The sequence below is a fragment of the Carassius auratus genome, unplaced genomic scaffold (genome assembly GCF_003368295.1).
Source record: "Carassius auratus strain Wakin unplaced genomic scaffold, ASM336829v1 scaf_tig00214198, whole genome shotgun sequence".
Classification (NCBI taxonomy): domain Eukaryota; kingdom Metazoa; phylum Chordata; class Actinopteri; order Cypriniformes; family Cyprinidae; genus Carassius; species Carassius auratus.
The window spans coordinates 1-144179 of NW_020527553.1; the positions used below are offsets into that span (position 1 = coordinate 1).

Below are 144179 nucleotides of genomic sequence, written 5' to 3' on the forward strand. Positions count from 1 at the left end.
TGAACTTGTAAAATTAATCTTGAAGCATCTTCTGTGATGATTCTCATTGTAATTTCAATATTTTTTTTGTCGTTACTTTAGAAACTGTATTGAACTAAAAGTGTAAGGCCATAGGGTAAAGAATTGTTCTGAACTTTGTGACTTTGTGCTGGAAACCTTAATTTATTAATTGTACACTGTTTTATTTTCATTTAATTGTGAAGTATAAAGCTAATTAACTAAAGTGATGTGAACTTAACTTGAGCCCATATAATGAAGGGTGTGAATAATGTGAATTGTTGTAGAAACCCATTCTCATTTTGAACCTGTGGTGTTAAGTTTGTAATCCGTGACCAAAGAGAAGTAATCTCAGTTGCGAATTATAAGAATAATTGTTTTGCACTTCATCTACTGACAACACATAGCCTACAAGTACCCTATCCATCACACTGTATAGAATGGCTGATGCCTTGCACCCATCGTCGTCAACCCTGGTTGACATTGATATTCCTGATGTTCCAGATGTTGCCACTCCAGTCTGGGCACCTGCCCTGCAAACTCGGGAGTCTAATTATCCTTACACTCCCAGTCAATCGACCGCATTACAATCAAGAACCCATGTGCAGTTTGCTCCTTCAAACCTTCCCCCTGGTACACCTGTGCAACCTCTTGTATGGAATGGGAGCAATGGAAACCAGAACCAGATCCAACTGTGTACTCCTTCTCCCACAGGGAATGGTTCTCAAGTGTCTTCAGGGACTCAGTATGATTTACCCAGAGCGTTTCCTACACCTGCAAGGGAGATCGGACATCTTACTTCCCAGGTCCAGGGTAACTGGGACAAATTGCTTGACCTCATGGAGAAGCAAGAGAAAGCTGTAAGTGCACTTACTAGTGAACAGAAGCAGAGTTCTTTGCAACTTAAAAGCCAATTGGAAAGTCTTGCTGATAAAGTGGACAACCACACTCAACAAATTTCAAAGATTTTGTCAAAAGATAAACAACAGACTGAAACTGAGACAGATCAAATTGTAAAAACAATGAAGTTGTTAATTAAAGATGAAATCCACAAAGTTGAGAAATCATTGGTATCCAATATTCGTTTTATGGTAGAGCAACTTCAACAAGAGGTTCAAGAAGACATCAGAGCTGTCCAGAAAAACTTCCAAAAAAGCCACAGTGAACTTGTTAAAGATTTCTCAGACATTAAAGCTGTCCAACAAAACTGTCAAAAAAGTAACAATGAATTTGTAAAAGATTTCTCACATTGGACCTTCCACTTGACCGCCTCAGTGATAAAATGAGTGAGCTAACAATGAGTACCGAACACAAAACACCTCTGAACCCACAGAAGGAAACTGAAACAGAATCACCTCCCCCTTCCATTGGTGTATCACCTCCGTGAATGCTGTCAAGAGTGACCATCTCAAGTTAACCTTTCCTACTTTCGGAAAGAACCCATCAGATGACTCTGATCCTCTGTTGTATTTAACTAAATGTAAGATTTTCTTGCATTACATCTTTTCATACTGATTACCTGAAATTTCTAAGCTACCTTTAGACACAGTCCTCACATGGAACCTGCCCGGGATTGAGTCGGGAAGATTGCCAAGAACTCGCAGATAACTACACTGGTGCAGCAGTTTGACGTCTTCATTCCCTTCACTGCTTTTCTCTCTGAAACGCCTATGAGCGAATGAACTTGGCATGAGCGGTCGTCATAATCAAGCAACCCCAAGGTGCAGACGAGCAATCACTGTACAGAGACTTCTGCCTTAATATAGACGCACTGTTGCAAACAGGTGGAAGGCCTAACTTCAGCGAGTCGCGACTTGGTCAAGATGATTCTGAAAAACATAAAACCTTACCTGGCCCAGCCAGTTTGCGTGGTCGTGTGTCCACTGTGGAAGAATTGGTACGACTTGGACAGCACAACTTGAGAAGGATCATTCATTCAACCAGTATGCAGATGACTACCGGTTGAGCTCAAAAGCACAGTCAAACTGGGTACTTAAAAAGTTCCCAATGGTTAACAGACTTCCAGAGAAAGGCCACAAGCTTCAAATGCTGGAGGTGTAAAGGCCATCATTCTCCTGGTAACTGTCCCCAGTTTACTTTATCCTCACAGCCTTTTCAACCATCAGCCCAACATGCTGTTAACATGCAACCAACCTTTCCTTCGAAATCCAGAGGTAAACCACTAACAATTCAGTGACTACTGCAAATGCTTTACAGGAGAAGGTAATTTTCAGACATGAACCAAAATTTGCTGTTGTTACCCCAACAATTAATCGTGCCAGTCAGCATTGGTACCTGGACCGGTAAAGCCATTGTTGACACTGGGCAAGTTATACCCTAATTCATGAAAGCTTAGGTAAAGAACTAGATCCCTCAGAACAAAGCCTTAGTCCTTGGACTCTTGGACCATTATATTTGGCCAATGGGAAGACTGAAGTGCCTCTGGGATGGTTGAATGTTTCTCTTAAATTGCATGACCAAATTTTCCCCTTACCTGTTGCTGTGCTGACAACCCAAGCTCTTGCTTATTCTATTGTTTTGGGTCTAGACTTCATCTTCTTTAGTGGAATGCAGATAAATGTGTCGCAGGGGAAGTATTCCTTTAACTCCAAACCAGAAGTGGACTACTACTTCCAGCCTGGTCATGCCAGCGTGCCACCGCCGATGAGATTCCAATGTATGCAAGATGGAACCATCGCTCACCGTTCCACTCCAAGTATGGCCCTCTTAAGTTCTGTTCCACCCTTAATGTTGCCCTTTGCCTTGAAAGATGGTGACCGTGAAGATGATGCAACACTCATCTACCAAGCAGTGGATGCAGCTCACTTACCACCTGATCAAAAGCAACAGTTAAATCACCTTCTACAAACAAATCCTCAAGTGTGCACTCTTCGGTTGGGACGGACTAATGTACTTCAACATAAAATCTACACGCATCATCAGATACCCATAAAACAAAGGCCTTATCGAATGTCCCCTTTCAAGCAAGCCATAGTGAATCAGCAGCTCCAGGAAATGCTGGAGACCGGCATTGTGGAACCTTCACAATCAGGTTGGTCTTCTCCGGTGGTCTAGTGCCGAAAAAAAATGGACAACTTCGGTTCTGCGTTGACTATCGCAAGTTAAATGCTATAACTGACAGCGACGCATACCCAATGCCAAACCTCACTGAAATTTTGGAGTCACTTTCAGGATCTGCTATCTTTTCCACACTAGACCTTAATAGTGGGTACTGGCAAGTTACTATGGATGCTTCCAGTAAAGCAAAGACTGCCTTTACAACCCCTGCGGGGCTATTCACTTCAATGTAATGCCCTTTGGACTTAAAAATGCTCCAGCAACTTTTCAACGTCTTATGGAGACTGTCTTGGGAGACCTACGTGGAAGTATTTGCTTTGTATATATCGATGATATTATTGTCTATTCCCATCTGTTGCTAAGCATTTCTTTGACCTCCCAAGCTGTTTTCCAGAAATTACAAGAAGCTGGCTTAACCATCAATCTTCATAAAAGTAAGTTCTGCTTGCCTGAAGTTACATTCCTAGGTCATGTAATAAATAACAAAGGCATTACAGCTGACCCAAGTAAAGTGGAAGCTATTCAAAACTATCCTGTTCCAAGAAATCTGAAGGAAGTCCAGCGGTTTCTTGGACTAGCTGGGTGGTACCACCGGTTTGTTGCAAATTTTTCCAGAATTGCTGAACCACTTAATTCCTTAAAGAAAAAGGGACGAGTTTTTCAATGGACACCACAATGCCAACAGGCCTTTGAAGAATTGAAAACATGCCTAACGACTCCACCAATCCTCGGACATCCCAATTTCGAGCATCCCCTTCATTGTATATACAGACGCCAGTGAGACAGGGACTGGGTGCAGTGCTGACCCAAAAGAGAGGACAAGGTATAGAAGAGGTAATTGCTTATGCCAGTCGAAGCTCTTAATCCCGCTGAGTCAAATTATTCTGCAACAGAAAAAGAATGCTTAGCTGTAATATGGGCATTTAGAGAAATGGCAGCACTATCTTGAACACAGAATGTTCACTGTCGTGACGGATCACTCTGCTTTGCAGTGGGTGATGAGTTCACCTAAAACTACCAGCCGTCTCATTCGATGGGCACTGCAATTGCAAAAGTATGATTTTATTGTTGAATATCGAAAAGGGAAACTGAATGCTGCTCCTGATGCACTTTCACGGCTCGCCCCCCATGCAAACTTAATTTGTATTCAAATCAGAAAGATGTGAATACCCTTCCAATTACAGATGAACTAATTTGGGAGAAACAACACAGTGACCCAGCGATTGTGCAGATATTTCAAACTCTGGCTGAGGACAAGGGAGGGCAGCAGGAAAAATATGAGGTAATTGAAGATAAGCTTTATCTAAAAACAGTGTCCGAAAATCAATCACACTATCGTATCTTCCTCCCCAAAGATCTTGTGCCAGCTATACTGGAACACTATCACTGTGACCCCACGAGTGGACATGCAGGAATCTTTAAAACTTACAAGAGAATTCAAGAAGTTGCTTTCTGGCCTGGGATGTGGTCCGATATAAAACAGTTTGTCAAAAGATGTGTTAAATGCCAGACCCTAAAATCTGAACAACGGAAACCTGCTGGTAAAATGCAGAAGATTAATAGCACACGACCAAATCAGATCATGGGTGTAGACATCATGGGACCATTGCCCCGTAGCACTAACCAAAATGAATACCTTTTAGTCTTTGTTGATTACTTCACTCGTTGGGTAGAACTGTTCCCCATTCGTATTGCTACTGCCAAAACTGTTGCAACTGTATTCCGAAAAGAGGTACTAACCAGATGGGGAGTTCCAGACTTTCTTGTATCTGACAGAGGTACACAGTTTGTGTCTGCAATATTTAAAGAAGTGTGTGAGAGTTGGAATGTAACACCAAAATTAACTACAGCATACCACCCGCAGACAAACATGACCGAAAGAGTCAATCGAACTCTTAAAAGTATGATTGCGGCATTTGTAGAAGATAATCATAAACGATGGGACCAATACCTACCAGAAATCAGATTTGCAATTAACTCTGCAGTGCAAGAAACCACTGGAATGTCTCCTGCAGAACTTCACTTGGGAAGGAAACTACAGGGGCCCATGGACAAGCTTCTGAAAGGTGAAAGCTGTGATCTGTCACCCGATGCACCCCATTATGACACTGTGTATCACTTAAAACAATTGCAAGCAAGAGCAATAGAGAATAGTAAGAAAGCACATCAAAGACAGCTTCGAAATTACAATAAGAATCGACGGGACCTGTTATTCAAAGAAAGGGATCGAGTATGGATGAGACACTTTTCACAGTCCAGTGCAAAGCACAATTTCACTGCTAAACTTGCACCAAAATGGAAAGGACCATACCGGGTAATCCAACAAATGGGACCAGTGAATTACCAAATAGCACTGGAATCTACAGGTGAAGATGTTCGTGTTGTCCATGTTTGCAATTTAAAGCCCTGTTTTCCAACTGCCTCTGAAGTAGAAGCACAAGACAGACAAAACCTTATTGATCTCTTTCAGGAATCCTCAACTGATGAAGAGTTCTTCGGATTTTAATGTTTCAACATCTCATAAGGAACTATGAGATGCCTTGTCCAACGGAGGGGGAGTGTGACGAAAACGAACTACAAAGCCCAAAATGCAATGCACCAAGTGGGAGGAGTCAGTCAGCTGGAGGAAATTGAGTGATCAAATCAATTTAAAACAGGTGATCGTGAGTGTTGAGTGGGTGTCCACTGAGTCTTTGTCTGCTGAATCGATGGTCAGAATTTTGAACTGCCTGGTAATAGATGTTTAAAATGTGCAAAATGGGAAAAAACAAAATAGGAGATGACTGTCTTAAGTAAGCTTCATTTGTTGCGCTGCGGAGGAGTGCCTGGGTTCTACAATTCCTGCAAACTGCTCCTTTCCTTGTGGTGTCTGGGCCATATGAAAGCTGAATTAGCAGACAGTAGATGCTGTGAAGTAAAGCCGCTGACAATGAAACTACAAGCTTGAAGTGTACGGTGTTACAGAAGTCCCTCTGGCTGCACAGTGGACGAGTGTTCAGATGTTTTCCATTAGTTTATGAGCTGTGTTTGAACTACGTGGGGTTGGAACGCTGTAACTTTGAGTGCGTTTGTGGTGTTTTGGCTGGACTGCAAATCCCCTGATTGTGCACTGGACTCCAGGTAGGCCTTGAAAAGTTCACTATCTCCACTAAGCTAATTAATCATCAATGACTCTCGAAAAAATGGGTCTACTGGACATCTAACACACACACACACACACACACACAAACATCAATCATTTCCACTTTAAACCCTTCATTTAAGAACACGAGCAGTCAAGAACACAAGCATTCAGAAGGGTCATCAGAACTGTTGAACGAACCTTATGTATATGAATGAATGTGATATGAGTTAATGGGTTATGTTTGGTTCGCTTATGGACTTGATACACCGAAGTGTTATGTGTAATGTTATTGTTTGAATATTTATTGATGTTGACTTGAGTCATTGACCAGGGTATTATTGTATTATTCTCACTCAGTTGAAAGACAAACGGTCCCTTGATGCTGCCCTATATGGTGTATTGATTCATGAGATGGTTTATTTTTGGTTGTTTATTGGTTGTTTACTTTAACATGCTTTGAAGCAAGAGATATTGAAAAAGAAATAAGACCATTTTGAGTTGCATTAAAAAGAATAAGAGAAAAACTGTTTTTTGCAATTTTTCTAAATGTGTGGGTAATTTACTGTTCTGTGAAGTGTGATTTGAGTTAACTGCCTTAGCCAGAACCACTACGTCACAAGTTCCTATACACAAACAATAGAGTCACTTATTATAGCGCCCCCATATGGCTAATTCGGACTAAATTTGGCATTCAAGTTTTGGGAGGAGAGCCTCCACACAAACCTTCATGATTATACATAATTTAATTTACTGCAGCAATTTTTGTTGATTTATTGGATTTATTCAGATAATTCTTTGCATTATAATCACTACAGTCCTTGAGTAATTTGCTAAAATCTTAATTAGTTTCTCAATAAGCAGAACATATAGTCTTAGCAATACCCAGATCACAATTCCAGATTTTCAGTTCTTGATAAGAATAAACTGCAGTGAGGACTAAACCTTGTTGTTTAACCAAAGGGCAACTTACATAAGTCATAACACTTTTCAGATATGCATGGATAATGTTGTACAATTACGTCTGTTACTTAGTTATACAATAAGCTGATTTCACAGGCTTTGATGGATGACTACTGGAAAAACGCTGACGTACCTTGACTGATTTACAGAGGTCTTTAGCGAGCCTGGTTGATTATACTGTGCAAGAACACACCATATGAGGAAATGCTGGAGAAACCCTTTTAAATATTACTTTCATGTATTATTTACTGAGAATATCCATCACCCATCACACAACCTGATGCATCAACCTCGAGATGCAGGACCCACATTAAATGGGTCATTTGATGCTTATGAGAGCCGGGGATAGCATTCTAATTTATTGAGATGCACCTGTAATAAAAATATATATGAAGTATTAAGCATGTAGTGCAATATGAATTAGTGTATGCAAGTGTATAAGTTAGAACTAAAATAAGATAAAGTATTAGATTTAGAGAGGCAAAATATACATCTGAGTAATATGGCATAACGTAATCTACATGTGCTGGAAACATCCGATCAGAACAGGTTGGGTGTTTTCTCTTCCATGGTGACAGGCAGACACATATTGAGCAGCAAACACAGAGCAGTTCTTGTGTTCTTCTAACAGATATGGCAGTTTCTTCTGGTTTGAAAGAGTTTTAAATGTCTGATGGATCTGTATTTTATCATAGAACACTGTCTGTGTATTTGGAGCATTCTCTGGGGAAGTGCAGTTCTGTTCCCATCTGATTCAGAACACAGTGTGAACAAGCTCTCCTCTCTCTCTCTCTCTCTCTCTCTCTCTCACACACACACACACACAGAATTCAGCATTTGAACATTCAATAGCAAATACTTAAACTATAACAAAACATACTTAAAAGTGATTCACAGCAAAGTCAGAGTGACCTCCTCTGTTGTAAGTAATCTTAAAGATTCCTAAATGCATCTTCTTTCGTAAGGCCAAATAAAGTGCCTTTGCCGAGATCCACACAGCATCTCACTGACATGGCTGCTTCAACACTAACTGCGGTTACTGAAACCGCCTTCTTTCTTTGCATGAAAATTTGGCCGCCATTATGCAAAAATTTCCACATAGTGAGGTAGACATGTGGGGGCATGTTTGAATGAATCGTTTTAGGGGGGCATGGCAGAGTCTTAACTTCGATCAAGAATATCTCTTTGGATTTGAGACTTTAGTCTTTGCAACTTTACAGATCTTCTTCATTCATAATTATTATTATTTTTTTAAATCACATCATATGACCCCTTTATACACTAAATATCCAAATGTCCCTGCATGCATCTAATGAATATTCATGAGCCTGCCCATCATTCCCCACCCCCAGGGGTGGGGTACAGCAGGGGGGTGTTAATGAAGGTTGCTGAATGGGCATAGAACATATTAACAGCTCTTCTGATCATTAAGTGAATTTTGGAAATGTGCCACAGTTACAATTAGAGAGAGTGTGGTGAGGGACAAAGAGGCAATTAGGAGAGTGTCAGCGTGTGTCATGATCTTAATAAGACCTTCCGTTCCACATACCGGAGGCAGGCTGTCACTCAGAGGGTGTCCGGTCTTGTTTGTCTAATTGCAATCTAATTTTAAACTTAAAACATATCACTGCCATGTTTCAAGGCAATTCTTTGGGGACTCTCACAGCCTTGAGTTACAATGTAGAACAAATGTCCAAACCTGAAAGACCTTCGCTCATCTTCAGATCACAAATTAAGATATTTTTGATGAAATCCGAGAGCTTTTTGACCCTGTAGCAACAAAACTGACAAAATTAAGGTCTAGAAAGAGAGTAAGGACATTGTTAAAATAGTCCATGGACCATTAGTGGTTCAACCGTATTTTTATGAAGCTACAAGAATACTTTTTGTGTGCAAAGGAAACAAAAATTACTTTATTCAACAATTGGAAATGCGTTAAGAATCCTATTAAGCATTATATAACGTTTGTTAATGATTTATTAATGAAAGTTATTCTAAAGTGTTACCTAGTTTGGTAAGTAATTATAAAAAGTGTTCATGCACAGCAGGGATAGGCGACTTCAGTCCTGGAGGGCCACTGTCCTGCAGAGTTTAGCTCCAACCCTAATTAAACACACCTGAACAAGGCAATCAGTGTTTTCAGGATTACTAGATAGATACAGGCAGGTGAGTTTTTATGAGGGCTGAAGCTAAACTCTGCAGGATAGTGGCCCTCCATGGGACCTGAGTTGCCTATCCCTGATGTACAGTAAGCTATTGCAAAATAAACCCCTTTAGGACAATAAAAGACACCTGTGCTTCACATCAGGTTCCTGATCTGTCTTTTAGGGTTAGACAGAGGTAAGATCTCTAGTGTGCTGCGCTAACCTCTGAAAAGAGACCACATTAGCAAGTAAAGGAAGACCATTATCTTCTTGTATGTAAGGAAGCTCTGTATGTCAGCATTAGCATCCAAATAAATACATGTCTTGAGTCATAAGAGAAATGTTGGTTAAACAAAAATCAGAGAATAAAAATCAGGTTGTTAAATAAAATAAATAAAAAAAAATTAAGCAAGCAAAATAGTATAAATGTTTGACATTTACACAGTCATTTGCTGTAACACTAAAAAAACAAAAGAAAAAAACAAAATAAACCAAACTAAAAACAAAACACTAACTAACTAAAAAAAAAAAAAAAAAAAAAAAACAACCATAAACAAATGACTTGATGAAAAAACAAAACAAACCAAAACAAAAAAATATACATAAAAAATAAATCAAAATACACCAAAAACAAACTAAACTGTCATAATTCAGCCAACTGTGTGACACTAGATAAAAGGCATTTAAAAAAAACGCCATCATGCCTTTGGGTGACCAAACACTTCTTTAGCTAACAGATGCTTCCAGCCGCTGCTAGTGGTGTACATCATTCCCGAGGGAAATGTCTCCAGCTGTTCCCTGAGGTGAACAGCCACTCAGCGGTCATGTGCAATAACCATCCTGCAGATCTTGTTGTAAGGGAGCAATTACAATATGCTGGAATACCAGTGGAGGGAAAAAAAACAAACACACACAAAAAAAAAACCCAGTGTTTTAGGGCAATTCAGGACTCAGAAGAATAGCTCACCCAACTCAATTTTACTCCCTTGTTCCAAACCTATATGACTTATTTTGCAAAAACAGAAAACAATGAGTACCAAAGACTGTCAAGCGCCAAAATAATCAATTAACAGATTCTATTTAATATGGCGCATCAAATTCAACCGTCAATGAGTCTCATCATGAGAATAATAAATCTGCTTTGACACGACATTTGAATAAATGTGTAAACAAGTTCTGTAAGCTACAACATACTAGAAGACTTTTTTTTTTCGTGAATAATGACTTAAATTTGGCCTATTCCCAGGATTGTTACAGTTAACTAAAATCATAGATTATTAAATTATATAATAAAAATATTTTGTTAAAGTAAACAATTTAAATAAAGCAAATTCATTTGTTTAATCTAGTTACCACAGCATTTCTCATTTTCATTTAGTGTAATATGCATGTTATGTATTAAAATAACAAAAACTAAAACAAAAAAAATCTAAAATTATATGGTATAATTTGAAGGAATTTTTCCATATTATATAGATTTACAGGTGTTTTACCAGTATTTAGAATTCTACACTTCATTGCATTGTGTTTGGGTTAACAGAAATGTCCTAATGGATACATTTTATTTTTTTTCTGTTATTTTACGGATTTATTTTTACATTAAAAACATTAATCAAAAAATACAATAGTATTGCAATAATACTAAATAACACTGCGTTTTCCTCACACACAGTCTCCAAAACAGTACTTTTAAAAGAGTCCAGTAAGAAGTGAAGTGACATTCAGCCAAGTATGGTGACCCATACTCAGAATTTGTGCTCTGCATTTAACCCATCCGAAATGCACACACACAGAGCAGTGAACACACACACACACTGTGAGCACACACCCGGAGCAGTGGGCAGCCATTTAAGCTGCGGCGCCCGGGGAGCAGTTGGGGGTTCGATGCCTTGCTCAAGGGCACCTAAGTCGTGGTATTGAAGGTGGGGAGAGAGCTGTTCATGCACTCCCCCCACCCACAATTCCGTCCGGCCCGAGACTAGAACCCACAACCCTTCGATTGGGAGTCCAACCCTCTAACCATTAGGCCACGACTTCCCCTTGAAAACGACGAATAAGAGATTGAGAGCCCAAGAAACATTGTCTTACCATTTATTTTAGTTTTATGGTCAGGAAACAAACGCAGAACGTCTGAACAATTGAACAAAACCCTCCAAAATGTCAGAGAATCACTTGAAACAGGTGTTTTCAGAAAGGGCTGGCAGGGTAGTGAGTCTACAGTGAGAGAAAAAAACTGAACTTTTGTGTGACTATAACAAACACCAATTACAGTACAATGAGCCAGAAACAGTCATGGCAGTGACCGTGAGAAAAGTCATGCTAGGTATCAAAAAGTCCACCCAACGCTTACATGTGAGCTGTGACAAACTCTGAAGGACGGAATTCCTGCTGGTGATCTGCCCTGAAGTTAAGGAAAGGCTCTGGAATGCAGCTGTGAATGGATTCGATTACAGCACGTGATGCTCGGCCAAGAACCTGACAGACCAAGTACTGGCACATTCCAATCTAAATCAACAAGCAAATAGAAGTACGGAAAAAAATACAGCACAATCTCTTCAATTTGTTAAAAACCAAAAGGATTTTGTTTTCTTAAACCTCATTTATTAATATAACTCCAAATACCTTTACATACACTGCACGTATATAAAATTCACTGTATGTATTGCCGTCTACATATGCGTTCTCCAGTGTTAAGGCACATAACATATATTCCACATTGTATAAAACGGTTTTCTTGCATATACTAAAGCACTTAGGCTCATACAAACGTTGCCTTTATCAAACTACGAAAATAAAATAAATTCGGATGCTATATACATCACACTTCCAACGAGACGAGAATATTGCTCAAAGCGGCGAACGCTGAACCTGAGCTGTGCAGAAGAAAAACTGAATGAACAAAGTACTTGTGTGCTTCATATTAGCTTCTTTAGGGTTTTACTGTAGTATCCAGACACATAGAGAGAGAATCAGTCAATTATTCCCCCTACTCACACCCAGCGTAATACTGCATCAGCCTCTAGATACACCTCAAAAAACATGAGGTTGTGTGTTTATGAATGACAGGAAACTACAATCGAGATGCTTTCTAATGTAACACCCATTTTTTTTTGGCCTGAGCACATTCTGATCACACCATTTGTTGTGTAATGAGCACAATAGATCTCATAATCCTCCTGGTAGGCTGTTCATAAATCAGCGGTTTTGATAGCAACTGCCCAAATGAGATCCTGAATGAACAGATTGGCGAGGCCTTGAGGTTATACGAGCACAGCATGACAAATCATCTCATAAAAACTATTTTAGCATCTCTCTAGGGGACTCTAGAATACGCCACACCCCTGACATTTGCGGAATTGTGGAATATTCTGTTGCGGAACAAACGGATAACCACCCATGTGCTCGCCAGAACCATTCATTACACATATTACAGCTTTAAAACAGAAGTCACAAAGTCAGTCCATCAATTCCCTTCGAACAGACTGATCAAAATGGAATGTTTCCTGATGCATGCTGGCATTCCTGAGGGCGAGCGAGACACTAATGCATACAAAACATGATTCCAGTCATGAAAGAAAATAAAATGGGACTGGTTTGGGAATAGAAACGTGAGCAGTAAGGGCAAAAAGACACTTAAAGAGATGGCCAAGCCAAAAATGTTATTTCTGTTGACATTCCAAACCAATATGACTTACTTCTGTGGAAGACCAAAAAAATATGTTTTCTCCATGCAATGAAACTCAATGAGGTCCAAATTGTATCGGAACCCATTGAATTTCATTGCATGAAAAAAAAAAAAAAAAAATGATTTTGTGTCAAACATAAGAAATTAAAACAAATTTGGAATGACAAAAGTGTCAATGAACAATGAAAATAAAAAAGTCATTTCGTCTGAAATATCCCTTTAATTAAAAAAAAAAAAAAAAAAAAAAAAAAAAGCCTGCCCTGAGCCAATTAAATTACTAATCAATAAAGTGATCAGCCTGAGCAAGCGGTTACAGTACAAATGCTCCAGCGGTCATGTGCTTCTTGTATCTTTGGTCAAGGATCATGTATAGAGTAAACAGTAGAAAAATACAATCACAGCAAATAGCAGAAGACATATATATCTCAAAAGATCAGCTCGTAAAAAGGCCTAAAACAAACAGCGTAAAGTGGCCTTTCTGTTCGCACATGTACTAAATCAAGCCACCTCCCAGGATCCTTAACTGTCAATTCAGCTTGATTCATCGGCCTCGATATCCTAAAGGACTGAATGAATAGAACGATCTATAAAAAAGCAAAAGTGAAATCCTTTCCTGCAGGAATGAGTGTAGAAACAAAAGCAGCAGCAAAAAGTGAAGAAAAAGAGAAATACTTGAGCTGAAGCACCATCTGTATATGCGTGGCAAGAGGACAGTTTCATTTTACACGATAATACTTGACTCTAGTAATTCAGTAATGATGTTGGTGTGAGATACTGACATGTTAACGTCTCGTAGGTGTCTAAGAGCTGTCATGCATAGTCCTTTGGACAGAATCAACTAATTTAGAGTGCATCTCTTGCTCTTGACTGAAGCCGTCAGGGGACCGAACAACACAAACACAACACTTCAAGGAATATTTAAGGAATTCCACTAATACTTAACAAACAGGGTACATAAATCATGTACTAATACTTGAACTAATGGAGAATGAACTCGCAGACGTGTCAAGAACTAATTAAGCGTTAGCATGAGATATGACTGGAATCAGAGGGAGTCATGTGAATAATGGCCACTTTAACTACATGCTTGATAGTTAATGCATTAGATTGGCTGTATGACAAAGAATATGAAGTAGCAAAAAAACCTTAATTAGATCTTAAATATTCATTTAAATGATCCAATAAATGTTCTTAATGAAACAGCAGATATGAATGTGAAGCAAATGGTATTCAGACATTAAAATCATGCATATTTAATGAAAGTCAGAGCAGGTTTTGCCAGGATTATAGAAATAATTTGATTTAGTTGAGTGTTGGGTATTACAACAAATATGTGCTAACATGACGTTAAAGCTGTGTTTAGTGACTCCCGTCACACATTATTAGTTCTTGATTAGTTCACGCCTTTATTCGATCAGGACTTCTCATGCACTCTTTTCGTAAAGAGTTACCGAATTTCCTGTAGCTCATGACATTGAAGGGTACCATGATTTTTTCGTTCTGGGATGGGGAAGTACGAGTGTAGTGCTATCAGCAGTGTCTAACGGGTCTTTAAAGTGCACCCAGGTTAAACATCCAGGTTCAAATAAACAGATAAAGGAATGTCTGTGTACTGCCTCTGCTTTGAGATACAAAACTCCTCCACTTTTGAGATGTTTTTAAAAAAACTAAAATAAAAATTCAGTCATTAATCATAAGACTATCCAGTTTGCATATGCTGGCCACTCTCTCTCGCTCTCTCTCTCTCAAAAAAACAAACAAAAAAATACTTGATAAACTTTACACATCTAAATATATATAAATGTAGTACCAACCTATATCTTCATAAAATAATATTGAATATATAATATTTCTTAAAGCTAACGTGCAAATTTGAATAAGCGTAACAGTTTGAAAGCATCATAGAAACGTTGTTTTGAGTGAATGTTCTTGTAGGCAGCTAGTTGACTGGTTGTGATCCACATCCCCGGCTTGTTTCAGTAGAGACTTTTGGCTCGAATGGTCCTCGTCTTCCAGCTTTTGCCCCAAAAAAAAGGTGGGTGGCGTCATGAGTTGCATAGTCTCTGTTTGAGGAAGCAAGGGAGTGGAGGTGAGCAACCTGACCTGACAGAGGTCTGTCGGGCTCAGCGGGACCTCCAAGCCTGTGCTATCCAAAATAGTCCTGGAGGCTGGAGTGTCTTTGGTGTATGGCAGAGTGTCTGCGGTGGGACTCGAAGGTTCCTTCACGCAGTGCAAGTTCTCCAACAGAGGGCCGTCTGAGCCCTGTCTGCAGGAGTGAACTTTTTCCTGCATTCTCATGTTGAGTGTCATATGATTGTCAGAATGTTTTGAGCTTAAAGGTGTGTCCCGCATGTCCATGCTCTTTGATGGGATGGGGCTGGATACAGCTTTCTCCTTTTGTTTGGTGCTACCCATGTGGGCTTGCTTTACCCTGGGCCTGTAGTCTTTCTGAAAGGGCCTGCAGAGAGGGAAGAACGGGGCGCGGGGGGGAAACAGTGATCCGAGGGAGCCCAGCTTCATCTGACTCAGGAAGATCCTGCGCATGTCCATTGGCAGTTTGTCCAGTTGTCTTCCGACGTGGACAGGGTTTGGGAACAGATTTCCCTGACAAGCTCTGTAAAAGTATCTGAGACATGAAAGCAACAAAGAGTCAGCAAAAACTAAAACTCCCATGAGCACTGCAGTTACATGGCCACTGGCAGCAGACACCAGCCCCAACAATATGACTTGCGTTTGTACATCTTAGAAGCACAAAAATATCATTGTTTTAATGACACACATATAATTTTTTTTTTAAAAATAAAGTTTTAAAATGAAGATTTTTTTTTTGTCAGCCAAACCCTTTTGACAAACTATGTTCTTGAAGTATTTCCTGAGATTTTAATGTATCAATAACTTCAAAATTGTAACATTTAATAAAAAAATAATATTTTAAAATATTTTATATCTACTTTCATTTAGTTTTTATTATTTAATAAGTTATCAGCTTATTAATGATTAACTACAATATAAAATAATATATACATTTGATTTCAAAATCTAAATTAAATTATTAAACTAAATTCATAGGAATTTTTTTCTGCATTTTATTTAAAAAAAAGAAGTGTTTTTACGTTTTTAAAATCTTAATAATATAGTAATTTACTAAATTACATATTCATATTACGTAATTATTTAATATAAAACAAAATTCTAAAGAACTTAGAACTAAACTGCAAAACATTACTGGCCCAAATTCAACTTAAAGACATATATTGGCATAAATATTCCTCATTTGAATGACAATATATAAATAGGTGTGCAAAAAATGTTTGGTTAAATTAACTTCATTTGCATAAAATATTTCCAACAGGGTTTAAAAATGTTTACAGTTACCTGGGAAGAAGTGCGGCAATAGGTGTGACAACACACAGCAGGTAGAATATAGGTTCTCCCAGTAGCCTCTGCATGGTCCAATAAGTGTTGGAGGGAGAGAAACAGGTTGGGCAGGAAGCATTGTAGCACAGTGCCACAATAAAGAAGAGAGCTATACTGAAGCCAATCGACAGCCAGTTCATCCATGTCTGTGAAATAATTAAACACAAAAAAGGCAGGCTTAACAAAGAGTTGCTAAATTGCCTGAAGTAGATATTTTATTATTGAGAACAAAGAAACCTAAGAACACTGGATCAAACATGTTTCTAGTTATTTCTGTTACATAATTCCAGCTCCAAATTTATGATTTTCTCCTTTATGAAAGCAAAGCTGTAACGAAAGTAATGTTTGTTGTTTCAATCCTGCTTTTCTCAGTCAGTCACATTTTGGAACTGAAATAAGCTGCGCATGGAAATGCATCTTTACTTTGAATGCGCACAGGGCGATGGCCTTCCACATGTACTTTGGCCTCAATGTTGCCCTCACCTCAAATAACCTAAAAGGCGTCCGCTCACTTTCTCCAGTACATGTGTTCATTCTCCCAGGCAGCACGTGGAACGATGAAGCTGCCAGCCCAGCTATTGGAAACGTTTACTCTGTACTTGAGCCATTTACTTTGAAGAACAGCCTCTTTCACACCAGAAGCCATCATCATGTCCGGAAAGACAGTGAGGCTGCAGAGGACATTTTTCACGCAACGAAACTTGTCAGCTGAAAATTTACAGCGCCGGTGTAATGGAAAAAGCTGTAATCCAATTCACGCTCATAAATCTAAAACAGCGACTCAAGAAAAGAGGGAAAAATGGAGGAGATTCAGGTAAGAGCTGCACACATACATAAATGCAGTTCACAATACATGTGTAGGAAAATCCATCTATGAGCTTTGGCCACCCTGTGGGTGACGGCCATTGTACACCACCATGGTTAGCGAGAGAGACGAGCACGGTCGGCTGGACTGAGGCTGCCTGCATGGGCTGTCAGGCTGATGTATGGCTCCTGATGGTGCAGTATCTCCCGGTTCAAACCAATCATGGAGGCTCCCTGCATAAGTGTCTCTGGTCGTGTCAGCATCATCCTGGTCTTACTCGCCATAGAGTTCAGCCTCATTTTGAGAAACAAAAGAAAGGCTTGCTTTCTCTATCCCCTTGTAGATTTGTCTGAGAAGGGTTTTTGATTTCAGCATCTCTAAAGCACTTAATTTCCAAATCCTAACCATTGTCAGATGAATAAGTAGTATATCGAGGGCTTGGAACCAGAGGGGCATAAGTGGCATGTGACAAACTTTACAGGAGAACCAAAACAAAAAGGAAGTTTAAGCAACAGTGACATATGAAGAAAATGGGTTAGCTACAAAGGTGTTAAAGAAAATAATAAAATACCATAGCAGTACAAAGTCTGCATCAGGACTGCTTGCAGTTAAAAAAATATAATAATAAAATAAAATAATAAATATAGCTGCAAGCAGCAATTGTGGGGCCAAGCACTCAAGAGGCAAACTGAGGAGCTAAGCATGGAATGGAGCATCAGATGCAACGAGTAATAAAAGCAATTTTAGCATAATTGTAATTGAAATGGCTGAAAAAATCAAATACAACCACTAGTAATATGATTAAATGGCTTATGATTTTGACCAACAGATGACGCTGTAATCAAATCATTTTTATGTGTTCTGTGTGAGGTGACAATGGCACACACAAAGTTTGTTCTCATTATGTCAAAGCTTTGAAGAGATATATCCTCAGAGTCATTTTGGCACCATTTCAAAAATTTGTAGCAACGCTGTACGAAAGCGGTTTCGTCTATAGACACACAAAATCCATAACATTTTGTCAGCACAGTCTGAAGATGATTTGACTCCATTTTGGTGAAAATCGGAACTAGGCTTGAGGAGTTCAAAAAAGTAGGATGTTTGGATTTGCCAAGGAAAAATTGGTATGTCTGTTGTCGGCATTAGCCAAGCAATATTTTGAGACCACTGCAATAGGCTAATGCAATCAAAAGTTATTAGCATTTTTGTAAAATTTCATAATTAATAATAAATCTAGGAATGTGACGGTTGCTGTGACAACCGCGTCACCATGGTTGTCTACTGCCAGTGGCGGTAGTGCACGTGATGTCATGCACTCTATAATAAGCATAATACAACGTTTTGTATACAAGTGTAATAACAGTAATAGTTGCAAATAGTTATATTTAGACTATGACCAAAAGGCGTCGCTGCGCCCAAACTTTTTGAGTGCCACCAAGGCATGGTGCAGAAGATGCATACCGATTTTCGTAATAAAGTCTAAGCGTTATTGCATTTTTCGACAAATTCCAAATGGCCGATGCCCAAAATGGCTGACTTGTAAACATTTGGTATGTTTCAACTCTGCATAAGGCACTGAATCTAAAGAGACCGGTTTTATAATTTAAGGCTAAACCGTTCAGAAGTTATAAGCAAAAATATGTATTTTTCATATCTCCTGACCACTAGGGGGCACTGTGCATAAACACTGCAGGTCGTTCCAAGTCATGTTTATTATAACACACAGGAAGTATGGTCTCAATATGCCAAACTGTTGTGGAGGTATAGCCTCACATCCATTTTTACATGCTTTTCATAGAATTCCTTTGTGTGTTATTGGAGAAGGGTTGGGAGAATCACCTTGAATTTGATAACTTTTTGCCAGCATGGTCTAAAGAGGATCTGAGACTAATTTTGATGAAAATCTGACTCTGACTGATTCAGAGGAAAACACAGAACCAGAGACCCTCACGAATCATAAAAAGCACACAACCTTCTCTACACTGCAAAAGCAGTACAGAAGAACCATGAAGATTGAGTTTTAGGAGTGAGTTTGACAGAATTTTAGCCACTACATCCTATTACATTTAGAATATTTTTTAAAGCAAGACTCACCCAGGTCTTGGTTTCTATGCCTAATTGCAGCAAAATGGTGAAGAGTGCCAAGGTGGTGATGGGAGTGCCCCATGTAAACAAATCCACATCAGAGTCAACGTAAGCCTGCAAATATATGACATGCAGACAATACTGTTGATCACTTACAGACCCTTTTTTATTTTATTTTACATGCACAGCACACTGCAAAAACTGCAGTTCTAATATATTAGAAAATTCTTGAAAAAAAAATTTACTTTAAAGCATTAATTATAAACTAAAAATCTGCCAGTGCAATAGACAAAATATACTAATATTGAAGACACAATCTATGCAAATCAGTCTTAATGCTACAAAGTCTTTCTTGAAATTAGTTTCTTTTTATTTTCTAGTTTCATTTCTGCAGTGCATTTAAACTTTAAATACTGCACTAAAAAGGTTCCATCAACATCAGATGGCATCAGATCTTAAGGATGACATACATTTGAACGGCCATGGATTTTGCATGGAAATTTCAGAGAACACTCAAAACATTCTAATCACACTTACAAAGTAAGGGATGAAGAAACAGATGAGGCTTTGGTAGAATGCATCAATCATGTTCATCCAGAACATGTAGGGTTTATATTCCTGTAAAAGAAATTCAAACAATCAGATCCAGGCACAAACCATTCCCCGATTCCAGACGACCATGTTTTGTTATAATGTCATTGGATGTTCCACTAATGGAGTCACAGAACGCTAATAAATGGTTAGTGAATAAATCAAGTAAGAGCAAGACCTCTGCAGAGGCATATGGTTAAGAAAAAGTTTAATTATCCCAGGTTACAAAATTTCACCACTCTCAAGACGATTAGTGGTTTTTAGAAAATGTTTGCTCTTGCTTGTGCCGTTTTCTCCCTCATGAAACCCAGCACAGAATAAAAGACCCATTTTAAAACGGGTCAGCAAAAAAGAATGAAAGCTATAACTATGGCAAGCGCTGCACAGGTAATATACTTCATCTGCTTATAGAGGAAGTGCTGACGCACATGTGGCAAAATGGGTTTTTATTTACCATTTACATTACACTTTCCATAGTCTTTTCGCTCCTAATTATAATTCAATTTACACAGTTCACGGATGGTGTGAATATGTTCAGTCCAATCAGCATGTACCTCTGAGTTTTGTCCATTCATGTAGAGCTGCGGGAACTCCTGCAGGGTTTCTGCTGACACGTCTTTGTCCAGGGTGCCGGTGACGAGCTGAGGGAATGCGGAGAACATCAGGTTGAAGAAGATCAGGTACCACTGATCAACCATGGCTGACCCAGAGAACCCACAGTAGAACTGATACCAGAAGATGAGGGCAACGAACATCTAGGGTGAGAGAGTAACACAAAAAGACAATAGAGGACAAAAAAAGGTGAGAGAAAGACAAAAGATAAATTCTACAATGAGGTCTGCAGCTGTTGCCTCATTACAAATCATGCATCTTCATTATGTCCAAGACATTTCTAGGACCTCCCCAAGAATAGATCTTCATTAATCAAAAAGTATATGAAGAACAAACAACATTTAAGAGCTTCTAGCAATAAACTATTCACATAATGAAACTTCAACCTGTTAAATTGGATACATTATTACACAGCACTCTGGAATACTCTATTCGAATGAAGATGGAGCAGAATTTTTATTTATATATATATATATATATATATATATATATATATATATATATATATAATTCATAAGACCAACATAAGACCAATTCATTAACAAACCAAATATACAAACTCCCATCTAATTATTAAACGCTGGTTGTTCATGGGTTTTTATTTACCATTATATTACACTTTCAATAGCCTTTTCAGTCACAATTATAATTAAATTTATGCTGTTCACGGATGATGTAAGTGTATAATTTTGTAATTTAATGTTTAATGGTTAAACAGTATAAAAGTAACTCTAACAATTAAACTTTAAACAATTTTAACACATCAGAATATTAATTTGAAGATTTAAGATATTCAGAAAAGTGAATTTAACTTGTAGCACTCATTGTCTTTTTTTAATCAAATATTTCCAAATCAAAATCCATGTTTAAAGGGAATGAAAATTTGGTCATTGATCACTTAATCACCCCATGTCGTTCCAAATGCATAAAAGCTTTGTTCATCTTCGGAACACAATTTACGACGACGACTTTACATACATTTTCTGGACTTTGACACTGTTATTTACTTGGCAGTCTACGGGACAGTCTCAAGCCTCCAGGATTTCTTCCAAAATATCTTAAAGGGGTCATATGATGCGATTTCAAGTTTTCCATTCTCTTTGGAGTGTCACAAGCTGTTCCTTAATAGATAAAAGTTGCAAAGACTAAAGTCTCAAACCCAAAGAGATATTCTTTATTAAAGTCAAGACCAGTCTATGCCCTCCAAAAATGGCTTATTCAAAAATGCCCCAACGTGTCTGTCACGATGCCGCCCAAATGTTCACGAAAAGAAAGAAGGCGTAACTTTGATTCTCGCTATGTTGTGGAGAAGCAGTTTCATTGTGAAAGCCAAAATACTTTGTTTGGTTTTCCAAAAGTTTTAAGAAGTGTAGTGCTTGTTTCTCTAATCATAAATGCAGATTTGGTTTTATGTTTACGTGCCGCGATGCAACGTGTAAAAAGACAGTACAAGTCATTATAATCCATAATTATGTCCCCACTGGATACAACAAATGGCTCATTTGTAATGGGTTTTATTGTTTTTGTCTCATCGCTCCAGTGTTCTGAGCCGGACATGCATTAAAGTATGGCAGGGGGTGTAGCATTTCCGTCACACACTTGAGGTATTTGGCCAATCACAACGCACTGGATAGCTGGCCAATCAGAACACACCTCGCTTTTCAAACTGGGAAAAAACGTGTGTTTCAGAAAGGAATTGAGGAGAAATAATAATTTCTAGTATGTGGAAATTTTTTTTTTTTACCTTTATACACCCACAAACACAATTCCACCAAATACAAAAAATAATATTATTTTTAACAACAACATATGACCCCTTTAAATTGTATTCCAAAGACGAACTAAGCTTTTATGGGTTTGGAACGACATGGGGGTAAGTGTTTAATGACAACATTTTCATTTTTGGGTGGAGCAACCCTTTAATAACCAGTATTATAATGCTAACTATAATCAGAAATTAGCAATCTTCAGGGTCTCACAGCATTTTTGTAGAAGAAGTAGAGGATCATGTTGGCGAGACGAGAGTAACACCAATGGCCGTGGACCAAGAGCAGCTTCTGCAGGTATCGAAACCTTGGCAGGGCAAAGTCACTGGCCATTACTGCCTATGAAAACAATGTGAAAAGAACAGTGAAGACAGTAACTGTTAATACAAGTACTGTGGAGTTAAAAGTATTTTCACAAAGCAATGGACCACACTAGTGAATGAATAGGCAAAGCTTTAAAGATACAAAAATTGGTTTTATTTTATGATTGTGCAAAAGTATATATATTTAAATACTCAAAAAGGTAACATGTTGGCCCATTGAATTAAAGCATTCAACCACATTCAAATGACATCTGCCTTGAGGCCCAAGATGAATCAAGTGAGACACACAAACATGGTGGCATGGCATCCATATACATTCATAAGACAAAGATTAACATCAGCCTGGTGACAAAACACTTGTAAGGACTTTTTTTTCATAAAAGAATTATGAAAAGCCTTTCTGACTGGAATCTGTTGAAAATGATACCCCTTCCCTCACCCATCTATTCTTTATCATATGTTTTTGACAGCTGCAGGCGTCAGGCAGTTAACATGTCATCTATCAGCATGACAGATAACACCCCGTTGCCTCTAATGGCATTTGGGATTTTAATCAGTTACAATCGGCCAAACAGCAGCATCAGCTATGTTCTCCATCCTCGTTGTCATTCTCTTCACATAATGAAAGCATAAAAAACAAAACAGGTGAGATCAATTGTTACTCTACTATGTTTGGTACATTATGGTCTATGGGACAGAGTCATAAACAGATTCTCATCAGGGTTGTTAATACTGAGCGCTGAACTCAACGAGATCTCCGATAAGAAGAGCACTTTGGCACAAAGCAAAGTGTGGTGCCTCATTACGTCCAGATCTTTCCCTGAATAAATTAATCTGCGTGACGCATAGGACAGAGCGTCAAACAGATAATCTCATGGTGCTTCCTGTCTCTCTTCTCACCTTAACAGAATGTATACTATGTAGGCCTGCCACTAAGAACAGAGCTGGGGGTGGGTGGAGGTAGGCCATTTGTAGGCAAAGTGGAGATTTTCTGAGAAACCAGAACGAGATAGGCTGTACTCAGAGACGAACAAGAGGAGGGCGCTTTATAAATGATCTGCTCAAGGAACCATATGCTACATATCGCCCAAACAAAGCAAAACTGCTGCCACTGCACACAGTGCATTTAGGTTAACTCTCCTTAAGAAAAGGCATGGGTCAATATATCAAGGGAAGAGTCAGTTTTTCAAATAGTTCTACTTTAGGACCCAGATTTCAAATCGTGTGGCAATTTAATAAAGTACCAAAATTCTTTATTGTAAACAAAATTTAACACAGCGTTTCAAAATTCATCAATTTATAACTGAATGCAATTTATACTGCGTACATGTACATTACCATTCAAATTTGAATGTAAAATAAGACTTTTATTTAAAAAAAATAATGCATTAAACTCATTTAAAGTGATAATAAAGACCATTATAATGTTACAAAAGTTGAATTCGTCTGTTCTTTTGAACATTCAATTGATCAAAAAATACAGAAAAAAATGTATACATTTACATAAAAATATAAATAGTTAGCAGTCAATAATAGTTAACTGTCTTCAACATTGATTATAAATGTTTCTTAGGGAAGAATAAATACAATTTTAAAATATATTAAAACAGAAAACAATTATTTTAAATTGAAAAAAGTTTTTTAAACTATTTTTGGTAAAATAAATTAAGACTTAATGAGCAAAAGACTACTAAAAATATATTATACAAGGACTACAGCATTTTTTAGATGTGTCGAACACATAAAATCATATTGTGATAGTTGTTATTTAGCAAAGTACTTAACATACTTAAAAAAAAAAAACAGGTTATAAATTGTGTTCAAATTGTGTAATTTATGCTGTAAAATGCATAATTTATGCTGTATAATTGGGTCGTGAACCACTGGTGTAAGGTACTATTTCTTAACTTTCTGAGTACAGGCTGTCTCTGTATCTTGGCCAAAACATCTTCATAAAACATGAATTATGTATATCCAGAACCATGGTGCATTAAACCCTGCAGTCCTGCTTTGCAATGTTCATTCCTCTTGTGCTTTACACTTAAGGCAGAGTGTAAAGTGTGTCCACAATGTATGGCTCCACCATCCCCTTTCGCACACATTTATCAGCATTACTTCCCCTTGATCTGTTCAGTTTCTCCTTACCTGCATGCCCTCCTGTCCAGAGATCCCCACCCCTACATCAGCCACCTGGATCATACTAACATCATTAGCTCCGTCACCTATAGGATGAATGAGAAAAACAGACACAAAATGAGGGTGAGAAAGAGGGGTGAGCGAGTTATCAATTCCGTTTCACTTTGCACAATGTCAGCCTGTATTAATGCAAACATTGCATCAGCAGCAAAGTGCTCTGCTGGCAAAAATAAACAACATAAATTATCCACAAAAGAGCCAAGAAACAAGCTGCAGTTTCTGAAATTAACTGGAATGACAGCGCATTAGCAGGGTGACATGACTTTACATCAATGTCACCTTTTGCAAATCTGAAAAATGCTTACTATAAAGTCAAATCACAAAGAATACCAAAGAATGGCAGTCATGTTAAATTTTGCATTCCATTCATCAGTTCAAGTCTGAGGCTACAAACTTGTACAAGAATGCTCAACTAGCAAAGGATCTAAACGTTTCAAATTAACTTCTTGAATGAAAATCAAATATGTTGGCTTCGTTTCATCCTGTTCTATATAAGTTTTAAACTTCAATTAAGCCCTATTTAAACTAAATGAGGCACACTGTTAAACTATTAAACTGAAACCTCAAACAAAAAAGGGCATAAACACAAAAATGTTGGCTTTAAGACCTATTTGAAAAGTAAAAAAGCTTCAAAAGCCTTCACTTTTAATGGTTATACAGCAGTAAGCAGACTACTAGTTAGTTAGAGTGGGATAAAAGGTTGTTTGTGTTTGATTGCTGGAGTGTGAATCATTAACATTAAGAAACAGATTCAAAACATTCATAACTCTTGAATATTTCTGATTGTCTCCTGCATGAAAAGCCTAAAAAAAAAAGGGCTCCTGGAGGAGTTAGAGTGAAATAAAATAAATTGATATAAATAAAACAAAACAAAAATAAAGCACAAAAAAATTCGTTTTTTTTTTTTTTTTAATTATTAAAACCCAGTCGGATTGCCATGCATATAAACATGAGAATTAAAGGTGTGGCCAATTACATCGTTATGACAACGCAATTACATGATTATGAACTGTAAATTGACAACATTCTGTCTGGTGAGAAACAGAGTGTACTTCATAATATGTGTTCAGAGACGTTTATCTTGGACCTAAAATCATCATCTGTTGCCTGAGGCATAAGGTGCAGTGCTGACTTGACCCCAAGCTGTCATCAAAAGCTGACTTTCAAGCTAAAAAGCTAGTAGGCTTTGAAGTATATAGAAAAGTAATAGCCCGCTGAGACCATCAGTCGCCTTTGTCCAAACTGAAACAAACAAACATGGCAGCCAAATTCAACAAGACCACCTTTATTTGAAGTACACCAACAAAGCAAATATGCTCAGCATGAGAGCCGTCAACATCTGCTGCGAACGTGTCTGTACACCATAAATGTCCGTTCATTAGAGTCGTGCGGTGAAGGCGGCAAGGCTCCGATTCATTCTGTAATGAAGTCTGTCAATTTCGAGGCAAAGGAGTTTATTTACAGCACCGCTGAGGGTCGTTTGAGCACTACCTTTCTCATTCCCATCCAAAATGACAGTGTTAATGTTTAATAAAAACCTGCTCCTGTCTTTCCATGAGACATAAATGAATTACAAAATCTTTATCAAGGTGGGGGGAATGACCTGAGGTAACCTGCTCTTTCTGCAGGCAGGTGACTCAGTCTTGATGCACCTTGCACCTCTCTCTCTCTCTCCCTAAAACCATCTGGATAATTAGCTAGAGTGCTGCGTATGCTTGTAAATGTGGCATTCTGCGCTGGGGAAAGGACAGACAGGTGCTATCCAGTCACCACTGAAATGTTTACTTGTCAAAACAAGGGGGACCATTCATCTCCAAATACAACTCACCAATCAAAAAGTACGAGAAACAACAAAAAAAAGAATATCTATGCTACCAATTTGACCCATTTTGGGCATCTTATAAAGAAACAACCAGTTAATTCAGTCATCCTTCACTTCAAACCCATTTGAGGACGTGTTTTGTACTGGTCAAATTTCTCCATGCAATTACAGTGAATGGAGTTGGAAGATTGCAAATTCAGCTAAACAAAACACTGAGATTAAGCGAAACACTAGATTAAAAAACGACCAAACACATCCACCACTTACCTATTGCAAGCGTCATGACCTTGAGCTTGTTCCGCACTAACTTGACCACCATGCTCTTCTGCAGGGGTGTCGAGCGACAGCATAGAACGGACCTGCAACTTCGAGCCACAGCCAGGAAGTCATCCTCCAAACTCTTGTCCAGAGCGTAGGCCAAGGTTCGACCGTCGATCACCAGCCCTAGCCGGTGCACCAGGAAGGGGCTGGAGTGGCCAGAGGAGGCCGGGGAACACACCGGAGAAGAGAAGTGGAGGCCAGCATAGTCTCTAGCTGCTTGAGGATCTGTTCGAGGGTCGCAAAGGAACTTCTTCTGGATGTATTGCAGACTGTTCTTGAGCAATACAGCACAGGCCTCCTAGTTCACATTCAAAAAAAAAAAAAAAAAAAAAAAGAGGTAAAAATCAGGAAAGTCATAAAAGGACACAAAGATCTCATGAGAGTTAAACAACATCTGGCAAACAGAAATTACCCTCAACCCCATAAAAAAGAAAAAGAAAAGATGACTCTGCTCGGAAATGCAACATAACAGATGATAATAATGGTGTAAATTATATAACATATTTACTGTACCAAATCCCTTTTATTGAAGGGATACTCCACCCAAAAAACTAAATGTTGTCATTGTTCAGTCACCCTCATGTGATTCAAAACCTCTATGACTTTCTTCAGCGAAACAAAAATCACTGAGACTGATATTCTAAAAATGTCTTCAAAAGTAATCCAAATCCAAACCTTTTTTCGAAATATCTTTTGTTCCACAGAAGAAAGGAAGTCATACAGCTTTTTTAATGATGCGAGGGCGAGAGTATGATGATGAACATTTTTATTTTTGGGTGAACTATCCCTTTAAGCAAAGAAAAAGTTCTGACTAATACAGCAAGTCGGTGATTAAGACATTCCGGTATGACAGCTCTTTGCCTGGGTGGTTTTTCAAAACAAAACTCACGTGGATGCATCACGTGTTCTCCAAGGAGACAAAATCATGAAACACCATGAGAGCTCATTCAAGACAGTTCAGCTGTTCTGTGAGGGAAACACCTACAGTCTAATAGTGGACATGCAGGGGAATACGCAAATAGTTTGATATATGGGTGATTTTTTAACTATAGACACTTTTGGTCCTTTAAGTCTAAATAAATTACCTTACCAAATATTTTCATTTGTGATGGCCAGATATGGATTTTTGATGGCTGATAGCTTAGAGAGCAGGTTAGCTGATAAAAAGCCAATATATGCAATATCAGAATTTAAAAAGGCTATTTAAAGTAATAATTAAAGATCTGGGTATGGGCAAATTATTCATAATAAACACTGCAATATCCCATAAGTAAAAAAATGGTCATGACTGACTTTAATTTAAAGATAACACATGCTGTTGGCGCTGATAGCCTCGTAGGCAGTGCGTCGTCTCATGTTCGAGTCCCGGGTAATGGGTTCAAGTAGCATGCTACAATTTAAGTAATATTAATATTTACTTAATTAGAACTTTACATAATTTATTTTGTGCCTGCTGATTTTCTTCTCAGTGCTGTCGGTGTAAAAACAGAAAATCTTAACAGCATTTGCCGATAATTAAACTAACTAAAGATGAGATTTGAGAAACAAATAAAGTAAAAGGGATTAGTTAGTTGTATAATAATAATAATAATAATAATAATAATAATAATAATATTTCAAAAATAAGTAATCAGCCCTTGGGAGATTAAAGTGCCCATAGTGGAAAAAACGCTCATATGGTAGATGGGTGAGGGGGAAAAAAGGTACAATAGTGGGAGAAACAGAACTACAGTTTGTGTTTTCAACTGGAACAATCAGGCCTACAAGTTATGGGCAATACCTTCAGACATTTCTGTCATTCCTGGTTGCAAAAAGCAAAACAAGAACAATAATCAAATCAGAGAGTAAATAATTAAATACAAGATCAAGCAGAATCCACACCAAAGATATAATGGAATTATAAAATGCTTTTTAACCCCTTGTAAGAACTGATATTAAACATCTTCCAAACTCTGTGGTTGCAAGCAAGTTGTCTGCTGGAGTGGGCAGCCTGAGATTAATAGTTACAGTTTTAATAAGGCATATGTGAAACACAGTTCCCTGTAGTGTTGGGAATTCTGAGACACTTCAAGCAAATCAATTCTTTCAGTTCAGTTCAGTGATTATCTGTGGCCTTCAACTTCATATTGTTTGGAGATGAAGCCTCGGACTAAATGATTAACTGCAGAAGTAATCAACAGATAAATTGTTTATCAAACCATTCATTAGATGAAGAGCGTGTCTCACTAAGTCAGCATTTAGAGGGAGAAGGAAGTGAGGCGAGACTGCAGCAGTGCATGCTGGGTATACCTGTGAGTCAGCATTAAGAGTGATTATCTCCTCCTCTGGGTCCAGCAGTTTGCATGCATAGGCAATGTTGATGGCAGTCTCTTGTTTATCTCCTGTCAGCACCCAGATCTGAAGGCCTGCTTTCCTCAGAGAGGCGATGGTCTCGGGAACCCCATCCTGAAGTCTGTCCTCAATACCTGTTGCTCCTATTGGAAAAGACAGACAGGAAGATTTTAAGTGTCTATTACTAAGAACCTCGAGATATTACTAGTATAGTTCACCCAAAAATGAAAATTAGGTCATTGTTTATGGACCGTCAAGTTGTTTCAAGCCTGCATGGCTTATTTTCTTTTGCTGAAAATAAAATAAAATTTCCTGAAGAATGCTGGTAACCAAACGGTTGCTGGTCCCCATTGAATTCCATGGAAAAATTACTATGAAAGTCAACGGGTACTAGCAACTCTTTGGTTACCAGCATTCTTCAAAGGATCTTCCTTTGTGTTCAGAAGAAGAAATAAACTCTTACAGGTTTGGAATGACATGAGGATGAGTAAATGATGACACAAATGTTATTCTTGGGTGACCATCCCTTTAACAACAGGTGTAAATTAGTCCTTGATGGACTAAGAGTGCTTTAGGAGCTATTATTACCCAGAAGTTGGAGGTTGGTCTCTAGTCGTAATGCAGACTCAAATAGCAGCTCCTCCCTCCTCTGTATGGCTGTCTCGGCTTCCAGGTGGAGTTGTAGCCAACTGGCATACTCCTCCTTAGTGAGAACCTGGATCAAACAAACACCAATCACATCACTGTTAGAGCTGCAACATCAGCATTATTTGCAATAAATGAGTTTTGATAAGGCACTGGTTGTCACAATATTTCAAAAAGATCTTCTAGCTTTGAAGGGATGCGTGAAAAAAGGAAAAAGAGAGAAGAACGTAATAAGGTATTCTGGTTGCAGGTGGAAAAAATAAAACTAACACAATAAGAGGCTTGTAAATTGTAAGCAGCTCCATTTATGTATGAATTCACACTTAGCTGTGTGAAAAATAATTGTATGCAAGCTGTTCAAGGCTTACCCTTCCTTTTAAAGTGACTGTTTAGCAACAGCGATAATGAAGCATGCCAAAAAGAATAAAACATAGAATGCATACTTTTATTAAAATTACATAGGAAGTGATAGATCACAACTGGGCTTTAGTTAAGTTTTGTTTCTGATCAATCTGAAAATCTGCTTCAGTAGATCCAAGAAAGCATGTGAAAGTTTGTTGAAAAATTGGGGGGAAAAAAACAAGAACACCACATCTTATCACATCATATGGCAACCAGACTCCCACAAGGAGCTCAAGACACTGAATTATCAAGTCAGAGAAGAGCGCGAGAGCATATATTACTATCCATGAGATGTGGAAAAAGAAGAGACATGAGAAAAAGATGTACAGAGAGTGAGAGATCTGTCACGCAGATCAGCATTCTGGAAAAAATCTCAGACTTGTAAACCATCGGTGCAAAAACACTTTTACATTTTCAGCACAAACCATTTGTTTTTACCCAGTAAAGTCCACCCAAAAGTGTAAATGACAACACAAACGAGGACTGTCAATTTATTAAAGATTCATATTAAAGATTAAATTAAATGTATATCAAAATGAAGGTAACTCAAAAACATTATGTAAGATTATATTAAATGAAATTTTCTAATTGTTACTGAGTGTCTGTGTTACCTTTTTGGCGATACAGAGTGTCCTGAGACCGTCTGCAGCATAAAGATTTAAGTAGTTTTGAGTTTTGTACAAGATTTTCCTTTGTCGTTTTCCTTTGCAATCATCTGCAATACAAAAACACAAAGAAAACCAAAAAGAAAATTAGACAATCCATTAAAATATTCGAACATTCAGAGAAGGATTTACTAAACTAGTATTAAACACACACCGCGTGAAAAACACATACTGTTTGCAGACAGCTGAACTAATCACTTCAGCTCTTCAAGGATGGTTCTCTATGTTCCCATTGGCTTCCTCAACAAGGCCATTAGACTGAATCAAGATGGCAAAAATCAAGGGTGTTTTGACAGGTTGACTGGATAAGCTGGCTACAGAGCATTTTGAGGTTTATCGCTCCTGTGTTATAGCTCAGTGCATAGCTTCCTGGCAGGTAGAGCAGAACAAACTGTTTGGGATGATAACTTCCCACCATGAACGACCGTCAGCCAAAACGAGGGGGCGAGAATGCCAAACCTCACTACTTCACCGAAAGATTCATCACCACTCCTGCAACTGTGGGACGACTGGACGAGTTTTTCCAGAGATTGATGCATTGACTCAGGTATTAAATGTCCTTAATAAACCTATAGATACAGTAAATCCCAATATCATGCCCTGACATGACCCTTCAAAGAGTAAAAAGGAAATGTGTATTAAAGACTTTCATAACATATGCAACAGAATCTTTAAAATACTAGCAACACAAATGGAGTAGTATCTTTCATGTCGACAGCCAACTCCATGTAGGATGACCTGTGAACCAAAACTGAATGCCTCAGAAGTATGTACAAAAGAAAGTAAAAGTATGTCTTGGAATTTAACCAGAGAGGCAGCTACTCACAGAAACAAAAATGATCACAGAAACAGAAATGATTGCTATTCGCTTAGTAAAACATGGCGTGCTTTCCAACATTGGTAATGGAGCACACTTTGGAACATTTTTGTCTATGTCCTTCATTTCAACATGTTACATAATGAGTGGAAACACAAAAGTACTGTTTGTTTTCCCAAATCTTTATGGTTGCCTGGTCAAAACAGCTTCATGTCAATGAAGTTGTAACAATTTTCTTTTCAAAGACTTGAAAGCTGTGTGGCTCAGGCTGGCACCTGTAGTCTGTTTTTTGTGCATTGTGTCATTGGACAAGCATGGCAAACATCCCGCTGCTTCTGAATGGAGCAACTGTACTTTCAGTTGGTCTGCTGCGTTAATTGGAAAGTCCACACCCAGAAGTGAACAGAGGCTCTAGCTCTTAAAGTACAGGAATATACACTTACAACAGTACATAGGCTGTAGTGAGTCACAGTCTGGGTGTGTGTGTGTTTGTGTGTGCAATTTTATGCTTACTAATCCCAACATAGGCTGGACACTAATAAACCTGGGGTTTTATTTCCAGGAAGCCACCTAAACACATGGCAGAAAGAGGAAATGACATAACTACTCACAATGGCTCTAGCTTATTGTCCATCTCAACTGCACAAATCTTTAATGCACTTTCATTGGAAATCTATAGGGTAAGATATTCGCTATAATCTTAAAACAGGCAAACAAACAAACAAACAAACAAACATGTATAGCCATTATTAAACATGTTAACAATTAGACTTTACCACAGTTTTTTTTTTTTTAGGAAAAAAAAAAAAAGTATACTAGGGATTTTTATTATTTGTTTGTTGATTGTAATTTGAGATATGAGCACTGCACTCAAAAAATATTGCGAGCTCTCGGGAGATAGTGGTTATGCAGGGTTTTAAATTTTGAAAGAAAATCAAGTTATGACATTAAAGAAAAAAAAATCCTTGGATGAATCGCTCACGATGATATCTACAATAGGTTTCGTGCTGACTTTAAGATTTTAAGTAGCATTTCATTTTTATTTTTTTACACTTAGCAATGTAAAACTCAGAATGTCCTTGAAAGAAAATGAATGTACTTGAGAAGCAACACTGTATTTTATTAAGACTTGTACTAATATACTCTTTCCTGAATATGTGTTTTGTCTTACTCCGCGTCTTATTTTACGGTTTTCTTTTCATATAGCACAAATAAAAAAATATTAAATATAACAAATGAAACACAAGGGACAAAATCTGTCTGTGAAGTAGTAAGATGAATGCACCTAATATATTATGCGATGTTGCTTCAAAAAAAAAAAAAAAAAAAATCATTTTTTTTCCCCCCGGAAAATATTAGTAAATCTTTCAAATTCACCAGGAAACTAGAAAATTCCACCCAAAGGAAGGGTGTTGGTAACACACAACCAGAAGTTTTTCTGTTTAGAACACTATACAAAAATATCAACTTCACCTTACTGCTTATAAACCTCTTTCCATTGCTATATAAAAGGTAATATAAGCACATTACAACAATGTGCTTTTTGTTTTTATGAAACAAGTGACAAATGATTCTAATCTTCTAATCTGTAACATACTGGAAAAAATGCAAAAGAAAGAAGTGACACTGAAAAACATCCATGTTCTGATTTATTCTGCTCTTTCATCCAAAAAGATGAGCAACCAGACCGCTTGTGAACTATTCTAAGCCATAGATTTCTCTCTTTTTTTTTTTTTTTTTTGCTGTCATCTTGACATTTAGATATAAAGCACAGGGCTGTGCATGTAGTATTTCTGTTCAGTCATTTATGTACACAGCATTAGAGAAAACTGCCACTGGAGCTGTTCTCGTGCCTGGAATACTAACAAGCCAGTCTACCTATGCTATTAGGATAGTTTATTACTGCTAAAACCCTTGGCTATACATCAAGATCCGAGAACAATCTGGAAGCCATCCAGAAGATGTCTATCAGCATAGATCAACAGTGTACATCAAAATCCAGAGGCCATTTGAAGCATTCCAAAGACATGAAAAATTCAAAACATTTCCTTGAAAAATCACACCGTCTCACTGTCTGCTCTTAGTAGCTCTCTCTCTTTCAATTACTTGGAGACATAAAAAGAAATCTAGCCATTCAGTGTTCTGAAGAAATCAGATGACTTTTGGCCATTTGGCTGTGATCCGTTATTTATTAATTCTGCTGGAATAACTGTCTAACTGGGGCATGGGGGGAAAAACAGACTTCATTAAAACTTTAGTATGATCAACAAGCGTTCTAAAGCATAATCACCACTGAACATCAAAATAAACCAACCCAGAATATTAGATTCATTTCATATGGGGGAAGGTTTGACAGCATGCCAGGCATCTGTTAATCTGAATTCCAAATATAAAAGAGGAGAGCCATTAAAAAAAATAAAAATAATAATTCAAAAAGTTACAGACAGTTGATATCATGATGGTGAAATTCATAGAAAGTGTCTTTTAGAAGCTACATGATGGATGGATGGCCATGGGCAAAACGGTCAGAAATGCAGCTTCAAACTTTCAATAAGATAAGGTTATGAGTTTTTTTTTTTGTTATATCTGTAAAAATAATAGAGAAATAACTGACAATAGGTAGGTGAATTAATGAAAATAAATAAATAAAAAAAAGCAGCACAACTGTTTTCAGCATTGATATTAATAAGAAATGTTTCTTGACTTAAGCACTAAATTAGCATATTACAATGATTTCTGAAGGATCATGAGACCTTGAAGTAGAGATCGACCGATATGGGTTTTTCTATAGCCGATGCCGATGTTTAAAGGTCAGGGTCAGCCGATGGCCGATATGTGCTGCCGATTTTTAGGGCCGATATCTTGGAGTCTTCCTCTTGATTTGCATGCTAAAATGTCACACTAATAATAAGTGTATGCACAACCTTTCTAAACTTATCATCATTTATTGAGCACTGACTTGAACCATCTCTCGAATCTTAATTTAGTGCACTGCACGGTATTAAAATAAAAAAATTTATCCAAAGTTAACCAAACAAATAAATAAACTGACCAAGTATTAAATATATATATTACCTGTTTTATATATTACCTGTTTTATATAAGTCAATCATTTACATAAAAGTTTTAGAGCATTTACATTTATCAAGTAGAATTTTAAGTTTGTTGGAACATAAATGTAAACGTAAATATAAATTTAAATAAATACAATTTTAGAAATAAAAATCAATTAAACTGAAAAATATATAAAAAAAATAATATAAAAAATAAATAGGCTAACAGTAGTGCTGCAAACACACTAGCAACTAGCAACATTTGTGTTTGGTATAAATGACACAGAACATCTAAAGTTAATTCTAATTTCAAACTTACATCGCAGTTTGTTCATTATTAAAATAAAGTCCAGTCAACCAAACATTTTAAAGGTTACACTGTTCAGTTTAAATACACCATATACCGGTCCTCTCTGGTGTTATGCCAAGGACGTTTTGCTCATGTGAAGAGGATGATTTGTTCCGTCTAGATTACACATACATACATAAGTTTTATCTTTTTTTTATTAACATTAAATTATTAAATTAAAATATATGAAATCAACTTCGTGCACATGGCATAATATCTTCTTTTTAACATAATACCCCGACTTCTTATCTCTCAGTCTGCTGTGATGAAGTGTTATCGTCACATAGCTCTCAATCCCCTGAGCGCAACAGGGGATGCTCGGGATAGTTCATCCACAACTTTTTTCTTCTCCTGTTCATAAAGATCTGGCACAATCTTTTCACTCTGACCTCTTTCCTTCATCATTATATCTGACAGGGAAGCCAAAATGCGCAGGGCGTTCAAGCTCCTCCGCTCCGCATTACCACTGAGTGTGGACTGAACATGCGCAATTTTTTTTTTTTCTCCATAATTCAATCCGCGGGTCACATGTGTGCCGAACCGAAGATTTTGATCTGAACGGATCACGGATCAATGATGATCCGTTGCACCACTACTATAGTGTAATTTGAAAACACTGCATTTTAAAATACAACAACGGGCACCACGAAACCGTTTAAAGAGGCGCGTTCAGCGGTCTCCTTGACGGGAAACAGTCAACAAAGTAACATGAACTCCAACGTATGGCGCGCTCTCTTCATTTTATCAAATGATCATAATCACATTTATTCATTTTACAGTCCTGCTAGTAGCATTTTATTCACACTAAAACCCCTTTAATTCTTGTGATAAGGCTTTTTTTCCAAGTGGCTTTTGCACATAATAATAATAATAATAATACCGCTGCAGACGGATTTTGCAGAATTAAGGTTATCACTTGATCGTTAATTTAAACGACGATCGATCATGGAAATTAATAAATGTTGACATCCCTAAATACAAATGAGTTGGATGGAAAACTGGTTTTTGTCTGCATCAAACCATGCTTCCGAACAAATGTTATTCACCGTTCTGGGCAGCTCCAGGACAGCTGTCTCTCCGAGCGCGGTGCTGTCTGTGAGTGGGGCGGAGTAACGGAGCACTCAATCACGCTGCAGTGTTTGTGAGAGCTGCCAACTTCTCCACTCCATTTACAGAGTGAAATTCTCTGACTACCTTTATCTCCCAGGTCTGTTGTTGAATCTTCCAAAAGTTTTGGCTTGGGGTGCTTCACATGCAGTGGCAGCAGCAGCACTTTCCACAGTGCCAATAACACGGGGCTGCCCGCAGACGTGCCTGACTTTAAATTGGCGCTACTAAACACGGATATCGGCAGATATATTAAAAAAATGACAAATATCGGCCCGATATATCGGCCAAGCGATATATCGGTCGACCTCTACATTGAAGACTGTTAAAAGCTGTTAAAAATTCAGCTGTCATCACAGAAATTTTTATTATTATTATTATTATTTTATATATTAGAACAGAAAACAGTTATTCTAAATTATATTTGTATATATTTTTTTGAATTATATATGACAACATTTCACTTCAACTTTCAACTTTTTGAACAAATAAATGCATATTATCGACTCCATGAAGCACAATCTTTTGAATGAGAATACATGTACATATACATGTATAAACACATACATGTATATGAAATGGAGGGAGAGAAAGGGGCATTGGGATTGGGACATGACATGAGCCTGATTCGAACCTGTATTACTATAAGCATGTAAACTTCATATTTTAAATATACACTGCATTGCATCCATATTATGCATTGAAACAAAGTTTGGGAACAATGTGCTCATCAATGGTAGCATACCTGTGGCTGATCTGATCAAATCCATGATGACTGAATCGGCACCCTTGGTGTAAACTGTGATTTGCTCAGTCAGTGGGTGTTTTACCACCACTGACATCCTTTTTCTTGTGGAATCAAACCCCAGTGTGTGCAGAAGCTCAAAGCTCAGCTTGCCCAAGTGTGGAAGCTCCACGGTCACCTGGTCCGGTAAACGGCCGACAAGAGCACACTTATAGGCCCGAGCTGCATAAACCAACGCTGCCTCGTCTGGTGACTCTGCCTCATATCTGAGCTCGCATTCATCCTGAGCCAAAGCTTTTGTTTTATCAAAGTTGGGTGGGACGGGACTGAAGGCATGCTGCAGGTCATGCTCCGGACGTTTCTCCTCCTTCAGCTTTGTGAGTGTGCTTTCGGCTGAGGGGGAGGACAGCATGCTGCAGCCCACTTTATGGGAGGACGAGCGGTTGGTGGCCAGACTGGATGAGCTGCTGTTGTTGGAGCCAGAGGTCAGGCGGCTCGGAGTGAAGCGCTTGATGAAGTCCTCGATGGTCTTCACCGGAGACTTCAACTCGTAGCGACGCACCTTGATAAGATCCAAGAAACATTTGTCAAAACAAAACTCCTTAAATATTTGTGTGCATTTAATAATGTAGCCAACTGGGAGGATGTTTTGTTAATCATTCTATAACAGATGGCAAGGCAAAAAAATTTAACCGCACATACAACGACCTCAATAATTTTTGGAATACTTAAGCATACTGCATTCTGAACTCAAATAAAATATCAAACCAAGAAAAGTGTTTATTTTAAATGAAAGATTCACAAGACTAAAAAAATAATTACTTTTTTTGTTATGAATTATTCTTTTTTTTAATAAAAATAATTAAGATGTATTTAAAACAAGAAAAATTTAATAAATTAAAAATGATAAAAACATACAAACACCAGATCAAAATTACAAAAACTATTAAATAAAATTAACATTAAACCAGAACACTAAAATCAAATTTCATTAAAATTATGAACACAAACTATAATAATAGTATATCACCTAGACACTAAAATAACACTGGTGTGAAATAAATCCACTAATAAATCACTTTAACAGCAAATGGTTCAAAATTATCGCAAAAACTGGTTTCAGAAAAGTTAAATTGGTTCTAAGAAAAGCTATTAATTTGTTTGTAGATGCTACTTGGTTTACTTTACATTTTAATTAAAGTTAATTTATATATTTATTAGGGCCAGGTAAGTTAGTGCGTTATTATCATGCTAACGCATTAACTGATTAATGGCGATAATTATTTTATCGCGCGTTTATTCTTACGAAAGGTCCATTGTTCACTGGCTCTGAATACACATACGGACAATTCATGGGTCACAGGAAGGGATGCTTCTGATCAAATTATTTAGGCCAAGCATCAACATTCACAAACCACTGTCCACTGTTACTTTTAACATAAAAGAATGCAACGAGCTTGTAATCATGGAAATAGAAAGTTTCATTTTAGGGGCTAATAACCCCTAAAATTGTTTGCATTGGGGTCGCTTCGACCCGCGGACATGAGAAACAACTGCAGACTTGGCAACACTGGTTGGCCTTTACTACACAATCTACACAAAATTGATTTAAAAATCGGAGGCGATTCTTTGTCGATTTTGTGTAGCTTGTTGGTGGACTATGGCTCTGTGTAGTAAACGCCGCTCCACCTGAACCAGTGTTGCCAAGTCCACTGTTGTTTTTCATGTCCGTGAGTTGAAGCGACCCCAATACCAATAACGTGATGTTTAGACCCTTTAAAATGCGAATTTTACCAAGGCAACCCTGCCAAAAAACGTGTATTCTAACCCCGGGACACAATTTTTATCGGGGGAACCTCCTGGAAATGCAATTGGGCTAGTTTTGGACTAGTTTTGAGAAGCAAGTGGGCAGGATTTGTTTTAAAAAACCTGGCAACCTGGAGATGTACTTCTAATCACAGGATTGCCTTTACTGACGAGATGCGCATAACAATCGCATTCGATTTTTTGCACAGCCCTACTTTACAGATAGATTGCTTTTACCGCTCCGAATATTCACACAATCATGCAGCACGTATCAGAAAATCTGATCTCCGGCACGGTTAGCGCGCACAGTTACTGATCTATATATAACTGAGCTGCGCTCTGGCCTACCTCTTCCAGCAGGAACAAAACGATCACACTAGTCAAACCAGGCTTTGGGGTCAAAATCACGGTTGAGAATGCCTAGTGGTAGCACACCCTAATTCTTTTCCCGCATCCCGCACACACAAGTCTCTACCCGCCTATCAAGTGTTGTCCTGCGCTGCACTCTACTGCGATGGGTCCCACGATCGTGCAGGTCTCTAATAGTAAAGTCCCTGTTATAATGTAATGATTGAGGCTCTGTACTCTGAGCATAACTAGTTTTTCTATTTTCTATAAAAACTTTATTGTCCTGACAGTGACAAATAACTTGTTTTATATTTAATTACATTAATGTTATAAGTTGATATTTTGTCTACAATAAATATTTTAACTGCTACTATGAAAAAGGAATATTGCTATAAAAAGCACCTTATTTACTTTTGTTCATATAGCAGTAGGCATACTATTAAATGAATAGTACAATACACTACTTTTGAATGCATTCTAAGTTTTGTGCATAATGTGATTAATCACGATAAAAAAAATTGTTGCCCAGCACTAATATTTATATATCTATTTATTTATTAAATATTTCATTAAGATTGTGTTTGACAAATGTAAATTAATTTACAGAATTAATTTATTCACAACCGCTCTCAGAAGAGAGGATTAATTAAAACAACTGCGATAGAGAGACTGCAAGTTAATGCAAATGAATTATGGCAGAACTTTAAGCAGCCATCAATTTAATCAAACACCAAATGCAAATCACTCAGCCCAAGATCAGACTTGTATTATAAAGGGAGGACACGTCTTTGATCGCAGTATCTGCCTGGTCTTAAATACACGTGCTAAAGCTGGAATGGCTCCAGAAAAGGTGGATTTTGAGGGCATCTCATGCCATAAACTAGTAGAGGGCAACATTACACATTTGAAAGATAGAATATTAACATCTTTTACTCAGAAACAGGAAGTTGCTCCAATTCTCACAGCACAAAACCACCAAAGGAAGTTAACTGCGGCCAAAAAACACCACAGCTACACACAAGACATTAATAAATTTGTGTGATCAAAATCTGACATGAGACACTTTAGTTGTCCTGAGATTAAAACGAATCTCAATCTTAAACCGCTATTTAACCGATATCCATGACCTCAACAGCTATTAGTAAAGCATGATACATGACAAAAAAGCTACCAGGATTGAAATGACTATACAACTGACTATTTACTTTCTGCACAGACTTCCTCTCAACGGAATGTCCTGAATTGCATCACATTACTGACGTAAAGTAGGTTGCAAATGTTTCAGTTAATTCCTGGTGGTCGGTCTGCTTACCTTCTGCCGGGGTTGATTGGGTGAGGACACAACCACAGTGTTGCAGATAGTGAGAGCAATGAAGAAGTCAAAGACGTCACACAGGTCAGGAGGGATCTGGTTCAGGGACTGACTGTGAAAACGCATGAACTCCATCTGACTGCTGCACTCATTGACTTTATCCATGAGCTGGGGATCTGGAGTAATATCCTTTTCCTGTCAAACCGATAAATAAAAAAGAGCAAATATGGTTAAGCATTGGGATACTGAGTGATACGTGTACAGCTTAAGGTGGAGAAGATATGTTTTCTAACCATGGGACTGCTGAAGGCAGTGTGTTTGGACAGAATGCTGGCCCGTTTGGCTTCGGCTCTGCTCCCGGTGCGACGGTGAGATTTGGTGCTTTGTGATCGCAACACTACTTTTCCACTCTGGTGGCTGGTGACGCTGTCCCGCCGTGGAAGGGTTCCACCATGAGATGTACAGTCCTCCTCTTCTGAATCCATTTCTTGGTACATAGCAAGCCTCTTCGCTGTGGGAAAGACATTCTTTGAAACATTTGGCCTGTACGTTGAAGACCTAAGGCTTCTGCCACTTTTTCTTATGCTAGTGTTTAATCTGAGCTGCCTTACTGGCATTCATTCATTCATTCATTCATTGATTTCAATACACAGGCATTTTAGTGCGTTTAGTTTAAATAATCTTTTTAATATTTTTTTTTTTATACAAGTCTTTTGTGCTAACCAAAGCTGCATTTATTTGATTAAAAAACTATAATATTCAGAATTTGTATTACTATTAAATGCACTGTTTTCTATTCTAGTGACATTTAAATGTATTCCTGTAATGGGACAGCTAAATTTTCAGCAGCCATTACTCCAGTCTTTCTAATATATTGTTTTGGCGCTTAATAAAAACATTTCTTATTATTCTCAATGTTAAATATTTAATATTTTTGTGGAAACTGCAATCTGCAATCCTCCCAGAATACTCTAACAATTGTAAAGTTTCAAAGTACAGCGTTAATTGGAATAGGAATTTGTAAAATTATAATGTCTCTTAATTTTGTTTAATTTATAATTCATTCTTGCTGGATAAAATTATTAATTTCTTTTAAAAAATAATTGTGGGTAACACTTTAGATAAGGGACCAATTCTCACTACTCATTGGTTTCTTATTAGCATGTGTATTACTAGTGACCATAATTTGCCCCATATCTAAAGTTAACAACTACCTTACTAACCAGAATTTATTGAGACAAAAGTAATAGTTAATAGTTAGTTAATAGTGAGAATTGGTCCCTGAAATAAAGTGTGAGCTAATTCTGCTACATGTATTTGAATGATCTTCATTTGCAGGCTTTTTGATATGTGCCATTAATTGTAATCACTATGATTAATTACATTAATTGGCATATCATGTAATTAAATCTATTAATATTTTACATGATTGACAGCCCTATTGTTTATAGAGTGTAATGCTCATTTACAGAGAATTAATGGTTTGCAAACTACATTGACCCTTGCTTTAACACTGAAGATGCTGAGAAGCCTAACCATTGGCATCATGCGAGTACTCGACTCCTGCCACAGTACAACGGCGAAACACCATCTTGTTTTCTGTGAGAGTGCCGGTCTTATCAGAGAAAATGTACTGCATCTGGCCCAGGTCTTCTGTGATGTTCAGAGCCCTGCACTGGAGGTGAGAGTCTGTTTCCTCATCGTACAGCTCCATGTCCTGATGGATAAAGTACACCTGGCATATCTTCACTATTTCAATGGAAACAAAGAGCGAGATTGGGATCAGCACCTGCACCAGAGAAAAAGAGAAGTAGAGAGGTTTGTTGTAGGTTCGTGCAGAGTCATCATTTCAACTACTGCTGAGCCTACAAACCAGGTGGGAAATAAAGGAAACGTTCATCCAAAATTGAAAATTCAAAAGTGAATCATTATTTAATTGCATGGTGACTTAAAATCGAAAAGAATTAGATTTCTTCTACATACGGAGCATCAATGTTAATCTGAAGCACATGGTAACATTCCCCTTACACAACTTGCTTTTCACCTGCAAAACTATAATCATGGTCAGGAAGAGATAAATGGCTGAGACCACTGGAGATAAATCTGTTCCTTCTGGGCTCAGGACGTCAAAGACAGGCCTCTTATCTCCATACTGGAACATCCACAGGCCATGTCCTAGAGGAGGAGGTTTCAGAGACAAACACTTGACTGTATATGGCATGGTAAAATGGAATCTTTTTTTTTTTTCACTGAAGATGTTCAAGGAATCTAAAAATGTTGAATTAAACCAGAACAAACCACTGCTTCCTCTAAAACGCTTCCTCAAATCAGATACATTCAATCAGTCACTGAAGAAGTATTTCTATTGTGGTAAAATGCATAAAAATATAAATCTTTTGCTGAAAAAGGAATTAGAAATGGTTTATACTTTAAAATAATGAGATTGTCTGAAATAAACATTTCCACATGCTTAATAAAATACTTTTAACTTCATCTTGTTTGATTATGTTTTTGGTTTTAATTTGGGATATAATACAAAGATAAGATTATTCATAACAGATGAATCAGCATAAGAGCTTCACATCACGTAACACTTTAGTTAAACAACAACAACAAAAAACAACTTAAAACAGTAACTTACACAATAGTAGGTAATATTATATGGAGAGTTTTAAAACAGCCATTATATGCAATAGGGACTTCACAAGCACTTCACTTGACCGCATTAATGACTTGGAAGAAAAACTCCCCAAATGCATTACGTACCGATGGCGGAAAAGAGGCACATGACCAGAAGGATGATGACACACCAGAACACATCTACATTCATCTGCCGCTCCAGTTTGCTGCGTTTATAACGAGGGCCGTTGTTGTTCAGCATTGCTTTTGTTTCATGACCTAAGAATCAGAGCAAAGCAAAACATTCACTTTTTGTAAAATGACATTAGCTGCAGCAGTCAGTTATCAAACAATTTCTATGTAAACATGAAAATTACAAAATCACACAATATTTGCAATTTTTTTTTGTCTTAATACAAAGTATTTAACATACCTTTTTGATTCTTTCATACCATTTGTAAAGTTTTTTAATTTTATTTTATTTTTGGTGACATTTAAATATAAAAATGTGTAAAATTTATAATACTAATGATAATGAACTAATGATAAAAAAAACACTTTTTTGTGATGGTGATTTAATTACAAAGATAAATGAGCACTGTTTGACATAATACATCATTTGAAATTTGGTGGAAATGACACTTTAGTGGACAGCATGTAAAATGAACCCACTGTAGAGGACATTTCCAGTCCTGATTAGGGAAGAAGCAGCGTACAGTACCTGCATAGATGACGATTCCTACAGCCTCCTCTGTGTTGCGGATGGTGCAGCCCCTGAGCAGCAGATTGTCTTTGTACAGGCCGTCTCTCCTCCCACTGCGATGGACTCTGTCATATACACCATGCAGGTTTCATTTATCACAGTTGCAACACAACAGATCTGCGAGGATTACACACAATCTAGCTCCAATTTGAATTCATCATTTGCTAGAACATCATTAGACAGGAAGCTAACAGAAAAAGTATGCTTTACGTAACGTATTGCCAAGGGATATCCACATAATTCTGCATCCCTTGTTGCTGACCACACCGATCCATAATATTTGACAGTGCACAGGGTCTCCCTCAGGATCCCTCTTTGCAGCACAAAATCAACAGTAAGCCATGATCTCAGTAAAACTGCTCTGTACACAGGTAAAGCCCTGAGGCACTGGAGCTCACATTCAGTCAATGCAGCACTTTCTGTAAAATCCCAAAGCCGTGTCATAAAAGAACTGAGCAAAGTGAAAAGATTTGCAGGATAAATAAGAGCGAAGGAGTGGCGGGGAATGAAATCTTAAATCCAACGAGACCTCCGATCTGAAGGTTGCGTGTGATTCCAACAACGGGAAAGGGTTCAAAAGGCCCCAGGGCTAAGCTTTCTGTTAAAATGCAAATTAACTCATGCTGAATGCTAAACACCTGTGGAGGGAGCTCAATAAGCTTTAATGCAAGCACTAATCCCAGTGCTAAATTCAGGATTACATCCGTTACTTAAAAAGCCATTCACTGATGCTGAACTTTTCCTTTTTGTTTTTTATTATCCGACAAGGCCACTAGCAAGTTTTTTTTTTTTTTTATTCCATAGTAGTGCACTTATCTTTGGGCTTGGCCCTGGTTCATGCCCAATCTTGCCATATTAGCTGTATGTACACCCCATGCTGTCAATCACAGTTCTGGTTTAGCTCAGAGCCATCTTCCTATTTGTTAGTTTGGACAAAAGGGTTAAAGTATGGTCCAGTTAGACTTTGATGGTACAGTTAATATTGTGAAATATTACTACAATTTTAAATAACTTTTCCGTATTAGTAGATTTTAAAATGTAGTTTGTTCATGTGATGACAAAGCTGATTTTTTTTACAATATTTAGAATTTTTAAAATGGAGAACCATTATTTACCATTAAAGTGATTGGACCAAACAACATGCCCATGCCCCCTCCAGGTATCTCCTTAGCATGCATTGCACATATTCGCCAGCTGGGATGGGATGATATCTTAATGCAATAATCTGTCTCTCCAACAAGACACAGTCCTTGGCGCCCACCATGCATTATGTACCCCCTTTTGCTCCGGTAAGCCACTTTGACAAAAAAAAATAAAAATTCTGGCAGCACACCAGAAGCATCTGTTCTCCATCATCCAGGGAAATAAAAATGTCATAATCCTTCTGGTTCCTGTCAGCTGACTCACTGGCCCGGTTGTCATTACTATACCATGTGCAGCAGGTTTTCATCTAAACACAGGAGATATACTTCAACCTATACAGCTTTACTACTGCTACAGCAGTCTGCTCAAATATATTATGCATGCTAATCTCAAGCCTTTGGCCTGTATGTGTTAGCCACCATTTAAGACTTTAAGACTGCAAAATAAACACTGTTCAATCTTAATCCACACTTTGAAAGTCTAAATACCATATTAACAAGCCTTTTAAAAAAGTGAGAATAGAAGTATTCCTGGCACCACTCAATGAAACAGGGGCATTTTCCAGTTTGATAAAGTGATTTAAAGAAGATTTTGTAGGATTTTAAATATCCCATCAGATAAATTGACATATACTGAAAGATACAGGCTTGATAGTAAAATGACTGACAGTTTTAGAATTAATTTTGTCATTACAAACCTTAAAGCGTTAGTTCAACCCAAAATTAAAATTATGTAATTAATGACTCGCCCTCATGTCGTTCCAAACCCTTAAGACCTCCGTTCATCTTTGGAACACATTTTAAGATATTTTAGATTTAGTCAGAGCTTTCTGTCCCTCCATTGAAGCTGTGTGTACGGTATACTGTCCATGTCCAGAAAGGTAAGAAAAACATCATCAAAGTAGTCCACGTGACATCAGAGGGTCAGTTAGAATTTGTTGAATGATCTAAACAAATTACGACTTTATTCAGCATTGTCTTCTCTACCGGGTCTGTTGTGATTGCGTTCACAACACTGCAGTTCTATTCTATTCTATCAATTCTAACTGACCCTCACGGGGACAAATACTTGTCAATACTTGAGACAAACAAAAAATCTTTTGTTTGTTGTTGTTTTTACAGTCAAACACAAAATAAAACAAAAAAACAAATATCCAATTTTTTATGTTTTTTTTGCTAATTAAATAGGTTAAACATTTGTCTTGTTTCCTGAGGCCACAGGAAGGGCGCAATGAGCAAAATAATGCAGCTCATTAAATTGTCAACGCAAGGAAATTACAGTCTATTAAAAAAAGTGCATTCCCTCTTACTTACAGATTCGAAAGCTATATTACTCTTATCTGTGTGACCAAAAACGAGGGAGTATTTCAGGAGTAAGTGAAAGTAAACGATTAGTTGACTATTAGGGGACAGCCCTAATATTTACGGATATAGCAAGGGGCAGTGGTGAAGGAAAATTGTTATATTGTTGTACTGTATTACTGTACCCATAGTAAAATTATAAGTGTCTATACTAATATGGCATAAATTGTTACAGTCAATAATATGAATAATAATAACAACATAAGGAAGGATCACACCTTTTTTCCTTTAGAAAATACATTTAGCATCTAAAAGCATCAGTTTACAACAAACGTGGAAAAACATTCCACTTCAGAAGCAGCATGTCAGCATTATTTATAGCCTCTTTCCATCTCAACCATAACACTTACAAGCAAAGACCAATTCCTACAGCACACCAGCAGAGAACGTTGCTGGTGAGAGGTGGCATAAGGTACAGTAGAATAATTAGGTAGAATAACAAGGTTGAAAAGTCACCAGAATAATGCTAGAGTAAGGGAAATACACACTGCCTCTCCATTACAACTGTATTAAACTGGATCTATGTGGGTCACAAAATAACCATCCAGCCCGTAATTCGAATCTCGGCAGCTAATGGAATTTTAATCAATGCCAGAAAAACAAAACAGTGAAAAGATCTGTTTTGTCTAAATGGTTTGTAGAAATGATGATTAAATATAATGAAGACGTACAAATTTCCAGATGGGATATTAAGTTATTAGCTATACATACACGGTTAAACTAATTTACAATACTCTGATTTAATCAAGTAAAGATTTTAGAGTGTAGAGCTATGAATTTTTTATTGGAACTAATAATGATTAATGCCATTAATCATGATTAGGTTGGGCCATAAATTAAACAATAATGTAAATGCAATTAAAATACATGAATGTATTATACTTACATGTATCCACGAAATCGGTTGAGGTCATTGTTGGGCTTCTCACATTCAACAACACTGTTGTATTTAAATGGGTCAAACTCACAGTCCTGCAAATGAAAAACAGGTTTGCAATTTGGGATCTGAACATATAAATATTTCAAATTAAATGATCAAAGGACAGTTCACCCAAAAATGAAAAGCCTGACATCTAATCAATCTCATGTTGCTAAATTTAGTCTATTCCTCAAACAAATCTTTTGGAAGACTCTGAATACGGACACAAATAGGCAAAAAAAAAAAAAGTTTTAACAATTTAATGTTTCATATTGTTCAGTATCGATAATTATTGACATTTTTTTATAACAATAATAAACCTCCAAATTTGTGAACGGTTTTCTAAAAGTTTAAACCGTTTCAACTTTGCATGGCTTTCTGTATATCTCTTGTGTGGCACACGAGCGCAGTCTAGAAAGTGCATGGAATATGCATTGTGCGTGAATGGCTTGGTTTTGGTTTTAACCCAATTAAGATCTTCTACGCATTGAGCTACTATATTTGTCTAATATTTTGATTGAATGACGCAGTAACTGTGTGTCTCGTGGGCTAGCTAGAATAACAAAACATTAAACTACGACCGCACTTACATCACCACATCTCATGCTCCACTGATGACGCTCCCTGACGTGTCGCACACCTAACATTCGATTGTACTATTTTTGCATGTGCACGTTTATTTTAAATTCGACTAATACACTTTTTTTTATTCACAATCTAGTCATCATCACAGGCAGACACAGAACTCATGTTCGTGTTTGTGTGTTCTGTCTGTGTCACTCAAAGCACGTGCCTATATCGTGCACTATATCAAACAATTAATATATCGTAAGGTGTACAGTCGATAAATATCAATACCCTTTTATCACCCAGGCTTAGGCACAAGATCTATTAACTAATATTTTTGTATGAAGCAATAGCGGATGGAACTTTTTCTGACATTCACTTTTTTTTTGCCACACCACTCCTTATCATTCAGTTTTTGTTGTCAAACTGTTCAGATAAACTCTCTTATTGACATCTTGAGACGTAACAAATAAAGGGGGGAGGACCAGTGAGGGAAAATAATATTTGACTTTGGTGAGTGGTGTGGAATTACTAAAGTTTTCTCAGTGGGCATGCACAGACCATCTGTATACACACACTCTCACATTAACTGTTCTTGACACTAGCATGCTTCTATTCCGTTCTTTACTCAACTTATGGGATTTCACAACAAACACACCACAGTCCTGAACACTCACCAGGTCGATAAAGCTGCGCACCACCTGCCTCTGCTTGAGGTTGGTTTCACCATCCAGTGTGGCCGTCTCAATGTGACACAGGCGGTCAGGGTCGCTACTGCTGAGCAGCAGAACATCCGCCGGGAGAATCTCGTTGCAGCGCAGACGAATGAAGTCTCCGACCCGCACCTCTTTCCAGTATTTCTCAACATACCGTTTCTCACTCCTACAAAGCACACAAACAAACAAATGTAACTTACCCTTAATCATGTCCCAAAGAAAAGAGGCTTTGTTACTTCACAGAAGCCGTTGTGTCCTAATGCCTTCTATTATTGAATATTCAAATCATTAAATTCAATTTTACTGTTCAAGTTTAGTTGGAATTGAAAGATGGATGGAAATGTTCTAGAAATCAAGAAAAACGTCAGATTCACTGACAGATAATACCACAAAAAACAAAACCAAGTCAGACGTTGGTGAAAACATTTCGAAACTTCACCAGGACAGATTATACAATATACATAAATTTGTTTTTCTTACCCACTGGAGTAGGGGTGCACCGATCATGATCGGCCGATCGTTAATGCGCATCTCATCAGTAAAGCCAGAAAAAAGTTGTTAACTGAGAAGATGCGCCAAAAAACGCTGAAAATGAAGTGAATTTGCGCATCTTCTCTATTAACAATGGCTCTGTGTAGTAACAGCTGCTCTATGTGAAATCACGCACCTGATGTAATTAACCGCTGATTATAGAACTGGCTTTACTGACGAGATGTGCATAACGATCGGCCGATCGTGATCGGAGCACCCCTACACTGGAGAACTGTGCTCTTAAAAATAACGCTCTAGAAAATTTTCAATTTTCTCAATTTGCTTAATTTAGCATAAATGCATTTTGACACTTGCCTCTGCTGCTGGTGTTGTTTTTTCTGCCATAGCAGTGAACGGATCCGTAAGCAGTAAAAGCGAAAAACAACAAGACCAAACAAACTCCACACAGGACTGAACAATAAACAAACCACAACTGCGCTGTGTTCAAAACTGGGAGGTTAGTGTTCATGGTGCTGGCCTAAGATGATGGGCAACATGACGCCTATTTCAGGAGGACAAAAATAATATTACAGGGCTTTGGCAAACATGGCTGCAGGGACTCTGGCTCTCTGAACGCCGCTGCTGAACAAACCTTCCTTCTGTTTCTTTTCCCGCCCTTCTACACATAAGAGCACTCTTTTACTGCCACGCGGGAAAGTAGGGTGACCTCTTACACAAACTTGGCTTCAAGAGTTGTACAAAGTAAAGGAAGAACTAATTCTCCATGGTTTAAGAGGAAGGAGAAGGATTCACCTGATGGCAAAGAAGGAGAGGTGAAATGATGGCCACCAGGTTTCTTTGAGTCTCTTGGCAAACAATAGAGCGCTGCAGGAATGTATTTTTGTAAGCCGGTTTCATCAATGGGTTTTTTTTTAATGGGTTTTGGGTGAAATGTCTGAAATAAGGTCTGTGGTTAACACAAGCTCAAGATATTTAAAAATGTTTTGGAAAAAAAAAAAGCCAATGGAAAAAGCCAATAAGGGTTGTTGTCAAAGACCCAAGGATGATATGTCCCTCATTGCAGTACTTTTGAGGAAGACGCATAAATGACAAAAAAAAAAAAAAACTGCCAAAACCACTCATATTTTCAACTGTTGTTTTGCGGTATCTGAATTACATACTTCACCTTAAAATCAACTCTGAACCTATGTTTAACTGTACTACTGATTACAGGCACATGACTTTGAGGGTTAAACAGGTCGGACAACATCCAGCTCTAAGTATATAAACATATCACTGAGAGGAAGCAGGGGCAGACCACGGTGGACATGAGGATGTTACACTGATAATGCACAGTTTAGCTAATTCTGGTTAATTCTGGTTACTGTTAAAACTGTTGAAAGTTAAGGATTTGGAGGAGGCGCCGGCTTGTAAACATACATAGCTCAGATAATGACACATGGACAGAAAAAAAAAAAAAAAAACCGTCAGAGAGAGAGAGAGAGAATTAAGATTAGCGAGATAATACATTTGTAAACAAGGATGACCATGAGCACACAAATCAACAATTCAGCTTCAGGTTAGATCTTTGTTTAAAAGTTATCAAAGCTACAGGTATATGGACTAAAAGTAACCAAACTCCAATTTAAAATTCTTTGATGTGATGTCATGAAACCTTAAGCGTTCAAATAATATAGGCGACTTGTATGGAATTACATTTGCTTCAATAAAAATGAACGAAACTTTATAAAACTGAACGTAACTTTTTCAGAAACTATCAAAAATATGCCATAACAAAAGAAGAAAAACACAATGAAAATGAAAAAAATTAACTGATTAACTAATTAATTTAACAGGCTCTTCAAATATGCTTCATTCTTTGTTAATGTTTTTCAAAGATACGTTTTCGCTAATCGTGGATTCTGAATGCATTGCCACAGATTTCGCTTACGGTTTGAAGTTTTTCGTTTGGTGTTTTGACACAAACCTCTCGTGGGGCGGGCTTAACAATGATCTACTCTGATTGGATAGTGAGCTTTTGATGGACAGGTGCTCTCTGACTGGGAAGTACAGACGTCACTAAGTGGCGCGCATATTGGAAAGCTCTCACGCTGATTTGTATGCAATACATCGTGCTTTGTACTACTAAATATGTAAATAATATTTGACCTTCAACCGTCTCAGTCTGTAAAGATGAGGAGGAGGAAGATGATGCCGCTCCATGTCTCTCCTGAGAGCTCATCTTTAAAGACTGAGACGTTTGAAGGTCAAATATTATTTACATATTTAGTATAACAAAGCACAACGTACTGCATACAAATCACCGCAAGAGCTTTTTTTCAATTATTAAATGCAGAGAACAAAAACATACGTCACACAATATCAACCACAAAGAATAAAATAGAACTAAAGAAAAGAGGGCCAAAATCTAAACAAAATTCCACAAGAAGATCAAAGGCAGAGCAAATCTAACAGTCCTTAAAGCTTTCTTATTAAAAACAAGTTCACAATAAAACCAAAGTAGCAACAGATCTTTTCTGTATTGTGATGGCAATCAGGGTTATTTTCGACAGATTGCATTTTGTTCAAAATTAATTTGCACAATAAAATGCAAAAGAAACATTTTAATGGAATGATTTAGTAAGATCTGTAACATGCATTTATATGCATAATGAAATATAAATTTTTTCTTTAACCCTTCAAGCCAAAAAAATTCAATACACTTGGCTGCATAGTTTAATTTGAGCATTCTGAAGAATAAGGTCTTTATAGTGTCTCTGATGTCGTGAAAGGCTTTGCTTCATGTCCAGGCAGTTACAGCACATACAGCCCTGAGGATGAACTCTACTATGTGCTCTTTTAAGATGAGTGTGTGTATCTTCCATTTCTAGATCTTTGATTTTGAGTTTGTATCATTGAAAACATGGGTCCTAGTTCACATTTTGGACACAAGTGAATTAACTCGTGAGAAAGAGAAGACGACAAAAGCTAAACTAAATGGCTGCTTTTGGCATAAAGATGAGCATGATAAGTGAGGTTAGAGGAAAATATGACCAAGTTATTTATAAACCCTTATTTATAAAACTACTAAATAATCCATGTCTAACCCCATGTCTTCAGTAACGTTCCGTATTACTAATGAATTCATACTAATATACAAACAGTGAAGTAGGGCATTGCAGCACAGCTATATCCCTAAATAAGCATTCACCAGATGAAGGAAACACAATATATGTGCCATTTCTCTATACGGTGTTCTAAATACAAGAGTTTGGTTCTATGGTACAATGAACCCCCATGTGGAGAGAGTGATTGTTTTTATTTTATCTCTGGAGTTTGAGGCCATACTCTAGAACCCTTTATGTGTCACCTGCAGCATAACTAACACTAACATCAAGTAATTGAGAAAGAAATGTGCAAGGAAACACAGTTGGGAATTTGAGATGGATTAATATTCTAGCACAGTCCTACAGATAAGGCCACTGGAACTGAACTTTAAGGTCATTTCCTCTAGAGACACAAAGTGGAAACGGTCCACAAACAAGACTTCTGAGAGAAAACAAACTGCTCAGCAGAATGAAAGCTTCTATGGGTGTATCTATTCAACAGAAAGCAAAGGTCGGTCTTTGAAAGGCAGATCAGATTTTGGTATACACCATTCCTACAAATCCAAATTGTCCCATGCATATAAGCCAATAATGCATCAGAGCCAAAGCTGAAGATCCAATATCAAAGAAAAACAATTACTGAACAGAGTCAGACCACCCAAAGCAAGCCTTCGAATCATTGACAGAAACTAGTGTGCATGGAAAAACTGAGTGGGACAGAAGTCTCATGGGAGCAGATGAGGAAAATGGCAAACTGTGGTTGCCAAATTGTTGCTGTAACAAAAGCAATGATTATTTGAAAAGTTCAAATTTTTTACACAGTTTCAGTATTTCGTGTTTCAGTCAGAAATGTTCTTTTTCAAACATATTTATTAATTTTAGTCGAGCTGCAGAAAGGCCACATTTTAACCAAATTATCAAACATGTACATATAGACATAAAAACATACATTGAAATGTCATGTAAGATAGTAAACATGCACTGCTCAGAACTAACGTATTAACTATAAAAGTGAAGACATCATTGGTAATGTTACTGTTTTTAGTCATTATGCAAACAAAAAGTCATTTTATATATTTTTTCTTTTGATTTTAATTTAAATATAAAACTTGGTGAAACGATTTGTGTGTTAGTACTTTTTAAACATTTCCAGCGCATTAGGGCTGCACGATTAATGGCATGTGATTGTCATGCCTGTCTCTTTAGTAAAGCTGGTTCTGTGATTAGCAGTAAATGTCGATCACCTACTTTCAGATGGAGCCGCACTTAATATACAGAGTCGTAGTTCGCTGACAAGCTACGCAATATCGTGTTCATAACTGCATGCGATTCATCTGCGATTATGGTGTGGTATTGCGTAGCTTGTCAGCGAACTACGGCTCTGTGTAGTAAGTGCCACCCATGATCATACTAATAACTGTGATAATTTTGGTAACTATAATCAAGATAAGAAATTAATACGATTACATCCCTAATTTTATGACTAATATCCTTTAATCTTGGTAAATTAAACTAAAACACCAACCATCATACTACAGCCAAGGTCTTTGTTTAGGGCTTCTATAATACAGATATCCACGTTAAACCTGTACCAGAGATTTACGAATATTTGAGGTAAACCTGAGCCATCTGAAAGAGCGTGAGCCATCGCACCCTGCAAAAGCTCAAAATTCCTTGAGTTCCTGCTTCCTGTCTGCTCACAACTCTCACAGGAAAAAAAAACAAAGCATTGATATCAAAATAGCCCAGGAAACTATGTCACAATCTAAACAGATTTTCGTAAAAACAGTGCGATATTTTTCTTGTAAGCATTTGAAAAGAGCAGCAGGAAACACAATACATAGTCTTTTGATCCTGCTGCTGCCCGCTGAACACAGGAAAGGAGGGGACGCACTCGCTTTCTAGACATTTCTATTGTCTTCCTGATCCCACTGTCTCTCTTGAAAAATTACTTGCATTATTTTACGAGTTACACTTGATAGTGCTCTCACACATACAATAGGCCATGTCAAACTGTCGGAGAGGCAGGTTATGAAGGTTTTAGTAATTTTCATGAATAAAAGGAAAGGAAAACAGCACTGATTCAAGATGTCCCCATCACAATGCTCACAACTGGTCTTTGCTGCAACATCAAAAAAAAAATGTCATGCATTTCAATGCATCATCCACACAGTATGTATCCTGATCTTGCATAACCCTTTTTCTTGTCACCCTACATGAGCATCTACCATGAGTGCTGACATCTGAGAGACCCTGCAATGTTAACAAATCATCCATATGTCTCCAAGCACTCTTTACCCTCAAGCTAAACAGGAACTTCATTTGTACAGGTCTCCGCCAAAATAGCCCTTTCTGCCCGAAAAGAATGAAATCAACGTTCCTTCATGTGCACAACCAATCAGCAAACACAGAAATGTTATGGCTTGGCAGGCAAGGCTCTAATTTATATTTAAGATGGTGAAAATATGAACAAACACATCAAAACAGAAGAGCAACTCATAACAAGAATTCACAGACAATGCCTGCATCCTCTGCGCTTCATAAATAGGTCAACAGGTGGAGGTTTTCCTACACACAGAATCGCACGCACACACAAAATATTCAGCATATTGATTGTACTAGAATACGATACACATCCTACGACATACAGAAGGGTTTTTGCTGATCTTGCAGGATTCATGCAGTCCAACTGTTTAAACAGCCTTCTGTGAGTCTCATGCTACAGTAAAATGTCAAGGTCCTCAGAGACTAGAGTCTAAACCTTGAGCCTGAATTTGAGCAATCAGCGATCAGATTCAGTGACATTTGGCCTTAACCAACAGACTCCTTCCGAAAATGAAACCAAGGACTTTTAAGATGCTGCTGATACAAGACGCTGATACAATATTACAGGTGCTGGTCATATAATTAGAATATCATCAAAAAGTTTATTTATTTCACTAATTCCATTCAAAAAGTGAAACTTGTATATTAATTCATTACACAGAGACTGATATATTTCAAATGTTTATTTCTTTTAATTTTGATGTTTATCAAAATTAGTTCAGTTTATCAGGAAGTGATGATTTATGTTCTCTTTGACTTGATGGATGGAAACGGTGCTTGTTCGCAAATGTTTTGCAAAACCCACAAGTTAAATTCACAACTTTGGATGGAAATCCACCATATGACAAATCAACAACCTAGAAAGCTTGAGAAATCACTTTTAAGATGGTCCATAATATTATCAACATTACTTAAAATGAAAGACTTCTATAATTTTTATTTCGACGTTTTTGTGCAGTCAGACATTTAATCCATGGATGAGGCAATATGCAAGGCATGATGAAAGACAAGAAATTCTGCAATATCCACATTCCTTTATCATTTTATCCACTTTTACATCATTGCACTAACATAATACAAAATGGAAAAATGTTGACCAAATATTTTCATAGGCACACAACGCTGCGTTGTCTAACGACAAACCGTTTTATATTCAGAAAGTATATAAATTATCTCCCATATCAAGCTATTAAATCTCTTGGTTATTTCAATAACATCAGGTAACATGACACTTGCACCAGATGTCTGTAGTTAGAGTGTGGTGCCTGGATGCCACGCACACGTGGAAAACATTGCTCAGATACAGAAACATCCTGTAAACCCAGAGGAGTGTCTGGTTACATTGTACAAATCACACTTGGAATGATTTAGACTCATAAGCACTAATTGAAAATATGTCCTTTAAAGTCCAACCGGTGACTTATTCAGGTGGGAGTTCCCGTGACAAACTTTGCAATCATATTAAAAGGTCAAATCAGGTTCAGCTGGGATGACATCATTCTGCGAATTCAATCTACAGTAATTCAGTGTGGCATTGTTAGCAACAGGAACAGTTTTCTAAAGAGAGTCATTTGCTTGAGAAAATTCAATCAAGCCCAACCCTTGAGAGCAACATTGATACAGCACAAGCTCAGATTGTGAAGTCGGAGAAACACTGTGGCTTTTGACAGAGTTGATACATGGCTGACAGAGACGCTTTTCATCAAGAAATACAGTCTCCAGACTGACTCTCTGACTCCAAAAAAACAAACAAGTGGAAGCCCTCAAAAACACAGATGAGAGACGGGCTGATCTCCAAACAAGGCCATTTTTTTTTTACTGGGAATACAGAAGCATGACAACGTCCTTCATTTCTGTACAAAATGAAATTTCCTGACCTGTTTATCTGCTAAAGGAGTTGTAGCTCAATTGGATGGAGGTGAACACTATGAGCACACTGTGTTTATTACCAAGGACAAAGTGAACTTGAACAGCATGCAAAAACGGTCTATCTTGATCAGAAACTAAGCTAATCTTCAGGGCTAGATAATTTGAGACACTTTCACAATTAAGGTTAGGCCTAATGTTTTTGCCACATAATGCCGATGTGTTAAAATGACTGTTAAAATGACTGAACTTCATTCACTCAAGTTTTTAACGTTTGAAATTATATACCCATGACTTAATTGACAGAATGAGCAAATGAAACCCTCACCCAGTGTTGTTTTAGTATTATAATAGATATACTACTTTAGATCTTATTTATATTTTGAATTAGATAGGTTGTCTTTTTCCATTTCGAATGAAAATAATAAATAAAATTAAAAAAAGTATTTTTTTCCCCATTTTATTTACAGGTTTTATTTTTATGTTTTAGCTTAATACAAGAACCCTGCACTCAACGCAACCAAGTGAATAAAATATATTAACCTAGGTCATCAGCTACACTTAATAACATACCTAATACCAAGCCTATACTTATTTCCAAAGACAACCATGGCTAAATATTCAAGAAACTTGTTGGAATTTAGAGAAGACATTCATGAGACACTGAGGCCTGATATGCACAATCATATCAGCCACTCCGACAGCAATTATTTACCCAGAGTATGAAACTTCAATCACTGGTCTTTCTCTTTCGCTTATCAGTATTATGTGCTTATTATGGGTGTCATGTGGTGTGAGAGGTTTCACTCAACAAAATGTAGCAAAATATAAAATAAAGGCAGCACACTAATACCACAACCCAAACTTCCCAACTTGAGCATCATATATCAAGCGAGTTGCCAACCTAGACCGCATTTCTTTTTTACATACTGCTAAACTCCCTCCCTCCTAGGTAAGCAGTTTCACACTTTTTCAAGGGGGGTGAGCATCACTTTTAACCCTGGGTTAATTAAACCCAGCGTCAAATTGAGTGGCCAAAGGCATTCAAAGAGTATGCTAGAAATTAATTGGAAGTTGTTTAGCAACACACAACCAGTCAGAAATTGACTCACTGCTTCATTCAGTAAATATTGAGGCATTATAGTGAAAAGTTTCATATGTTGTTTAAATCAAAGTATGAAGGGAAACGTTATACATGTCAAAATATGCAAATAAGAACGCTAAACCGGCCTATCATAATGAAGTCTCAGAAGATTAGATTACCACACTAACGGGCAGTGTGAAAAAGGGACGAAATAACCCAATAATTACAACTTTAAAGAAGGGACCCCAGCCAGTGCCTGTTCAAAATGTTATCGCTTAGGTAGATATGAGACACATCCGAGGCTCCTCGTTCAACAGGTAGACAGGCCCACAGGTCCTTAGTAGCAGCAAAATCGTGTCATAGAAGTGCATCTGCGACCATTTTCGACCAGGAAAAATAATCAAAAAGACTTATGGTTTTACAGCACTATCGTGTTGGTTTTCAAGCACGTGCTTACCTGCAGTAAACGAGACAATCCAAATGATTTATTTCTTTATCAGATCGGTGTCGTCTGTAATCTTCCCATAAATCCTTAATAGCGGTAACGGACAAAATAAAAACCACAGGGGCAAGAGCCAACTCCGGTTGAAAAGCATTGACCACAGGCACGAAATTCAGTAATGCTATGAAAACAAAATACACGTTGGCAAATCGGTGGAATTGCTCGAAGAGGTTCTTCGGTAGGAAAGAAAGCAGAGTGTATTTTGTGGTTTTGATCTTATTGTTTGCATAGTGTCTGTTGGGGTTATCCACCCCTTTGGTATGATCATACAAAATGTTGGCGTGTACAATCCTGGTTTTGCTCTCCTTTTTGCTTTTCCTTCTTTTATGCTTTTTCACTTTGTTACTTTTCGTTTCTTCAGACTCTCCGGTCTCTCGCGCCATACTTCGCCGAGAACTTTTTACTCTTTTCCTTAAACCAAAAGATGGTATCTATGTGATCATGCTGGTCCTCCTTGATGACGAAGGGCCGTGAGAAAAGTTCTTCACTCTGTTTTATCGTCCTCTGCCATCGTGTCAGTTCTCTCCCCTTTCTCTCGTTAGCACTGAAAAGTTTTACAGCGGCATCTTTTTTTCCCTTAGTAGCTGAAGATGCTTCAAGGCAGGGCCGAACGATTATACATACGCGCTGTTACACATTTTAGCTCTATAAATCATTAGGAAAAACCTACAGACAATAAGTCCTGGTTTAAAGTCCATCCATATGATTGTACACGCTGTTTTACGCAGGCCGTGGCGAAAAAAACAAGCCAATCACGGGAGGTCCAAAAAAGAACGTCACCGCCGACGCAAATAAAGCTCCTCCCACCAACCAATGAAACAACTTAACTGGAAGTGCCACGCGTTACCATTGAGAAAAAGTTTTTCCATTTGTAAATTCAGAGAAACCGAGAAACCTGTAAGATTGACCGCGTCAGTCAGTACTTTCATTGTACAGATTAAAATATGCTCTTATTCACTTAGTATCATTTTGACTAACATGTCTCTTTGAATCTGGATAAAGAGCAGAAGGGTAAGAAATGAACTAGAATCTAGATAGTCTGGCTTTAAAGATCTGACCCGTAGCAGTCAGATTTCTGCATTCATTGTTAGTTAGGCAAGTAATGTTGAAATGAAGCTATTATGAAACTGAACATAAAAAACCGCAACAACTTGAAACAGAGATTTGCATGAAAACTACTGTCAGGAGGACAACAGAGAGCTGTGGAACTTAACAAATATGGCAATAACAGTATCGGTGTCTACTATAAATATAAAACCTAAGGACTAGAGTTTTATTTAAGTTTACAGAACAAAAACATAAACACATCTAAAACTTTGAGAAAACAGGGAAAAATCTAAACATTATATTTGTTTACGTGTCCTGATATCTGCAAAATGCATTGCAGAAGGTTCACTGAGAACATGAAGATATAAAGCATAAAATCGAGCTGGATGCATGACAGGGAAGACAAAACAGATAAAACAACAGCAATAACAGAAGACAAAGGCAAATGTATTGTACAAAACAGTCAAGACTTTTTTTGGAACAAACTGAATGCCATCATTTTTTGAAAAAGCCTTCCATAAATGACAGAACAAGATGATATAAACAGAGCAGGGACAGGGACCAGACAATATTAGTTGTATTGTGTACTGTCTGTGTTACTGCATGATGTTTTGTGCACTATTTACAGTTATTTTTGTCATCCATTTATTTTCTAAAGAGCCATAGAGAGATTTATATATTGTTTACTATTGCAAAAGCTTGGTAGCAGTAGAGTAGGTTTTATGATGGTTGCCTCCCCACAGGACTATTAAACAGACCACACCAAAAATGTGGATATTGCAGTACAATTAAAAATAGCACATGAACGTTTCATGACATAGTGATCACACCAAATCTACGCCCTTGTTTGGTGGAGACTCCTGTAGCCATGAAACTATTATCAATTCGTTGTGTTTATATTACCGCTACAAACAAGTTAATCAGCTTCCCTGTGACTCAGGAGCCTGCACTGAGACGAAAGCAAACGTGATGCCCAGTGCAGTTTATTAAACTCGCTGATCTGTTTATCCCTTGTTATCTTTTGATTAAATAAGACCATCTGTCTTAAGAATGCAGAAAAACAACTTTGCAATAACACTGTATGTTGAGGCCTGAATTTAAAAAGGTTTTCTTGCACCTTGTAAACTGACAGACAAAAGAGTGGATATAAGACCGTTGCAAATGCATAAGCAGACTGGCAAAGTTTGATTACAGGAATAGGTAGGTTATTAATAGGACAAGCTCTGCACCATGAACGGGAAGAACTGGTTCAAATTCCATTCTGGATATATCAACTTTTTTTCTACTGATACCCTTGAGCAGAGAAGGGAACAAAACAAGTTGTCCCTGTGCTCAGACATCTGTCTGTGGCATACACTATTGAATTTCTAGTTATCTATAAAATCTAAGCGATAAATCATGAAGTGAAATCTAGGTTTAAATAGATAAACCAGTTGCTATCACTATTGATCAGGTGGAAAAAATACATTTTGACATCAACAAAGGCAAATACATTAGTAACTGTGCGTCTCTTTGTTCTTTTATGAAAATGCCGCGCATAGGTCATTTTTTCCCCCCATACTTTCTTCTGTTTAATACCTGCTGGTGTAAATGAACGATATTTCTGCAGGGATTGTGCTACATGGTGATTTATGTGTCTGCCTGCATAGTCAGAGATTTTAAACTTCTATCTATAAACTATTTATCTTAAGGGCATTTCAGTGTACTATGCTTTGCTTTTTTAAACTCAGCTTGGAGTGTTTTATATACTCTCTTGGGTGTAAATAAAAAGCAGCACTGCGTTTAGAATAACTCTGAAACTTCTTGTATGTATAGTTGGCTGGTAATAAACTGGATCTGGTTTTTACTTTAGACAAGCTGTTTGGAATCCAGTTCAACACCAGTTCAGTTAAGGCTTGCATTGCTGGCTTTGATGAATTTAATTAACTTTGCATTGTGAATTGCTTGAATTTGTCTGAATACATATATTTTTCTTGTTTGAACAAACACCCAAGCAGTAACATTTAATACTTCATTTACACTGCAAGAATTGCAAGGTCAGTTCCAACAACATGATGCTTTATTCAAAAAAGTAATTTGAAATTGGCCTTGGATGGAGATTCTTTAGTATCAGTTTTTTTTTTTTTTCCTTCAGTCAATTATGTCAGAATTTTTGGGAAAGCTTTTTTAGAGGTCCAGAAAATGAAATTACATGAATCACAATCAGCCTTTCGCCAGGCTTTTGGGGTCAAAACAGCACATGGCTTTCTCTCATCTGGGAAAAGCGCTTCATTGCAGTGGCTTTTTGGCAGTCAGCTCGAATGCCTGGAAACGCTCCCCTGTCTCACTACTGTTTATCAGGTCTGTGTTGGGTCTGTAGCAGTGTGCTGCAGTGTCTCAGAACTGGCACTCTTTGACCATCCATCAAGGGCAAATTGAATTGTTCCCCAATGCCAAGATGCCACAGAGTCCAATCAGCCATTATTTTTTCCCAAACCCAACAGCTGGACGCTGGTATTGCAAATCAAAGACGACAGTGGGCCGGATAGGGCCCTGATTGATCTCCCCCTGCCCCATATGCTCAAGGCTAAATGACCCAGCACTTGCAAATCTGCTGAGATCTAGAGCTCTGGATAGATGCAGCCTCCACTTTCAATAAACCTGGAGAGTGTCCATGCCTGCCGGCTGCCTTTGAAACCTGATTCAGCATTTGCCACTGTTTTGCTGCTCTACATCATTGAGCTTAGCAAGTAGATTAAGTATGGTCGTTTAGCAGATCGAATGAATCTTGCATTAGAACATTTAGCTGTTGATGGTGTTTATGGGTTCTGTCTGAAGAAGCTGCCCCCTTGTGGCACAGCTGTTGTCATTTTTTACAGCCTGTTTTACACTTACTGTCTGTCTATGGTTTTACACGTGCTGCTGTGTTTTGGAGATTGCGGTGTTGTCAGTTAAAATAATTTTTATCACTCATTAATGAGTTAATCGTTTTACACATCTCCAGTGTTAACAAATTATAGCATCATTCACCAATCGTATGAGCACAGGCGAATTAAAATGAAAGCAGTATGATTCATTTGAGTCGAATCATAACTAAATGTTTCTCCATAACGATGATGACTGACGTTAAGGTGACGTGATTAAATGGTGAAGACAAAACACAAACTTTTAAGATGATTCACATTATAAAGGTTTAGTTTTATTCATTAGGGAACAATTTAACAGTTGGGAATCACTTGCTTTCTTTTAAGATTAGCTGAGAGAGAGAGAGAGAGAGAGAGAGAGAGAGAGAAAGTCTAGCTATACTGCGGATTTGTTAATTCACACCTGATTTACCAAGAATGCAATTTTCCTCCAAATTAACCACCATTATATTCTGGCAGTTCTCCAGGCAACCTGTCAACACATACTGTCATTCACATCTGATAATTTTTTTCATCAGTATTTGCTTTTTAATATTATAATCAGCCGTTACAATGAACCAGTGAGCCATGAAATTTATGTAAGTGGTGTGAATATCTCCACATTTCACACCAGAATGCATTTGATGCTTTGCAGTGTTTTTCAGGAGAGATGTCATCGAGTTAGCTTAACTTTAATATGCTCAGAACAGAGCAGAAATTATGGATATTAAGGCATTTAGTGTTTATTAAGCCATTTCTCAAGTCACAGTGTAGGTAGTTTCCTGTTTTACTATCCTTTTGGGGATATTCTGCTTTCTTTCTGCTTTGTGAAGAGCAGCAGATGACATTGTGATGAGTCCTAAACAGAGAAGTACTGGTAAGACAAAAGTACCGTCTTCTGGCACCTTATTGCGCATATAGCACAACTTCAAAAAATTACTTTGCACATATTATTCAGCTCTATTTTGGTATTTCGTGCTGCTCACAATCTCAGCACAAGGAATGAATCTGCAGTATAGACAGTGATTTTCTTTTTCTTTTCTTTTTTTGTCCTGCATGTGAGATTTTGTCCTTTCAGCAAATAAAACAATGCGCACTCCCCGCAAACCTCGAACTACCTACTCTTTGTTAAATTAAAGGGCTAGGTCATCCAAAAATGAAAATTCTGTCAGCGTTTACTCACTCTAGACAGACTAGATGACTACTTTTATAGTCTTTTTGGTCATTTTTGGAGTTTGGTCACCTTTCACCTTCATTGTATAGAACAGCTTCATGGCTGGGGCAGAGATTCCTGTAAACTAGTTAATTGGTGCTCGGCTTTTAATGAGCATTTGTCATGTGACTGATCACTCTTGTGGAGAAAAGGTGGAAAAAGTAATCTATTTGACACTTTTGATATTTTTATTCACCAATGCCAGTAGAAATGTTATATTCACAGACAGCCATGATTAATTTTATTCTGCAAGTGAGTGCGTCCAGTAAAGTTTTCCTAATTTTAAGAGGACTTTCTGTCAACTTCTATTGTTTGCATACTGAACTAATTACACAATTTATGATATTTTGGATGAAAACCGGGAGGCTTATGACTGTCCGCAGAACGCAAAATGTGTACGCTCTTCTGTGTCAGCCGCGCTGCATGGATGCGCTATTTTCGTTCAAATAAAACTGTAAATACAAGTAAAAAATGACTGTGTGGTGCGACTGACACAGAAGAGAGTACCAAAGTACCATATTTTTCGGACTATAAGTCGCACCTGAGTATAAGTCGCATAAGTCCAAAAATATGTCATGATGAGGAAAAAAACATATAAGTTGCACTGGACTATAAGTCGCATTTATTTAGAAACCAGAGAAAACATTACCGTCTACAGCCGCGAGAGGGCGCTCTATGTCTTCAGTGGTAGACTACAGGAACACTGAGCAGCATAGAGCGCCCTCTATGTTGTGTTTCAGCGAAACCCTGAACCACAACACCAAAAGCAAACATTTGTCCTTTAAGAGATGAAAAAGAGAAAAAAAACTCTATAAACTAGATATCTATAACATCAAGCAAATTCATTTTTCAACACTGACAACAGAGTCAACAGTTCAACATGGTTCATCATAGTCTTCTCTTGCTCAGTCTGTGTATCATGTGCTGCAGAAGTGCTCTTTTGATAAATGATCCTACAAATTCAATACCTTTTTTGTGTCATGAGAGCATATTTTGTTCTCATCATTTGTCTGTAGCTGTGCTTTAATGAGTAACAGAGGGCAGGCGGTGTTGATAGTTGCACACACTCATCCCAATCACTACAGGTCTTTTACAGCCATTTTTGAGCCATTCTCCAGAGGATGCAGCAGTATCTGTTAAAGATGAGTTATCAGGGAGCCGTCAGGTGACAAGAACAGAAATAGCAGGAAAGAGAGACATGCTGAGGTTTGATCTAGAGAAAGAGTAAAAAAACAGGTTGCCCATGATTAACCTGAAAAAAAGCTTGAAATATAATAATTGATTTTTAATATATCGGATAAATTCCATTCCAAAAAACTCAAGCTACTGTATTTGCAGTGTAGTCAAACTTTTTGTTTTAAACCTAAATGTTTACTTTTCATGCATTGTTTTTTCTTGTTTTCGATATTTTACTTGCTAGCTTGGTGAAGTGATGTATAGCTGACTTCAGTTGTGCTGCAGTCTAGTAGAAATGACAAGTATATTATGCACACAGATATAAGGCTAGTCAGCAGAGGGAGCTAGACTCCATCCAGTACGCTCATAACACTTTCTCAATAGAGTTTGGTTGTATTCAGAATAGAATACTAGCATACTGCTTACGGCATACTGCACAGTATATATTGAATGTTGTGAATTATTTCTTCAAAGTACTGTTTTATGCAACAAACATTTTAGACAAACAATAGTTTTACATTACATTCCTTTAAAATGTTATTTTAAAAATACATTTATTTTTAAAAATGTAAATATATTTTAATGTAAAGTTTGTATTTGTTATTATTTTTTTCTAATCCAATTTTGAGTTAAAGACTTTAAATCTTAGGAATACTAATATAAACAATATAATACTAATAAAATTATTACTGATAAATAATAATAAAAAACACACTGTGATAGATGTAACTAGTATATACAGTATACTATAGTATATTACAGCGTATTCCATGCAGATCTTTTCTATTGGAAACTACACAGTCTATTTCCTCCAGGTTTTAATATGCTGTGCAGTATGTACATACTATATACTGCATAAATAATATGTCTAGTATGCTAGCATGCTATTCCAAGTTATAAGTTAGAAGCGTAAATGTGTGAGTGCTCGGAGACAGAGCAATACACCTCTTAAAGTCTTAAACCTTAAAGTGTTAACCTCTTTAGCGAGATTCAATTCTATGTTGTCTCACTCGTTCGCTGCAGACCATTTTGGTGCAGTGAGTGAAACAAGGTTATTTTGAACCCATCGGCACCATAAGTGTTACACCGCGAGGGGCATCGCATTTCAAAAACCCCAAACCACTCATTCCTTTTCCTGCTTCCACGATCAACAAACTGTTGTGGGAGTATTACCGAAACAATCAATGCTAGGTAAAAGCCAATAGTAATAGCCAGCAATGAGACGAGCTCTTATGATATTAGATTCTGGTGGGGAAGATCCAGGAGGAGCAGAAAGTTTACAATCGGGCGATGGTCCTGTCAGACACATTACAACTGTTCCGAACAGTTAGATAACATCCTCCTAAATCTGGTCCTGGTTGCCTGGAGACAGGAGGATGATTTGGATGGTGTTGATATGTGAGACAAAGTGCCACTCTCTGCCTGCACGGAGAAGCTCTAATATCATCTGAGGGTGCTCGAAAATGCCCTTTAAACTAATGAAATAATAAAATTGACTAATGGCATGGGAAACACGCACTGCTATTTCTTCCCCTTGTAAATATCAAGCATCTATTTTCACTCTGATCGTAAGGAGATGGCAGACAGCTCAACCCAGTGCACAGAAGAACAGGTTAACTGACAGCAGTGCTTTAAGAGAGACAAACTACACTGCGTTATTCTGGTGCCTAACCATGCAACATTTCGTTTCAGACAATGATAAAGAGTCAAATCAAAATAAAATCATCTTACAACGCTCTCCACTGATCAGCCCACACAGCCATCTGTAGACATTTGATGGCTTCACAAGACTCACCCAGAGCATTTCGGCACCAAATGCAATTAACATCATCCAAAGCCAGTTGGAAGTAATGTCAGGAAGAGTTTTGCACTGGGGAAAAGCAGTTCATATTTTTTCATATATCACTCTGCAGGGTGCTTGCTAATGACTTTCTTGTGACCATCACTCTGCATCTGATCAACTGTGCTGATTTCCATTTCTAAAAAGCTGTTGATGAGATTGAGTACTATACGCATCAACCATGATAGAGAAATGAGAAATATAAGATGATTGATGGGGTCCTAACTAGAGATGTTCCGATACCCTTTTTCTCTTCCCGATACCGATTCCGATACCTGGGCTCAGGGTATCGGCCGATACCGAGTACTGATCCGATACCTGGGTGTATATCTGTATATACAGCTGTATATACTACTAGCCCTGTGTAAATTGCTAGAATTTTTTTATGGTGTGCTTCAGACAGATCCCTCAATAAAACATGAACAAATACATGGTGAACTACTGTATTTATTACAGTATTTTTATTATCTAACATGAATTTGACAGTATTATTTATTTTCTTATGCAAAAAAGAACTTCAAATGCAGCCAAAAATCTAACACCGCAAACTAAAAAAGGTATTTAAGTTTTACAATATAACTGTATAAAAAAACTGCAACAAATAAGTCTAGGAATATAAAAAAAGATCTATTAATCAGATAATCTCTAACAAGTAAAAAACAAGTAAAAAACAAGCAACCATCTAGGCATAATTATTATTATTATAGAGATGTATTATTATTACTGTAGGCTACAACAGTAGCTTTATATATTGTCAATTTACTCATGTAAACCAAACCTTTATTTTTAATGGGCTGCCATGAAGATCTTTGAGTGTCTGTGTTTATGATATGACAGTATTCTCAAATGAAACGGTAAATTCTCATGAAGTGACGGTTTATGCGTTCGTGTCCTCATGACACACAGCAGAGACTACAAAACAGCGAGCTCTCGCGCATCTGTGCCAGTCACCCACAGAGATGTAGATTTTGCGGGAGTAATATTTAAATAGTATTTTGCAGTTTAATATTCACAGACACTAGTATATATTCGGCTACTGTCTGGAGCCCTGCGTTTTGACTTACACGGAAGCGACTGAACGCAGTTGCCGGTACTGAATATACTCGAGAGTCTGTAACTACCGGTACTACAGAGACATACTGCTAACCACTGATCTATAATATAGTAGCGGCTTCACTGTCTTTTGGCAGTTTAGAATGTGATGAGTGATCCAGTCATATATAGATAAGGGCTGCTAACGCGTTTTCATTTCTTCTTCGCTGCTCTAAACAGGGGTTGCTTGTGGCAACACAGCACAACTTCCTGTGTTTTCAATGCATTTTGAGCAGCGAAGAAGAACCGTGCAGCGGTTAGGCAAAGCTTGCGGTCATAACTAGGTCTTTTTTAAGAAAATGGTATCGGATCGGTATATGGGTTCATGTACTCGCCGATGCCGATGCCAGAATTTGTTGTGGTATCGGAGATATTTCCGATACTAGTATCGGAATCGGAACAACTCTAGTCCTAACCCCCCAGTACTTTAACATGCACTGAAGTATTGTTACCCCCCTCCCCCCACACACCTTAATTAGCCCTTCCACAGTTTAAGGCCTTAACATATCTTAAATCATAGTAGAAATTCTTAACTGCATAAAGTCATGTAATTAAATATTGTATGCATTACAAAAAATGTATCTTGCTCAGTATTTTTGTTTCGTTTTCCAGTACTGAACACCCTAAAAATAAGATACATTTGTATTTGTGTACATTTGTACATTACATATCTTGCATCCAGTGGGGACATAATAACTGAATATAATGATTTATTGAATGTTATGATTCAATATAACGTTGCGTTGCGTTGCATTGCATTGTGTAAACATAAATCCATATCTGCATTTGTGATCATAGAAACGACAAACAACAAGCTCTACTACACTGCTTAAAGCTCGCGTTTGGAATGTCAATGGCAAATTCTTTTTATATGAAAACTTACTTATGGGTTGTTAGTCAGGAGTGCCAGTCTGTCCTTGCAAAGTTGGAATTACCCCACTTTATAGAAACAGCCTTTGTGTGTAGACAGTAGGCCACTTTCCCAGGTCCAGGAAACAGTCCTCTGTAAAATGTGCTGCACACATCCGAATATTTAGTTTGAACTGTTCTGGATTAGTGTTGTAAATACAGCTTGAACACTGATTTCTAGTTGTGTCCTCTTCTGGCAGGCCAAATAAAGTAGTTTCTCTTTCACATCAAAACACACAGATTCCTCACGACATGGTGCCCGCGGCATGATCAAAAGAAAATAAATGACATTAGTAAATAATGATTTTTTTATTTGCGGTGAACTATTTATTTAACTACAAGCAATTTTAAATTCAGTCATAAAAGCTGCTGCACTATCCCTTGACCTATGACCTTTGTGCTCTCTGTCATTAGATGTCTCTGATTTGCACTTTTCTGACTGTTCACTTTTCTCTCCTCATCTTTTCACTAGGATTTAACCATATGGTTATGTGTCAACATGACTACTACAATCTGTGACGTTCAGAACAGTGCATGGTGAATTGATTTTCTTCTTTTCCTTTTCTTTGGTAAGGAAGGCTCTTCGGAAATGAGAATGACATAAGCCCCGTACATGACATGTGCCACCCACTGGAAGGTGTTGTGTGGACACAGTGAGTGAATGTAGTGTCTATTTTAATCCAAACAGTGGGCGATCTTCATATTATTAACTGCTATAGTGGCTTCCCATCTGGTCATATGTTCTAAGCATGGAACACATTGATGTGGTTAACATGCTCAATGGCTACTGACAGATGGGTACTCAGCATTCTGCGAGTCATTTAGTAGCCATGCATTCTTTATAAAAGCAAATTGAGAATGGCTAATAGGCATGACTAGTTTTGGAAAAAAAACAACCCAGAATGTTTGACGTACAGCTAATGGAAATATATATATACATAATTTAATTCAGTGTTATTTTAGTATAATTATTATTTTAAGATTTATTTTATTTTGTATTATGATACGACAGTGTTCAGACAGGAAGTGAAGTTGGAGAGAGAGGGGGACAGGATTGGGAAAGAGTCGAAGATACTCCAATAAGCTTTGTCTTATTTATGATTTGAAAAATGTGTGAGTGAACATGCACCAGCATAACTGCCAATGTAGAACATTATAAGGTAGCATCACCACCACTTCAAGAAAGTATGCACCTATGTAGACGGTAGACAGGCAGCTCACTGTTTTGGAGTAGAGCCACTGTTATATTAGAAACCAGACTGCCACAGTACAAACTACAGAATCTCAGGTAGAGTGTGAAGTGTGAGGAAGAGTCCACTGTTGCACCCTGACATATGCGAAACCACCCACGTCGACACATCTGAGCTTGCTGTCACAAAGATATGCACTCAGAGTCTGAGAGACAGGGGCAGAGAAAGAAGGAAATAAATAACAGGTCACAGTTTCACATTGCTTGCATGAGTAAAGCAGTTGCTGGGTCCTACCAGAAGCATAAAAAAATGACTGTGATTTTAACGGTTTTAACTTGTTAAATGGTTAACGGTAATTTCCTCTAAACTTTACAGAGAAAAAACATAAACTTACGTTCCCAGAATTCTCTGCGTTGCATTTAAAATTTTGTTTGAATTTGATATTTTTTCTTTGAAATAACTATTGCTGAGTCCCAATTCACATACTATGCGTCCTAAATAGCATGCGAAACTAGAATTAGTACGTCCCGAATTGTAGTATGTTGAAAAGAGTATTCCAAAGATACCCTGATGGTCTACTATTTCCAGTTAGAATTCGAAGTGCAGATCAATGCACACTCTAAGTGCTAATATTGCCCACAACCCATTGCGTGCGGGAGGGAGGAGCTTTGCGATGGCTTTGCGGTGATGTAAACATGGCAGCTTTAGCAGCAGCGGAGAAGCGCCCTCAGCTTTTAAGTGTAAGAATTCAAATGTTTAACCCTAATTAAAGTTATATTTTATTTCGTTACACACATTGCACATGAACATCAGAACCAGCCGCCTCACAAACGACCTGCGTTTGGTTCTACGACGACGCCGTCCTGCTTCTTCACTCCTCAACTTGGTAGAAGAACACAATGTAAAATGTATTGTGAAAAAAAAAAAGATGGGAATAGTAAATAAAATTTTATTGGACATAAAGAATGAATGAAACGTTAACAGTTGTGGTGTGTGTAACTAGGCAACCACGTTGTCGTTCACGTTGCATGACGTCATCGAAGTATGTCCCAGAGCGTGCATACTCTTTTGCTACACACTCAAAGTATGTACTTTTTCCTCACAAAAAAAGTACATACTTTTAGGTCGTAGTATAAGTAGGCAAATTGGGACTCAGCGTATGTTTCCAGTTAAAGCCAGTTGGAAGTAATGTCAGGAAGAGTTTTGCACTGGGGAAAAGCAGTTCATATTTTTTCATATATCAGGGTGCTTGCTAATGACTTTCTTGTGACCATCACTCTGCATCTGATCAACTGTGCTGATTTCCATTTCTAAAAAGCTGTTGATGAGATTGAGTACTATAAGCATCAAATATGATAGAGAAATGAGAAATATAAGATGATTGATGGGGTCCTAACCCCCCAGTACTTTAACATTCACTGAAGTATTGTTACCCCCCTCCCCCCACGCACCTTAATTAGCCCTTCCACAGTTTAAGGCCTTAACATATCTTAAATCATAGTAGAAATTCTTAACTGCATAAAGTCATGTATACAGCGTGCATACTCTTTTGCTACACACTCAAAAGTATGTACTTTTTCCTCACAAAAAAAGTACATACTTTTAGGTCGTAGTATAAGTAGGCAAATTGGGACTCAGCGTATGTTTCTACGGAAGTTCTAAGCGGCCATGCATTATAATTTTTTTTCCTTTTTGTTTTCTCGTTATAACGACTTAATTTTCTCGTTATCTCGACATAACGAAAGTCGTTTTCTCGTTATAAAGACTTATTTTTCTTGTTATCTCGACATAACGAAGTTAGTTTTCTCGATATACCGACTTTTTTTTCTCGTTATCTCGACATAACGAAAGTTTGTTTTCTCGTTATAACGACATGACAGTTTTACTGTTGCTATAGTAACAAACTCAACTTTGACAGGCATCTGATGGACAACCATGCATGCGCTCTTACTGTAGCCTATATTTCAGCAAATTTAGCTTCGCCTAGGTAATAACGTCTACAATACTGTATATAAATAAAGGCTGATCAATCACTGTTGATTTTTCCAGAGACAGTACAACAAACATTTTGTTTTTGTAATTAACATGTTTAAATGACAACACCGCGGAATTAGAGCTGCTTGGATTAAACACTTTTCATTTTCCCTTTATTTGAAATAAAATTATATATAATTTGTAATTTGTAGTAGTCATTATATGATGTAGCAGATATCATGTGTGTTACAAGCTTCTGTTTGAAAAGAGCGTCCATGTGTACGTGTAGTGTGTTTGTGTGTGTGTGTGTGTGTGTAGAAAAAAACGATTACAACATTATAGAACAAAACTGAATTAAATTAGCCTATGGATTTAACATATACATCACATTTCTCACCAATATGGTTAACAATAAAGATTAGTAATAAGGAAAAGAAGCTCATCAGCCTACATCGTTAAATCCCTTCCTACTGTAGCCTAGATAAACAGAATACAGTGATGTCAACCTTGGTTTTGATAAGCAGTTATTTTATGACACAGAACGCGTTGGTGAAACTCATGCATCTAGCAGGAACTTAATACACAAAATATTCCTATTGATTCAAGCATTTAACATTTATGAATTAATTAAATGTCAGTAATGAAGACTGCACAAATTATAGCGATCACGAGGAAGGTCCGCGTACAGTAAAGTGGATAGTGTACAACACCCCATCAGTTATATTCAGGTCTATAGTGCCACCTGCTGGCGCAGTTTTGTAACTTCTTAGAGAAAATGAAGTCGTCATAACGAGAAAACGAACTTCGTTATGTCGAGAAAACGAACTTCGTTATGTCGAGAAAACAAGAAAATGAAGTCGTTATAACGAGAAAATGAACTTCGTTATGTCGAGATAACAAGAAAATTAAGTCGTTATAACAAAAAACAAGAAGAAAAAATATTATAATGCATGGCCGCTTAGAACTTCCGTATGTTTCTTAGGGTTGTATGTTACATAATGTTGTTAAATTAATGTTTATTGCATATTTCAGTTAAATGAGTCTAACCATGATGGTATTTAGTGTATGTGTGAATGACACTCTGCACCTTCTATGTATCTTATTATTTAAAAGCTGCTTGTGATGTGCTGTGTTTCATCACGTGACTTTCTCATCGGTGGTTTTTGGTGGTTACTAGTTTAATCCAAAGGTACAAAACAGATTTCAGTACTTCAATAAGTTGGTATATTAAAATTATATCATTATGGTTAAATTATGGTATTAAACTGCAAATTTAAGGTAAAACCGTTAAACCAAAAACAGTGTTACCATATTTTTTACGGTATAATTCTGGCAACCACAGCTGCCTTTTTTTTTGCCGTATATTATACGGAATATTTTTTACATTGTAGATACCATGTAGGAAATGTATGGAGCTAATATTATGACAAAATGATTTGAATTTGAATTGTGTAAATTTGAATTATTTGCAAGTGTAATCTAACAAAATTGAATTTTAGGTGGTTGTCTTAAATAAATTGTCTTTATCATATTACACATGCATTTAAAAATCATTATAATTATTTTATATTGGAAATCATTACAATAATTTCCAATATAAGCTTTTATGAAGTAACAAAAACTACTCACCCCTTATTTGAAAAAAATGACAAGTCTGTTAGGCTTGAAGACCTAAAAGAACTCTTTTAAAATTACAAAAATTACTGAGTTCACCTTTAAGAAAACAGAAGATAAACGAGAGAGAGAGAGAGAGAGAGAGAGAGAGAGAGAGAGAGAGAGAGAGAGAGAAAGAAACCCAATCTTAGACCCCCAGAAACTGAGGAGAGTGGGCTTCAGCAGATGATTTCCTGTGAGTGGGAATCTGAGACACAGTACACCATTCAGGCTATACATTTATTTATTTATTTTTACCAGTATGTCTATTCACTGGGAATTGAACCCACAACCTTTTGCGCTGCAAATGCAGTCCTCTAGCCCTGAGCCACAGGAACTTAGCAAACAAGTTTTCAAACATATTGTGAGTTTGTGACCGTGATTTAATTAACATATATTCTTATGTAATCTTTGCAGTAATAACAAGTTATAATTCATTTTTTACAGTTAAATGTAACCTACATATGTGCTTAAAGTACATATTAGGCCTGACAGCAGAAAAGTTTGGGGTTTGCATAGCTTTTGACCAATGAGTTTCCATAACTTGCAGCCATTCGTGACTATCTAAAAAATTATTTTACAGAGATTGCCCTTGCAAAGAGCAGTTTCTCGCTGATGAAATATCATCTGTACTTACTTTCTCAGATGTTATTACATAACTTATCTTGGCCCGAAATAACCATTTAAAAATTGTATAACACTTCCAAGCTTTCCATGACAGTGAATAATAAAAATAATATTATTATTATCATTTAAATAAATAACAATAAAATAAAATAAATGCACAGTTAATGTCAAAATTAAGCTTAAGTCAGTAGTAGTTTAATTTCAGCTAAAGTATTCCCCCCACTGATGTCCCAATTAGTTACTGTAAATAATGTAAAAGCTGGACTTAAAAACAACATCAACTATTAGGACATAATGAATAGGACACTACATATAATTCAAAGCATTAAGTGGTGTATTCAGCTGTCTTTGAGATCACAATGCCTCCACTTCAGATTAGATTGTAATATGGGAAAGGACAGCCTTACTGATGGAATTTCAGAGTCCATTAAAGTAGAACTGATGGGAGGAACGAACCAGACATTAAACGATCCGAATCCAGAATGGAGAGACCGTATCAGCCACATCTGTTAAAAAGTATTATTAGATTAGAACAATATGGTGGAAGAGGCATACCGGCAAAGAGCAGATCAATCAATACAGGTGATTTTTTTCCCCAAGCAAGTGCTCGGACATGCGGTAATACATCTGCTCTCTCTTTTCCAGTTTTCTTTCTCAGCTTCCATTCCTCTACTTGGTCTCTCAGACAGATCCATCTGTGAGAGCCTCTCAGCCAACCTCTGCACTTTCTCCAAGTGAGCAGGGCTGGATTTTATATATTTTATATAGAGAGAAACATGAGAAGCTATCCATGTTATCATTGCTACTGTCAGGGTAATCTAGACTGAAAAATATATATATATATATATTTTCTCCAAGTTGCATAAACTGCCAATATTTAATTGTTGGCAGATGTATAGTAAAAAAAAAAAAAAAAAAGTAACAAAAATTTTTTTTTTTAATCAACCGTTCCCAATTTGTTTGTTTGTTTATTTATGTTTTTTATTTTTTCAGAGTTTCTTATGTTCTCGAAGGCTACATTCATTTTGAATAAATAAAGGAATTAGACTTAATAATGGCAAAATAAAAGCACACATCAAATTGTGTACACTCTTCTGTGTTTAATTTAAAAAGGCTATTCAGTTCAACTTAAATATTTTTGCCCTTCCAACATTTTGTGAATGTGAGTTTTTTTTTACAGTGCATTGTTTTTAAAATAGCCCAGTATTTTTCCGGTGTGAAAATCAGCTAAATTCACAAGAAATTTATAATTTGAATCAATCTGTTTATGGTAACCCTTGAGAAGTCTTTCGAATCGAGTATACCATAAATAAAACCCTAAAACAACATTAAATGGCAAGTTTAGGAGCTGATTTATGGGAATGAAGAGGTAGAAAGCGAGAGGGGGGAGCTACAGAAAGAAAGTGAGAGGAGGTGGGTAGTAATTTGATTTTTATGCCGACTAGATAAAGCCATTGTCTCCCGGCAGAGGTCAACAGCTGCAAAACTGCCCTCCATGGCCTTGTGCTTCTAACCCCTGTAAAGCAAGAGTAATGCTGAAGCTGGAAAGTTAAATTGGTATTTCATGAGAAAGCACATCGGATGATCACTTTAGTTACCAAACAGTTTATAAAGTAACCACTGGTCCGCTTAATTAAAGAACTATCAGCCCACTTAAATTTAGAAGAGTTGCAAAATTATCATAGGCTCTGGCTCGGAAACTGAAGTGCATTTTTCCAGGCCGTTCAAGAAAGTAGCAGTGGATGATACATCAGCATCAACCGAGAGAGAGAGAGAGAGAGAGAGAGAGAGAGAGAGAGAGAGAGAGAGAGGAGGAAGGAACAGCAAAAAAAAATGAGCAGGGAGTGTGTTTGTGTACTCTGCAGGGTGCGCTGGAGATTGTAGTGTGTTTAGGTGACATTAAGATGGTGTTGTGTATCACAGTCACGACGGTGGTACCAGGAGTCTAACAGTCTCTTCATCACTTGTGCACGGTAGTGTGGCTCAACATCACTGAGATACAATCTTGTTTCTTTAATCCATTACAGGCTCACATTACCCACACAACACAAATACATCTCAGTTTGCCATGGCCTGCTGCTTGGATATAAAAGTGGCTCATTTGATCAGCTCATTATTTTCTCCTAAGACCCCCCTAGCTCACATTCTTCAGCTTCCCGTGAGCCTACTTACCCAAAACTCACACAGCGCTCTGAGGGACAATTATGCTCTGAAGATATCTGTAGTTTGTTGCTTAAAATAAATAAATAAATAAAAATTAAACCTTGGATTATATACTACTTCATTAAAAAAAAAGTCAATACGTGTTTATAAAGGTTAAAGGTGAAGTGTGTATTTTTTGCACCTCATGTAGCACCAATTGGAATTGCAAAAATAATGGCCTACAGCAGTGTTGTTTCTCATTAACTAAAGCTAAAACTATTAAAAAGGGAAGAACTAGAAACTTAGAAATGTTTCCATGAGAATTAACTGAAATAAAATGAGTAAGTACTTACAAACAAAAAAGTACTAAAACTAATATATATATATTAGTTTTATTAAATTCCAAACTGAATATATAAAAATAGCTAATTCAAAATCTGAATTAATACTATAGTATATAATACCTTAAAATAAATAAAATAGCTAATTTCAACAAAGAAATAATAATAATGACAATGAAATATGACACCTCTACATTAGTAACACCAGGTTTGGCTGGAATGATCATCAATGCAAACATTACTTAATTTTTGCATTTTCTTTTCACCAGTGCTATTTTATTATCACTAATATATAATCATAATTTTTGTTAAATGTTATTTTTATATATTATGTTTTCATTTTACATTTCATTTCATAATATTTTTTTTTACAAAACATTTGTTCAAAACAGCGTTTTAGTAATTGTGTTTTTAGTTATTAGTTAATATTTGAACTTGAACTAAAGTATAGACGACCTGAACCTGTTCCTTCATCTCATCTCCTTGTTGTTTTCCTTCCTGTTGTTAAATGCTGGCTCCTGTTCCTGTTTTAGACATAAAGTGATAACATGAAGGGTGTACATGAGTGCTGAACTGAGAGTTTGGACACTGATGTGCTTCTCTTGATGGATGGCTAAATCAAAAACAGTCTACTCCCAAAAGGAGGAAGTGAGGAGCAAAGGCAATGATACAATATTGCTATATATTCTTCAAGGGATGGATTAGTCCATAATATGACATATAATTTGATATTATAATATGATTTTATAAGTGGCTAATTGTATAGTGGCACAATCTCCCTAGCAATAATATTTTTGTAATTACATTTTTTCTCTCGCATTTATCTCACTCTAAGGTCTCATGGATGTTTTCTCTCATTACAATTAAAGCATTAACTTAATGCCGTGGAGGATTTTGTTTTTGTTTAATTAACCAAGCCACCTTTGTTCTTCCTGGAGGCAAAGAGAAAATGCATATCAAACAATAAATCACGATACAACGAATGCATGTTACAGAAGCGGATGTGGGTTGACGGTTTTGCGCCCCTCATTAAAATCGCTGTACTTGTAAATTATTCATACACTCCTGTTTTGTTATAACTGTTGATCCATAGCAATTGAAAATCACCAACCAGTCGGTGGATTCGCGCATGATCTGTTTATTAAAAAGGAGTTTGCTCGCCTTGTGTTTCTGAAGGTATAATACAATTCCGGAGTTCCCGAAGCAGAAAACTCAAATAAATCAAATTCATTAACTCTGTAATTGATTTCATTATTTTTCATGCTCATAACAGAGAGTTTTTTTTTTTTTTTTTTTTTTTTATGTTTGCAGGAAGTGATGGAGGCAGAGCTTGGGAGCATGAGGCAAAGGTTGAGTGCGTAAACAGTTTGGCCAGGGGGAAAGTTGCTCTTTAATTCCATCACAGAAGATCTGTGAGCCGTTGACAACCCCTTCATCAGATCAGCAATAGTACTGCACTGGATTAAAGAGTCAAAATGGAGAAAGAGAGACTGTCTATACTGACCTTTATCTGAACATTTGTAGCAGTGTGTATTGAGTGTACATTTGTTTCCTGTTTCTGTAAATTCAGATTCTGGTCAGTTGGGGAAGTGTGACCCCAAATTCACTGAACTTATTTGATTAAAACATGGTTAAGCCACTAATTATATATTGCATTATTAATATTGTGAAATATTATTACAATATAAAACAGATGTGTACTATTTTATTACGTTGTAAAATGCTATTTATTCCTGTAATTGCAAAGCTGAATTTCCAGGCTTCATTATCTAAAGTCTTCAATGTCACATGGTCCTTTCAGAAATCATTCAGATATGCCGATTTGATGCTCAAGAAACGGCTGTGCTGCTTAATATTTTTGTGGAACCAAAAACTTTTTGCAGTTTTTTAATGACAAGATTGTGACCGTTAGAGCCAATATTGTTCACCCTTCTGCTGATATGTCTTCTTTCTCTGTGTGCTCTTTTGTTTTTAATCAGTTCGAGCCAGTGTCTCTTGCTTGTTTAAAAGACATCATTGACAAAATGAATCCATCTGTTTGTCCCACAGACATTATTTCTCCAGATTTCCTAAAAAAGGTTTTTGACACCCTTGGCCCTAAAATACTAATAATTGTAAATAGTAGTCTCATTCATGGAGTTGTACCCCTACATTTTAAACACGCAATAGTGGAACCACTGATGAAAAAACCCAATCTGGATTCATCGGTTCTTACTAATTTTAGACCCATTTCGAAACTTCCGTTTCTTTCCAAAATATTGGAAAAAGTTGTTTTTAAACAATTAATGTCCTTTCTAGACTTACATGGTTTGCAAGAAATGTATCAATCTGGTTTTAAATCACTCCACAGCACAGAAACGGCCCTGTTAAAAGTTTATAATGATTTATTATTGGCCACTGACACAGGTAACTATGCTGTTCTTATGCTGTTAGATCTTACTGCTGCTTTTGACACTATAGATCACAATATACTGATCTCTCGTCTTGAGCATTGTGTTGGTATAAAGGGTGCCGCGTTACAATGGTTTAGATCTTATCTGGGTGAAAGAACTTTCTCGATACGTCTTGGGGAATTTGTGTCTTCTACTGCATCTCTTGTATGTGGAGTCCCTCAAGGTTCCATTCTTGGACCCATTTTATTTTCCTTATATATATTACCTTTAGGGTCCATATTTAGGAAACATGGCATCTCATTTCACTGTTATGCAGATGACTCGCAACTCTATCTGCCTTTAAAACGAAACAATGCAAACTCTATAGCACCTTTGTTGAGATGTCTTGAGGATATTAAAGCCTGGATGGCCTCTAATTTTTTAAAGTTCAATGAAGATAAAACTGAAATCATTTTGTTTCGACCTGGTGGTACCATCAATACCCCTGATGTAGATCTTGGCGACTTAAAGTCATATGTGAAGCCCGTTGTAAAAAACCTAGGTGTTTTAATGGATGGTGACTTTAAACTAGATAAACAGATTAATTTGGTAGTTAAATCGTGTTTTTATCAGTTAAGGCAATTATCTAAAGTCAAGTCATTTGTATCTTTTACTGATTTTGAGAGGGTCATCCATGCTTTTATATCATCCCGCCTGGACTATTGTAATAGTCTCTATGTAGGCATTGGTGAGGCATCTCTAACACGTTTGCAGAGGGTACAAAACGCGGCTGCACGTTTATTGACAGGGACACGCAAACGAGACCACATTACACCTGTATTAGCTTCCCTTCACTGGTTGCCAGTTCGTTTTAGAATTGATTTCAAGATTTTACTTTTAGTCTTTAAATCATTAAATAATACTGCTCCTAAATACCTCTCAGATCTATTACAGCCATATGCTCCATCCAGAGCACTTAGGTCTGCTGGGCAACTGCTTTTAGTTTCCCCCAATGCAAGATTAAAGAGCAGAGGTGACCGTGCCTTTGCAGTAGCGGCCCCGAAACTCTGGAATAATTTACCTTTGTACATTAGGCAGGCATCTTCACTTGCTGTTTTTAAATTACATTTAAAAACATATTTGTATAGTACAGCATATAACACAGTATGAGAGTTACCTGTTAGGAGTTCTTTTAAGTGTGTGGTATAAATCATTATTGGATTTATTGCATATTTTATTGTGTTTTTATTTATTATATTTTATTTCTTTTTATGTTTTTTAGTTCTACTGTTTACTTTATATTGTATGTACAGCACTTTGGTGAACACCTGCTGTTTTAAAAAGGTGCTCTATAAATAAACTTTGATTTGATTTGATTTGATTTGGAACCGATGATCATTTGGTGATCATCTGGGATTTTGACAGACAATTTGAGGGTTCTTGGTATTGAAGATTGGTTTTAAACTAAGAAAAGGATTAGAGCAGAGGCCTTTTGTTGATGTTTAATAACAGCCCTGGAGCACAATATCAAAAAGTGCAATCTGCAATAGCTGCAACTGCCTGGGCAGCAATGGTAATTCAATAACAAATGCTTTTGTTGATTTTGTCTGAATCCATTGAAAACAAGGCTTTGCTGTCATACTGCTTTACTGACTGCAGGCTGCAACTCTAAACACCGGCCTGGTGAGCGTGACTGTATCAGATAATAGTATCCACCAAGAATGGATTACACGACATAAAAGGTTTCCTTAACCGTATAAAGGGAGCATGCAATTAAATTTTATTTCAACTAGTAGTCCTGCACATCGTAATGGAGCTTTCAGTTCCCTGATATATCTTGAATGCTTCGGTTTGCATGCTGCAGAATCAACAAAAGTGGCTTCTAACAAAATATGTGTTATTCTTGCTTTAGGTGCTTCAATGCATGAACCACAGCAGAAATCCAAGGAGATCTAAAAAGTTGCTGACATAGGATATATACTCTTAACTGCATATAGTGTACACAGAACAATGTAACCATATTCAGATTCTGCGCTGGCTCTCCAGAGCATTTATTTACCTCAGAAGCGTAGAAAAGCATGTCATTACCATATATTTGCCAGAGAGAAAAACACTAATTTAAAGTGATAGAGATGAAAATTCTGTCATCATTCACTCACCCTCAAGTTGTTTCAAATATGTATGGTTTTCTCTGTTCTGTTGAGCACAAAAGAAGATATTTTGAACTGGCAACCAGACAGTTGACGGAAGCCATTGACTTCCATTGTATAGGAGAAAAAAATACAGTGGAAGTCAATAGCTACAGGGTTGGAACAAGACAGAATTTCTATTTTCGGGTAAAGTTTACTAAATTAAAATTATTGATTTGATTAAAGTGCACAAGGAAAACAAGCAAATTAGGTAACCCAAATTAATCCGTGCAATCAGCAAGATTTCCACTGAATTTAAAAGACACCCCTGACTAATTATCTGAGCTAGGTATTAATATATACCAATTAATTAAAACAGATCAAAAAGCTCTGCAGGGAAAAAGCTTTACAATGACCTAAATGAAAACACTGAAATGAGTAGGAAGGAGTGCTGCAGAAATGAATATACATATATGATGAAAAGTAATCAACTGAACTTCTTTTCCAACAGCTGCTGATTGATTATTGATTGGGATCAACCAGAGAGGATGCAGTGACTGAGATGTTGTTCTACCTATTGAGGGATGTTTGCTGTGATGCATTATGGGTAATATTTAGGATCACCCTTACTTTTTCACAAGTTAGGGTGTCCCTATTTCTTTCTACTCTTTTTACACTTTCTCTCTGTCTTTATACTCCTGCGCTGAATGATAAATGGTCACTTCCATGCTCCCACCTTGCATTCAGTCATGCCATTATTGATCTTTTAAAGAGCCAGTCAAATACACCATTGATAAGCTGGCTGGACTTTAAATAATGGTTCTCTTAAACTTTGCTAGAATCAGTTCTGGGGAAAGCATTATTTGAATATTTAGCATGCTATATATATTTATTTGTAAGTTTTGCTTTGGACAAGTCTTTATTCTTCTGATCAAATCTACCACAGCTGAGGTAATGCCCAAATTCTGCTATTATTTTACACAGGATTCCACTGAAACCTCAAATGTATTTATGTTCTGCATTTTCTGAAACATAAATCTTTACCTGCGCTGAGAGGATATAATGAGGATGCTCACACCTCCTACACATTAAATACTGTATATCAGGGGCGGACTGGGACCAAAAAGTGGCCCTGGGCTTTTTGGCCCACAGCAGCCCACCACATCATAAAGCATCCACCCATGTTTTAATGTAATTTATTAATTTAATATTTAAGTAAACAGTTTGGTTATTTTAACCAATAGGGCAAGTGATCCTCCATTGAAAAAAAAAAAACCTTGTGTGCAGCAGCTGTTCATTTAGCAAATCCTATTGAGCATACATGCTCATCATGACACAAACATTCTCCTAAAACTCACACTTTGCATTCAGTTAACAGATCCATACGAATCATGCATGAAATAGAAGTTTATAAACTCAAACGACAGCTTTATGTGATTTACAGATGAACTTGAAGTCTTTATTCATTCGAGATGTTCAATAATAGATCATCTTTAACTCGGTAATACAAGTTTATGATCCGATTCATGAACAGATGATTCTTTTGAGTCAATCTTTTAAAATAATAATTTCTTTTGTTGAACGCAACCAGTGTGGAAACCAATGGTTCCCAAATTAGATGGACGGAAAAGTCCCGGTGCTCCAGATGGCCAGTTCGCCCCTGCTGTAAATACCAAATTTACATTCTGCCAATAAAAGTTTACTTGTTTAAATTTTCTTCAGTAAGTAGATTCAAATATACCTTTTACATGTTATTTATTTGTAAAAGTAACTTGTTATATTGTTGTGTAAACCTAACAAGTAACATGTTACTAACAGGACAAGCTCAAATCAGTGACATTTCTTGTTTTGCATTTTTTGTTGGGCTTTTTGCTAATATTGTGTGTGTTAAGTGGCTCAAAGGCATACACTGTAAGCACACTTACACAAATAAACCTACATATGAAAAACCAAGCAGGAAAGTATTGATTTCTCGCCACAGTGCCAAAGCAGCAACATGAGACTCGAGGGATAGATCCTAGGAATCCCACAGTTTCACAGCACATACCCTTAAAGTAGTGTTCGATCATCGATCTGCACATACCAATGCTACCTCACCTAAGGTTTGACCATCATGCCTTTCACAAATGCCAAGTTCTCTCAGTCGGGACTTTAATAGGGGTTCCCTCATGACCCAGTTCAACATCCAGAAGAATGTTCAGAGGAATATGTCTCAACCTGACTTACTTTTGATGATGAGTTCCTCTTAATGTAACACTATATACTTTTAAAAATATTTATTTTTATAATTTTTTTGTATTATTAAATAACATCTGAGCTGTTTATGCCTGTGTTTTGTCGTTAACCCCTGCACTTTCATGGCATTCTCAGCATCTCTGTTTTGCACACTTTTTTTTATCTCACATTTTGTCAATTACTTGTTTTGTTTTATTTTTGTACGGTCCATTATTATATCATCCATTTTTATTTTTATTTTTTGTCTCTGAGACCAATGAAGCAGTTAGAGGTAATTTACTTTGAAATATCTGTTACGGTCCAGAACATACCCTGGGTAGATATCAGTCCAAAAATACTTCAGTAATAAGATGCTGAGGTCTGAGCTAGGATATTGGTCTATTCTAGACTCAAAAACGTTCAGTCCATCACGCACCATCATGTAGAGGCTGATTCAAGGCAAGATTGGGCCTGAAACCAAACGCAGTGTTTTTCCTTCATTTCTTTGAATAGAGAAGCTGCATCAAAAGCACATTGGAGTAAAAAATCTATTCCCTGTGTCACAAAGAGAGACTTTAATGAGTTGGCCGATTGCTTGCTCTCTCTCTCTGTCTCTCTCTCTCTCACTCATTCACTCGCACACACATCCATTCTTGAACTGAGATAAACTGTGTCAATCTGGCACGAGAAATCACAGGGAATTTATTCTATGATGATTTTTGAAGCTGTGCATCTCTATTTCATATGCATGCCATGGATTCATTTCTGAATACCAGTGGCAGCTCTCTTAAAACTCAGTACACCATAAACCTATTCCAAAACCTACCGACCATTCTGTCATGGAACCTCACAAGTGACCAATTTTTGTGCGGTCTATTTTTAGCAGCATCACCATGCATCACATAGCACTCTGAAATGGGAAACATGATTTACAATGAATGCAAAAACTATTTGATGTTAGCATGTAACTAATCAGGTCTTAATGAGATCATAATAGTTTAATGATAACATAATACCTTACATTTATTTATGTTTTTAAAAATATGCTTAAGCTTAATATATCTTAAGCTTGTCAAGGCTACATTTATTTAATGAAAAAAAGAAACAAACATTATATACAATTTTAACAGTAATATTGTTTAATATTATTACAGTTTTAAGTAACTGTATCCTATTTTAATATATGTTAAAATATAATTAATTCCATGAATGGTATGCTGAATTTTGAGCAGCTATTACTCCAGTCTTCAGTGTCACATGATCCTTCAGAAATCCTTCTAATATACCGATTTAGCGCTCAAGAAACATTTCTTCTTATTGTCAATGTTGAAATCAGTCATGCTGCTTAATATTCATTCTTTGATGAATAGAACATTATAAATATCTTCACTGTCAATTTTGATCAGTTTAATTCATCCTTGCTAAAAAAAAAAGTATATGTAGAATCATCTACACCAAAGAAAGATAGGAATGTAGCATTGTTTCATGGTACACAATTGGCTGCTTATTGGCTGTTCGCAGTTATAATGAGGATGGATGGCAGTGCTGAGAGAAGCATTTTGTTTCTTACTCAGTGCCTGTAACTAATGATTAAAAAATACCTTTGCTGATCTTAGGTCGGTAGATGGATGCTACAGGGTGACAAAGGCAATAAATCAGAGTCCGTCATGTATTTATCAGATTAATGGTCCATTTGATTCCTCCATCTGTAAAAACGGAGGGCTTGTTTGACTTTTAACCCTGTAACACTATTTTACCCTACATAAATACACTGGTGGCCAAAAGTTTGGAATAATATTGATTTTTGAATGTTTTTGGAAGAAGTCTCTAATGCTCACTAAAATATATAGATAATAATATATACATATATAACTGTTTTATATTTGAATATACTATCAGATCCTTTGGAAAATGCTGACTGTGTTAATTCTTTCATTGTTGTGTTTTTCATGGAGCAGCCTATGAAGCACAGCTGAATGGACAGGGATGTGCATTACAAACAAGACTTTCTGCCTTCAGGCTCTGGGACCAAAAATCCTCTGATACAGTACATCAGTAGACAGCTTGCAATCAGAAAATCTATTGCTTCTCTATAATATGCACAAGGCATATAACTTGGGGTTAAAGAGGATGGTTGTGTGTGAATGAGCAGTGGATACCAGTGAACGTTTTAACTCTGTTGACATTCCCAGCCTGTGAAGGGAATGAACGGTTGTGTTTCAGCCTTGGGGGATGCAGCTTTATTCAGGGAGTCCTTCATCTGAAGAGTGTGAGTCACAGAGCCACCACAAGTGCACACTCGAACACACACACACACACACACACAGAGTGACGGTGACCTAAAATATCAGCTTACATCTAGACTTTCTGAACAAGATTGATGTGGTAGTTTCAGTCCTGGAATGTTTTGACTAGGTCTGGGATTTCTTTATCTGGCCCTGTACATCCAAAGATACATACTGTACCAGAGCAGCCAGCCACAATTTATTTTAAGGGCCATTTCTAGCTATTAACAAACCATTAACTTTTACTCTTTTTCTCAATAAACTCTTAATTTGCTGCTTATTAATAGTTAGTATGTAGTTTAGGCATTGAGTAGAATTAGGGATGTAGAATATTGGTCATGCATAATATGTGCTTTATAAATACTAAGAAACAGCCAATAGGTTAATAATAGGTGTGCTAATAAGCAACTAGTTAACAACTAAAGTGTTACCGGACATATAATTTGTATTTTATACTTAAAAGATTAACCCGTTTAATCCCAAATTTTCCCTGACATGAAAATATTAAAATATTAAAATTAGTAACCCTAAAAAAAAAAACAACACACATTTTTCTCCTAGAAAGCATCAAAAGTCAGATTTTAATTGGTTTCAATATGTGTAGACGTAAATGAGATAACTGTTAAGCCTTCCAAGCAAACTTCTGAGGAATAACAATTTCCTCTGAGGTGATACCATGGTACGTTGATAACTTTTTTGTTAGTGGTTACAACAGATTGAATCTGAGCAGAGAAGACCGTCAGAACTCCCTCAATCATGTAGCTCTGAACCTGTTATTCTTATACTTCTCCAACAAATCTCCTCCCGCTTTGCCTGGAAATACTTGCTGACATTCATGCTAAAATGTACAGAACACTGTTGAAGGCAGAACATACACAGCATTTGCCTCTCTCCAGTTTGAAAGTACTTTGAGTTGGCATGTGTTACGGTATAATGCTCTTGTCGTTGTTGTTTAGTATGATTTGAATTGGACACTCAAGGTCTGTGTATAGTGTGGAAATGCACAGAAACACAATGACTGGTCATGTATAAGCGTTCCCTATTATAAAGAGGGGTTTCTGGGACTCATGCCAGGTTTTCCTGGACAATAATACTATGATAAAACAGAACATTTGGAGATATTGGAGTCTACCCGTCATTATAAGAGAGGTCAGATGAATGTGGTTGGAATGGAGCTGGAAGTTTCAACATTATTTTTGCCCTTTATTCATTGCTTGAAGTTGTATATGTGTTTATTGCTTCAGTATATACAGTGTGATATATATATATATATATATATATATATATATATATATATATATATATATATATATATATTTTATATGTAAACACACTCAAGGGCCACTTTATTAGGAACACCTGTTCAATTGCTTGGTAACACAAATTGCTAATCAGCCAATCACATGGCAGCAACTCAATGCATTTAGGTATCTAGATGTGGTGAAGACGACTTGCTAAAGTTCATACCGTGCATCAGAATGGGGAAGAAATGGGATTTAAGTGACTTTGAACGTGGTCTGGTTGTTGGTGTAACGATCGGGACACAGGAGACGAAAGATCCAAGAGCAGTGTGTATTTATTGGGTATTCCAAAATCAGAATCCAAACAAGCAGGGGGTCATAACCAAAAATCAGTCCAGAAACAAACAGAAACAAGAAACACAAGGAACGCAAGGAAACCAGGTGATGGAAAATAAGGACTCCATCACACATAGAGAAAACAGACAGGTTTAAATAGACAGGATAATGACAATCAAAGTGAAGACAGCTGAGTGCAATTTACAGGTGTGCCATTACCGTGACAAGGCTTTGTGGGAAATGTAGTGCCTGCGGTGAGGTGCCTATGGGGAAGTGAGACCACTCGTGGACACCCAGGGAAACACAGACCAGACACCATGACAGTTGGTCTGACTATTTCAAAAACAGATCAACTGGGATTTTCATGCGCAACCATCTCTAGGGTTTACAGAGAATGGTCCAAAAAGAGAAAATATCCAGTGAGTGGCAGTTGTGAGTGTTGATGTCAGAGGAGAATGGGCAGACTGGTTAGAGATGATAGAAAGGCAACAGTCACTCAAATAACCACTCGTTACTACCAAGGTATGCTGAATGCACAACATGTTGAACCTTGAAGCTGATAGGCTACAGAAGCAGAAGACCACACCGGATGCTGCTCCTGTCAGCTAAGAACAGGAAACACAGGCTACAAATCTACATTCTGATGGCTACTTCCAGCAGGATAATGTACTATGTCACAAAGCTCAAATCATTTCAGACTGGTTTCTTGAACATGATAATGAGTTCACTTTACTCAAATGGCCTCCATAGTCACCAGATCTCAATCCAATAGAGCACCTTTGGGATGTGGTTGAACGGGAGATTCGCATCATGGATGTGCAGCCGACAAATCTACAGTAACTGCATGATGTTATCATGTCAAAATGGACCAAAATCTCGGAGGAAGGTTTCCAACACCTTGGTGAATCTATGCCACAAATAATTAAGGCAGTTCTGAAGGCAAAAGGGGGTATATATATATATATATATATATATATATATATATATATATATATATATATATTAGGGGTGTAACGATACGCGTATTCGTATTGAACCGTTCGGTACGACGTTTTCGGTTCGGTACGCGGTACGCATTATGTATACCGAACGGTTCGTTGGAGTAATTAATTATATTTGAAAAAAAAAAAAAAGAGAGAGAAAGAAATATAATGATATGCGTTCAACAAGGTAGCCCAATAACCCAAACAACGTAACAGGCAACGCCCCTGACACTCCCGAAGAAGAAAAAAACACCATCTTATATGTTTATGTTAGGCTACTCAGCAGGCGCTCGCTCACTCAGTACGCGCTGAAGGCTCGTTGCAAAATAGCCAATGCGTTTAACAGACTAGAAATGAGAAGATCCTCCAATAACCAACAGGTCTGGTGTTTGGGTGCACTTTGGATTCCCTTTAAGCTATAATGGTGATGGTAAGCGCGTCTTTCTCCTCCTTTCCAAAGCGCTCGGGCAGAAGCGCTCATGAGGCGTCTGTCTTTGCTAAGCAACAATGACGTGCTCTCTCCATGAGACGCGGAAATTTCAGCGAAGGATAAATGGATTTGCAGCTCTAAAAATCGCTTGCAGTAGCTCTGCTACTGAATTTATTTCAAAATTGCAATCCATATACAACCATGATCAGCTGTTCCTTCATCTTGGCTGAGCTCTCAACGTTGTTACGGGAAAGGATGAAGCTGATTGGTTAGTTCTTGTCACATGACCCGCGGTGCGCTTGCGGCATTCTGAAAAGTTGAGATGTTTTTACATTTTGCTGTATCTAAAACGTATCGAACCGAACCGAACCGAACCGTGACATCAGTGTATCGTATCGAACCGAACCGTGAATTTTGTGAACCGTTACACCCCTAATATATATATATATATATATATATATATATATATATATATATATATATATATATATATAAATTGTTAATAAATTAACTAATTTCAGGGTTTTAATTAGGTGACAGATGTAATATAAAGTGAACAAAGTCTCCATTATTCGTATTTATAGTGACAATGATGCATTTACATTGTTGCATACAATTCACAATATATATTTTTACAGTGAAGGGTATGTATTTCCATAAATGCAGAATATCAGAGATATAATGGGTGTGCATAAAATACAAACTATTAATACATCATGTAAATTTTTTGTATGAAAAATAACCATCTTGTAATGTTGACTGACGGATCAGTTTGTTTGGCAAAAAATGTTTAATTGACAGTTCAATATTCATGCTGTTTGGGCATACAAACAGTTCTTGAATCTGCCTGTGTCGGTTATTATCCTGCAGAACTTTCCTCCAGGCCACAGAGATGAGAACTGTAATCAAGGAGACTGACACCCTGAATGATGGCACAGGTCTTGCTGTAATAGCTGCCGTAGTAGATACTCCCTCTACCCTCTGCTCTGAAAACATTGCGGTACAATGGTAAAAGTTCATTCATTTACTCTTAAATTTGCTCATGCAGCACTCAGGCCACATTGCATTAGAAACTGCAGTGTTATATACTTCCCATTTCCATAATACAGTTGTCTTGATCTCTAGACTTTGTATTGAAAAGAAAATTAATATATTCATACAAGATTTAATATAACAAAAGCTTAAAGGAATATTCTTGTTTTAATATCAACTCAGTTGACCATATTTGTAGTATAATACTGATTGTTACAAAAAATAACATCAACTCATTCATCTTTCATATATATATATATATGTATGTAGTTTCCAAGGCAAAATGTCTCATTTTCCTTTAGTTTAAGCTGCACTAAAATAACTAAACCTAAAACTTAACAAAAAGTTTAAAAATATATAGATATATTTTAAATGTCCTGTTCCTCGTGATCCCATGTTTTAAACTTTAGTTAGTGTGTAATGTTGTTGTTAGAGTATAAATAATATCTGTAAAATTCTAAAGCTCAAAGTTCAATGCCAAGCGAGATATTTGATTTAACAGAATAACGCCTACAAAAAAATGACCCGTTTGGACTACATCCCTCTAGTTCCTGCAGGAATGACGTCACTAAAACAGTTTTTTGACTAACCTCCACCCACATGAATTCACAAACAAGGGGGCATGGTCTTGTTGCACTCCGACCGAGAAGAGAAAGAGCTGCGTTTGTTTGTCACCATGTCGTCTAAACGCTGTTATTTTCATCTCTGAGTCTAATAATCTTTGTTTGGGCCTCCCAGGGATGCTGTACTTGGAGATTAATGGTTACAATTTATGTTTAACTCGGTTCTGGAAAATTATAATCCACATATAAAACTATGTGCAGCACATTTTGCTGAGGACAGCTCGCTGAGGACAGCTTTCTCAATCTCAATTAGTTTAATGCTGGATTCGCGCAAAGATTATTCTTGAAAGATGGAGCAGTTCCCTCTTTGTCTGGAGAAGGCGTTGTTTATGGACCACAACCGTTAAGTGTATTTTATTATTTAAATTGGTGCGTTTAACAGTTTCTGTAACTTATTACACAAAGGGCAATGCTGTTTAGCTTTCAGCTCATGCTCCTGCCCACTTGCTTCTCAAAAATAGTCCAATCGCGTTACCAGGAGGGCCGCGTGCTCTAAGCTGCTGTCGAATCACAACACATGAACCGCTGGCCCAATCAGAACTCGTTACGTATTTCTGAAGGAGGGACTTTATAGAACAAGGAAGTCATCAGCCCGTTTTTATGACAGTGAAAACAGCAGAATACAGATAGGTGGCTTGTGTGAAAAATACTGTGTTTTTTTTTTACACGCGAAACATGAACACATGTTTTATTGCACACTGTAAACACAATCAAAGCTTCAAAAAAAGAGCGAAAAACGGGACCTTTAAAAACTTAAAACTGGAAAAAGACTTACAATAAAATTAAAACTTTAAAAAAAAATGTGTATATATATATATATATATATATATATGATTCAAAGTAAAGTTTAAAATAAAACTGAAAGGGACAATAGCAAATTTATATTTTTGGTAATCGTTAACGCACATATGCTGAACTTCATTTGCACTGAACTACTAATAATTTCTTAAAGGGAAAACCTTATTTGCAGTATCACATGTGAGCCCAGTCTCATGAAAATGTGTATAAACAGTACGCCAAATAAAAACAGAAAATCATGGTATTGAGATGCAAAAATTTACTTTGGCATGCATATAATACACAGTTTTCGCATGCAAATGATACAAAATTTGTTGGCGTGCATATGATATGCTGTTTTTGTGTACATCTGATATGCATCTTCCCCAAAACCCTAATCACTGCGTATCATATGCACACAAGAGTCAAATTTTGCATCAAACATAAACTTGTGCTATTGATATGCACTTTCATGAGATCGGGTTGCACATGTACAATACTGTAGATGTTTTTACTGTAAACCCTAATGTTAACTCTAAAATCTCAAATAAAATATCACTCAAAAAGTCATACTTAAAAGTTCGATTATAAGAACATTACTGTAAATGTGTTTTACTGTGGGATAAGTTGAAATCATTTGCTATGATAAACAACAGCATGCCATACCATACATTCTGTCTAAAAGTGATTAAATTGTATTTAACCCAGAATGTTGCTTCCTGAAACTTGTCTCATCCCCAATTGGAAAGACACTGGTGGCAGAGAAGTGAACTGCCTTATTAGAGGGTTGGCTCTGTTGCACATCTGTTAATAAAAAGCTTGTTAGGAGCGTTTGATTGCTGCATATCAGCAATGTGGTCATTGATGGGCCCTACGACTGACAGAACTGATTTCCTGCCTTGCTTGGCTCTGATTAATTGTGCTGTCTTTTGTACGTGGGTGTGGAGGTCAGTCGTGGGAGATGGCAAATGAGAATTTACTCCACATACTCTTATTTGTTATTGGAGAAGACTAATCACATGCACTTCACCTCCTGCTACCACTTCTGAATAGAGCCCCCACACACAGAGACAATAAAGAGATCTGAGCACTCCTGCTTTTGCACATTCGCTTTTCTCTCCCTGTGTATCTTTCTTTTTAATACATAATAATGAACACTCTAGTGGGTGTAGGGAATAGGTGATGTCTTTAGAATTTTTTTAATTCAACAAAAATGTTCACAAATTGTAAAAAAATGTATAGTTCTTTAGATCAATTTAAAGTGTAACTTGAGATTTGGATTTCGTCAGAACGACATAAAGAAATAGTTCACCCCAAAAATTTATCCGCACATCACTTTCTCACCAATGGATCCTCTGCAGTGAATGGATGCCTTCAGAATGAAAGTCCAAACAGCTGATAAAAAGCATCACAATAATCTACAAGCAATCCACATGACTTCAGTCTATTAATTAACATATGCGAAGTGAAAAGCTTTGTTTTTAAACAAATCCATCATTAAAATATGAGCTATAATAAGGCTATAACATAAGTCCTCTATCCATAATATTGCTTTATCAAGTGCTTTCTCAGATGTTTGGTCTGTCATTCTGACGGCACCCATTCACTGCAGAGGATCCATTGGCGAGCATGTGATGTAATGCAACATTTCACCAAATCTCCTCTGATGAAGAAACAATCTCATCTACATCTTGAATTAACTAAAGTGAGTATATTTTAAATTGGGGATTTATTTTTGTGAATTACTCCTTTGCATATTAATTCAGTGTAATATAATATATGCAACAAGGATAGTTTGTATTTTATGTAGATATGTATTTTATATGTTGTTACATATATTACAAACATTCATAGTATATGAATTTTACATTATATATATATATATATATATATATATATATATATATATATATATATATATATATATATATATATTTACACACACACGTTTGTTTTTGTGAAAAGTGGGGACATCCCATAAGCGTAATGTAGAATAATGTAGAAACTGTATATTCTATTGCCCTTCACCAACCCTACCCCTAACCCTAACCCTGACAGGAAACTTTGTGCATTTTTACTTTCTCAAAAAAACCTCATTCTGTATGATTTATAAGCGTTTTGAAAAATGGGGACATGGGTTATGTCCTCATAAGTCACCCTCTCCTTGTAATACCTGTGTCATACCCATGTCATTATACAAAGTTGTGTCCTGATATGTCACAAAAACATGCCCACACACACACACACACATATTAAAAATCTAAACCAAAATTATGTAAATGTGAACTCTGTGTGCATGCTATCCAGATATGCAAGAAACGTGTGTATTAATGATTCTATCATTAACACTGAGTGAGGGTGTGCAGGAGGATAATGGATACAGAGGAATTCCTCAGACTGTTACTTCCAAATATAGCACATGAATGCGCAATGATATCCCTGAAGGAAAGCTAGAGGAGGAAAAACACCCACCAGTCAGACTGAGAAATAAAAAGAGATATAGCTGTATTTATATAAATACATACTATATATCTTTTTGTTGGTCATGCCATACAGGGATATGTACCATGGCAAATACCAGCAAGCTTTAAGAATACCCCACAGGACCAGCCTGAATTGTATAGTGCAGTTTAGCTTGTGTAGGTTGTGCATTCATAACCTGACTCATCATGACTGGGCGTTTTACAATCAGGCGTCAGATGCAATCAAAGCTTCTGGGACACCGAAGGCTTTGGCATTGAAGGCAAGCAGTGACATATACATGAACACCTACAGTAATAGATTAGCCAAAAATGTTCTATTGTTTACTTATACAGTCATACCTGACAAAGACCTAAGTCATGAGACCACTGCAGGTGCAAAGCTCACTTCCCTCTGTTTCATCATACACACTTCTATATGCATGATCAGCAAGTTCAAAGATGCTTGTCATTGGTTAGTGCCCGACGGCATGTTATTTATTTATTTTTTTTAAGTGCACTTAGTTACTTACAATGGGAAACTTTAAAAAGCACACGCAAGCCAACATTCCATGGCATTTTAAATGCTTATAAGCACAAGAGTTTACGAGAAATATTCAGACCCGTGCACGATCATTAGCCACTCCACTTCTCATTTCTCTATCTTTCTTCATTTCTGACAGGGGATATAAGCATGTTGCACTTTTCTCTCTTTCAGTGTGTATACAAACACTGAGACAAAGCAACCTAAGCAAGCATTTTATTTACCAGTATTTTTGTTTACTTCTGTAAATAATGCATTTTTCTTTTAAGGGCTTAAAGTATAAGAACATTTCAAAGGCTAAATTAGTTGAAGAAATGTCTATGAAGAAAAAAGCATGTCTGTGACCTCAGAGTGTAAAGTAAAAACCTGCACATTTGCTACTTCCTGAAATGAGGATGAAACATTTATGACTAAAAGGCAGGAGGTGCGAGTAAGTGTGTAAGAGAAAAGACAAGAAAGGTACGTTGGAAAATCTAGTTAATTATTTGTGAGCACTTTGTTTTCCACATATGCTTGTCGTGTGGATTTATAAACCTATATAAATAAAGTATTATAAAAAAGATGTATGATTTATTTATACTAAATATGTTGTACTGTATACAATGGTAAAAGTCTTTTACTACACTAGTGCTTCCTCTCCTAACTGGTTTACAGTAAAAAATTATTTTACAGAACTGAAAATGATATAATTTTATGTTCATTTTATGATCACATATCATAATATATGACATCAAGGTAGCAAGTCATCATTGTGTTTTAACTCAATTTTACAATTTTAACTCTATGCTTTATACCAGACTTTCTAAGTTTATACCAGACTTTCAGAAATCTTTAATTAACTTAATTAAACTTTATTAATGATGTATTATTATTATTATTATTATTATTATTATTATTATTTGAATAATGTTAGAAATACCAAACTAATTTGAACAAGGTTCCATTGGTAGTCATTACTCAGAAGGGGAAGGACATTATTCTGATATTTGATTTAGATAGTTTTTGAATTGACACACCAACTAATATCACAAAACATCATAGGATTCATCCATGTTTGTTGTTTGACCTCCAACAGTGATGCCACTTCTATGATGATGTCATTGAGGACCTAGCTTTTCTTAGTTAGGCGGATATTGCAAAGACTTAAAGGATGTTGGGGACACACACACACACACATATAAACTGATTATAAATATATGATATATGGTAGAGACATGAAAATGTAACAGAAATGACCCAAGAAAGGTTGGGCAGATAGTATCCAATAAAAATTCTATGAAGAACCACTGGGATACATGCCAAATAATCATCTTTCCAGAAAACTCAAGGGTACTGATGACAGAGAGGGTCATGGGCAGGGGAGTGCATCCTGTTGTCCTTATAGGATTGGCAGTCCCAGTCCACCATGGCAGAAAATCATTGGTTGATCTAGTGTGCATTTATGGATTTTCAAATTCATTGCATGGCAGGAATGGAGATCAGAGAGTGAGGAAATGGATGAAATTTCTCAGAGTAAATGCTTGTTCCAGAATGTTCTGCCTGATGGATTAGAGGTAAGGCTGTCTGACCGTTTAGCCCCAAACCTCTTGTGGAGCTGATTGGTCAAGAAGGTCTCCTTTAATCCCCATAAGTCACTGATTCATTGTGGTTTGGTGAAGGTTGTGCTGTAGTCTGCCTCCACCATGACTTCATATCTAAGGGGTGGCTCTTCTTGACAGAAAACTATTTATCATTCTGGCAGTCAGACTGATCAATTGGGCAGTGATTCAGTCCTTTTGGTCAGGGGATGAATGGAGGTGGTGACTGAATGCTCGACTCCAGGCAGTTTTCAAAACCCAGGATTACTCACCCACCATCTAAGATGCTGTGTAAACATGTTGGAAGGAAAAAAAATACAATTGTGCATTCCATCCAGTTTTTGTGTTTGATGCATATTTTTTGCTTATTAGAATATTATGACTCTAGCCTTACAAGATGCTAATGTTTGAATTAACTATGAGCCTTTTGTAAGTGTGGGATTTAATTTTAATTTATTTATTTTTTTAGTGGCTGTTAATGCAGTTACTACCCCTAAAATCAGTTATTTTTTTAGTTGCTATTTTGGTTAGAATGCTTTATTTTATATTTTAATATTAAAACACATGTAATGACCACTAGTGGCAATAAAACACTAACATTTTTATTCACACAAATTAAGTGTGCAATTTATGAACTGCTTTTCAAGTTCATTAAAAAAACAACAAGAAAGCAACTTAACAACTCAAGCATGTGTTCTGTACTGTCAGTGTGTACTTTACAACCAATGCTGAGAAAAGGCTTGAGCAGTGATGGGTAAAGCTAATTGAGCACATAATACTACAATTTACATTTTCATGAATTAAACATTGGAATGACCTAGCTGTCAGCCTCCTGAAATAATTCCAGTGGCAGACCGCCTGCCACGTTTTGCATAAACAGCCATAATTTGACTCTCATTACTATTTTTTTTTTTTTTTACTATCTTGATTTATGGAGATGAGAATTTTTGTTCAATAAATATTCGTCAGTTTGGCTTCAAGGCTATATATGTTTCACTGGAAAGGCGAATACCCTATTATGCCATCCTACTGGAAGCGGACCCTGTTTTGGTATTCATTTTCTGGAATTAACTCTGCCACTAAAGTAACTGTTTTTCTTTATTATCATGGTGAGCTCAGATGTCCCCTACAGCGGTTCGTTCATCACATCATGCCCGGGTAGTCTCTGATGGAGAAGTGTTTCTGTACAGGACCCATCACAAGGCATTGAGCTCCGCTGCGGGTTAGATACAACATGGTCCTTATCGCCCCTAAACAGCCTTCTGTCCTGCCTGGTTCTATCGCCTGAGTGACCCAGTGGTCACCATACTTGGCTTAGCTTCCTTATGACTGATTTTATTGGAGGGAAACTGTAACCTATGTGATCCTGAGAGATAAAACACCCCCTTGCTCTCTGAAGTGGTAGTCAACCTTATAAACAATCCTGTTTCTATTTAAGGAATATTTCAAAATTTTAAAAAAAATTAATATAAAACAAAATCATGGTTGTGCAATATTCAAAATTAATGAATTGGCTCCCTTTAAATTCAATCTATAACTGAATCTATCTATCTATCTATCTATCTATCTATCTATCTATCTATCTATCTATCTATCTATCTATCTGTCTATCTGTCTATCTATCTATCTATCTATCTATCTATCTATCTATCTATCTATCTATCTATCTATCTATCTATCTATCTATCTATCTGTCTATCTATCTATCTATCTATCTGTCTATCTATCTATCTGTCTATCTGTCTGTCTGTCTATTCTTCTCTTTAGTCATATATCTAGACATCTGCCTAAGGCAAAGACATTCATGACGTGTAAATTATAAGGATGCACAATGTATATTCATACCATATCAATTATTGTTTTTATTTTTATTTGGATTGATAATTTGTAAAAGTGTTTATTTATATATTTTGAATTAAATGTTGTTTTACATTTTGTTTTTGATAATCTCCTGAATTAATTTCTTTCTATATTTTAAAACAATTTAATTTCAAATTAAAATTAAATTGCCATTTTACTTCATTTTTGTGGCCTCAATATAAATTGAGGAATTTAGCTGGAATTTAATTGTCGTTCTCGAATTCAGTTTTAAATGGTGCTGTTACATGTTCCCAGTTTGTTTGAAATTTCATGCGGATGTTCTTTTTTTAATCCTGTGTTATTTTTTTAGTCCTTTGTAATTCAGTTTTTGATTGGTCCCTGATATTTGTTTTTCCAGGTGTGTCTTGTTTTCCAATTACCCCATTTGCACAGATCCTACCTTCCTCTCTTGCCGTTTCACCATCATTACATGTGCACATCTCACTGCACTCTTTTTTTCTCTTAAAGGAACGGTTCCTTCAAGGATATACATTTCATCTTTATTTCATCTTTTTTTTTTTTATGCAAGATGAAATATTATATTTACCAATTAACATTATATTTATTATATCTTTTCATAGCACATTACAGTCACTGCTGTTGGCGGCACCATTGAAATCAACATTTACAGTATTCTTTGAGAGAACAAGAGGGCACAGCTTTCTGCTTGACCCCTGTTTGTGATTAATGACCTTCTTTAATGAACTGCCTCTGTTGCGATGCGTCCATTCCCCCTCAGGCCTCATTGTAAATTCTCCACCACCAGTTCTTCCATTTCCTCTCTCTAACATCGCTAATTTAGATTAATTACACATCCCTCGGTGCAAATATTCATGCAGCGCCTGTTATTAAGTCCCAAAATCTACATTATTGGCATCCCTACAGCTCTCCTCTCATTGGCCTCCTACCTACAGGCACAGTGCAAGCAATCCGATTTAATATGGCCTTCTTTTGCTCCTCTTCTCTATTACCCAGAGGTGTGATGTCAGTGTGTGAAGGAAAACAGAAACATTTTCATATAGTTATATAATCATCTATGAAAGTGAGGCTGAAGACCTCTAGCGTGGTTTGCTCTGTCATCATTATCTAGTTGATGAGAAAGGCAAATAACAGTGTTTAACATGCAGATATTTTTAAATAAAGTGTCATAGTGCTGTGATCTCTGTTTGCATGGGCACTCCGTTACCACAGGCTTCTGTTTATTTTCCAGGAGGAAACTGCCCCACATGGCACGAAACCCCCGCGGACAGCGTTTCCCCTCACCGACGAAAATCGGATTCCTCATTTATATGCCAATTACTGAACAGATTAATACAGCAGCGTGAAAAATAAGTCCGGTGAAGACGTCAGCGACTCGTGTTTGCTTAATCATATCTGTTTTACTCCAAATAAACTAATTATAGTGCGACCTTTTAGAGTATTCTTTGCGGCTGAAGGGCTAACGATTGATAATGCTTTTTAATTAATCATGCATGCTAATTATGCTTCCCATGACATTTGCCACTACATCCACTGCAGCTGAGAGAGACATATGGAGGATATGTTTTCAGAAGGGATTCTACTGTGCTTATCGGTGCATTATGAAATTCAGAAATAAACACCAAGCAGAGATTGTTTTAAAGGGTACTGGTATTCCTCTATTGGTTGTTGTATGGTTGATAAACATTTTGGAATAGTAATCTTTAGTTTTGACCAGGACATTTTGTTTCGCAAGCTGGCGCAGCGTTGTATTTAACAATAAGATATGAAAGGCCATGCTATATGTTGAATATTGTCATGATTAATGCAATATAATATGGCAATACAACAATTTTATAATGCAATATAACAATATAAAGTACACCGTTTTCCATCAAACCATTTAATAAATTATAATAATACATTTATTTAATTTAAATATTTAATATTTGTTTGTGCATGATGCACATATCCTAACTTTTGCATTTATATTAACTCTCACTTAAAGTTAATTATTCAAATCAATTAAATCCTTTGTAGAATTTAAAATGTCAGATTTTTTTGTCAGTATTTATTTTTTTTATTTATTAAGACAAAATAGTTGAAATCATTCTCTCATCTGTGAAAATGTTCATATTGGTGCTTCTCTAATAAACAATAACATCATATTATTCTATGGGTGATTTTCAGCAGCTGGACAAGCAATTATTTTGTCATCAATGTTGTTATATTGTGTGATTTAGCATAGTTGAAACACTATATCAACCAAAATTCAGTAATGCAAGTACTGTTTGTGACACTTTTATAGCTTCCAGATCTTTGATTTACCTGAAAACCCCAAACAGCTTAGTCAGAAATATATCATGTAAACAGGAAGAAAGTGTGCAGGGAGGGAACCGAAACTCTGAGTATCAGACTATAATAAGATTCCTGTTCAAGCATGAAACCTATTAAGCGGTTGGACGGATTTGCTCTTATTCACAAAACCTAAGATTTAATTTTTATGTTGCACTCCATTTCTTGACTGAACGACAAGAAATGGCCCCTTTAACAGATTAGACAGAGTCAGCTTGCTTTAAAGGCAATATCCTGTAACAGAGAACATAGAACCACTGTATACACAGTTATACTGTATGCTGCAATACTGTGCAATTCTGAATATGCAGCTGTATTGCATTAAAGGCAACTGAGCTACAGATAAGCTTTCACAGTAATGATCTAATTATGATTATTTGTGTGCTGAACATTTCTTAAACTTTGTTTTGTATTGAGATCTAACTTGGGTCATTTTTGTCCACATTGTAGAAAAGACTGACTGAATTATATTTTTATAATATCCCAATTGTTTCTTTCAGACAGCAATGTGATTAAACGCAGGACAATGGAGACTTTCGCTTATGACTCCTGCTTCTCTGATTTTTCTTCACATGTAATCTCCACAAGATTTTATCCCCATCTTTTTAGTCCTCTTTTTGGTCACTTTCAGTATTGACATGGAATAGTTTGTCCAAAAATAAATAAAAACTATCAGTAAAGTTGTATTCAGCAAGGATGGATTAAACTGATCAAAATGCAACAGCTGTAATTTTTGTTTCAAATAAGATCTTTTGAACTTTCATCAAAGAATCTTCTAAAATCATCATGGTTTTTGCAAATAATATATTATTTCACATACAGCCTTGGCAAGAGTCTTTCAAAAAAGCTTCATTATTCCAAACTTTTGAGGTAGTGTATATGATAAACTTTGTGTGAGGGACAGAATTAAAAATAATTATTATTTGTGGCTGATAGAGCTTCCCATTTCTGAGTACCTTATCAATTAGACATTAGTCTACTGTGACATTTAAACCATGAGACAGATTGAGCAGTTCACAGCTGGATTTCATAGCTTCAGGTTCAGGCAGCTTCACTCACAGTCATCATACCTCTTCTCAAGTCTTACATTTCAAAACCTATGCATTACAATTATTATTATTATTTTGTCATTTATAACAAGAACGATTTCAAAAAGATGATCATTACAGGAAGAAAAAAATTAATCAATGAGCCAGTATCTGCTGCCCAATGCTGATCCATGTTATTTTTTGATAAACATAAAATGATACGCTTTAAATATCCTGCTTTATATCCCCATTAGTTAGGTGGCAGGGGAAAGATCAGATTAAAAATCTATTAGGAACCAACTCGTGGGATTCATTAGAGGAGAACTTATTCTGCTTACAAATGCATTTTCTACTTTCATTAGTAATACCTGCTAAAATGAAGTTATCATCCCTTTTCAAATGAGTTGAGGATAATAAATCATGTGCACACATGTCAAAGTGCCCTTTCAAGTCCACACAGTTACATAGTGTCTATATGTGTGTTCAGTGTAGCTAGTTTATTTTATTTATTTATTTATTTTACACTGGTTCATATAATTTGCATAATTACAAATTTGCTGTAATTTGAGAAATAAATGATGGTGACTGACCTGTCTTTGTTGTGCAGTGAGTATTGCATCCAAATCCCAGCATTTCACAAGCAGAAGCTGGGAGGCTGGATATTTATTACGGTGATGAATGATCAAGCTAAAAACAAGCAAATGAAAGTGGACAAATACACAACATTATAGAAATGAGCAACAAAACAAGACAGTTTGAACTCAAGTGGTGTAACAAATGAAACTGAAATATATAAAGTCTTTAAAAAATCAAAAGGGGGTTTTCGCAATCATTTTGGGTTTTCAAACAAACCATTCAATGAATAGTTCTTAAAAAACATTCTCTTACGATCCATTCACACCTAAAATAACAGCACAGTACAAACCACAGCTGTAAAAATAATGACAAGAAATAATATATTTTAGAAACACTTTCAGAGCAACTTTTTTTTTTCGGATGAATGAAAGCAAGTCACCTGGCAACAGCTCTCAGTCAGCTATTAATGCAAAGTACAACTTCTGTCTCTTTAAATGGAGGAAGACTGGATTCTCAAAAGCTGTAACTAGTTACATGTAACAGAATTACGTAATTTAATTAGAAAACATATGTAAATGTAATCTGTTATAGTTACTGATAAAAATGTGTAATTAAAGTAAAGTTACTTATTAGTTACTTTTTTTGTTTTTGATTGCTTCCACTGTCTTCATCTGTAAGTTGCTTTGGATAAAAGCGTCTGCTTAATGAATAAATGTAAATGTAAATGTTATGAAAATGTATGATTTCAAAAGTGGATCACATCTGTAGTGAATCAGCTCAAAGGGGAAATATGAATAATCAGTCATAGTTATGATTTTCTATAAATATTTAGAGCCGCTGTAAGTATTTACTTGACGTCTCAGAGTCAACTGTCTGTCAATTCTAAGAACCTTACTTTCCTGTTTAAGGAAAACAACTTTCTTACTGTACAATACTACTCAGAGCACGTAATAAAAATCTGCATGATTAGGGACAAACAATGAACAACCTCAAATGTGATACAAGTAAGACTTTATTAACTACATAAACACTTAAACTAGTCTAACACACACACACACACACACACACACACGAGCATACAGTACAGTGGGCATAGGAAAAAGGCTTAAAGTTTAAGCAGTGAAGAGAAGAGAAATAAAACACATGATGCTATGGCAGAATTTGATATTCAGCAGATCTACAGCCTGAAGGAAACAACAGTTTCTTAGTTCAAATACACCTTTGTAAAAGGTGCATTTGAGACTTAATGTATCAGTTAATAAGGCCAAGTTTGATACTTGAATGTCTCGCCTGTTTGAAAAAGAGTCCTGATGCACTTTGGGGCTCCAGTTGGTCACTGCTGAAGTGAGTTTATGAGAACGACCAGTTCGAATCAGAGGATCTTGATGAATGGAAAGTCAAGGCCGAAGACCTCGTGCAAACTTAGCGTTTTAAGGCTCTTAGGTCAGCATCTTCTCCTGGAATTCCTGAATCTAAAAGAAGCGTCCTGATCTGGTGATCAGTGATCTATATAAAGGTAGGCTGATGATGTCACGCCCTCAGGATTTGAGTGAGCCAATGAGGAATGGTACCTTTTGGAGGGAAGTTTTACAACTCTTTGTGACTAGTGTGGTGTCTTGCATATGAAATTAGATTGGGAGGTTCAAGAGAAGAATCTTTAAGATTCTTATAAAAGGAATGTGTCGCATGTATCAACATATAATATACACTCTCATTTAGATCATGAAAATACAAACTCATAGATACCAAACATCATATCGATGTAGTGATCCATCATAAGCATGTATAAAACAAAAACAGTACACAAAAGACAATATACAAGAACAGAAACAGCATACACAATGCCCTAAAGTTTATGTGAACTAATTCAAAGTAAAGTTTTTGTATGAATTAATTAGAGAAGAGTCCCTTTTTATGTGCATTATGTTTTTGAGAGACTTGAGTCCCTGGGCACATTCCTGGGACGGCTGTGAAGCACGGCTGTGCTTCAAAACTTACATTTTTAAAAATCATTTTAATTCAAGTGATGAAGGTCTTGTGAAATGTTTGAAAGTCTGACAGTGATCAGAGTTGAGTGCTATAAGGTTAACACTGCCTGCTTTAAATGTTTCAAAATGTTTAACAGATGAAAACATGCAGAAATTTCAAAAAGTAATCACATGTAATCAGATACATTAATAAAGTAATTGAAATAGTTACACTACTTACTAAATTTTAAATAGAGAAACTTGTAATCTGTAACATATGAAATTTCCAAAGTAACCTTCCCAACACTGTTCATAAGTAATATGAGTGCTGGGTCTTTGATGAAAAATAAAAACATTGACAGCCAATCAGAATCCATCCTTCTTTAAAGTGCTCAAGCATTTAAAGTGCACGGACATTAAGTGAGCTTATAAACATAACTTTATTGTGTATTGGTGTTGTATAGAGATGACACAAAGAACCTTTATTTTTCAGTGTAGGCTACATGCCACAGGTGAATGGGACAAATAATATAAACTAAAGTAAGTCCAACTTGGAACTAACTTGGATTTGAGGCTTTTGTACACAGATGAGTCATGTGAATTGCAAGTTAACAGAGTGTACAGTAGGCTAAACAGTAAAACAATCGTAAAACATTAGTATCAACCTAGTGCTTTCCTCGTGACATACAGTGTCCTTCAGATGAATGATGGTAAACTGATGAATCACTTTTGTTCAGAGAACTTGTTCAGTTACTGTACATTGGCAAGATATTATCTGAGCAGCACAGCAGTTTCAACATGGCCACTGATTAATGCATATATTAAATGATAGCAGTCACATGTGCCAGTGACATTAGTCATGTTTACGATGTCTAACTCTTTATGTTTAACTCAGCTTGCTTTAGGAAGAAGCACTGCAGATGGGGGTGGGCTAGTCATTTTCCTTCAGAAATGCAGGTTGGAGTTTGATGGTTTTATTGGCATTAGGATATGTTCTCAAAAAACGGGCTCCTTTCAGATTTTCTAAATTTCACCCTAGTTTCTGTTATTATAGTGTCAGATATTGTATTTATTCCCAACACTGTTCAAACTCAACAAGCTGGAGTTTGTATTCAGAGTTATTATTTCCCTCATACTGCCTGTGAATTATTATCAAATTGGAATACATAATGGAGTGTTGTGCTCAGGATTTGCAAACCTGATGCAAGTTTGTCCAATCTTCCCTCTCAAAACACTCGATAAAGCTGTTAAATAAATAAATAAATAAATAAATAAATAACCTTCTCACAGACTGGGCTCATCAGGGTAACAGAAAATATATGAAACTAAAAATAAACACAGAACACTCCCTGTCTCCCATTGGTCAGTCAAACAGATGGTACGTCCACAAACTCACGCCATTGGTTGCGAGAACAGTATGTGTTGGGTGGACAGGCTGCTCAAACAACAGAAATATTTTGAAAGAGCCACAGTGTTTATTTACGTGATGCAAGAGAAATCGAGAAATCAACCTACAATTGATTTATAGGTTTCTGCCACTGTGTATTAATTAGGAGAACAGGAGGAAGTAGCCTATTTTAACGATATCGATATACACTTACCTAAAGGATTATTAGGAACGCCATACTAATACTGTGTTTGACCCCCTTTCAGCTTCAGAACTGCCTTAATTCTACGTGGCATTGATTCAACAAGGTGCTGAAAGCATTCTTTAGAAATGTTGGCCCATATTGATAGGATAGCATCTTGCAGTTGATGGAGATTTGTGGGATGCACATCCAGGGCACGAAGCTCTCATTCCACCACATCCCAAAGATGCTCTATTGGGTTGAGATCTGGTGACTGTGGGGGCCATTTTAGTACAGTGAACTGATTGTCATGTTCAAGAAACCAATTTGAAATGATTTGAGCTTTGTGACATGGTGCAATATCCTGCAGGAAGTAGCCATCAGAGGATGGGTACATGGTGGTCATAAAAGGATGGACATGGTCAGAAACAATGCTCAGGTAGGCCGTGGCATTTAAACAATGCCCAATTGGCACTAAGGGGCCTAAAGTGTGCCAAGAAACCACCACAAGCCTGCATGGGGTAACAAGGCATGATAGATCCATGTTCTCATTCTGTTTATGCCAAATTCTGACTCTACCATCTGAATGTCTCAACAGAAATCGAGACTCATCAGACCAGGCAACATTTTTCCAGTCTTCAACTGTCCAATTTTGGTGAGCTTGTGCGAATTGTAGCCTCTTTTTCCTATTTGTAGTGGAGATGAGTGGTACCCGGTGGGGTCTTCTGCTGTTGTAGCCCATCCGCCTCAAGGTTGTGTGTGTTGTGGCTTCACAAATGCTTTGCTGCGTACCTCAGTTGTAACGAGTGGTTATTTCAGTCAAAGTTGCTCTTCTATCAGCTTGAATCAGTCGACCCATTCTCCTCTGACCAGCCCGTCTGGCACCAACAACCATGCCATGCTCAGAATTGCTTAAATCACCTTTCTTTCCCATTCTGAGATTCAGTTTGGAGTTCAGGAGATTGTCTTGACCAGGACCACACCCCTAAATGCATTGAAGCAACTGCCATGTGATTGGTTGATTAGATAATTGCACTAATGAGTAATTGAATAGGTGTTCCTAATAATCCTTCAGGTGAGTGTATAACCAAATGTAACACGGTCTATCATTTGAAATCATGAACTGTATGTCGTGAAACGCGATTATAAGCTAAATAAAACAACGATAAAAATTAGATGCATCACTGGCATCAATAATTGAATGAAACAAACAATAAATGTCATTGTGGAGTGCTAAATTGCTTAATATATAACGCAGAAAGACAAAGCTTAAATGAACATTAAATGGTGTTGAAAGCTACAGTACAACTTATTTAAAATCTACATCTCTTGCCTAACCTCCCAAAACGTCAATAAAACCACTGCAAAATTTCATAAGTCCATACGTTTACCTCAGGGAAAGTCCTTCCAATGTCAAAAGCTCGTCAGTTACTTTGATATTTTTATTTATTTCATTTTTAAAACATTCCTCTTGCCAGTACTTGGACTCATAAATACATGTCCCACTTAAAATGATAGTGAGGAGGTAAGCATAATTGTATACGTAACGATGTTGATAATGACAACAATTAAAATATATTAAAAACACCTCATCAGAATTTGAAATAAGGCAAAACCAATTACTTGAAAGAGTAAAGTTTATTCCATTTTCTCATAATGTCCTCAGGACATTCAGCCCTCATTTATCTAATCATTTACACACATTTCATAAATAGAGATCTAGTCATTTGTGGGGTTGACTGTACAGAATAAAACCTCAGAAATAAATATTGGGTGGGGGGGAGGGAAGAAAGAAATGGGTCACATGAGTGGATTGTGGGTTATATATTTACAACATACAATAGAAGAGGGAAGAAAAGTAATAAAAGAATTAATGAGCATCTACTGACACAATGCTACTGCAAAGCAACCTGTTAAAATGACATTAACAGCACACACAGGATATTTTGAAGAGATTTATAATTATATTTTGATGATTTGCAAGCATGAGTATACAACATTACTCTCAACCAGAAAGCAGTTTTCAGCCCCTGAAACAGAGTAAGTGCATATGACCGGTAGTAAAGAAATCTCCCAAAACAAAATCATTTATCTGTGTAGAATCTCTAAATGCAAACAATATCATGCTGTCTAAATCTATGTAATCATTGTTGCTGTACACAAGGATATAATACAAATTAATCACAATACATATGATGTGAATACTGACCATCAGAAAAAAATTGGGTCATTTTCATATTGGACGAGAACCTGAGACAAGTTTTGTTTTGATGCCAAAGTAGAATTCCCTCGAATGCATTACGAGATTTTCCATTTACCTTTGACGAAAATAACCCTCACTGGAAGGGAAGGAAATGAAAGGATGTGTTATGCATGGGCCATACGATGTTTACATAAGGCCCACAATGATATTTGAAATGACTCAGGCATTCTTTTAAAAAATGGAGGGGAATAAAACACCCAAACCTCTCACTTGAAAATCATACAGTTATGCTACACATCTACTAACAAAATGCAAAACACAATCTCAGGATTGTTTGTCTACTTATGCTTGATGTTCAGAATGGCATCGTGGAAATCCTTTGCAGGCCCTGATTTAAATACTTCACATTTGTTCTTTTTCTTCCTTTTGATATCCTTGGAATGAGATAAGTGTACAATTATTATCTTATCTTACATGTACTGAAGCACTTTACATGATTGCAAAAAGTGGTGTATAATCATATCAACCCAAGGCGGATGGAAATCATGTTCCAAAAGCATATCATAACATGATTATATACAAACTTTGTCTAAATAAGATCATAACAGCAACGTTTAGTGCAGCTGATGTTTATGTAGCAAGCTTTGAAACTGAAGACATGATTTGACCTACAACCCTTGTTATATTGCATTTTCACATCTATATAATCTTCTATCAATATTAATCTCCTGCGCTTTATTGGCATGAAACATTTGCAATTACCGTAGCATCTTTCAATCAAGAGTAACACAGCAACATGTACAAATTAAAAACAGTTCTGAGTGCAGCATGCGGAAGTCCTGTGGCTTCAAAAAATTGCAACATGTATGTACAGAGATGGTTTTCAGAAAACTGATTTTGTGCATGTGTGAATGGGTATGTTTGAGTACATATGTACTGTATATAAGAATGGGTTTTGGTGTGTGTAGCATTCCTTCTGAAGCCTTCACAACATTGCAAAGGTTAAATTTTAGAAAAACCTCAATATATATATATAGCGCGCAAGTACGTCCCTTAAAAGTCATCAGAGCGAAACAAAAAGTCTCTATTTTCCACTTGGCAACATGAAAAAATTGTGAAGGGGCAAAAAAAACCCATTGACATCTCAGGCCTAATTCACGTAATACAGCCAGTAGATCAAGTTGAAAAGAGAGAAAGCTGAGGGAAATATTATCCGTGACCATCGATCGATGGCGTTCACGTCTGTGAGGTCAGGGATTTTGATTTTGAGCTGGGAGGAACGTCTGCGTAGCCGCGGTTTCTTGGACTGTGTGTTCCTGTCCATGCTGTGGCGGCCCTCTGGCCGTGCTGCGCTCTGTTTACGATACTGGATCCCTGAGTTATCGAACACCATTGAAGTGGAGTTATGAGCCTCGCTGACGCTGGTGGTGATCTCGTTCCCGGCCACCTCATTGTGGATCTCCAGAGTGGTCAGAAGGATATTTCCCTGGGAATCCACCTGAAAGCAGAGACAATCCTGGTTACCATGTTTTCCTTTAAATCCATAAATCCTACTGTATTATATTTGGTACGCAAATTTCTAAGGCCATGATCAATACTTGTCAGGCTTTAAAGGGGTTAAATAAATTGAACAGAGCAAGCAATCACATTAAAAGGAAGTTGGTCTTTAAAGTCCTAAAAAGACATTATCAAAGCAAGCATCATTTTTTTCTAATGGAATAGGAAACAGGTATTTGAAGAATAAAGAGTGGTTAGTTAGAAAAGTTACAATAGAGGTGTGTTCCTTGCACAAAAGTAAAAGACAACTAGATTTATATAGCCATATTTGATCACAGTCTTGTCATTTGAATACAGTTCATTATGTAACCACTACATGGAATCCTCACAAGGAAAAATAATAATGGTATATGTGTATGATATAAGCACTGCCATAGTCACATGCCCCAGACATGAATTACTGCTGAAGTGCTGGGCTCTAGAGTATAGCATACAGAACTGAACAGCACTCATTTTACAATCAAACATCGAAACACTAATGCATCATTCTAGAAACAATATGATAATGAGACATTCTTAACAAGCCACAATTTCAAAGTGTAATATTCAGTACAATTAGGTTGTACAATTGTAATCTCAAATCATATTTAGGTTATAAATGGCTGTTTTGTTAATGATCTGAATCGGGACTACTGAAAAAAAAAAAGAGCAAGTTGTGTCAGTTGGTAACCTCACGAGGATCATATTAGAATGTAGAAGTTTTCATCCATTAGATGTAGGTTAACCCAGACAATGTAGGGGCCCTAAAAAATATTTATATTTGTCATAATCTTATGTAATCAATAAAAAATAAGTTTGTTTATTATACGGTGCGCAGACAGAACACAAATAATGTGGATTAATTCAAATAACAGAATGAAACAAGGGGAAAAAATGTAAAAGTAACTGATAGAACCATTTTACTGAAAAACAAGTTCAGGTTATTTCACAAGAGGATGATATTTCACAATTGTTTATTTACTGTAACCTCAGAGTCTCTGCAGTAATAAATAATTCAGAAATAAATTTTTGCAAAAATCCTATTATAGCTCAAGCACATGTTGTAATCGTGAACAGTGTTTGTGATGGGGTGAACGAGAGAACAGCAATAGAGTATAGTATATCATTGAGCTGAGATGATGTGCACTGAACCAGAATGTTCAAATAAATGAATAATACCACAAGTGGACTTCTGGTTCTTGCTGAACTTTCAACTAGAGCAGAAATCACACCATTACGTGTGAACAAGGAAGAAAAACAAAGACACAAAAGCAAGATGGCACAAAATAACTTTTGAATCAGGACCCAGAATTACACTGGATTTGAAGCAATGACCAAAAAATCTAATGTTGAAATGAAGTGGCATTACATGAACTAAATTAGCAAAATTCAAAATAAGATAAAATCCCAAATTGATATGATAGAATATTACAAAAATACATTAAAAGTTCATATTTAAGATTTTAGGTATAAAGTAAGAAGACAGGTCTATATTTAATCTGACTATCCTCTACCAAGTGATTCAAACCACTGAATACTCAAGTCCTGTAAAAATATGGGACATTTTAATACACCTAATTGTCCTTGCTGTGAGATCAAACACTGCTATGCAGTAAATAAGGGGAAAACTGTTGCTAGGAGGATTTCAGAAGGAAGCATTGTTGACAAAACAGTCAGCAATACACACACTCACCCCTCGCGAGTGACGGTGGCCTTGTACCTGATTGGACTGTTTAACAGATGATGGCTTGCAGTTGCCTCCCTCCTGAACAGACTGGTCAGAAAAACACAAACAAGCGTTTGTTCTTCATCTGCTTTACCCTCAAATATTTGAGTCTGGAATTTGTCATGTGATTAAAAGAAAAAATGACACATTCCGAGATGTTGTTGGTGCATAACTATTTGCATGCAAATGACAGTGGCCTTCAATTAAAAAAATGACAGTCAAAGTTATTTTTTGATACTTTTTAACATTAAATAAAGCACTTGAGATTGTCTGTATGTTGTTCTTCCAGCCTTGACATTGCAGAAATAGAAACCATTTCTAAAACAGAATCCTGTAATGCGTCACATCATGTCTGGTTAGGACATGTTTTTGGTTCATGGTTTATATTTAATTTGACCAGTTATAGAGCAGTGTTGTACAGTGCTACCACAAATTGTCCAAAGCATTTTGGGGGCTTCAAATATTTATTTCTATTAATTTTTCCATTTTTTTTCTACTATGGAAGTCAATGGCAACCACCAACTGTGGTGAGTACATGATGACAGAATTTTCATTTTTGGGAGAACTATCACTTTAATTCTGAAGAACAGTACAAATTCCAATGTTCTTTTATTGCAACATTTTTATATACTCCATTACTTAGAAACTTCACATTTGTGTTTTTTCCTCTTCTTCGCTCATCCTATTGTATCATATCCCCCAGAGCTATCATAAAACAAACTTTTACCAAAAAAATCTAACACACTCAAGCTCAATTGTTTAGCACACAATAAAGTAATTCTCCAAACTGGCATTGCAATAGATAATAATGACTTTTACCTTGTTGCCGTCGTACTTGTTGCGGTCGTTATTGGCTTTCTCAGCTTTCTCAGCCAACTTTTTCTGCATCTGAGGCCCTCGTCCAAAGAAAATGTAGTTGACAAAAGCATATTCCAGCAGTGCCAAGAACACAAAGACGAAGCAGCCCATCAAATACATGTCTATGGCTTTGACATAGGGGATCTTGGGAAGTGTTTCTCTCAGGTGGGTGTTGATGGTGGTCATAGTCAGCACAGTGGTAATACCTGTATGGGGAAAAAAACATTGATTAATAATATCAAAATGAATGTAATAGTTCAGCAAAAAAAAAAAAAAAAAAAAAAAGATAATTTTTTTTTTGATAATGTTGCTGAAAAAATAACAGCATACGAGTTAGAAACACCACAAAGTTTAGGAAGTACTGACAGAATTTTTTTTTACAAGTGAGCTAACCATTGCAAACTATGGGCTATGAAGTACATGTAAACTAAGGCTTACACAGTCAGTATTCAGTACAACCAAGTGTAACTAATTTGAAAGTACAAGCTTATGGAAGGCAGAACACATTGACACTAAATTTTGAAGGACTCAGCCAGGGATGAAAGCGCTCTCGTTTGACACCTCTGTTCCAACGCCTACCATGAATCTGGACTCTGAGAATGGGTGCAACAGACTGAGTGCTGTCACAATGTTTAAAATGCCAGATCCGAGCCCTGCTAAGTAAATGGAATTACACAACCACAACACTGTCAAATCTAGCTATGAATAATTCACTTATGATGGCAGAAGCCTGGTTAACTTCATAATTGATTGCAATACCAAATAAAATGCTGTTTAATCCCTTAACTGACAGTTTCCCAACCTCTAATTGCCACTACAAAGCCACAACACTGCACCCTTTTGTATATTATGCATTATGTGAGCACTGACCTAATTAGCTGATTATATTGGATTCATTTGTACCGAGGCCAGATTTGAGAAATTGAGAGTAACATACAGAGTATAAAACAGCATGACTGATCAGCTTGGCCACAGCTGAAGAGAACAGCCCAGCACTGCTGTTGTTGTTGTTTTTTTCCTTGAGTGTCTTCTTCCCTTTTCCCAAAGTTTTCCCAAACGCTGTTCATATTTAATAGAATGTCTTATATAATAGATTATATTATATGAATAGAAAAGTCAATAGCATTTTTTTCTATTTTCAATGTATTTTATCGATTCTATGCTGTGATACTCTATTCTGTTTATTGTGTGAGTCAATCCTGAGTCAGTATCACTGTGAGTTCAAAGAGGAGCAATACTCCAACTGCTCAGACACCCACTTGGATATGTACTAACACACACACACACACACACACACGTTTGTTTTCGTGTAAAGTTGGGACATCCCATAGGCGTAATGGTTTTTATCCTTTACAAACTGTATATTGTATGGCCCTACACCAACCCTACCCCTAAACCTAACCCTCACAGGAGACTTTGTGCATTTTTACTTTATCAAAAAAAAAAAAAAAAAAAAAAAAAAACTAATTCTGTATGGTTATAAAGTGTTTTGAAAAATGGGGACATGGGTTATGTCCTCATAAGTCGCCCTTACTTAGCTATCTAAAAGGGGACATTCCATAAGCATAATGGTTTTTATACTGTACAAACTGTATTTTCTATCACCATACACCAACCCTACACCTAGAACTACCCCTTGCAGAAAACTTTATGAATTTTTACAATAAAAAAAAGCCTTTGTTTAGTTTATTTTTATACTAGTTTTACAAATGAGGACATCCCTAAAGGGAGGATTTTGACAGTTTTAGCTCACTTTTGGGTGCAAATTTGTGAAAATATGGTTAAGTAGGTACACACACACACACACACACACACACAAATATAAATACTGCTTATTATTTATAAAGCCCTGAATGGTTAAGAACTTTAGTATTTGAATGAGCTCTTGTTACATTATAATCCTCCACATCCGTTGCGTTCTCAAAACTCTGGCAATTTGATAATACTTAGAATATCAAAATCAACTGTGGGCGGCAAAGCCTTTTACTATTTGGCGCCTAAACTATGGAATAACCTACATAACATTATTTGGGAGGCAGACACACTCTTGCAGTTTTAAATCTAGATTAAAGACTCATCTCTTTAACCTGGCTTACACATAACACACTAATATGCTTCTAATATCCAAATCCATTAAAGGATTTTTAGGATGTATTAATTAGGTAAACCGGAACCGGGAACACTTCCCATAACACCCGATGTACTTGCTACATCATTAGAAGAATGGCATCTACGCTAATATTAGTCTGTTTCTCTCTTATTCTGAGGTCACCGTAGCCACCAGATCCAGTACGTATCCAGACCAGATGGTGCATCAGCACCTAGAAAGGACCTTTACAGCCCTGAAAGACAGCGGAGACCAGGACAACTAGATGAGCCCCAGATACAGATCCCCTGTAAAGACCTTGTCTCAGATGACCACCGGGACAAGAGCATAAAAAACGGATGATTCTTCTGCACAATCTGACTTTGCTGCAGCCTGTAATTGAACTACTGGTTTCGTCTGTTCAGAGGAGAACTGGCCCCCATTCTGTGCCTGGTTTCTCCCAAGGTTTTTTTCTCCATTCTGTCACCAATGGAGTTTTGGTTCCTTGCCACTGTCGCCTCTGGCTTGCTTAGTTGGGGTCACTTCATCTACAGCGATCTCGTTGACTTGCTTGCAAATGAATGCTCAGACACTATTTAACTGAACAGATATAACATCACTGAATTCAATGATGAACTGCCGTTAACTGTCATTTTGCATTACTGACACACTGTTTTATCAATGAATGTTGTTCAATTGCTTTGACGCAATGTATTTTGTTTAAAGCGCTATATAAATAAGGGTGACTTGACACACACAGTCTGGTTGACTATCCTTGTAGGGACTCTAGGGTTTGTATACTGTACAAACTGTATTTTCTATTGCCCTACACCAACCCTTCACCTAAACCTACCCCTCACAGAAAACTTTTTGCATTTATTAGCAACTAACATGACAAACTTTGGCCAATCCAGTGATTATATTATTGTCAAAAGTGCGCTGTCTTTTATCAACTGAGTGACTTGTAAATATGACTTTCATAAGGCACAATTATAAAAAAAAACGACTCCCACGACTTGTGTGAAGTCGGCCAATCAGATTGGAGCTTGCCAGATTGAGAAAGTGCTTTCCAGTTTTGTGAGCAATATGCATCAGTCAGATGGTAAGCGAACAGACTGTGGGCGGTCTGAGGACGTGCCGTCTGAGAGTGAGACTAGTTGTAAAATATCTTGATGTAACTTATCTTGATGTAACTGATTGCAATGAGATTTCCTTACTGTCATAACAAAATGACAGTACGTTAGGGTAAGGGTTAGGGTTAGGGTTAGGTGCAAACAAATATGTGCAAACAATGTCAAAAACATATTTGAGGTTACAAAAAAGTCTTTTAGTCCATGCAAATAAAGTTAGATATTTTTTGAACCCCAATGTTCACCAAAATATATTTGTTTGAGTTCTGTAAAAGAAAGTAACTCTGAGGCTGATGACAGCACTTTCGTTTTTAGGTGAACTATCCCTTTAACACAACCCTATGTGTCACGTCTGCTCTGCATATTTAGTAGTTCTATACCTTTTTGCAAATCTCATTTTCAGATTAGACATAAATCTGCTTTACGAACGCCGTCTCACGGTTAATGCTGCCACTCAAATCACTGTGTTTGTTGCTGACTCTGCTGTAGCTGTGCTGGGACATCAGTGTGAATATGCCTGACTGGAGCAAGAAATGAAACTGTCAATATTTCTGTTGCCCTGCAAAGGACCGACCTCTTTTGCAACAAACACAGCAAGACTCCATCATAGCTGAGCTAATTTCTCAAACAAACTGCCAACTTCCTCTCCAAACCACATCGCAAAACTACAAGGAAGTGATGAGTGTGCATCCCGACTATGACAAGCCTGATCTTAGCTTAGATCTCGAGGACTAAAGTTACAGACCGTTACTTTGGGTTTTTCCTCTAATCAAAGTGTAATTAGTGCAGGGCAGTGTGCTTTACAGGGGACCTTGTCTCCGTCAGATTCACACTCCCTAAGGAATGCTGTTACCTCGTTAACGAGAAAAGGGCCTTGTCGACTGACTGCAAAGCAGCCATGTCCTAGTTTCGATTCGGTGAGCAGCATCACATTAACATTTAAAGTTACATTAAGCACAATTCCTGGGATTACAATCCAGGCACTTTTCAACCGAGACTCTGACTGCCGAGAACATCTCAAACAGTGGATTTTAAAAGAATGTACATGCTTTTCTTATTTTCTCTGGTCTCCTGACTATTTAAATGGCTTTAATAATTTAGCGTTAACTCTAATGCTGCAGAGAACATTTTTCCCACTGAATAAAGTGATTTTTGTACAGAATTTTGAAGTGAACATCTTTTACGTTCACATACATTATGCATTTTCTTTAACAGTGTTTTTAATTTAAATTTTTAATTGCATTGGGTATAAATTAGCTCTATGAATCAAGTAAAGAGATCCATTAAGTTTTGTCTGCTGACTTTATATAGTCTAAATGCACATTTTCATCTTTACAATAAAAAAATAAATAAAATAAGGTTCTGCTTTCTTGCCTTACAAAGTAGGTGAATATTATAACTATAAAAAGACTGTACTTAAACAGTAATATTGTGACATAATATTGCAAATTAAAATCTGTTTTCTATTTTAATACATTTTAAAATGCAACTTATTCATGTAATGGCAAAACTGCATTTTCATCAGCCTACAGTCTTCGTTGTCACAATCGTTTTTTTTTTTTGTGACAAATAGAAAGTTCAGATTTACTTCAAATAAAAAATTTACGTGACAACGTAATTGAATGCAAAAAATAGAATAAAAATAAAACTACTGACCCATAACTTTATTAATAAAATGTATATTATTCTATAACACATTGATTTCATTTATAGTCGTGCAATACTTACCCCTAGTGTTGTCGCTGATTGGTTAAGAATCACTGGTCTTTAGAATCAATTAATCATCTGTCATAAATGTATGTAATCTCAAATAATTAACTTTACATAACACCATCCAATGTTCTAGAAAAAGGTGAGATGTCACAGAACTGCACAAAATAGTCACCTAAAATTAGCATGTCTAACCTCTCAGACCTTTTATTCACAAGTTTTATTACTGGAGTTGAATATTAGAATGTAGAATACAATTTAACAACCAGAGACCAAAGAAAATGGTCGGCTCTTCACTCCCACAGTGCGTTCACTGTAAAGGCCTGAGTCCCCAGAGTGAGAGAGGACATGTGTGGGCAGATGGATGCCTGTCCTAGCTTACATAAACTCAAAAGCATTATTCTGGTGTGAAGAAGAGGGCTGTACGTGGAGCACACTGCATTGATTTGTGCATGACCAGGTCACAGCAAGGGAGGATCAAACTCAGCTCTGCACAGAGTTCAGCGCAGAGGAGTTACCTAACCAGAGCAAACATCTACCTTCACACAGACCTGTCTGCAGTGAATAATGTGTGATGTCATTCTTTTGACTTTTGAAAGTGAAATGCACAACAACGGCAAGCACTCAAGATCTATTTCGGATTGTTTTTAGGCACTTCGAACAGATGCGTTTAGTTAAAGTTCCTTTAAAGAAATAGTTCTCCCAAAAAGAAAAACTTTGTCTTTATATTACTAACATTTATGTAATTCCAATTTCAGTTTCATTCTTCCAATATTTCACATGCAGTGCTGGACTACAAATACAACTTAAAAATGCTCTGCTTTGATCATTAGCCAGTCTTAAGATCGTATAATATTCTCTTCTAAAAATCTACATGACTGAGGATGTCAGCAAAACAATCGGAAGGCATCAACATCCTATACATCATTCGATATGTTTGTTTCTTGCTGAAATGAATCAAGTCCTTAAGTGTGTTGCATTAATGCAGTGCGAGATACAGGGCCGGGGCTGGGCCAGATGTGACTGCAGAGTATAGACGGAGTCAGCGAGCAGTGGGAGGCGCGAGACAGAGACATTTAAGGCAGAGATTCATCTGTGCTGCAGCATGCCTTGGGATTGAAATGGAAGTTAAATGTAATTGTTTTCTAGCTGCATTGATCCCTTTGTTTTCATTTGGCTGCCTGGCTGTGGGAGGACAGCAGAAAAAGACAAAGAAAAAGAGGAATAGAGAAAGAGTGAGAGAATAGATAGACGGGGGTTGGGGGCCTTGTAATGATGCATAAAGGCAGGTGAGATGGGTGGTATATGTGTGGGGGACCCAGGAGACTCCTTCCTCCCAGTGTAAAGTGTTCTCATTTCTTCGCTTAACGTGGTTAATGAGGACAATTTCCCTAAAGAAGGCCCATATCCAACATATCACATCCATCTCAAAGAGCCGCACCTGGGTGCATGAACAAACACACTCTCGCACACATTAAACATGTGATTAAAAAAAAATATTGTACAGCGCTCTGTGATCTATCTCTGAGATTTAAAAATGCCCAGAAGATAATAATGTTCATGCACTGAAGTCTCTTCAGCAGAAGCTTGTGTAAATCTGAACTCATACGCTCGAGTTTGGTGTCCACAAAGGCAGTGATTAGGCTGGAGGCAGTGAGACTGAAATTTAGTTTAAAAGCCGCTTGCAGTAGCTCTGTTTCACAACCAAGAAAGCTACCTTGCTGTCAACTGTCTAAATAGGCAGGCGCCTCCTAGGCAGCATCCTGACTGAAATGAAACAAGCTGCTCATAATTTAAACCAGTTCAACTACACAGTAGCTTTGTGTATAAAATAAGTGAATGAAGTATTATTTTCTTAAAATTCTTAAATTTTTTTTTACTAAGCCCAATCTTTTAAATGGTGTGTACACCATTTAACATATAAAATGGGATATTACTACATTATAATAAGTATTACAATATTATTTTGTGTTTCAGTGCAAAAGTAATGTAAAAATGTCACACAAGCATTTTTAAATGGGTCAATAAAAAATTTCTAAATAAACTAAAACACTGAAAGGAATCAGATTTTAAACAGTGTTCAGTTTAGGTATTTAAAAATTTAGCCAATATTAATTTTCTCAGTTCGCTTGGCAGCAAATCTGGATTTTAAAAAGAAGCTTGTTGCTGAGATGCAACACTGTTTTTGTGAACAGTCTCTCTATTGAAGAATGTATTAAGTTAGCCTTACATATGCATTGTAAAAAAATTACTTAAGCAAAATTATTTTAGCATGTTTTAAGAAAATATTTAAATTTATCTAGGAATTTCTTTGGAACTGTCAAATTTTCTAGCAATTTATGACTAAAACTGTTTTCATTGTTGCACTCCTTGTGTAAAAATACATGACACACACAAATATTACATACTATATAAATGTATATAGTATTCCCTTCCTTAGTATTTAGGCAGCATTTGGAACCCCCTTCACAATGGGAGTGTGCCTTAAAAGGCTGTTCATGCTGGGTTTATAAAACAGAGCTTTTGTATCCTGCTACTCACTGCAGCTGGAGAGGTTCTGTAGCCTTTTGGGCAAACTCATCATTCTGGAATAACAACATCAGAGCAAAGACACACTGAGAACAGTCTCTCTCTCTGCGAGCAGTCGCTGTAGTGTGTCAAAAGCAACGGGTTTGTGGCTAACTGGGTTCTACCCGGTTCCGTGGTAAATGATGCATGCGCCCCTACAATATCTGTCTGTGTATGTGTCTGAGTGTATGTGTGTGTGTTGGTGTTTGTCTGGAGGCAAGATCCAAGAAAAAGTAAACCAAAGGGAGGGTGAAGACTCTGAGGAGATCTGGCTTGCGTTCAGAAAAAGTTGCAATTCAAACAGAATACCGAATGTTGGCATTCTAGTTATTGGAACATCCAACAATGCAGTGTTAAATAAAGCATGCACTTCCACAGCGGAAACGACAGATGACATACACCCCGTCAGCTGTATACAGGACATCCTAATGAATAAATAGCATACCTAATGCCACTCTGGCTGCTGAGGCATCATAGTTGATCCAGAAGGAGACCCAGGACAGGATGGTGATCAGGATTGAGGGCATGTAGGTCTGCAGGATGAAGTAGCCGATGTTTCTTTTTAGCTTGAAGCTCAAAGACAGTCGCGGATAGGCACCTGTTAAAGAGATAAGAAAGATAGTTAAAGAATATGAAAGAGAAAGAGAAGCAAAGACTGCAAGGAAAAGAAGTAAACAGGGAGACACGAGAGAGGAAAAAGACGAGTATTTGAGGCTTTGGAAAAATTCTTTACATTTTGCATCAGTAGCACTGGCAGCATGGGTAGCTTTTGTTGCTATGGCAACTGGCAAGCATGGACCAAAAAAAAAAAATCTGTGATTTGTTGTAGTTTAGCCTTGAGCACAAACACCACAGTGTGAAAGGAGACAAGAAAAGCGAATAAAAAAGTAAGTAAACATTAAATGTTAAAGCCCCCTATGAAATCAAAACTAGCCTTTTATTGCTTGTAGTCCATGTCTATTAGTTTTCAAACCATTTATTCGATAGAACACTTAAGAGTTTAAAAAAACTATACAAATTTAAAATGCACAGGAATTTGGACCAAAAACTTACTCAATGAGCACTACAGAGATTTTTCAATCAAATTCTACTACTGCAGATTACTATCCTCTCCAAACTTCCTCTTTGAAATAGAAATGTCAACACTGAAATTCAGAAATTCACTTTTCTATTTAAGAGAAATATTTAGCCCATGTAATTCATCCTAATTTTCAGTTTATTTTTATGAGGGCAAATTTATTGTCACTAGATTTCTAATGTACTGTCATTTTATGTCAAACACTTTTTTATTACATTTTTATTCATGCTTCGAATAGTGAAATGGTGAATCCTATGATAATGATTAGCCTAATTTGCATTTTTATTTTTATGAGGGTAAATTAATTCTAAGTACATGTCTAATGTACTGTCATATTATGTCAAACACTTTTATGTATCAATTTGATTCATTCTTCGAACAGTGAAATGTCAGATCAATTCATAGAAACACAAACTAACTGTTACTCAAAAAAAAAAGAAAAAAGAAATTACAATCAACAACAACATCAACAACAACAGAAAACTCCTTGCTCAAATTTTGAGTACTTTTGTTGCATAAGGTGACATTTTTGGCCCAGGACCCAAGACAGACTTGGAAATTGCGCTTGTCAAGAGATTTCTGGGACAGTTCACCCATAAATTCTGTCATTAATTACTCACCCTCATGTCATATAAAACCCTCATATAAAAGCTTGCAGAAAGCTGCTTTGTTTGAAAGTGACTTCTGTGTGAACTGTGATTAGAAATGTTGCTACAGTGTTGACACTATTGACAAAAGCCAATAGAAATTTCACTAATGTCACCTTTAGGGTTAGGGGTTTACGGGGTTAAAGGTAATTTTTTTAACCCTGTTCAACTCATTAATCCAAAGAACATTAATGAATATAAACACTTTATGCCTTATAATACCAATAGGATGCAAAAGTACACAAGCGATCTGACACTGAACCATGCAGCTCATGTGATGAGAAATCTCTGCTTAGTTATTAATGGAGGTGAAAAAAACAACAACTAACAAGCATTCAGCCTAGATATACATACACACCCAAACATGCACACAACCTATGAACAAAATCACACATCCTACACACATAACACAACCTACAGATACACATTATGTAACCTGTACACACATCACAGTCTATAAAAACATTCTGCGTAACTTACGTGATGAACTTAAATACCTACACATACTTAGACTAATTACTTATGCCTCACAAAAACCTTTCCATACTAACCACATAAAATACATACAGACACACATCTACATAACTCTCCTCTCATCTTCTATTGGTCAGATAAACAGATAGCCCCGCCCCTAAACTCACAGCACTGGTTGAGTTAATGTTGCTGTGTTGGGCTGGTCAAGGGGTCAAGGTTTGGCTGGCTAGTCTGGGCCAGTTAGCATCTGCTGGTAGGTGATGATGAAGCTTCTACAAACAATTTGGATCCAAGTATAGATGTCCAATCTATACTGACAGCCATTAAAAACAGCAATGAATTCTGACTAAAAAAATTTCCTCTTCTAGAAAAACCTTATCATGGCATCAGCAGTACAGTCAAGTCCTCCTCAATAAAAACCTCACTATTCCCATAATCCTGTTCACTATGTGCAAAAGTTAGCCAGTATCTTTCTAAGTGCTATTAATTCAGAATGGGGAATAATCATTACATCGCTGCCTCTATGAATGCCTTAGTTTTAGAAGAGAATAATTTATGCAGTGGGTCTTCTACCTCATGAATATGTGATGATTTGTATCAAGTGGCTGTTTTTGCTCTTCCCTGACTCCATCTCTCACTTTCTCCCTCCTTCCATCTCTGCTCTTCTCTTTAGAAGCTTGAGGAAATAGATTGGTAATTGCTCCTCCATTATTACAGGCCTGTTCTACCATGAGGAAGAAAGATATCTGAGGCACAGGCCCCAATTAGGCAGCTTTTCAAATAAATGGTACAAGAGGGTGAGGCCAGAAAACACGATGACCAGAAAAATGTTAGCAAAAAAAGGTAGAAATCTGTAGAAATGAGCACATTTCTGCATTGTAAATACATTTTCTGCATTTGCAAACACTGCAGCTCTATCAAAGCTTTTAAATGCTACAATGTCAGTCATGTCAGACCCAAGCTATTTACTTTGGCTACGTCCACATGAAGCCAGAGCTTTCTCTATCCACCCCCCCGCCCCAACCTTCTCAAGAAATATCAGTTTCCACACAAAACCCCCAAACCGACACAAAACGATGTAGTATACATGCCAGACCAGTATGTGGCGCTGTAATTCTGCCACAGAGATACACTAAAAACAGAGAAGAAAAGTTGGACTATGCGCATAAACACCTATACGGTAAGAAATTTATGCGGATACAGCTTAATGTGTCTGTCTGGAGAGGGCCTTTATCACAGGCGTTACATGACTAGCAAATTACACTCTCAACACATTTTACTATTTTAGTATTTAATCAATTTTATTGTTATTGCCTCTGTAACAAGAACTGTAACAAATGATTTGGGAACCCCTTCATTGACTTTCCTGATGCAAACTATTGTGCTAAATCCTGCCTTGCACAAGTAATAAAATAAGTTCTAGAAAACAAGACTGTTTTAGGACTAAAATTCCTGTAGGGTTTCACTGAGTTAATTTTTTTTTGGACCCAGGATACGTTGTAGACATTTTATCTAATATTTTAAGCAAAAGCAAATCAACTTCATGTATTTAATATAAAAGTACAGCTTTGTGATGCTTAAAGCCCCGTTCAAACCAAGAACGATCACAATAAAGATAACTATAAAGATAACAATATTAGCGTCCACACCAGTGGACAATATCGTTGTTTATTCACGTGCGTCTGCCGCTTTAAATTCTCGAGCTCTTTATAGCAGGATGGATTCTGATTGGCTGTCAATATTTGTATCATTCATCAGCCGGAAAAAATCTTTCTGAAAATTATTACAAAGATATCGTTTCTAGGTGCCTTTATCGTTATAGTTGTAGTGTGGACTCTGCTATTCTTTAATATTTTAATTTAATCTTTTAATCTTTTAATATTTAATTAATAAAGATTTTTAGCACTATATTTTTATTGTTATCTTTTTTTGTATTTTTATAGTTATCGTGCTTGGTGTGAACGGGCCTTAAGGTTACAAATATTAATCATCTGTAACGTCATATGTTTCATTCGGAATAAAGAGGCATGATATATATTATATTATATTATATTATATTATATTATCATACTATTCCACACTTTATTTTAAGGTCCAATTATCATTACTGACAAACCATTAACTACGACATTTGCATCAATAAACTAATTTGCTGCGTATTAATACTTAGTAAGGTAGTTGTTAAGTTTAGATATTGGGTAGGATTATGGATGTAGAATATGGTCATACACATTATGTTCTTTATAAATACTAATAAACAGCCAATATGTTAATAATAAGCATGCTAGTGTCAGGTATTGGTAAGGGAGGAACTCAGGTGCAGACAGGGATTCTCAAACAAGGGGTTTATTTACAAAAAGGGGAAAATAAAAACCCACGAGGGGGAAAACAGGACTAGGGCAGATACAACAAATACTAAACAGGACTGATCAGACAAGGTAAACAAAGACTCAAAACTAGAGAACACTAACTACAAATAACACTCACGGTTATACAGGGACTTCAGAGGTACAATCACAAGTGTAGAACACATAAGTAGTACACAATGAACCGACGCAAGACAGAGCACACTAGGAGATCTAAATAGGGGGAACAATCAAGACACGACAGGTGGCACAGATGGGACAATCAAGACACGACTAGGATAACAAGGGGGCGGGGCAAGGGAACGAGACAACACAAGCACATGGCCCAAAGGCAAGGCCATGTGCTTGTACACAAAACAAGGGTCTGTCATGATCCTGCCTCAAGACTAGGAAAAATCAAGGACACGAGGGCAGGATCATGACAGCTAGTTAATAGTGAGAATTGGTTCCTATAATAAAGTATGTTATATTATATTATAATATAATTTAAATAAATGAGGCCAAATGAAGGAGTGAAACAAATTGCTTGCTTATAATTTTAACCTGTCTTGCTATTTTACCTGTGGAAAAGACAACATTTCTGGATACAAGTTTGTAGTCCACGATGGAGAACTGTGGGAGCTCGATACGCGACACACCAGTCACTGCATTTTCTCCTCCCTTCCAGTAAAACTCGATGTCATCTGTTGTGTATCCATCTATAGGACAAACAGAAATCAAATTAATCAAAGAGTAAACATCACATTACTGGGTAAAAGTACATTATCAGATCACAAACCATGTTTTAGAGGGAGATTTACTGAGCTCAGACAGTGCTTCATACATTAGAATGTAACTTTTCCCTTCTTTTCAATTAAATAAATGTGGTTCCTTGAAATAGCATTTCTTTTCCATAATTAGTGTGTGTAACATATGCTGAAAAGTAAAAAAAAGTCAGAACAAGTGCATTGTTAGCATAATCATGCATATGAGCATCTGTTTTGCACAAGCGTGGGGAGCTGTTAGGGGTCAGATTTCCCACTGTGACACAGACAGCTTTATTTCATACCGGCATTGCCATGTTTGTAAACCATAATGAGCTAGGTGTGCATATCAAGCACGTTTAATACAATTAAAGTTGGGTTATTTAGGGGAATGATTACCATATTCTGTAAGTAAATTTACCCACTAGAAAATATTTACACTACTAAACTCTACAACTAGCGGTTAAAGCAGTGATGTAATTTACAGTGACAGTCCACAGCGAGTTGATTGTTTAAACACAGTTTATAAGCATAAACAAAACATGCTGATTCTGTCAACAAAGTTTTACTACACGGTGCCATGCAAGACTTCAATATACTCATGGAGAAAAGTTAGTTTTGGGGGTATTTGGAGTTGAAAACATTACTATATAGCTTTTTTGATGTAGCCAAATCAATAAAATTTCTTATTTTTTACGCATTCAGTTAGCCTGCTAACTGATTAGCAAGCTAAGCTAAATTCCATTATGCATTCAATTCAAAACAATCAGCCTGCCAAGATGACATATCCAGCAATAGGTACCTCATAATGACTATAAATATAGTTTAAATGTAAGTAGCATTACCATTGAAATGTTTTGGTTCAGTAAATTTTTTTTTCTTGGAATTAAATTGCATTAAATTAATCAAAAGTGACAGTAAAGTAATTTAAAAATATTGCGAAGTACTAGTGTTTTCAACATTAATGATAATAACTAATGTTTCTTGAGAAGCACATCAGCATGTCAGAATGATTTCTGAAGGATCATGTGACACTGAATACTGGAATAATGGCTACTGGATTTCAGCTTTACCTTCACAGGAATAAATTTGATTTCAAAATATTTTAAAATAGAAAACATTTTAAATTGTAAAAATATTTCACAATATTACTGTTTTGACTGTATTTTTGTAGCTTGGTGAGCAAAGAGACTTCTTTTGTAAACATTTTTTATTTTATCTTTATCTTACTGACCCCAAACAGTAATGTATATGCTGGTAATATCATATTGTCTGTTAAATAATAAAATGTAATTGTCAAAGCATAATAAATAATTATTAGCATTTTAAGCAGCATTTCAGAAAGATAGCAGATTCTATTCAGTAATACTGCACATTTTATTTTTGCTGCTTTACCAGTAAGAAAAGCACCAAACTAGCACTGACCAGTATAAACCAGCTTGAAACAGCATGGAAACATATGCTGGTCTTTGCAGCAGGGTGAGGGAGAGAACACTTACAACTCTCTATCTCCAGAGTGCAGTTCTGCTCATCTAATGGATACCTTCTCAGATCCATCATGCAAGCGGCAGTGGTGGTGATTCTAGAAACACAGAAACACACACACAGGTCAGTCACAGAAAAATCAAAGGCACAATTCTTGCATACAGCAGGTACTGCACTTGATAAACAACAATGCAAAACTTTTGTGTCTCATTGTAAACAAGATGAGCAAGATGGAGAATATTAAAATATTGCTCCCCCTGCCCTTCAAAAGGCTTTTGAACCAAATATAGCACAGAGCATGCATATTGATGTGGACATGAACAAATAGCACAGATTTGAATATATGAAAATGCAGTTTTTACCCTCAAAAGAGTGGCTACTGAGTAGTAGTATTGCAAGCGGCCAAACAAGTTCAAGGAAAGCCCACATCTCATTTCATCCCATTCATCATGTCATTTTTCTACAAGTGTGAGCTTAGTCTAAAATGTGATGACAAATGTTCTTCGTGAGTCATTATCAATGAACATTTAAAGTATGGTTTAGTTTCTCATCCAGGTAACGATACCATCCAGGTATCGATTTCTCTTCCTGGTTGAAGTAAGCTTATCGTAAGAGGAAGATCATGTTCAATCCTTCTAATCTTATCTGGATGAATGCAGGGCTGTGGTCAGACTCAGGGGTACAACCAAGTGTGGCTCACTAAAGTTCACTATGGCAGGAGTTTTCAAACAAAGGGGTATTAGTAGGTTATATTGGTTTCAAATTTCTTGCATTAATTTTTTTTGTCTCAGGCTCTGTAATGTTAAACATCATTGCTTAAATGTGGTCACTTTGACTGTTTGTTCCATTAATTTTTGTAGATAGAATCCAGCCATTTCAATAGGAATCCACGTAATTTGGGAATTTTGCATAGAGGTGAAAGATTTACCTACATAGATTTCGCAACTTTGCTTTTCTCATAACGCTGTATTGACCAGTCAAGTCACCTTTGTTTATATTGTACTTTTTACAATACAGAGTGTGTCAAAGCAGTTTATTAATAATGCAAATTTCTCAGTTGATGTCATCATTGAGTTCAGTTCTCTTCCAATAGCGTTAGTGCAATCAAGCCGACAATTTAGTGTTTCCAACTAAGCAATCTAAAGGCGACAGTGGCAAGGAACCAAAACCCCATTGGTGACAGAAATTGAGAAAAAAAATCCTGGAGAGAAACCAGACTCAGTCAATATCAATGGACCTGATTTTGTAGTGTGACCGCACATTAAACTGTGGTTTATGCATCGCTGTACTACTGATAATAGACAATGTCCCTTTTTACCTAGTGAAATTTCAGAGTTTCATTTATTTGATTGTGCCTTTACACATAAAAATCTGGACAGATCATTTAAGAAATAAAATATCCCTATCGTGCATTCAAATAAATTGTTAACTTTTTACCTCCAGTTATATATTCAAGTAATAACATACTAAAGCAGTCTTTTATTTATTGTTTTTGTCTTTGTCTTTGTATTACACGCTCAAACCATATAACACTGATTTGAAGTGGGTTGTACTGTGGTCCTTCCTTCCTAGAGTGGGTAAATTAAAGAGGAAACTCTGTGTCTTCATTCCATCTTCAGAGCTGCTTTCATGAGCGCACACTCACACGCCTTAACATAAATATGCACGCTCTTCTTTCTTTAATGGTGTCCAGCTCAGGCAAACAAATAAAGGCCCTCTATCCTCACTATCGCTTAGTCAAACTACAGTGTGTGTTATATGACCAGAGGAACTCTCTAGATGAACTGTAAAATAACATTCGATGGATTACTGATGTTCCATTCGAGCAAAAGGAGATAAATAATAAAAAGACAGAAATGGTTCAATAAACTTTATAAGCAGGACCCATACATTAGCATATGGTCGCATTAGTCCACAGGATCTCATTTGGAACAAAACGAAAGGCTAAATTAGGCTACAGTAACTGGCTCATAGAGCACTCCAGCTGGTACAGAGTATGAAGGCATAACCATAGTCTTCCACGTGGGAATGAGAAAAGCAGCTCATTTAGGATCAGAGTCTGATAACATTAAAGGAGTTTAACAAGATAAAGGCACACATTAACAATTATGCAATTTAGTAGGCGAGTGCACTGACCAAAATAGGGAACGCTCTCACAATGTGCATCCACTGAAGCTGCGTACTATCAGACTCCTCCCACAGTTGAAATGTCAAATACAAACAAATTGTGTGAAAGGCAGATAAAAATAGAATCTCCATTGTAAGGAAAAATATACATGAATTTACCATTTATTAAACTGTTATTACATAATAATACATTATTAATTTATCACATAAAAAATAAAAGTTTATATTTAAAGTATTTTCTTGTAATTTAAGATGTTTGTATGTTTATTTGCCATAGTACTGTAGTGTTTTGATCACTAATCTATTACATCAAAAAACAGGTAAAAATTTAATAAAAAATGAAACAGTTAAAAATGACAATGTAAATCAAGCAATACTGGTTGATGGCTCTAGATATGGGATCAGTTCTCACCTTAATCCATAAAGAACTGTGCCATCCGGGTGCAGACGGATCATGCGGTTTTTCACTGTGACACCATGGACAAAAGACTTCTTGTCATTTAGGAAATAGGTGTCAGGAACCCAAAGCTGGTCGGCTACCCGGTTGTCAAGAGTGAGATTGAGAGGGATCCCAGAATATGCGAGCCGCTTGTCCCTCCAGTACTGCTGGAAATACATGGTCAGTGTGTAGTCCTGTAGAAAAGAAAAATATTAGTCATTAGGCTGGGAGTTAATATGTCAGGTAAAACAACAACAACAAAAAACATCTACAGTATTTAGCCGTAATACTTACATTATACATTTTCATTATTTTTAAAGAGAAAACATTTATTTAATAAATATATATATATATATATATATAAAAATTAACCAATATTTGTGGTTTTTGTATTTTTATGCTTGCACATATTAATCCATCTCATTTTATTTTATTTTATTTATCCACCCTAGTGAAAAATAAATATACTACAATGTATTTGAAATATATCTATTTCATGCTTAATATACTATAAATACATTTACATATTTATGTACAATACCTAATAAAATTACCCTGCAATTGTACTTTTGGTATACTAAACTAAAACACTTAAAGTCTGCAAAATTGGAGCAACTAATTTTGTACTTGATGCACTTTAATTGTGTGTAGTGTAGTGCTACAGTCTGACTAAAGATACACTGAAGTATATTTGGTTGTGCTAAAGTGGAACAAGTATACTTCGAGCACACTTTAAATATCTTGAATTTAAAGAGGGATATTATACAAATATCATACAATTCTCATCAGTAGTGACTACAGATTTTAGGCTCAATATTAAGAAATGTGCATTGTGCATAAGTAATAGTCCAAATAAAGTTTAATAAAAAAAATTATATCAGTAAGTATTAAGCGATATGTTAGTAAATATGCTATTTGAACCATACTTAGCATGAAATAAATGCATTTTAAATTACTTTTTTACTATGGCATTTTATTTATTTATTCAAATGTCAAATATTTGTGTTTACATATTTATTTAGATTTGTGCACTCTCTCTTCATGCATGTGGCACTGGGTAAAGCAAAAACTAAAAATAAAAAAAAAATAAATGTGGACACATGTGATCCACTTAGGACCGTGTGACCATAAATGACAAGAAAACTTCCTCAAAGTGACCATCACATGTGCCCTTAGCTAACAGCCTTGTAAAAGGGCCTTTTGTGAGTATTCAGCTGTTCACTTTTGTTCTGGAAAAACCCTTCAGGTTGTGTCCCCTTCTTGTAGTGTCCTCGAAAGGACTTCAAAAATGCCGCTCAGACTCACCCTAGATTTCCTATCAGACCTCACACACGCTCTGTTTTCCCTAAAGGGTCAAAATTGTCAAGGTCAGAAACAGAAATCTAAAGACTGTGGCCTTCAGCAAATTTATTTTCCGTTGTCTGAGTGATATTTATAGAAGCGTCAAAGTTGGATTGCAAACAAGCTGCCTTCTGCCTACATTTTTCAAGCCTGTCTGCCACGAAGATGCTGTGTGGCCATCTCCACGAGGCAGTCTGAACTTTAGATTTCCATTACACCGCCAGAGTCTCAGTGGTCCACTCGACATCAGCTCGTAGAGATATAGTATATGACCTCAGCGATTCACAGTAAAGAAATTCAATCAAACCAAAGCATTGCTATGATAGGCCTTATATTTGGGCCATCACTGAGACTCAATGGATTTTAAAAGGGCTGAAATCTCGAAATTTATGGATCTTATTTTCCCCTGGGCCAGAGCTGAACCTGGTTGAAATCCAGATATGTCTGCTGATCTGCTATATTTGGTACTCATGGGTAAAATGAAGACCTGACATGCTGTCCCCTACAATGTCCACAACCTGTTGATGTAATAAGAAGTAATTCACTTACAAACATATGTTAGAACGGGCTTAGGCCCCCGAGGCTGACTTCAGAGTGTGCCAGGAGATCTGTGAAAGCAGAGGCTGTGCAAGAGAGCGTGTAAGTGGAGTTCATTAGCTAACGAGATGAGGGGGATGACATGACAGGGACATCTACTTTATGATTACTAATGCCTGTGATTCCCCCTCTCTCAGGCTTCTATTCTTTGCACCACTGTCCTTCCTCCTGCTTCTTATTGTCCTCCCTTGTCCCCCCTTTACTTTCTGTACGGCTTTTGTTTTATAAATGACACTGATGGATGCAACCCTTTCTCACAATACATTATACCCTACACATTAAAAGTGTAGATACTAATTAGAATTAAAAATGCTTGATATGCCAGACAGTGTTTGGTAGAGTTAACACAATCCATAGCCAACTTTTAAAGGGATAGTTCGCCCAGAGATTAACATTCTGTTATCATTTACTCAACCTCATGTTGTTCCAAACCTGTATGACTTTTCTTCTTTTGAAACACTTTTGTTTCTGTTTTATAAGATATTCATCAATACAAATATTTACCAAAATCTCTTTTTAAGTGTGTTCTAGAGAAGAAAGAAAGTGTGGAACAGTGTAACTAAATCATGAAATAATAATAATTTTGGGTGAAAAAAAGTAATGCAAGATGCAGAATTAATACTTTTATTCAGAAAGGGTGCATTTAAAATTACTGTTCTTTTGAACTTTCTATTCATCAAAAAATCCTGAAAAAAAAAAAATTATTTTCACAAAAAAAATAAAAATAAATCATAATTGTTTTCAACACGGACACGTTTATTGAGCTTCAAATCAACATTTTAGAATAATTTCTATTATAATAATTTTTTTATCATCATGTTGAATAAACACTTTTCACACACTTAAAACTATTCAAAAAAATGGATTCAAATAAATTAATAAACAAACAACTTTTGCCAAATAGCCTGTGTAACTAGGCAGAATATATTTGCTAATTATTCTATAAAGTAGCTGGTAGCTTTTTCACAACTATACAAATATACATACTAAATCTTTATGCTAAGGATCTCCAAATCTCAAATACCTGTGGGTGGGGCCAACTGTGTTTTTCTGAGGACATAAATCATGTGCAACTATTTTCCATACAATATCATTATCAACATCTCTGCACAGAGACATTTCCATCACAGCCACAATGTGTTATTATGAATTAATATACAAAATTGTGTACTGTCACACTCCATCAATCAAACACTAACTACAGCACACAGTCATCAATTAACTATTTACTGCACTAATAGATGCTTGGTTTCACAAGACAGATTTTCCAAAAATAAAGCAAACAATAAACATTTGACCTTTACTGTGTTCATATCTGCTTTTTAAGCGCAGTTTTAAGACTGAGCAAAAAGAATCCTCTGAATGCCTGTCTGGTCCTCAGGCTACAAACTAGTGGCTACACTCTGAAGTATGTAGAGATCTAATACACCAGGATCCACCATGTACAGTATGTATAGGAAACTACTGTTCTGTACAAAGGCTAATTCATTCACATGGGACTAGGCTAATGTATCAGCATTCAGGAATGTACTAGATGACTAAATGCTAAGTGTGACTGTTAGTCATGTATCTCATTCTCTTCATCTGTGCCTTTCTGTCTCTTTGCCTCCCATATTTTAGCATGTTCTGCAGCAAGGTCTTGAGGTCTTGAGGCTCTTGTTATGGTGAGTTCTCTGGGTCTTCAGAGTGTGAGCGCAGTGATTCAGAACTATTACCCAACCTGATCCAGACAAACCAGCGAAGCCAGAAGTGCTCTGAAAACTGTGAAAACCAGTGTCACTTTCATGTCTGTTAAATAATGGAGTAAACAGATGCCGTTGTGCCAGCTGAGCGATCTGATACTTTTGATAATCTGGGGAACTGTGCTGCAGTGGTCACAGAAAATATAAGCAAAGGCATCAATTATTCATTACTAGTCAAAATATTATAGTAGTATATTCAAGCTGCAAGAAGAAAACACTTAAAAACAGAGGCAAAAATCTTAGGATGCGGCTTGCTACATCTGAGGGTATGACTCCTCAGTAAATCATTGTTGTTGTTCTCCACTGAGAGGTTCAAGAGAGGGATTCCCTACGATAAAATGACACCATGTTCTGACATATACACCAATTTCCCTGTCCCACAGATAAAATAACAGATGAAAGGCAAGAGAAACAAAGAGAGAGTGATTATTTCAAATCTGAAAGTGACAATCTATTAATGTAGGGATTGATATCAAACACATGGGAGCTTACAATAGAACTGTGGCATGGATTTACTCCTGCTACTTACAGATTGGTTACAGTTTACACAAGATTTATGAGAACCAGGCTTTAAAAAAAAAAAAAATTATTATAAATTAAGTGTATTTTTTATTTTACACTACTATTGCTACTATACAATTTGGAGGAAGTCATGGCATAGAAATGACACTTTTTTTCTCATATTTAAACCTACATAATACTGAATTTGAAAACATTTGAGGAGAAGGGGTAATCATATACAAGGAAAGAAAAATTCTGTCAATAAATGAGTCACCTTAAGGGTGAGGTGATACTGTCATCAGTTGGGTGAGGAGTGTGTGCTCTCATACAAAGACAAGCTTTCAGCATGCCAGTCAGAAAGCATTTACATCAACTTACCACCGCCACGTCTACTGGGAATACCAGAATAACAGCAGTGAGAGAGATTCCTCAGTGCAGTGTATATGTCAGAGAGAAAATTATCCATTTTAAAAGGTACTGAATTTGTGAGATAGACAGTAATAACAATAAATATATAAATATACACATACTACCAGTCAAAAGTTTTTGAACAGTAAGACTTTTAATGTTTTAAAGAAGTCTCGTCTGCTTACCAAGCCTGCATTTATCTGATCCAGGATACAGTAAAAGCAGTAATATTGTGAAATATTTTTACTATTTAAAATAAAAGCTTACTATTTGAATATATTTTCAAATGTGATTTATTCCTGTGATATAAGCTACATTTTTAGCATCATTATTCCAGTTTTCAATCTCTTTAGAAATCATTCTAATATGCTGATTTGCTGTTCAAAAAACAGTTATTATTATTATTATTATTATTATTATTATTATTATATTATTATTATTATTATTATTATTATTATCAATATTTAAACAGTTGAGCACTTTTTTCAGGATTCTTTGATGAATAGAAAGATCTGCATTTATCTTAAATTATAAAAAGCTTTTGTAACATTATCTAAAAAGAAATTATACTTTTATTTAGCAAGGATGCTTTAAATTGATCAAAAGTGATGATAAAAGACATTTATAATTCAACAAAATATTCCTATTTCAGATAAATGTTGTTCTTCTGAACTTTCTATTCATCAAATAAACCTGTAAAAATTATACTCAGTTGTTCTCAACATATTAAAAATAAATTCTTTTGAGCAGCGAATCAGAATATTAGAATGATTTCTGAAGGATCATGGGACTGGAGTAATGATTCAAAAAATTCAGCTTTGAAATCACAGGAATAAATTACATTTTAAAATATATTAAAAAATAGAAAAGTTATTGAACTTTTTACAGAAAAACATTTCAAAATTCTACTGTTTTGATGTACTTTACAGGAGCACTCAAGACTCAAGTCATTTTTGATGTTGTGCTAGTGTGTTTTTAAGGATTTTCTGATCACTTCTGTATTTTCTATGATATATTGATCTTTGCTGCCACTGAATCTAGATCTGTCAGAAAGAGGTGCATTCACGAGAGAACTAGTGTGCTATAATAATAATAATTCAGATTATTATCAGACTCTGTTGATCTTCTCTTTGATTCCTTTAACTCAAAAGTTAAGAATGTTACTGATGATATTGTTCCTGTAAAAGTAAGAAGACAAAAATCACCTTGGAGAAAATGTGCAGTAGAGAGTATGAAAAGACATTAAATTTAAATTAATTTAATTTAAAAGACAATGCAGAAAAGCTGAGCAGATGTGACGGATAACAAAACTTGAAATTCACTATAGCATCAATAAACGCAATTTATTCAATGTGGAACTAGCAACAGATGGACAGACCTTCTTCTCAAACCTTATGAACAGTAACTTAAATACTCACTCTCTTTGCTACTGTTGAGAGACTGACAACCCCCCCAAGTCAGATTTCCAGTGAAATGCTCTCCGACAGCAAATGCAAAGAGTTTGCTTCCTTCTTTTCTGAGAAGATCAATAATATCAGAAAGGCGATTGGCACATCTTCAAGTTATGCAGAGGTCAGACAGAATCGACTGCAATTTAAAAAAGAAGTTACTATGTCTGTTTTTGAAGCAATTGATAGCAATATTTTGGAAGAAATAGTACAGCACCTTGTTTCCAGTCAAGACTTGGAGAAACTTGTTCATGCCTTTATCACCAGCCCACATAGCAATTGTTTTCTGGCCCAGCTCCGGGCCACGCAATCACTTTTCCTCAGCCCAAAAGCCACAAAGAATGATAGCCCTACAGTGGCCCAGAACTGGATTAAAGACAAGGGCCACACATGGGCCATATCCGGCCTGAATCTTAGCCAGTTAATCACCCTAATGCTGAACTGGGCCAAAACAGGTTTTATTACTGGTTCCAATTCTCAGCCTTAAAGGGGGGGAGGGGGGGGGGGGTGAAATGCTATTTCATGCATACTGAGTTTTTTACACTGTTAAAGTTGGATTGGATTCCCATGCTAAACATGGACAAAGTTTCAAAAATTAAGTTGTACGTTTGAAGGAGTATTTTTGTTCCCAAAATACTCCTTCCGGTTTGTCACAAGTTTCGGAAAGTTTTTTTCGAGTATGGCTCTGTGTGATGTTAGATGGAGCGGAATTTCCTTATATGGGTCCTAAGGGCACTTTTGCCGGAAGAGCGCGCGCTCCCGTATAGCGAGGCTGAGCAGCACAGACATTTCACTGATCAGAGCGATTCACTGATCAGAGCGAGAGCGTCGCGAAAAGTCACAAAAGAAGTGTGTTATTGGTTGCCAGGGCAAGACAACCCTGCACAGATTAAAAAAACAGCATTAAGGGACCAGTGGATGGAGTTTATTTTTACAGAGCATCAACGGAATTGTGCAAGTGTTTTTGTTTGTTCCCTGCATTTCCAAGATGTTTGTTCACAAGGCCCAGTTTGACGACGGATTTGCGTATCGTTTATTTCTTAAGGATGATGCAATCCCAAGGAAAAAGGGTCACGATCGTGTGTTGGAACCGCAGGCGGTGAGTAAAACTGCTTCAAATATCTCTTCCTCCTTGTTAGTGCGTCCGCCTCCCATGCCGGAAACCCGGGTTTGAGCCCCGCTCGGAGCGAGTCGTTGCTGCTGCTGCTCTCGTTCAGTTTCAGCCTCTGGATCTGATTCTGGATCATAAATAAACGGCTGAATCTGACTGTAAGCCATGGTTTGTTTTGGATGATGGGTTTTCCCTCACGGTAATGTCACAGCTTCCACATCCTCTCAACGCAAAAGCCTATTCGCGCTCGTGATTCTTTAGCTCCGCCCACACGTCACGCCTCCAGCCGGTCGTGTTTTTCCGGGAAAAATCGGTACAGACTATCTTTCTCTTATGAATATAATAAAACTAAAGACTTTTTGGAGTTATGAAGGATGCAGTACTACTCTATATGTACTCAAGATTAACAGGATATTGAGTGAAAACGAGCATTTCACCCCCCCTTTAAGTAAACCAGAATCCCCAAATCTGAGCCACGCCTGAACCTTATATAGCCCAGACCCAATACAGAATCTTAATATTTGATATTATTGCATTATGTATTACTATAATAGCTATTATTCATTTTGTTAAATGGTTTGGTAATGTACAGTACACACAAACTATGTCAATAAAGTACATTACTGTATTTTTCGGAATATAAGTCGCACCTAAGTATAAGTCGCATCAGTCCAAAAATACATCATACATTGCCGGGTTCAACCCGGGACGAGCACTGTGTGAACAAAAGCCAGATCTAATGCCGTGTCGAAGTGATGATGCACATTATCGCGCGAATCTTTTACCGGCTGTTTTGAAGGAAGATCAACGTTCGGGATGGAAAAATGTAAAGCATCACATGGATACAGTGGATTTAAATAAAAATAAAATACTTTTATGATCATTTTATTTAATGCTTGTGCATGACAGCATACTAATAAAATGATGTGCCCCATGGTAAACCAAATAAATATTACATAATAATGGTTAAATGATCTCTCTCTCTCTCTCTATAAAAATTCTAAGATTATTTGTAATGAGAATAATAATATAAAATGTAATAAAATTACAATTAAGTGCAGTTTAATGCAGTTGACTCATTTAATTTTGAAATGATATTTTTCTTTCTGTTATGATTTGCCATTTCAAAGTTTACATTTAAACAATACTACACTTCATTAAAATTTATGTGATCATTTAACCATAATCATGCAATATTTTATTTATCTTGTTTATCATGATTCACATAATATACTGTCTGATCACAAGCCTGATTTTGGCCACATGATCACTGGACTGATCTGGGCCACACTCCTCCCACCAGCAATCGACCCTCATATGGTTTGCAGTAATCCACACTGTGCCATCATTGCCACACATGGCCCAGATCTGGCTGAAGGGGTACATGCCATTGCCGACAGGAGGCCAGCAGTTCTAGCTTAAGGCCATATGTAGGCCAAGTCTATTTGCTATGTGGGAGTAGGGTGGACTACGGTAATGGTCTCCTCACTGGCCTTCCCAATAAGACCATTAGATAGCTGCAGCACATCCAGAATGCTGCTGCCAGGATTCTGACTCTTATGGACTGATTCTTGTTAGTGAATCAAAAGCATACAGTGCAAACAGTGTCGCCCAATTCATAAATGACAATAATGAGTCAGTTCCTTTTAGTGCATACAGCTTACATTTAACATGAGACCTAACCAGTGTAGTTACTGACTGTTCATATACCAAAATCGAGTTAAAGACATTTAAGTTACATGTGTCCAAATAACATTGACTTTCAATGTATGACAAATACCAGAATTTTTCTCAAATATCTTATTTTGCTCAAACATGTAATGTGATGGTGCTTAAACTATGAAAGAATTCACATTTTTGAGTGAATGCTCTCTCACTAAAATAATTGTTAAGGGAACCACCAGGGAGCTCAAATCATTAAAAAGAAACTGGAAAAAAATCCTAATGCCTCCTCCTATTACTTTTTGACTCCAGAAGCGTCGGGCTCTTGCATCCACTGCTCAGAAATTACATCTGGCACCTCAAGGTTCAGGGAAGTCGTAGAGACAGTTTCCTTTCATATGATATTGATTTTCCTCCTGACATCAATGTGCTTCCTCCCATGCAAACAACAACACTAAGGAAAGACAACCATTATAAAGTGCACAGAAAAAAACAACTACTTCCTAGTAACAGCGGATGAATTCCTAAGAGCGGAGAGAGGCTCTCGTCCCCAGAACTCTGAAACTCAACAGGCTGTAGTTAACATGGTGTTCAAAGAGGCTGATGTCACAGCGTGATCTTGCTGCTTGCCCTCTCCATTGCCTGCTAGTGCTCTGCAGGGATAAGCCCAGGGGCTTTGCAGTGCATTCTGTGTGTGTGAACGTCCTGCGTCTGTTACACTTAAAAAGACTTTCAACAGGAGCCTGAGAGTATCCAACAGGACATTTTGGGGGGATTTAAACAGTGGGATGTCCTCTTACCACACGTTTCCATTTATAATTGAAGCGGGGAACCCCTGAATGTCACCTCGTGGTCAGTGTAAACTGATTTTAGAGGGCACTTAGACCGCAATCTGCCCCATTTGCCTTCAGGTCATATGATACATACCAGTCACTGAAAGGAAATGCTTCCCAAAGCACACCTATTTATCCTAAAGTTGGAGATAATAGGCACTTACCAAAGTTCAGAGTTAACACTTCTATACACTGATATTATGCCTGATTGAACAATTACAGGCCACAAAGCCGACTATCAGGCTAAAAATAAAGGGGGCGAGAGCAAACAAAAGACTAAATATATTAATAATTCCAGTCTCCTTGACAACGCTCTCTCTCCGCAGAACGCCCACACAGGCGTTCTGAGCTCTGGGCCCATACCTTGTGCATTTCTGAGGCTTTCCGGGCATTCTTTGCTTTCTGTGCATTTTCCGTCTCTCGCTTTCACCTTAAAAGCTCTTTGACCAAACTCAACTGTCAGGTTACGGCTGCATTACATGAAAGGAAATCACCGGCAATCATCATAGCTGGACCATCATGTTTTTGAAAGCTTCTTTGTATCATGAAGATCAACAGATTCAGTTGACAGATGTTTTTTTAATGCTTGACCAGAAAGCTGCAGGTACGATTGGAACCTTTTCTGTAGGTATAATTACACTTTCAGGGCCACATGCTTAAAAAAAAAAAAAAAAAAAGGTAATTTCAAAAAGCCACCCCCACCTCCCTCTTCACCTGGGTAAGTACCACAAACATCTTCAAATCCTGACTAAAGATGATATTGGTTTCCAGGGCAACCACATATACTTGCCACACACATTGTGCCAGAGCGATCATCTGCTGTGTATCCATGCAGTACTATCACACTGAATATGTTTCATTCGTGTTTGTGCACAGATGAGAATTTCAGTCCTATGAGTCAGTAGTACTTATAAAATGTTCCCTGACTTCAGATGTTGTCAGGAAAGCATCTAATGGCCCAGACTGCCCCTCAAAGCACATGGAGAAAGAGAAAGAGAGGCATGATCTTCTTTTAATTGTATGCATAATAGTGATCTGGGGAAAACTTTTCTATGTGAATCTCACGAAACATGTCTAAGTCACATTTCACATCAAAAAACAAAGAAAAACAATTAAATAATGAATGAAGGCTTTAAGATAAAAAAAAATAATAAAAAAAATCTTTTGCAGTGGTATAAAGTCCAAAATCTTGGATTTATTTGAACTCTTTGGATGCTGGATTTATACATTCATCAAAAAACCAATGACTCCAAGGCACTTTAAATTATAATAAAAAATTAAAACGCCTTTATTCACATGGTTTTACATTGAACTGTAACGTAAAATGTTATTGTTTGCATTTGGACTTATTATTATTTTATTACTGTAGTTGAATATAGACATATTGTTTATTTATTTTTCTGTGGCAGGTTTCTTTAAAATGTCTTAAAAAAACAACAACCAACCAACCAACCAACCAAAAACAATAATCATATAAAATAATATATATAATGCGATCTAGGAAAACCCAACACATGGGTAAATTACCTTTTCAAGCCCTTTCCAAAACTGTTTTCATTTTGTTCCATAGCTTGAACATAACAAAAGTTATGACTATCTGAAGTAGGCTTATAGCTATAATTTTTCAGAATGGAATTTTAAGAAAAGCGGGTTTTAAAGTCAGAAGGGTTACACTTTCACAGATGCATTTTTAGAATTTCCTGAAAACATCCCAGCGCAACATTCGACAATTTTTCTCAGATCGCATTAAATATTTATTTTTTTATTTCTGTATTTTTCACTTAAATCAGAAATCAGCAAAAAAAAGTCAATTCCATATGGTCCTCTCACATCAAAATCTACAGACAAATTTGTTTAAAACAGTTTTCATTTGTAAACAGTGCTTCATCTCTGCATATTATTCCCCTGATTCAGACAAATTTTTCCACTGGAGAAATCAATATTATGGACTTTTATCACAAAATGTTCTTTGCTTCACATGACATTACTTACTGGCACTGGAGTCATGTGGATTACTTGCAGATTACTGATGTTTTTATCAGCTGTTTGTACTCAGAGGGCACCCATTCACCACAGAGGAGCCATTGGAGAGCAAGTGATGTAATGCTAAACTTCTTTAAATTTAAAAACAAAACTTAAAAACAACCTTATCTGCATCTCGAGGGTGAGTAAATTAAAAGCAAAATGTCATTTTGGGGTAATATATATGAATATTGGGACTGGGAACTTCTCTTGACAGTTTTTGTGAGATTCATCCTCCTAACTGAACACAGAACACCAGCAGTTTATTGATTATGTCTGAATGCTTTTGATTTCTGAGAAACATTCTGCTTGCAAACAGCACATTTTGACAGGGTAATTTAATACTGCCTGCACCGGGCCCTTCTCAGGAGAGGCTGTGTAAGCAGCACGGTCTGTTAGATGCAAATTGTATTTAATTCATTTTTATGGGATAGTGTTATATTTTTATGTATGTATTGTATTTGTGTAATTCCTTTTTTTTTTTTTTTTTTTTTTTTTTACGTGACCTTGCTAACAGACCTCTTGGAATGGGATTCTTCATGCCATAATTCCTGCACTACAGCTTAACTCTGTGAGTGAAAATATGCCTCTGTGTGTGTAATGACATTACCATCCCCTGATTTTAAAAGAGATGAGAGAGAGAGAGGCGCTGGTACAGTAAAGTGTAATGTACATAAGGCAAATCCTTTTTACTCAAGGCACTGGGTTTATGACACTGATAACATGAGAGCTTTTAGTCTTTAACAGCCCTGTCACTTCTGGTCTGAAGACAGAATACAGCTGCGTGCACTGACATCAAGAGAACAACATTAAAAAGCAGACCTTATCAGACAGTGCATAGATCACATTTCAAGCTGAAGCTATTTGGTTCATAATGTGATAAAGTTCCATTTACAGAATCCTGCAATATATATTTTTTTTTACTCAGGCATGTAAGGAGATGGAATAGGACAATAAACCTGCTTTAAAGGAATGTTCTGGGTTCAATACAAGTTCAGCTATAAAAAATAAGAAAAATTGTCCCTCTATTGGTAAAACAAGCAAACAAAGATTGTGCTCTCAGTAATGCATTTCCACTGAAATTGAAGTTAATGCACCAAAATATTAAAAAAATACTTTAAAGGGCTAGTTCACCCAAAAATGAAAAATTTGAACTCAAACCATTGCATTCTGTCAGTCTTATAATGGAAGTGAATGGGAATCATAACTAAAACATACAATAAAAAAAAAAAACTGAAAAAAAAAAACTAAAACAAAAACAAAAATCTAATTAAACCCTGCGGTTGTATAAATGTCTATAAATACTGTTCAGTTATGCACAGACCGATCGTTTTGTGTCTTTACACATCATATCGTTACGAGCCACAGGGTTTAAAGTTTTTTTTTTTTTTTAGTGTTTTAGTATAATGTTTTAGTCATTTACAATAAACAAACTCATCAACAAGAACACACAACTGTAGTTTAATTTACCTTAAACAATAACCACACCTATGATTTAGGAAACTTTTCAGCTCAAAAAACACATATTTTGATAGCTACCTGTACAAATAACAGAAATCATTAACAAGTAATGCTTCAATTAGTAATTATTATTAATAATTATTATTAAACAAAAAAAATAAAAAAATAAAAGAAGAAAAATAAAAAGAAGAAATGTTGTCTTAGCAGCTAATACTATAATATTATATGAATAATATTAAAATATCTTTTTTTTTTCTGGTAATCAATATAGAATTCTTATAGTCTTACTTGTACTGCACCAGAAACATTTGGTGTAGCTTTCAAGAACAAACTTCAGGGTATCATATGATTAGACCACAACTTCCAAAACTGTCACAGTAAAGAACGATTCTTTTAGAGCTTGAGTAAAAAACCAGTGAAGATGTTCAGAGGAAACCCAAGGAAAACAGCAAAACAAGCCTCTAGGGTAAAAATCTGGAAAGCATCTCAGTGTAACAGCCTTGTCTCAGAACTTATCTCAGACTACGCGCTTGAATGCTGTGGGGAAAGCACAGATTCTCCTGTAATGTCTATTCATGTCACTACAGAACCGCTGGGACTGTTACTTTTGTCATGTAAAGTGACGGCAAGCCATTTGAAAAAACATCCACTCCACTGATTTCCTTCTTCTTGGTTTCATTAACACATGCAGAAACTAACATTCTGATGTGTTCCATGTCCATATCTGGCACGTCAAACTAGCTAATGAGGTACCACAATTTAACGTTCAACACACACACATGCGCACACACTGCCTGCCCACCTAACACACTGCAAGAGTCAGCCTCATTGCCATGGCAGCCAGCTATTTATACACTACGCCACACAATCAGGCCTTGTCACAGTCAACAGGGGTGTAAGAAAAGCTGTGGATATGTCAGTCAATCAGGACATGTTTTCCTGTGACTCACTGGCTAATGGCAAGAGTTAACAGGTTGGACTAATCATGGTTGGATGAGGCAGTTGTGCAATTCTGTCACTATATTAGCTCTATCAATCTATTACACACATCACATTAGTTACACCTGCGCTTGATCAGTCTAAATGTCAATATTTGAGCATCATTTACTCCTTTCTGTTTTGTGAATTAGACAAGAGAAATACTACACCTGACTCCATTGAGGGGGGCAATATTTGGGTAATGTGGCCTGTTAGCCTATATTTGCAGAATATACATACTGTTCGGGAAAACTATGATACTAGGGTTGTAACGGTGGCAGATTTTTACCACCGTGGTGGTAATGGACCAACAACTAGCTGAACTTTCTACTGTCCATTGCTGCAAATTAAATTAAATTACTGGTTGATATGTCAAGTTCAAGTTCAAGTTGAGCTTTATTGTCATTCCGCTACATGTGTGGACATACAGTGGAACGAAATGTTGTGCCTCACAGGACCATGGTGCTACATAAATACAGACATACAACAATGAACTTAAACAGTATAAACCTATACACAACTAACCTACTGGCAGATTTTGACTATAAATGTACTATATATAATGTTTACCTATGCATAAGCTAAAAAATACAGACTATACGAATGCTTCACATAATACTATACCTATACACAACTAACCTACTGACAAATTTTGAATTTAAATATACTATATATAAATAATGATCTATACATAAACTAAAAAATACAAACTATACAAACTATACACATAAACCTGTACCTATACCTTTTTTTCACCTATACATAGACTGAAAAATAAAAATATATAGCCTATACGAAAGCTTCACATAATACTGTACATGTGCAAAGAGAAAACACTGTAAGTCAAGCAGCTGGCTGGGGAACAGTGCAAGATGATTTGTAGTGCATGAGGATGTAAACACACATATTCCTGAGTCTTTTGTGGGATTACGTACATAAAGCGGTGTTTGAAAAGTGTCTAGTGCCCATAGAGGAAAATTGCACAAAATAGATTTCAGGGCTGTCACAGCTTGGGGGAAAAAGCTGTTGAGCAGTCTGGCGGAGCGGGTTGTGATGTTCCGGTACCATCTTCCTGATGGTAGGAGCTGGAAGAGACTGTGGGAGCAATGGGTGGGGTCCTTCACGATACTGTTGGCTTTGCTGGAGCATTGTGTAAGGAAGATGTCCAGGATGGAGGGGAGAGGTGCACCAATGATCTTTGCAGCTGTGTTCACAATCTGCACTACAGCTCCTGTACCAGACATTGATGCAGCAGGTCAGCATGCTCTCAATGGTTCCTCTGTAGAATGTTGTGAGGATGGGAACTTGCTCTTTTCAGCCAGCTGAGAAAGTGTAGCCACTGTTGTGCCTTCTTGGAGAGTGACATGGTGTTGGTAGTCCAGGTGAGATCCTCTGTGATGTGCACACCGAGGAATTTAGTGCTGCTGACTCTCTCCACAGTCAAGCTGTCGATGGTCAGTGGTCTACTGAGTTTCTCCTGGAGTCCATCACAACCTCTTTTGTCTTCTCCACATTGAGGGACAGGTTGTTAGTGCCACTTCTTCTCTGTTGTGCACTTCATCGCTGTTGCTAATGAGGCCTACCAACATTGTGTCATCCGCAAACTTGATGATGTGGTTGGTGCTCAACTTGGAAGTGCAGTTGTGGGTCAGCAGCATGAAGAGCAGTGGGCTGAGCACATAAAGGGACGTGACGTACTCAGAATTCGTGCTCTGCATTTAACCCATCTAAAGTGCACACACACAGCAGTGAACAAACACACACCAGCAGTGGGTGGTATTGCCGGCCCGAGACTCGAACCCACAACCTTAGGGTTAGGAGTCAAACTCTCTAACCACTAGGCCACGACTTCCCCACAAAGCCTTGTTTTTAGTGTGGACATAGAATGGCTGAGGTCTTCCTGTTAGAAAGTCCAGAATCCAATTACGGAGGGAATTGTTAAGGACGAGCAGGTTTAGTTTTTTATTGAGCTTTTGTGGTATTATTGTGTTGAATGCTGAACTAAAGTTGATGAACAGTATTCTTTGGTACCGGTATTTTGTGTTGTGGATTTGAGACATGTGGGGATGACTAGATGGCTCAGTGAGGTGTTGAAGATATCTGTCAGCACATTCTTTCAGTACACAGCCAGGGACGTCGTCAGGACCAGCAGCCTTGCGTGGGTTAATCCTAGATATGGTCTTCCTTACATCGGCTGGAGACAGACAACCTTATCGTTGGGAATTATGGATAGTTTTTGTGAAGGTGTGTCATTCTGCAGTTGTTAATAAAATGGTTGAGTGCATCTGGGAGGGATGTGTCATTATCAAAGGCCTGAGGTGGGGGCTTGTAGTCAGTGATGGTCTGAATGGCTTGCCACAGGCTCCATGTGTCTCTGCTGTCTGTGAAGCGATTGTTGATTTTTTGAACATATGACCATTTGCATTTTTGATGCCACAGGACAGATTGGCTTTTGCTGTTTTGAGGGCTGCATTATCTACTGATCTGAATGCTTCATCTCTGGTCTTTAGCAGCCCAAAAGACCAGAACCTCTGCTGTCATCCCCGGCTT

At 36.8% G+C, this 144179-nt stretch overlaps 2 protein-coding genes across 3 annotated transcripts in view; both read right to left on the reverse strand.

Annotated features, from left to right (window-relative positions):
- Positions 1-14225: 14225 nt before the first annotated feature.
- On the reverse strand, positions 14226-58664 carry LOC113091485 (probable phospholipid-transporting ATPase VA). The gene is made up of 21 exons (XM_026257048.1): positions 57905-58664; positions 48556-48760; positions 47279-47364; positions 43847-43953; positions 43273-43404; positions 42551-42681; positions 42043-42295; positions 40800-41017; positions 40507-40701; positions 37041-37602; positions 30916-31019; positions 29846-29972; positions 29216-29400; positions 26873-27224; positions 24733-24809; positions 22478-22603; positions 20441-20641; positions 19833-19913; positions 19305-19409; positions 16364-16551; positions 14226-15614 (listed from the first exon to the last, which is right to left on the reverse strand). Exons 1-21 carry the CDS (start codon positions 58330-58332, stop codon positions 14888-14890), a joined length of 4590 nt encoding a protein of 1529 aa, XP_026112833.1. The 5' UTR covers positions 58333-58664; the 3' UTR covers positions 14226-14887.
- Positions 58665-106218: 47554 nt separating this feature from the next.
- The window catches only part of LOC113091483 (gamma-aminobutyric acid receptor subunit beta-3-like), a 69250-nt gene continuing 31289 nt past the window's right edge, over positions 106219-144179 (reverse strand). For both annotated transcript variants that reach the window (XM_026257045.1, XM_026257046.1), the window contains 7 exons: positions 127499-127719; positions 124974-125056; positions 123292-123429; positions 118612-118764; positions 110634-110878; positions 109782-109862; positions 106219-108050 (listed from right to left, as the gene is read on the reverse strand). In XM_026257045.1, coding sequence (XP_026112830.1) covers positions 107703-108050; positions 109782-109862; positions 110634-110878; positions 118612-118764; positions 123292-123429; positions 124974-125056; positions 127499-127719 — 1269 coding nt within the window. In that variant the 3' untranslated portion in view covers positions 106219-107702. The remainder of the gene's footprint in view (positions 108051-109781; positions 109863-110633; positions 110879-118611; positions 118765-123291; positions 123430-124973; positions 125057-127498; positions 127720-144179) is intronic.

Coding starts and splice junctions, on each gene's coding strand:
- LOC113091485 (XM_026257048.1), bottom strand. CDS start 58,332: ATGGCGCGAGAGACCGGAGAGTCTGAAGAAACGAAAAGTAACAAAGTG. Junction 29,973..30,915: donor CACTCTGTATCGCCAAAAAG/GTAACACAGACA, acceptor TGTTTGATCCAG/GTTCTCACTAAGGAGGAGTA. Junction 27,225..29,215: donor CTCTTAATGCTGACTCACAG/GTATACCCAGCA, acceptor AATGTGAACTAG/GAGGCCTGTGCTGTATTGCT.